Below are 123,147 nucleotides of genomic sequence, written 5' to 3' on the forward strand. Positions count from 1 at the left end.
TATATTTCACGTAAATATATATATATATATATATACGTAGTCATTCTTTCAGGAATGCCTACTAATACCAACTATAGTTTGCAGTTAAATGAAACTTCGTACGTAAATGAACATTGTGAGATTACTCACCTCGAAACTCCCGTTGCGTCTTCAATAAAGCACAAAGCAGCCAATCCACAAAATAATCGTCCAAAATACTTCGTCAAGCACCTAATCACATACGGTTCCAACTTAGTAACGATTCACATTTGATTTAAGTTCGAAACCCCTGTTTTGAACTAAAATCTCCAAAGTGGCGCCAATCAAGGAAAAACCACATCCGAGACTTCCCAAAGTCTCTGGAATACTTCCACGATCGATATGTCCAAACCACAAGTCGATCGAAAGCTCGAATCACGGATAGAGGTGGCAAACGGGCCGGCCCGACCCATTTTAAGCGGGCCTAGTCGTGTTTCGTGCCGTGCTTGGGCCGCCCCATTTATTATCGTGTCGGGCTCATGCCGGCCCATTTACTTAAACATTAAGCCCGACCCATGGCCCGAGCACATATTGTGCCGGGCCGGGCTCGTGTCCGGTCAATAACTGGCCGTGCTCGTGTCTACCCACTATAAAGCACGATTTTAAAATCTTAATTTGAACAAATAAAAATTAATTTTATTTAACTATTTAGAAAATTAAAATAAATTAAGTTCTACAACGTTTTTCTTAATCTTAGCTTTTTAAGATTAGATTTCTAATAATTTTTTATATTCCACTATAAGAAAGAAAGAAAAAAAAAACTCAAAATATATTGTTTTTAGTATATTATTGTGAGATTAATCTTTATCAATATAATGAAGATTTAGTATCTATTATTCTTTTCTTCATTCTATAGTTGTATTATTATGAGATTAGTCTTTATTAATAAACATATATTTAATATTTAGAAAAAATATTTATGTCAAAACAAGGATATAATGTTTTGTTTCATTATTTTGACAATATAAAAGAAAGCATTGGTGGAATTGTCATGAGATTTTAAATAAAAATGTCTCATATTCAAATCTCATCTTTGTAGTTTTTTAATATTTTTAAAAACAAAATGAAATTTTGTGTTTGTAACGGGTCAGCCCACAATATGTCGTGCTCGGGCTGTGCCAGGCCAATGAGCCAATATTCCAGCCCGACCCGTTATTCTAACGTGCTCGGGTCGTGCCGGGCCACTAACAGGCTTGGGCCGTGCTCGTGTTTAGTGGCCCGTGTGCCACCTCCACTCACGGATCAAATAAATCGACAGGTATGAAACCGTAAAAATCATAACAAATCCATACGAACTCCAAAATTTGCATATTATATATCGAAACGCTCGTATCAACGAGTAGAACATATATAATACCAAAAATAGTTCCCTACATGGCCGGAAAGCCACCAGAACGCCGCCACAGGCGGTGGCGCACCGCCGCCGGCCAAAACTCAATATTTCACAAAACTCACAATATCAAAGCTGTTCATCTAAGCATGCTTGTGAATTTTCATAACCAGCTTGAAGTCAGTAAACAAGCATAAAGGGTCGAAAACTACCTCACAAGTTTTGGATTTTTGCTCAATCTGAGTTGAACCGATTTCCATGTAAATCAATCCAAACAAACACTACAGATCGATCCAGAAGGCTCCCACAAAGCCAAAGAAGGAACCTTGAAGTCGTGTCGTCGCCGGAGCTACGTTTTCCGGTCGGGTCCGAAAACACCAAGCTGCGCCGCCTTGCTGCGCCGTAGACGGTGGATATCGCCGCTAGAGGATGCCACAAAGACGACCAGACGGAGGAGACAAATCATCTGCCCAAGTTTCACGGCCATAGATCGCTGGAAAAGTCGGGTCGGGTCAGACAAAAGATTTCATTTCTGAAGGAGTCGACCGAGAGAGAAAAGATGGTTTCCGGAAATGGAAATGGAAATTATGAAGGAAGTTTCTGATTTTCTCTATTTATACTAAAACGGAAACTTCTTCCGATAGCCATAACTTTCTCATACGAACTCCGATTGACGAGAACCATATGTCCACGAACTCTTATCGACGCGCTCTACAACTTTCGTGAAGGAAGTTTTCAGAGAATCCCAACGTATAAAAAGTCAAACTTCACACGACTCCCCCTAAACTGTGAAATTCGAATAATTACACGTACGAAAACCATTACACTTCACATACAACTTACAATAAAGCACAATAACAATTATTCGTACAACTAGTCCATTATTAATTATCAAAATTAAATAACAGAAATTCAGGTCATCACATTATTGCTTAGTTAATGGTGCTTTTGATAGTTTGTTGGAGTGTTTCATTATGTGTACTTTCATTTATCAATAAATGAGTTGTTCTTATTCAATAGAAGATCATAGGATATGTGTTTGTGAGTGTGAGTGTGTGTGTGAAAAGAGCTTGACACAGTAGAATTTTTTTACAACAATATCTCTCATATATTAGAATAGTTTGAGAACCAAATAATCAACAAGGGTAAAAAGTGTCAAATGACAAATAATAGAAATAAAATATAGGGGCCGTGACCACTTACCCAATTTTAGACAAAAAATTGCCCACTTACTCCACCAAGAGTTATTTAACCCCATTTACCCAATCTAGCATCTATGGACAATATTGCCCTCATACTCTCTCTCTCTCTCTCGACTCCCATCAACCTCTCTCCTCCCCTTGCTTCTGGAAAGCCCTCGTCGGAATTCGAATCGGACCCACCGGCCACTGTCGTCGGCGATCTCTGAGTCTGCGACCTCCGCTTCTTCTTCCTCGCCTTCCTCCTACTCCAACTCACTGCTTCTTCCTCTTCACCAACTCGTTCTCCCCAGCCAGATTCCGATTCACCATCTCCATCCTCCGATTCACCTTCACCCTCCAAGATCCGCGACCTCGCCCGCCACGTCAGCGCCAAGGTCTTAGAAGCTAGATCAAAGTCTGGGAGGCTCCGGTGAGGAGGCTGGATCGGAAGCCGGAATGCAGGCGGTTGGGATCGGTGCTGCAGATGACTCCGGTGAAGGGGAGGCGGTGCTGCAGTTACTTATCGGCTGGCGGAGACGAAGGACGATCTGGTGGGTAGGACGTCGGGAATTTTTTTTTTTTTTTTTTTAATTTTGATGGTCTACTGGGGGGCAGTAGACACATTATTGGCCCCCAGTAGACTTTGATACGCGGGACAGGGATCACTATAGTGTGGTGTTTTGATAAGTTACATGTTGTTTTCTGTGTATTAAAGTCAAATTATCTGTGAATCCTACAAAAATGTGCATTTTTTGTGGTCTATTGGGAGGCAGTAGAGACATTGGACTTTGTATTGGGAGGCAGTAATATGATTACTGGAGGGCAGTAATATGATTACAAATTGATCAATTGTTCCTGTAGTGTATTCATTTTGGTTTTTGGAGTTCATACAATTCACTGGACGACAATAATATGATTTTTGGGAGGCAATAATATAATTACTGGGGGGCAGTAATATGATTACTGGGGGGAAATAATAGCCGGATTCCGGTCACCGGTCGCCGGAACCCGGTCACCGTTCGCCAGAGTCCGGTCGCCGGTCGCCGGAGACCGCGCCGGCCACTTGTCACCGGAGCACATCAAGGTGGAGGATGACTTCTCTCTCTAAGTGAGAAAGAAGGAGAGGGCAAAAAAGTCTCAAAAAAAAAGGAAAAAGAATTAATTGGGTAAATGGGAAATAATCCCTTAGAGTGTTTTGGGTAAATGGGGTTAAAAAACAGTTGGTGGAGCAAGTGGGCAATTTTTAGCCTAAAATTGGGTAAATGATCATTTTCCCTAAAATATAATATAAAATGCTAGCAGAATCAGCCACATGTTTTAGGTAACCACCTCAATTCCCACACTGATTGAGTGTGCGCTACTAGTGTGTGTGTGTGTATATATATATATATATAGGATTTTTCTCAGGTACGGATTTCTTGTTTTCACCCACTTTCCGATCACATTTTTCTATCTTAACCATTCATTTTTTAGGTCATAATGTATAGATCATCTCTACACAATTTCAGCCAATTTGGTGATCGTTAAAGCATCCAAAAATGCAATTTACACGAATGAACCGAATCTGTCGAACTAGAACCGTTCATGTAAATTGTTGTAATTTGCAGTTTTGGATGCCTTAACTATCACCAAATTGGCTGAAATTTTGGAGAGGTGATCTATACATTAGGACCTAAAAAATGAACGGTTAAGATGTGAAAATGTGATTGGAAAGTGGGGAAAAACGGGAAATCCGTACCATCCGTCACGGTACGGACATCCGCACCATAGCCGGACTGTATATATATATATATATATATATATATATTAATAATAATGAATTTGATCAATTGTCATTACATTATCACTTAAATCAATTCAATATATTTAATAATAATTGATTAAATTTAAATATTAAGTATATTTCTAAAAATCTAATTAATTATCTCTAAGAGAATATTGCAACATAAAGACCTGCTCACCTACGGGACTGTGAGGGAAAAGTGAATTTGACGGCTGAAAATATGCATTCGTATTAAGTTGTTATAGTTTCTCCTTCTATATTTAATACATGTGGTTGAGATGCGCAAATGTCTCACAGTCCCATAAAACAGTCCCTTAAATGAGCAAATCTGTTGCAACATAAACCTCTTTCTAATGGTGATCAACTACTACAAAACCTAAACAAACTAAAACTAAATACATACAAAACTAAAACTAGGTCCACTACAATTCTTGAATCCCCACTAAAGAAGTCATCGAAGAACGCTGATGTGATGATGAAGAGGAAAAAAACTCTGATGGGGTATGCGATGCATGATTATGACTTATGAGGTTTAAAGGTTGTCGGTCGAGATAAGGTTGAAGTAACAAAAGATATATGTAAAGAAAGAGGAAAAGAACAAACTTCTTCACCGGATGAGGAGCCGTTACAGTTGATAGGTTTTTTTCAATTAACATTGTTGATGCTTAAAATTAGTACCCAACAATTAAGAAGACCTCGTCTAGATTGAGGTTGTCAATCCTTCATGTAGTGCTCTAAATCCTAATTTAGGTTTAGTGCTTACGATCAGCATAAAACAAAAAAAATACAAAAGATCTATAGTGGTTCACTTTGGTGTTTAGGGTTTCATTAAACTAATGTGATGGACTCATTGAAGTTGGCCTTGTCCCAGGCTAACATTAAGCTTCAGATTTTATAACAAACATCCCGAGTTCTGGCATGGGCTTCAGTTCATTATCATTTTAACCATTTATGTACTTAACACCGTCTACATTGGCCACTGAGCTTGATGTGATACAGTTCTCACAATCGTACAGTTCAGTCTAATCACAACGGCATTAAGATCTAATAATCAAGACCCATGCCACTTTCTTTTCTTGTTTCTATTAACCAACTTTTTATGGACCGAATGTGTATTGCTAACTAATTATACAATATACAACAATGCAAAGAATCATTGGCTATAGCTGCAAACTATTGTAGCCCGTTACAGTTCAGAAATTGATTCTGTTGTATCTCAACCTTCTTCTGAAGGTGCACTCAAGCAGAAAATGGATTCAATACCCAACCTGAAATGGAATACAGAGAGGCAAATTCAGGATTATGGAACTTTATAACTAAATGTGGGAAGAAAGCAGATACTCAGTTAACCTAAACGTCAAAAAAGTGAGAAAACTAGTTGACAAAATTTCCATAGCAACTAATGTAGAAAGCACTATAAGAATGACAATGATTTGAACACAAATGACTCAAAATAAGCAATTATTTGGAAAAAAGCTTGTTTTGGTTGTTGAATTATTTTGGCAACTAGCTACAAAATCCTCAAATAACAAGGGAATATCAAAGAGTGGTATGCCGGATCAACACCGGTCAAACCCTAAAATTTCAAAATATTTCTATTGGAGTGCTTGGATGCCAAGAAGTTAATGTACCAAAATTAGTGTGTTGGGTGATGTCAGTTGATCCTATACGTGATATAGACAGTTCAGGCAGGGGGCAGTGGACGCCGACAAGTTGGACACTCCATCTTTATATCCATCCACCTTTGTAAACAACCGGAATGAAAGAAATGATCGCATGGTGTCACCTGCAATGAAAGGAGAAAACTACATCAAGCACTAATCAAGCTACTAATTATAAAATAACACATCCCATCAGTGTACCATGCAATCATCTGAACGCTGTGTGAGATCAATTGCAGTCATGCAAATGACACAGTCTGTGGCATGATTTGTGTCCTGATCAGACCTTCTGTGGTAGCTATATTTCTCAGGTAGAATCTGCAATACATTAAAGAGAAACAATATGTCACACTGCAATGGCATGCGCAAGTGACGTTATCAAGGTAACTTGCTGTAACAGTTTTTCCCCAAATCTAAAAGTAAGAATAGAATTATAAAGGTTATTATCATATTCATATAGCCATTGTAAACTTCACTTATCCAAAAGAGCAGAAAAGCAAATTAAGTGTACACTCTCAACACGTACTGTCATAAAAAGAATGTCAAGGCGCTCAAAGCTGACAGAGTATAACAATTTCATAATACCATTAACAGAAAAATTTCATTAGCACCATAAACTTGGGTGTTGGTAATGATATTTACAATTGAGTACCAGACCTTAGACATTTCTTTAATCTTCTTTTAAAAACAATCAATAATTTATTAATATTAAAGCTTAATAAAACTTATTTAGTGAAATAACTTATATAATCATTAAGGTATTCACAAACGAAAATTAATTGGCTACTATTCCACTGCAAGAACAAATATGAATCATAGTCCAATTGAATAAACCTGCTCCTTGCTTAGGGAAGTTTGATAAGATATTAACGTGATAAGAATATCATCATCGTTCAAACCAAGACAACAAACAGATAGCTGTCTTGATATGGGATTACTTGTGTGTGTCGTTGTGAAAGCTAAAGGGAGTTGAAAAAGAATAAGAATTGTAAGGAAGATATAAATTATCAAAGTTGCACCACACCTGACGAGGAATGAACCAACGAGAGCCAAGATAATGCTGGAGAAGAAGAATTGAGGCTTGCAGTCCAATAAATAAACTCAAACAAATACACCAACTCTTGTCAGGCTCAATGCGCATGAAGTTGTTAGGGCAACCAAATATGTATAACGGGATTGCTAGCCGAGTAACAGTCATGCCTAAGATGTAATGAGGGTGCAAGGGTTTTCTCGAATCACGGATAACATTGGTGATTATTTGAGGTATCCAAAAGGAGTACATAAGGAGAAGAATAGGTCTCAGGAAGTTGTGGAACTCGTACATGACCAGGATGCCTCCTAAAAGAATTCCATCTGCAAATGGTTATAGATAACATAAAGCCTGAGATTTGTAACAAAGAATCATACAATATAATCATTTCAAATAACAGAGAAATAAAATGGAAATCTGGGAGCACAGATCTAGACTAAAGTATTCTGGATATCTAAAGGATAATCTCCGTGATGAAATACCCAAAACATATGATATTAGATATCTGAAGGATTACTGTCAACATTGTATGGTAACCAAGATTAAGGATGATAACCAATTATTAGGTAACCCTATAACATGCCGAGACAGAATTGATAGTGAGGAGGTCAGGTTGCAAACCATGCAGGATATATCGCAACAGGGTGTGCTGGTTTTCTACAGTGGTGTAAATTGGCGCTGGGGGAATGAGAATTAGCTGGAGTTTTGGGCAGACCATTGGATTAGAGAGAAATTAGTAATATAACTTGTTGAATCATCACAGTTCAACAGTAGCTGATATGGCAGAGGGTTGGACTCCACATGAGGAAATTATCCTCCAGTCTGTTTTGGATGAAAATTTTCTTACTTTAATCTACTGGGTTATCTAGCAGCTTAAAATATATGAAAACATCCATCTTCAGCATTAATTAGCTAAAAACCAAAAGTTCAAAATAATTATGTGTTTTAAAGTCAAAAGTTAAAAACAAGCACTTTATTCTTGTCCAGTAATTATACTTGAGAATAAAGAGAGATATTAACTTTCATGAGTTGGATAATATTGGATATATAAAATTCCAAGTGTATTTGTGCATGATTCCTAATGAACTCAAAATTCCAGCCATGAGTTGGTGAAGTGGCATAAAACTGAAAAAGTACTTAAAAATATAAGTTAATGATAAAGTGGCATAAACTCAAGTCCAAAACAGTACTTACAGAAACGGCTATATAAAACTGAAAGCTCACGCCTCATCGTCTCCCAACCTTCTCCACTATTTGTAGGCCTACTTGCTTTCCATATAGCAAGAAGGTATCTCATCTCGAATATTGAGAACACAACAAACTTGAAAAAAGCAGCGGTTGCAAACGCATTAAATAAGGATTCTGTATGCACACGGAATAGGACAAAAATCTACAGTCAATAAGAAATGACAACTGAAGTATTATCAAATAAGTGACAATTTACATGTGAAGAAGTGAAGAACAAAAGATAGAGACTCTGTTATCTTAAACACAATACTTCTTATCAATGATCTGAATGGCAACCACATAATTTAGATGGTTACAATAACAGTAACTTCCACTTTTCAAGCATCTATTATTAAATACCTTGATCAACAGTGTATTACTAATTACTAGTATACCACAACTTCTAAGATTGAAAACATACAAGCAATTTAGAAACCAAACATACCAACAAGTATTCCTGCTGTCAAGTGTAGAAGGCAAAGATAAGCATCCATGATAGCCTGTTGGCCAATCATTAGAATCGAAACTTTGGCAGCCCCCTGAAAAGGCAACCACAATTACTTCTGTTGAATAAAAAGAAAAGGAAACTGAACGATGATTGAAATATTGCTAAAATTCCTTGGTTTCCTAAAAGTAGGTTGGGACAAATTTCTTACCGACTGAGTATTGCTATGTTCCATTTGCCGAATTAAGAGAAGAACTTGTAGGAAGGAGATCTGAGTAAATAAGTTAAGGAATTCCTCTCCAACAGTGGCAAATAACATTGACATTTGAAACTGACATGCAAGACTGATGGAAAAAAAAATAAAGGATACAAAGGTGACCATCAAGGTATAGTTCACTGCTTTGTTATAGTACACCTCCACATTGACAGAAGTAGCATTTAATATCAAGGGTGAGAAGCAATCTCCTTCATCATCCACTGCAGGACTCTCCATCAACCCTTCTATTTGGTAACGATCGCGATCTCCATCTAATAGGTGATGACCAATTTGTAATAAGAGAAGGCATTTCAAAATAAACAAACAAAGAGATATTTCCAATCAAAATCAAAGGATAGAACTTTTGACCTCAGACCCCATTAAGGCGTGAAGCTTGTTTTATTTATTCATTGATAAAATTAATAAAAATAGAATAAATAAAACAGTTGATACGATGCCATCTATTTTCTATGGATAACTTCTTTTCTTTTTTATTTTATTATAAAAGACAGAAGATATGTTATAATAGTTAATAGCATACACATTAATGCAAAGATACTAGATGGTAAACAAAATTTGATATAAGCCAAAGACCTAAACATGTAAGCATACAAGCATGGCATTTGCACACAAAGTCTTATTACAAGTGTGGAAATTTCATTCTTATGCCGAAATATATGGTTACTATCCTGAATGTCACTTCTTCATTTTTCTGCATAACCATTCAACTGAGAATACAGCTTTTTATAATTTTGCAACTACTATTTCAAAAAATTTCATTTCACCGGTAATGACCTTTAATAAATAGAAACAGAAAGATGACAAAAGAGAGATATAAAAAGAGGAAGAGCTTTCCGTAAACCTGGAGGTGAAATTAGAATTCATGGCGTCCTGTTATCTTTTGGTAAAAATATAGTAAACTGGACTTAATGACACATACAAATTTACAAGGGGCATAAATCCGACAGAGATTAAAAATTAGTGTCATTCTCCTATCTCGTTGACATTCATCATCTCTCTTCTCATCTTCCTCTTCTTTTCGTTCTTTAATTCGAAAGAGAAATATCAAAGAATCTAAAACTTTATAAGAATGTTAAGGAAGCAATTAAAACAAAAGAAAGAATCCATATGCTGAGAGAACTCAAATACCATTATGGGCGGATGATACACGTGAAATTTGGCCTGCAATTTCTATATTACAATGTTTCTCCATTTCATAAATTGGCGCTGCAGTAAGAGAACATAAATAAATTATAACATTACAAAAGCAATATGGAAACTAATAGTGAATTAGGAGAAATTACAATGCTTTTTCCTCCATAGCTTATCTCGTGGAGATTCTTGGAAAACCTGGGAAGAGAAAGCTCCAAGCTGTTCAAAGAAGAATACATGTAGCATGTAAGTACTGAAAACCCTCATCAGTAGACATATTCCATACATCACACACATCAGTAGACACATTACAATCTAGTATGATAAATACAGCCATTTGAGAGAAAAGGATAAGAGTACTTGTTCAAGGAACTATAGCAGCCTTGGGAACATGCGATGAAAACCCAGTGACACATACATAATCTTTTTTGCACGCTTCACTTTTGAAAATGAACATATGAATTAACATTGAAAAAAAGTTTCTAATAAGAAACATAAATTTTATTTAACATGAAAGACTTCTATTATATAAACACACATGTGAACAGAAGAGATGAAAGTAAGATGAATGAGTAGTCCATCAAAATTTGGAAAACAACAAGAAGCAAAACCCCAAAAGATTCTGTATACTATGTGAACTACAATTTGGACCCACTACCATAATGGGTACTTTATCTCATGAACAACAATAATTGAGTTTACAATAGCTAAAGCATACTGGCATGTGCAGAATCCACAAAATCAGACTTAACAACAATAAGGACACCACCCTAAAGGATAAGACTAGAAGCTGTATCTAGAAGCTAAGAACCACTTTATGTGTAGTTTATTAAAACTAAATTAATTGTTTGCTTATACTGGATTAAACCTTGTACCATATTTACAGATGATATCTAAACCCAACTCACTTTCTCTTTTTTCCTCCTCCTTGACTTGGATTATTTTTCTTCAAATTTTAGTATAAAATGAAAATACGAGGTAGGGGACAAGTTGTCCACTGACAGCACAGATCACTATATTACACTACAGCTCAAGACACAAAAACAAGAAGACAGCAAAATAAGGTACTAGACAGCAACCTTACAATCACATTATAGTATGAAGAGACCAATCCCTAAAATATTACGAAAATCAATGCCCATAAAAGATGAAAACCAAACTCTATAGCATATAGAACCTCCTCTTCCCTCCATGCTAACGAAACCAAGCGTTGCCAGCATGCATACCTCCCTGTCACCAAACCCCTTTCCCACCCTCTAAAACTGTTTAATATTTCGAAAGAACAACATCACAAGTAGCTGGAATGACACAACTCAAACCATTCTGTCTAATCACTTCCTTACAGATAATGTGCAACTCAACAGTAAAGCGAAAGATGGATTGGAAAATTATAGTTACGAATAACTGATATTAGTCATTAGTAGCACCTTTTTGGATAACTAATTTTTTCAACCTTTTTGGGCTCAGTTGTTCGAAAGATTTTAGTACTTCAACTTTAAGTGAGCAAAAAGTTTAGCAATTTCTGTGAACTATTGCATGTTTTCTATCGTGCACCCTGGCCTAAAAATTTATATTCAAATACAAAGTTAAACTGAAGCAAAATGTACTGTCCATTGCCACCCTCTGGCACTCCACATGAAAATCAAGATATGAAAAACAATTAAGATGTGCAAGATAAATGCACAACAAAGACAACAGATAATCAAATAGTTATTAGGCTGCATAACACATGAGATGAGCAACAAATGATACCATATGATACGGGTTAGACAAAATATAATCTTCTTCTTGGCTTGAGTCTCCCTCTTTTCCACTGCACAATGATAGGGCACATAAGTATTAGTCTGCATAGCACATAACTTAAATGGAAACAGGTGATAATGATGAGATCAACAAAAAGGAGAAAAACTTCAACAACAAAATGTATGGAAAATTACCTGTTAGCTACCATTCGAAGCTGTTTAAACGGCCATATAAATACACCTTCCACTCTAATTTGGACACCCCCAACATTGTGTTCATTCTCAAACACATCATGGAAGATAATTACACCCTGTTATCAGTAAAATGAAGAAATATAAATCATCCATCGAAGTATGATAATAACTCGGGAACCCAATGGTTAACTAAATATTTCATAGATGACAAATGGTAAAGCAAATATTTAAAAACAAAACAATTTAAGAAAGAGCAGTAGAATTAAACCAAAGAAAAAACAGGAAGAGTGCTAGCATAATATATGAACTAAATGATGTATATTAAGCCTTTCGTCTGTTCATCTTCACCATGTGGCATTTAAAGGTGATAAAAGCTCATCACAAGCATATCATAAAATTGCAAATGTATCTGAAAGTAGTGTATATAAAATTATTGTCCAACAATCGCAATTGGTTCTGCCCCAGGGCATGTATCTAAATTAAACCTCAAAAAAATCATTTACTTATGATCAGGCATTGAAGTCTACAAAAAGCTCGCTAATCAATAGCCATGCATTGCTAAATCAAGCTGCTACTAATACAGGGACGATATTTGACAGCTGAACTCATGGAGCAAATGTTCCATCAGGTGAAAATTTACCATGGTATAAAAGTCCACAGGAGAAGGCCTCTAGGTTTGTGCCATTAGTATACATGTTCTAAACAGATCCCATTACTATGATTGCCTATGTGCAAGACTAAAATGCCAGGTACATTATTAATTTGCTGACGCTGGTGAGTTTTGGTCTGATGTGTGACTATTTTTAGTTGTGTATAAATGGTGTGCATTCAAGGAATCAAAAGTCAGATATTTTTAACAGATGCAGACTTTAGTCAGGATCATCATAAGGGCTCGAACTGATCACCTGCACATAATGTACGCCCATTATTTTTGTTTGTGTGCTAACTAATTCGATGATAGAATTGCCACTGGATTTCCTAAATTCTGGAAATCTGGAAGAGCTATTTGCAGAATCAGGAAACTTCCAAGTCCCTGCAACTCACAAAACAGTATATTTATATATCTAATCAGATCAAGTATACACACCTACCCAATGAATCAATTTTAAATTGAAAATTTACTTTAAGATTACTAAATGTAGACGTCTTAGTGAGTGTTTATATTTGTGCATGGATATATTGTCAACAATGAATAAAGTGTGTACTTGTGTAGGAAGAAAAGGAACAATTGTTTGTTTAAACGAATAGTATTTAGTCTTTTTATGATTTTTCAACCAAAGTGAACTTATTATTAAAACTGCAATCCATTCTTTTATATTCTTCTATCCAAATGGAGCCTTAGTGTATTTAACCATGCAAGTCAGTTGAAGCCATTGTGCTACTATAACCAAATATACAGACACTGTTCTCCTTGTAACATAACAAATAATCCAGAATATAATCATAACTTCATTTCTCCACAAAAACCTTATACTGCGCTAGCAGATCAATTAAAAAATCATAACTCATCCTAATGCGTAAGACAAGTGTCCTACTTCAGGAATCATGAAAAGCCAACACCCATCCCCCACATCCCCAACTGTTTCTCTTCTTTAGAAGCCGCATTGGCAGCATCCTCTTATAGATTCGGTGCAGCACCCCCTCCCCCTTCTAATTGCAGAGCCTTTGACTAGCACTGGTAGAGCTTACACAATCCGCTTAATTTTACAACTTTATATTCTTGAGCAACTACTCCAGGTATATCAAAATACACATTTCTATGAAAAGTAATAAGAATATCATATGAACCAGGTACTAATCCACAATTTATGAACAAAAAAAATGGCCACAAGTTACAAACCTCTATAAGTTCCTGTTATGTTCCACGAAGAGAAGGGTCCCAACTCACTTTCATCTTTTCTTACAAATAGCCACTGCAAAGAAGTAAAATCAGGAGTTCAGTAGGTTTAATCAGATTTCATGCAATTCCAACAAACTTAATTTGGTAGTTAACAAACAAGATTGCCCACTTCCTGGCAAACAGTCAACTGAAATACAAAGCTAATTGTCAATATCTGCATGCAGCCATGCACTATAATTGAAATGATTAATGATGTACACTCAACAGAAAATGAATAGATAAGTAAATAAGTGGCATAATCTTTTTCATTAGTCTTCCTATGGTTTAATGAAAATTATAATTAGTCTTTACAAAAGAGAAAGGTTTTGATTATAACAGCAGAGCTATAGGTGTGGAAAAGTACAGAACGTAGTTCTAAGAAAATATCTACTTTGAGGTTAGCTCACATATTACACAAGAAACAAGCCTCACTTCGCAATAACAACAGATTCATTATAATGTAAGGGAATAATCCATAAAATCATTGGTAACCAATGCCAATAAAGCAGACCAAAATCGCATTCGATCCCAAGCTCTCCACTCCTGCAGTCTTATAACCCCCAAGTTTCTTCTGTTAAGCTCCATTCCTAAACCCAAAAGCTTTGACAAAGACTGAAGTCTTAAACCATACAGATCAAAGTACAAATGCCACAAATTGAGAGAGCCAAAAGTAAGCAGAACCATAATATGTTTCCTCTGGAAACAAAAACTCATGTACTAGACCTTTTGGCAAGACATAGACCCACGTGTATAATCTATATATGACAGTTTTCTTCTTCAAAGGAGGGGAAAGGTGAATATCAAACTATTGCCATCTGCGTGGAGAAAAGTTCTCTGCCATTGGATCTATATGCCCCCACTAACTAGGAAAGAGCTTTAAAAATTCACTAACTAGGCTCAGTATTAACAAGTGAACTAATTTTTAGTAACCTGTACCTTGCTTGGAAAACATTAGAACCAACTTCACAACAAGTGTTCATAACATGACCGCAATTACACCGCTCCCTTAACCTCACTCTGATCTTTTAAACTTGTCATTATCGTCCTATCTCCATTAAACATCATCCCATCAACACTAGGCACTAAATGCAAATTCCTAACACATAAAATTCACATTTCCACGGTGAAATTCACAATCTTTACCCTAAAGTCATAAAATTGAAACCAAAACAAAGCAGAAAAAGTGAAGAGGAACCTCATCGCCCCAGGAGCGAGCCCTTTCCCTTAAGGGTCTGAGACCCGCCACCGGCGGAGAAAGCAGCAAAGCGGCGCAGAACCAGCAGAGAAACCTCAACTTGGTCGTCGGAGACCACAAGAACCCTAATTTTCTGAGAGTGCCCATATCAGAAACCCGAAATTCAACTGCGAATGTCCACCACCAACAAACCACTTGGTCGGAATTGACAGCGGGAATTCGATGAGAACAATGCAAACCCCATTAGAGTAGAGAGAGAGCTTAAGAGAGAGAGAGAGAGGAGGGTTGCTTCAATTAGAGTCTAGCATAGGAACTACCAGCCGATCAAATGAAGAAAGTGAAAGCTCAGCGACTAATTGACCTCCTAAGCAACACCAGAAGAGGATAGAAATATAGCAACTAATTGATCAAAATCAAAATGGGTCTGGAGGCTAAGAGTTGTGAAGCTATGGTGGTTGACATGTCTACTGGTCTTCTGCTCTGGTTTCTGGTAAATGCAGGTCAGACTGGGAAGCCTTTGTTTGAGGAAGGTAGGCATACGCGCTTTCTCAGGTGCCTGCAACTCACTCTCCAATACAATTCTTTTTTCTTTTTGCTTTTGGGCTCCTTACCATTTACCCAATTTGGGTCCAATAAATGCTCACCAAAAGATTTGTGTGCCCATTTACCCAATTTAAATGTAAAAAAGATAAGTTTACCCTTTAAATAATTAAAAAATCATTGAAGACCTCGCCGGGATCCGGCCACCTGTCGCTAGAATCCAGTCGCCGGACTCTAGTCACCAGTCACCGGAATTCGATAACCGATCACCGGCCGCCAAAATCCTATCACCAGTTGCCAGAGGTTTCCAAAGAGGTCGCCGGAGACTTTTATTACCCCCCAATAAATTTTTATAAAGTTTATTAAGGGGAAATAAAATGTTTATTGTGTATTATTGGAGGCAATAAAATAGAACGCCGGACTCCGGTCAGGAGGTTGCCTGAAGTTCGCAAAGAGGTCGCCATAGACTTTTATTAACCCCCAATAAGTAGTGTTAGTTCAGTGGTTAGAGCACCCACTACCTATGTACGAAGTCATGGGTTCGAGTTACCATGGGGGCAGGAGTGAAACCCTTTGATCCGCTTTAAACAATAAAAATGATTATTGGGAGCAATAAAAAGTTTATTAGGGGGCAATAAAGTTTATTGGGTATTATTGGGGGTAATAAACAGTTTATTGGGGGGCAATAAAACAGGACATCGGTCGCTTGATTCCAGGGGCCGGCGACCCAAGTCAGGTGAAGTCTCTCTCTCTAAGTGGCAAAGGGAAAGAGAGCAAAATTGTCCCAAAAATAAATTAAAAAAAATAAAAAATTAACTTAATTGAGTATTAGGGCAAAAAATATGTAATTTATTGGGTAAGTGAGCGATCTTATAAGATGTTTGGGTAAATGGGGTTAGTGTAGCTCAAATTTGGGTAAATTGACATTTTCCCATGGTTTTAAATATTAAGTTAGGGTGGGTAAATTCTAAGTTAATGATGTGTGTATTCTTTAAACATAGTTTTTTTTTTTTTTTTTTTTTGGAGAAGCTGTCAACTTAAATAAATTAGGAGGTAAACTCCTTGGAAAGTACATCAACAATACAAGCTGGAGGCTCTAGGCCCCAAAATAAAGAACTAGAAGAAGAACAAGCAAAACGAGCTAAAGTATGAGCCACAACATTGGCTTGACTATAAGCATGAGTAAAGTAAGAACCAGGCATCTGCTGAAGATGAAAGGTAATGTCATCATACGCACGACCAATGAAAGAAGTATGGGGAATGACTCTATGCTTAGTAGCATGAAAAAGAGTAAGAGAATCGGTCTCAAAGGTAACTGGAGAGAGACCTCGCTGAATAGCAAGTGAGACTGCCTCCCTCCCTGCTAAAGCCTCAACTTGTTCTGAAGAAAATACATGGGATACTGGAGCATAATAACCACCTAAACATCTCTTCCTATCATCACGAATAATGACTCCAATACCCCCAGTATAGGTATCTTTGTAGAAAGCACCATCAACATTAATCTTCACCCACCCTGCACTGGGAGGTTTCCAAGGAACTACTCGCCTGCTCCCTCCACCTTGGTGATAGGAGCATTTTAATGCGACGTTTTAACTGCATTTCCCTACATTTCTTACGTTATTTCCTTATTAAAATCCTGTTTAGGAAAGTTTCCATTCTTTGATTGGGAAAGTTCCTATTTGTAGAAAGTTTATATTTTTGTAGTTTCTATTTATCATTTTTAGTAAGTTGCCATTTTTCATTTTAGGAAAGTTTCTATTTTTCTTATTAGTTTCTATTTTTAGGACCTCCAAGCAAGTGGAAAATCTTGAGGAGGAAAATCAAAGTTGCAAGGAAGTGGAAAAACTTGAGGAGGAAAATCAATTCAAGTTGAACAAGTGATAAACATGTGGGAAGATATTTTTTACAAATTTGTCTAACATATCTAGCCCTTCATTTATGTTCATCTCCACCCTCCATTCATCATTTTTTGGGCTATAAATACACTTCTCCTCTCACTCTCAAAAGACATTCCTTCATCCATTCCATCTCCTTGTCTCTCCATTTCCTCTCCATATTTCTTTTCCATTCTCTAGTTTTCTTGTTCTTCATTTTCAAGCCAAGAGAAAGAGAAGCCATGCAATACATCAATTTCCCAACCGCCATCCACCCTTGTGTCGTCCCTAGAAGATTGCTTGCTTTCAAGGATCTTCAAGTTCTTCGTCTCAAGGCTTTATCATTCATCTTTCAAGGTGTATTATATCCTTTCTCTTGTTTTCTTTGTTTGATTTTGTAAAACTATGAATTCTAGTTAACAATAATGTTTAGGGCAAAGTTTAAGCCCAATTTCTATGTTTAAATAAAGTTTTCGAATTCTATAATTGTGATTCTAAGTCGCTTATGTGAGTTTGTTCGATTAAATTTGCTTTACAGAAAACTTTTATATGTTTATCTTATTTGGGTCGACACTTATAGGATTTGCATGTAATTGGTGCTAGGTTTAAGAACATGAAATCGACTTTTCGTTTTGTGTAACTTGAATCAAAAGTAGTAAAGGTTCTGGACAAGAATCGAATTTAATTGAAGAGGATTGCAATTAGGTGGACTTTTCCATAACTAAGTTGTACACTTGAGTTGATAGCCTTTCTCTATGTCTAATGCGTTGAACATGTCATGATTGACTAGCTTTCTAGGGCTTGATTGCATGTTTGATAGGATTAATCTAGGTGCTTTCGCTTAGGTTAATTAGCATTGAAAAGTAAAATATGGGAAATCATTTGCTTTCGAATGTTTCACATGATCAACTCCTCTCTCATGACTTGGAAGAACAATTATAGGGTTTGAATCGAATTTGATTACATGGAATTGATTTTGATCTTTGTTCCTTGCGTTCCACCCTTGTATATATGTTTTTACGTTTTCTTTATTTTATTTATTTTAATTTTAATTTTAAGAATCCTAATCCCCCCTTATTTGTGTTTACTTGTATATATTTATTCTTTATTTTATTTTTGTAAATAATACTTTATTATTTTAATTCTTTATTTGTTTATACAATTGTATATATTTATATTCTTTATTTTATTTTTGTAAATAATACTTTTCTTTATTTGTTTCACAATTACAAGTGTACCCTCAATCCCCGGATAGAACGATCCCTATTTGCTTATACTACTAACGATATTTCAGGGTTAAATTGCGCGCTCGCTTTGAGCGCATCAATTTTTGGCGCCGTTGCCGGGGATTGAAAAATCACTTGTTAAATTGTGTCATTTATTGTATATATTTGTTGTTTAAAAATAGTTTGAAACTTAGTTTAAATTAACTAGGATGTTATTTATATTATTGAACACGAATTTTAATTGTAGGTTGTAAATTGAGAGGAATAGGTGAAGTCTCTTTTGTTAATATTGGCCTAAACCCCTTATTGGTACCTAGCTCAGGTCCCTTAAGGTTGAGGGCGGCCTTTATTAACACTTGTTGAACTGTCTTCACACTTATGAACTTTTTCATCTTAGTAAGTATAGCCTATGTGGAATGGTGTCTAGGAAGGGGACAACGTTCATGACGGGTTTTTGAATCCAGAAGTGCTTGCAAATGGGCCTAAACCACTATGTGGGAGTAGCTCATGCCAAAATGGATTTTTCCTCTCGTGTTCGTCCTCCCCCACCTGGCCATTTCAGTAAGGTTGCCCAAACGATTTGAAAGGGAGTTTGTGTCTAGGCGACTATACTTGGGCCGCACGTCCACTTGATTTACCGCTTGGAATTTGATTCGATATCAATAATGTTTATAATAAAAGAAATACTTGTGAATACTCTATACGTGTAAATTATTTTGTTGTTTCACACTTTAAACTTGTAAAAATACTTTTCACGTTTTAGACTCACTTGAGTACTTAACTTGTGTCTTGTGTACAATATACTTGTTTATACTTGTAGTTTGTAATTAATATTTATACTTGTTTTTATTTTGTATTTCTTTGTTAATTATAGTTACTAACTTTATTTAATGTAGGTACTGTCTGGCTGCAAGACGTAAAATACAAGCGCTACTTGGGAGGCAACCCAATTCAGAATATAATCAGATTTGCTTTCTCTTTCCCTATTTCTTTTTATTTTTTTAATTTTTCTCTTTAGTTTTTATTTTAAGATTTGTTTTCGTAAATGTCTTCTATCTATGCTTACTTATTTCATTGCATGCTTTTAATTGATTACATTGAGGATAATGCAATATTTAAGTGTGGGGGAAGAGATTTATATTTTTTTCTTTCATTTTGAGTCCTATATATATATTTGTCTTTTATTTTTGAGTCCTTTATATAAAAAAAATTATAAAAAAAATATTAAAAAAAAATTTGCATTCATTCAGTCTTATTAAATTCAGCTATTTACAAAAAAAAAATTAAAAAAAAATATATAATAATAATAATAATAATACTAAGCCATGTCTGCATCTCTGTAGGAGTTGAGACTGAGCTCAAGGGAAATGTGAGAGCTACCGCCATAACCGCCACCTCCCTCGGAAGTAGTCTTCATGTTGCCCGAGATGTCCTCACCATGCATGGGGAATAGTGGAAGGGTTTCAATCTCCTGGTGATCTCCTCCTTGTTGTTCCATGAAAGATTGTCCTCCTGTTGTGCCAAAGGAGGTAGTACTGGTATTAGTGTTGAAGGGTGAGGAGGAATATGGGTCAACACCATAGCTGACACGTGACCCAAAGTTTAGATCAATGGATCTACCATCATCAGTAGAACTAGTGGATCCAAAATTGAGATCGAGAGATCCACCAACCGGAACGTTCCGAAATTCCTTCAACTTCTGCCTCTCACGAGCCTTGAGGTTCTGGAACCAAAAGAAAACGTTTTTGTCCTCGATCTGCCCATACTGTTTCAGATGAAGGCAGATCTCTTGAATCTGCTCTGGAGTTGGGTACTTAAAACCCTTATCATAGTAAAGGCCCTTGAGGATTCTTAGTTGAGGCGGTGTGGGAGCCCACCGGTTACTACTCCCGGCTGCTTGGATGCTTCCTCCCTCCTCCTCGGTTGGTTGCTGGGCTTGTAATTCCATTTGTTGCTGGGTTTGTAACTCCATTAGTTGCAGAGTTCGTGGTTCCATGTTGATGAAGAAAGGATTTGAGTTTCGAAAGAAAGGCTGAAGGGTTGAGAGAGAAAGACTGGAACTCGGAAGAATTTTCTTTTGGAGTGAACAGTCGCTCAGAATGCACCTATTTATAGAACGAGTGAGCAGATCTCCACCGTTGGATCGACGATCTCTGAGATTAAATCTACGCGTTGGATTAAAGTCACCCGAAAACACGGAAAAGCTGTTGGCTCGTGAAGGACACGTGGGGGAACCAAACTGATCTCGAGGAGCTGTGACAGATAAGCTACAGCCGAAAGCAGGTTTAATTGCCGTGAATCAAGGAAAAGAAAGGACGCGTGGGGGAATCAAACGAATCTCGAGGATCCGTGACAGACAAGCTATAGCCGAAAGCATGCCATAAATCCAGGAAAAGAAAGGAATATTTACACGTGGGGGAGTTTCTTGGGCCGTGAACTGTCATAACTCTTCTCCTTCCCGGAGAAGCTTTGTTAAAACCGTGTGCCTGTTGAGATTTCTACCCTATTTTGTGCTTTACATATACATCCTTTTTTGTCTCCTCCAGATTTTACTAAGGTTTGTCTAAGTGTGCAGTTTCAAATTCCTTCTACTTCCTCATGGCTCGAACCAAGGTTACCCCTCGCAGGGGCGTCAATCAATGCCGTGTTCTCTCTTTGGAAGAAGAAGGTCGTCAAGCGGCCACTAGAGCTGGACTTACTCGTCCATGGGACCATCGTCCTATCCGTGAGCGTACCCGCAGTCCCCCTCCTCTGCCTCGTCGCTCTCCCAGACTGCATCCCGGAGAGTCTTCTTCCTCACCAGCTGCTCGTGCTCCTCGGCCTGTGGCCACCCTGGAAAGCTTGTCGGATTCAATTGATGATTTGCGCTCCTCTCTCCGCGATGGTATTATGGTGACAGATTGGAGAGTCAATTGCATGATCGATTACATCTCTGAGATGAACTGCTCTTTGATCCGCTGTCACACTGCAATAAACAAGCTTGCTCAGGAAGTCAATAACTTGCAGAGTTATCCTCCTGGGTTTCCTCGCAAGGACGCTACTGCATCACAACATGAGGACCCGCCTCCGAAGGCTGAAACCAGCAAGAGGGCTGCCACTCGCCCGCATACCGCTCCTCCAAAGGAGTAAATGGAGGTACAAGTCTAGGCTGAAAGACTTTAAACATTAAGCGCTGCATGGGAGGCAACCCATTTCAACTGTAGCTGTGGAGGAGACATCAAACGCAGATTTGCTTTCTTGAACTCTTCCTTCTATTTTATTTTCTTAAATTTTAAGTTGTTTTAGGTTTCGTTGTGTTCATTTTCTCTTCTATGCTTGATTTATGCTTTGCATGATTTATATTTGTTTATACATTGAGGACAATGCATGAATTAAGTATGGGGGAAGGGTTATTGCTTTATTGTGTTTTTAGTAGTTAGTATAAAAAAAAAATAGTTGAAGTTGGATTGTGTTTTTTGTGTTTTTAATTGATGTTGTGATACACTAAGGTATATTGGATTAAACATAGTCTTGAAAAAGGGTAGCTGTTTCAGTCCCATTGCACATCGAGACTCCCTGTTCCCGTACCTAAGTGTGGAAATTAAATTATTTAAAAAAAAAAAAAATTTGGTTACTTTTGTTTTTGTTTTTGAGTCTTAGAATGCCCTTTCAACTGTCTAAGATGATTCTATATCTCTGAAATCATGATTAAAAGATGATCACAAAATTGAGATGATTTTTAAAATGGTATTCTTTGGTTAATTGAGATATATGAAAAATGCATGCATGTGTAGTGGATATGGATTTCGTAACCTTGGTACAGAATATGAGCATGTTAGGATGAGTTTTGATTCATAAAAGCCCATGTGAGATATTTGAGCCATGTCCCTTTTTCTTGGAGTGATAATTGAAAAATATATTCTTAATTTTTTGGCGATGTTTTGATGATCTCATTACTCTTTCATTTGATTGATTGCTTGCCATAGATTAAGTTTGATGGACTAGAGAATGCTAGAATTCGCTCTTGTGCTTGTTGAGACGTTTGTCAATACATGGCCCTGATTCTGGAAGGGATAGAGGCAACCTAGGAATTATCACCATTGCCAAATAAGCATGTGTCCCTATTTGTGCCCGTCATGGGACTCCCTTAGATAAACCCCTTTGAGCTTACATTAAGCCTTTTCTTTCATCACCCTTAAATCCTTAACCCTGAACCTTAGTATAGCTACACTCCTACCCTTTGTTCTAAAAACTTAGTGGAGCTATATTTTGGGACTTTACTTGAGGATTTGGCATTGAGAACGAAGATTGAGAAGAGGTGAAAGTTCAAGTGTGGGGGTAGACTTGTCCATGAAAAAAAAAAAATTTGTGAAAGCCGTGAAAAATGAAAAGAAAAGAAAAAAATTGTGTACGGCTAGAAAAGAAAAGAAAGAAAAATGTTTATGGATTTTAGTCTCCCATACTTAGTGATTTTGGAGTTTACTTTGAACTGAAGGCCCACTACAGAAAAATTTGGCCTTTGTCCATTCCACTATAGTTCTAGGGAAGTTTACAATGAAGATTTGGCCCAACATGAAGACATTAGGCCTTTTTATGTTACCTCTAGGGAAAGTGACGTTTTTGCAATGCCTTGGTGGATTTCTTGAGGTCTCTACATCTACATGTGCTCTGCTAGGTTTTTAGGACACTTTGATAAATCTTTACCCTTCATTTCTTAAAACCTTGAGCCTTGGCCCCATTACAACCCTAAATAAGACCTTCTTGATCCTTAAGATGGGACAGCCTTTGATTTGTGGAGATGAGTTACAAGAGTTGAACCTATGGCTTGGGTCCATCCGTGCAAGTAGTTGATATCCTTCATGAGATCTTTTCAAAAAAAAAATTATATTCACAAAGTGCTTTTCGTTTCTTATATATGTGAGCTATTTGATTGCCTCAAAATATTTTCTCTCACATATAATTGAGTGATTATAAGCTTTTAAGCATTGTCTTGAATTCTGAGAGAAGAAAGAGTGGATATACCTTGTGAGGATATGAATCATACTTGTTCGAAGCATGCTTAACAGAAACCATCACCATTATTACAACCAAGTCCTACTTGTGTATGTGTGGATTATATGTTTTAATTAACTCTTGAATATCTACATATTGATTCTTGGTTGAGTGCTAATCTTGATGTAGTGAAAGTAGGAGATTTCTGAGACAAAAAGTTGAAGGGCAATAGAGTCATTGTTTTTGTAGAGTCTTTAATTTTCGTTGAGTGTTAGTGTGTGTCTTAGTGTGATTTTGCTAAGGGACTAGCAAAAGCTAAGTGTGGGGGAATTTGATAGGAGCATTTTAATGCGACGTTTTAACTGCATTTCCCTACATTTCTTACGTTATTTCCTTATTAAAATCCTGTTTAGGAAAGTTTCCATTCTTTGATTGGGAAAGTTCCTATTTGTAGAAAGTTTATATTTTTGTAGTTTCTATTTATCATTTTTAGTAAGTTGCCATTTTTCATTTTAGGAAAGTTTCTATTTTTCTTATTAGTTTCTATTTTTAGGACCTCCAAGCAAGTGGAAAATCTTGAGGAGGAAAATCAAAGTTGCAAGGAAGTGGAAAAACTTGAGGAGGAAAATCAATTCAAGTTGAACAAGTGATAAACATGTGGGAAGATATTTTTTACAAATTTGTCTAACATATCTAGCCCTTCATTTATGTTCATCTCCACCCTCCATTCATCATTTTTTGGGCTATAAATACACTTCTCCTCTCACTCTCAAAAGACATTCCTTCATCCATTCCATCTCCTTGTCTCTCCATTTCCTCTCCATATTTCTTTTCCATTCTCTAGTTTTCTTGTTCTTCATTTTCAAGCCAAGAGAAAGAGAAGCCATGCAATACATCAATTTCCCAACCGCCATCCACCCTTGTGTCGTCCCTAGAAGATTGCTTGCTTTCAAGGATCTTCAAGTTCTTCGTCTCAAGGCTTTATCATTCATCTTTCAAGGTGTATTATATCCTTTCTCTTGTTTTCTTTGTTTGATTTTGTAAAACTATGAATTCTAGTTAACAATAATGTTTAGGGCAAAGTTTAAGCCCAATTTCTATGTTTAAATAAAGTTTTCGAATTCTATAATTGTGATTCTAAGTCGCTTATGTGAGTTTGTTCGATTAAATTTGCTTTACAGAAAACTTTTATATGTTTATCTTATTTGGGTCGACACTTATAGGATTTGCATGTAATTGGTGCTAGGTTTAAGAACATGAAATCGACTTTTCGTTTTGTGTAACTTGAATCAAAAGTAGTAAAGGTTCTGGACAAGAATCGAATTTAATTGAAGAGGATTGCAATTAGGTGGACTTTTCCATAACTAAGTTGTACACTTGAGTTGATAGCCTTTCTCTATGTCTAATGCGTTGAACATGTCATGATTGACTAGCTTTCTAGGGCTTGATTGCATGTTTGATAGGATTAATCTAGGTGCTTTCGCTTAGGTTAATTAGCATTGAAAAGTAAAATATGGGAAATCATTTGCTTTCGAATGTTTCACATGATCAACTCCTCTCTCATGACTTGGAAGAACAATTATAGGGTTTGAATCGAATTTGATTACATGGAATTGATTTTGATCTTTGTTCCTTGCGTTCCACCCTTGTATATATGTTTTTACGTTTTCTTTATTTTATTTATTTTAATTTTAATTTTAAGAATCCTAATCCCCCTTATTTGTGTTTACTTGTATATATTTATTCTTTATTTTATTTTTGTAAATAATACTTTATTATTTTAATTCTTTATTTGTTTATACAATTGTATATATTTATATTCTTTATTTTATTTTTGTAAATAATACTTTTCTTTATTTGTTTCACAATTACAAGTGTACCCTCAATCCCCGGATAGAACGATCCCTATTTGCTTATACTACTAACGATATTTCAGGGTTAAATTGCGCGCTCGCTTTGAGCGCATCACTTGGTCCTTACCCTGGTGTCTTTGGTATTCCTGGAGACGAGTCAACAGAAGCAATACAACCTGGTTCACCTCCATATTCTTATTATCCCACACCCTATTATTTCTCTCCTTCCAAAAACCCCACAAATTATAAACAAAGGCTACCCATAAATTAGGAGGCAAGTTAGATGCACAACACCCAAACCATTCCATAAACTGCAAATGCCGAGCCCTAGAAAAGTAGGCCATCTGTACAACCCTAGGGATGGCATCCAACACTGCCATCACAAACGGACAAAGCCTACAAAGATGTTGAATTGTCTCTTCTCCTATTCCACAAAGAACACATGGCCTAATCTCCAAAGGAACCTGTTTCTCGATCAATCTAGCTATTGTAGGTAAACAATTGTTCAACACCTTCCATAAAAAAATTTTAGTCGTACCTGGGACCTTGGTAAACCATACTTTCTTCCATAGATCTTGTGTGTGCAAAGGAGTCTCTTGCACCATCTCCTCCTCCATCAATAGTCTATAAGCACTCTTAACTGAAAAAATCCCTTTGGAGTCAAAATGCCACACCCAACAATCTTTAACCCTTCGATTACTCAAAGGAATAGACAAAATGAAGGGGATATCATCAACATGACAAACTTGCCAGACTAAAGTTTCATTCTAGCTGCCCTCATTATTCATCAGATTACTGACCTTCCAACCTGCATCTCTGCCTCCCTGAACAGGTAATAACCGAAATGGAGCAGCTCTAGGTAGCCATGGGTCATCAATCAGGATATCATTCCCATCTCTCACTTGCCAACGTGCCCCTTTGACTAGAACACTTCTAGCCTCAGAAATACTCCGCCAAGAAAAAGAAGGTGTTGGATGAGATTCCGCATCCCAAAAAGAAGATTCTGGAAAGTACTTGGCCTAGCCTTGTACATTTTGGCAATCAATGAGTTTGGAAATTGAACAATTCTCCAGCCCTGTTTAGCTAACATAGCCTTATTAAAAGCATGTAGATCTCGGAATCCTAAACCTCCTTCTTTCCTTGGCCTGCAAAGGAACTGCCAGGATTTGCAATGAATTTTTCTTTGTTCATTAGAACTCCCCCACCAAAATCTTGCACATTTCTGTTGAAGATCATCACAAAAAAATTTTGTTAATTGAAAACAACTCATAGCATATGTAGGTAAAGATTGAGCCACCACCCTAATCAAAATATCTTTACCAGCACCACTAAGAAGTCGACCTTGCCAAGTTTGAAGTTTCTGATCCAGACGCTGCTGAATATATTGAAAAGTGCTAGTTTTATTCCTTCCAACATAAGTAGGCAAGCCAAGATACTTCTCATGAGACTCCACTACTGTAACTCCCAGAAAAGTAGCTAACAAATGCTGATTATCACGGTCCACATTTTTACTAAACGTAACAGAACTCTTTTGAAAATTTACTTGCTGCCCAGATGCTTTCCCGTACACCTTCAATACATTACTAATTTCCTGACAAGCCTGTAAATTAGCATTCGCATACATCATACTGTCATCTGCAAAGAGAAGATGATTAACCATGGGAGCTCCATCACAAATAGAAATACCAGGTAACACACCTAACTCAGCCTTTTTTTCAACAAAGCAGATAGCCCCTCTGCTCCAAGGAGAAACAAATAAGGTGATAAAGGATCCCCTTGTTGCAATCCTCTAGAAGGCACCACATAACCCCTGGGCTTTCCCCGCACCAGAAAGGAATAACGAACAGAAGAGACACACTGCATAATCATCTTTACCCAATTGTGAGCAAATCCCATCCGCTCCATTACTTTCTGCAAAAACCCCCACTCCAATCTATCATAGGCTTTACTCAAATCCAATTTCAATGCCATATATTCCTCACCTGCTCTTTTGTTATGAATGAAATGAGCTAACTCATTAGCTGCCAAGGTATTATCAGTTATCAATCGACCTGGAATAAAAGCACTCTGGAAGGGTGATATAATCTGAGGCAAAATTAATTTCAACTTGTTGGCAATAACTTTCAAACACAACTTGTAGATTACATTACACAACGCAATTGGTCTCAAATCTGCCATAGTCTCCGGATTAGCAATTTTAGGAATTAGACAAATATGAGTGTAATTGATCTGTTTAAGCAACTGACCAGTCTGTAGAAAATTATGTACTGCAGTAGTAATATCATTACCTATACTCTCCCAATAATGATGGAAAAATAACGGCGGCATTCCATCGATCTGGTCTAGGCGACTTTGTAGGGTACATTTGAAACAAAGCCTCCTTCACCTCCTCACAACTATACTAGGAACAAAGAGAAGTATTCATCTCCTCTGTAACTGAAGGAGAAATAGCCTGAAGAGTTTCCTCCAATGCCCCACCATCAATAGTTCCTGCCTTATACATCTTCTCAAAGTACCTCACAACCACTGTTTCTACATCATCGTCATCTTCTTTCCAAGCCCCTGCTTCATCGTAAAGACCCCTAATAATTTTTTTTTCTTTTCCTATTAGAGGCTTTCCGATGAAAGAACCCCGTGTTGCGATCTCCCTCCTTGAGCCATGAGACTTTAGCTCGTTGACTCTAATACAATTCCTCCTCCGAAAGTAATCTCTCCAAGCGGTCCATTAGACTTCTCCTCTCCGCCAACAGAGCCGGGTTCAATGACAAGCTAAGTAGTTCCTCTAGCCGTGATCGAATCTCCATGATCGCTTTCTGCCTATCACCAAACACACTTCGTTGCTAGGCATCCAGTGCAATACAAGTCCTTTCAATCTTCTTCGAGGCCAGAAACATAGGGTGCCCCAGAACCTGACGTTGCCACTGCTGCTGAACAATCTCATGACAACCCTCATGCTGTAACCACATTGATTCAAGCCTAAACCTATGATATCTCCTCTTCTGGATAATAGGAACTGCACTAATACATAACAAAATCAGAATATGGTCTGACTTGCTAGGTGGTAAATGCATGACCCGAGAATGGATGAAGCTGTCTAACCATTCCGCCGTAGCAACCACCCTGTCCAACCGAACCTTCGTCTCCGAATCACTCCAAGTATATGGACACCCATAAAACCCCAGGTCCACCAATTCTGCATATCCCAGAGCCTCCCGGAACCCACGCATTTGGCTCTCCGGTCGCGGTCTTCCATCCAATTTCTCCGATGCCAATAGAATTTCGTTAAAGTCGCCAAGTACCACCCACGGAAGACTGTCATCATCACTCAAAGCCTTGAGGATATCCTAAGATTCGTGCCTATCAGCGGCCCCTGGATTACAGTAAAACCCCGTGAAGCGCCACCGCATAAGACCATCTCCTTCCTCTACCATTGCATCAATAAAACGAGCCGTTGAAGGCTGCCGGAACTGGATCTTCACCTCTTCATTCCAGAATAAACCTACCACCTGCCAGCCCAACGCTCATCACACCCTCTGCATGATCAAACCCTAGGTTGCATCGCAATCGCTCGAACTCATCTGTGTCTCTGATTTTAGTTTCAATCAGGAACACCAATTTCGGTTTGTGCTGTGAGATCAAGATCTTCAAAGCACGCCGTGTGGAAGGGTTACAAATCCTCCGACAATTCCAGAACAATACGTTCAGGGCCATAAGAAACAATTCAGATCAAGGAAACCCTAGGTTTCTGATCCCAACCCTAGCTCCGAGAAACTAGGTCAATAGAAAAACTTTTGTCAGTCTCTTTTTCTTTAAACATAGTTAAACGTAAGGAGAGTGAAATTCAATCCCTGTATTACAATTTGTATTTCATGGTTTTTTTAGTATCTCATTATTTTATTTTATTTTGTAAAAAGTCTTAACTATAAAATAAAAAAGAAATGTGAATTGTAAATAAATAGGCTCTCTATTTTTTATACTTCTAAATATATACAGTATAGTAGTATACAATATAAACAAATAATTTAATAATACAAGATAAAAAAGAGTCCGGACATAGACCCCTCCCATCTTTATTTGCAGAGCATTTGGAGAAATTAACGGTCAAATACGATACTCATCTGTTACGATAAGCATCGGAAGCATAATCAACAGAATCATTGTGTTTGAGGAACTTAGATGAGGAACTAAATAATAACAGATTTCATAGAAAAAAACTGGGTTATCACATGTACGGTCCCTTTATTATTATTCACTTGATTATTCATAATTTATATATAAGCTTGTCCTCCTAGATTTATCAAATTATAATGAGTAATTCTATTAGAACCTCCATGTTTTTTCACCTGACTTCACCTCCTACCAAGCATCTTCACATATTGCGCTATTGCAGCATATCGACACTATAATGCTCGTCACCCAGGTGATTGCTGTTTTATTTGGCTCTAATAATACAAATATCACTTGGCAAGTTTGGATGAAATAAACCTTCTCCTTGGAAGGCATCCGGATGTTAAGCCTCTTGGTAAGTTTTGATTTTGATTTATTATTTTAATTATGAGAAGAAATTTTCGAATATATAGTTTTCATATAACAATGAATTCTAACTACATTATGCCTCTTTGTAAGTTTAGATGAAATAAACCTTCTCCTTGGAAGGCAGATGCTCTTTAACGGTTTTCTTTGTCTGCGTTGACTTGGTGGGACGAGCCTACTCAATTCATTCATGACCAATGTCGACGAGATAAATTTGGTCTCTCTAACTTTTGTTTTCATTGATTTGTTCTTTCTCTTTGTGCTGGTTGTATTGTTTAAATTTAAAGCCACTCGTTTTGTTCTTCATGAGTTGGGCTGACAAGACCCGCCCCGAATTCCACCCTGGAATCCGAAGTGGCCCTGCGGGACCCACCTTTAAAGAAGATTTACCAAAAATTTCGGCATAACCTCCCTTAAAAAAATGGGTAACCCAAAATCCTGTTGAAAGCTAAATTCACTTCTAATAATCCAACCACAACTCCTGGAGCCACCCTGCTCCCACATTTAAACAACCCAACTCACAGCTACCCACATCAAACATAAACTCCGAAAGATACAATTTACTACAATCACCCAATTTAGGTCATAGACCTCAAATATAATACATCAAAGTTGGGTCACACATCCCTTAGTAATCAGAGCATTCTAGGAATATAAAAAGACAAGGAATACAGTAGGTTAACCAGGTAACCTACAGAATGTGATGGCGGAAGCAGGTGCAGTAACTATGGCTCACTCTCGTACACCGAGCAACAGTACTGCAATCTGGGCATTTGAAACCGAAGGGCCCAGGGAAAAGTATATAAAAACGTTAGCGTGAGTGGACAAAAATAAATAATTGAAAGAAAAAGGGTTTTATACTTTTCCAAATTTATTTCCATAAAACTCCCGATGCATGCAATATTTAAGAAAAACCGACTAGCCCCGCTAGTCAAGAACAACAACCAAAGAACATAGGGGAAATGGGTTCACCATACGGGAATGGAGCCCCTCAGGCTCTACCTACCCTCGACTGCCATTCGCACATAGATTGTGCGAGGAGGAGAACTAATAACCTCAACTACCATTCGCACATAGATTGTGCGAGGAGGAGAATATAACCTCGACTACCACCCACGTGAGGAGGAGAAAGCTACCTCACTGCCACCCACAAACACAAAGTAAGTGAGGAGGAGACCTAAGCACATGACCCGCGATGGTGAAAAGAAGATAGTCGAAAGCCAAGAAAAACTGTATAATTTCCCCTACTTATTTCACAAAAACGGAATCCAATATATAAAGACGTGACCCCGCACGCCAAGCTCATCTCAAGTTCAAATATAGAATAGGGTATAAATAAGTATAAAATCTTACTTCCTCGAAATCTCATTATAATGTCAAATCGTCGAGTAAAAATAAATAAATAGTATAAATTGATCCGCATGAGTCAAAGTCCTCAAATCGAGCATAACGAAATTTAATTCAAATGTTCAAACCAATAAATCAATCATAAACCAAACCAAAATAAAATGCTCGATAATTAAGTTGATAATTCAATATCTTAAAACATGCGGAATTTAATTTGCATGCATCAATTAAAATCAAAGGTCCACTCACAAAATGCGGTCAATCCTGACGTCGCTCGTGATTCTCCTCGTATGGAGACTCCTCTCGTCCTGTACGAATAACAATCATAAATATAATTTACAGGACGGATTCTAACTTTACGATACTTATAATTGAAAAGGTAAAATCATCCCCCTTCCTACAAATTCGACTTCTCAACAATCTACCACATTCTTAACTCCATCAATATTCAATCATCGATAATTAATTTCTTGAGTGAATTCGAAATAATTCCGACGTTCGAATTCACGTAATCCGATAATTATACCATTTAATCTCAATCCGAAAATCCTCCGATGTCAACCAAACTTCATACATTAAATCCTACAACCATTAACTGGTATAGGGGATTAAAATGACATCTAAAACCCTACAACACGCGCCTCCACGCGCTTCCTACAGTACCACGCGCCGGCGACGACCAGCTCCGATGACCACCAAATTCCGGCAACAACATCATCTCAACAGACCCAATCAACTTCTCAACTACAACATTGATCAATTTTACCTCTAAGTGGCCGAATCGAACCGGTGAAATTTTTCCAGAAAAGCTCAAGAACCCTAGAATCGGGTTCGATCGATTCCACCTCCACACTGCAAATTGAGAAGCAAGACCTTAGGCAAAATGATCTCCTGCAAAAACCGAACCTTCGATGTGAATATGGTGGCCGGAGGTGGCCGGAGGTGGCCGGAATGGCCGGAAATCGGCAAAATCCCCAAAACTGCAACCTTACCTTCCCAGCGTGAAATCGAGCTTTTCCATCCAAAACTCCCCAAACCCAGGTCACTGGTATCACAAGCGGGTTGAGGCGCCCCTGTGGTGACCGGTTGCACGCCGGATGGTGGCCGGAATCGCCGGAATTGATGGAAGAGGGAGAAGGGCTGAACCGGAGGAAGAGAGATCGGGGGAGAGGAGAGAGAAAGAGTTGGGGTGGTTTCCGGAAATGGAAACCCACCCGGGTAACTTTCCACTTTTATCAAAAGTTACCATGAACAGTAACTTCACAATTTCGGCCATAACTCTCGCATACGAAGTCCGATTTTTACAAACCACATATGCTCGCGCTCGGTTTAACGTCCCCTACAACTTTCGTGAAGAACATTTTCTCAAATTTTGACCCGAACAAAAAGTCAACTTTTAGGGTCACTAAATCATTCATAACGGTTAAAAAGAAAGTATCCAACAATTATATCCCAAATAAAGAGTAAATCGTAATTTCTGGGTTCGGGATGTAACAATCTCCCCCCCTTAAAAAAATTTCGTCCTCGAAATTAACATACCTGCTAGAAAAGGTGGGGATACTGCTGTCTCATTAAGTCTTCCGGTTCCCAAGTAGCTTCTTCCACCAAATGATTACTCCACAATACCTTAACTAAAGATATCGTCTTGTTTCTAAGGACCTGCTCTCTTCTGTCAAGTATCTGGATCGGTTTCTCCTCATAAGTAAGGTCCTCCTTCAAACGAATAGGTTGTTCTTCTAACACATGGGAGGGATCAGCAATATACTTGCGGAGTAGAGACACGTGGAAGACATCATGAATCTTTGATAACCTTGGAGGTAGAATCAATCTGTATGCAACTGGGCCAACTCGATCTTTAATCATAAATGGTCCAATGAATCGGGGACTAAGCTTCCCTCGCTTTCCAAATCTTACCACACCCTTCCAAGGGGACAATTTCAAGAACACCCAATCACCTTCTTGAAATTCCAAGTCTTTCCTGCGGTTATCCGCATAACTCTTTTGTCGACTCTGAGCAGTCTTGAGTTTCTCTTGAATCAACTTAACCTTTTCGGTGGTAATCCGTACAATCTCTGGACCTATGAGCTTCCTTTCTCCCACTTCATTCCAACATAAGGGAGTACGGCACTGTCTTCCATAGAGAGCTTCATAAGGAGTCATGTCAATACTGGAATGATAACTATTATTGTAAGCAAACTCAATCAATGCCAGATGACTATCCCAACTTCCTTTGAATTGCATAACACAGGATCTCAACATGTCTTCCAAAGTTTGAATGGTCCTCTCAGATTGTCCATCAGTTTGTGGATGAAATGCAGTGCTAAAACTCAATCCAGTACCCAATGCCGCTTGTAAACTCCTCCAAAATTTTGAAGTAAAACGAGGATCTCGATCAGAGACAATAGAAACAGGTGACCCATGCAGCCTTATTATTTCATTCACAAAAAGCTCCGCTAACTTGTCCATCCCGTAAGTCTTGTTAACAGGTAAGAAATGAGCAGACTTGGTGAGTCGATCCACAATCACCCATATACTATCATGACCATCCCGAGTTCGTGGAAGACCTGAAACAAAATCCATAGTGATGTGCTCCCACTTCCACTCCGGAATAGGCAACGGCTGTAGCAATCCTGAAGGTTTCTGTCTTTCTGCTTTTACCTGTTGGCATATCAAGCACCTACTCACATACTTTGCAATCTCCCTTTTCATATTCCGCCACCAATAATATGGTTTTAAAGTTCGATACATTTTTGTCCCACCAGGATGCATAGCGTAAGCAGAACTATGAGCCTCATCCAAAATCTCTCGTTTAATATCAGGAAGATTAGGTACACATATTCTATTCTCAAACATTAAGGCTCCATCTCCTCTAAGAATAAAGTCTGTTCTAGTGCCATCAGCCACTGCTTCTTTTAATTGACTTAAATATTCATCTTCATCTTGTGCCTCCCGCACCTTATCAATGAGATTCGGCCTCACATGGAAGCTAGCTAACAATGCTCCAGACCCTTCTTCAATTGCCAAATTAACTCCTGTAGATCGCAATTCATAAAGTAAAGGGACTCGAATTGTCTTCAGATGGGCTAAAGAGCTAGAGGGCTTTCGGCTAAGTGCATCAGCTACCACATTAGCCCTTCCTGGATGGTATTCGATAGTGCAATCATAGTCCTTAATCAACTCTAACCACCTCCTTTGCCTCAAATTTAAGTCCCTTTGGTCAAGCAGATACTGGAGACTTTTGTGATCCGTAAAAATCTGGCATCGTGCTCCATAAAGGTAGTGTCTCCATAGCTTAAGTGCCAAAACCACAGCAGCAAGCTCAAGGTCATGAGTCGGGTAGTTCCTTTCGTGAGGTTTCAGCTGTCTAGATGCGTAAGCAATCACATTCCCATGCTGCATCAACACACAACCTAAACCTTGCCTTGAGGCATCACTGTAAATCACATACTCCCCGCTATCATCAGGCAATACTAAAACTGGGGCACAAGTTAAACGTCTTTTGAGTTCTTGGAAACTTTGCTCACACTCATCCGACCAAACAAATTTAGCACCTTTCCTGGTCAATTTAGTGAGGGGGGCTGCAAGCTTAGAGAAATCCTGCACGAACCGCCGATAATAACCGGCTAAACCCAAGAAACTACGAATCTCCGTCACTGTGGTGGGTCTTCCCCAATTCAAAACCGCTTCCACCTTTTGAGGATCCACACTAATACCTTCAGCTGATACCACATGACCCAAGAATCCTATGCTGTTAAGCCAGAACTCACACTTACTTAACTTAGCATATAGTCTAGCCTGCCTCAAGGTCCGAAGTACTAGTCTCAAATGCTTAATATGAAGCTCATCACTCTTGGAGTAAACCAGAATGTCATCAATGAATACGATAACAAAACGGTCCAAGTATGGACGGAATACTCGATTCATGAGATCCATAAAGGCTGCAGGAGCATTGGTTAATCCAAAAGGCATCACCACAAATTCGTAGTGACCATAACGTGATCGAAATGCTGTCTTGGGTACATCGGACTCTCTTATCCGGAGCTGGTGATAACCTGTCCTCAAATCAATCTTAGAGAAGACTTTGGCACCCCGCAATTGATCGAATAAGTCATCAATCCGTGGTAATGGATACTTGTTTTTCACTGTGACCTTATTCAATTTTCTATAATCAATACACAATCTCAAAGTACCATCCTTCTTCTTAACAAAAAGCACTGGAGCACCCCAAGGGGACATACTTGGCCGGACGAAACCTTTATCCAACAGCTCCTGTAACTGAGTCTTCAACTCTTTTAACTCAGCTGGGGCCATTCTATAAGGTGCCTGAAATATAGGTGCAGTACCAGGGAGCAACTCAATGGTAAAATCTATTTCCCTTTCTGGAGGTAAACCAGGTAGTTCGTCGGGAAACACATCCGGAAACTTCCTGACTACAGGAATATCCTCAATGCTCAACACCGCCCTCTTTGTATCCACAATGTGTGCTAAATAAGCCTGACAACCTTTATTCATAAGCTTTTCAGCCGTAATGGCCGAAATCAGGCAAGAGGAGAGAATGTTTCTCTCACCACGGAAGGTGATTTCCGGTTTTCCTGGACTTCGAAACACTACTTCTTTACGGAAACAATCAACCAATGCACCATGCGTCTCCAAAAATTCCATCCCCAGAATTACATCAAACTCCATAAGGTCTAGAGGAATTAGATTGGCCTCTAGGCAAAACCCATCAACCATCACACCACAACCATTAAAAATCCACTCTATCTTAAGTGCTCTTCCCGCAGGTAAAGAAACATACCACTCACCAATGAGGAGTGATGATGGCACATTCGCAAAACATGCGAATCTACTGGACATAAAAGAGTGCGTCGCACCAGGATCAATTAAGGTTAAAGCAGGTTGATGAAAGATAAATAACGTACCAACGATAACTTTCGGTGAATCCCGGCCCTCCTGCTGGGTCATGGCGTGCAGCCTAGCATGTGTCGCAGGACGACCTCGCTGAGTCCTGCCCTGCTGAGAACTAGCTCGGCCTACCGAGCTGGTGCGGGCGCTGCTAGTAGAACCACCAGCAGAGGACTGACCAACAGTCTGAGTGGGGGTGGATCTAGCTCCCTGAGTCGCAAGGGGACAATCCCTCCTGAAGTGATCCAGCTGACCACAAATAAAACATCCTGCTGTCTGATACTGTCCAAACTGGGCTGGCTGGCTAGCAGAAGCCCCACTCGAACCACCATGATAACTCCTGGACCTATCAAACTGTCCAAACTGTCGTCCACTAGACTGACCCCGAGAGAATCTCCTGTCACGTCCCCTGAACCTAGTACGGGTCCTCGAACTGGAACCACTGCTCTTTCCACTACCAACTGAAGAACCAGAACCAGATGTGGAAGTAGCCCTCTTAGATGGACCCTGGCTAGGGCCACCAGGATCCCTAGGGTGAAATCCAGCAGGTGAGTCTGACTCAATGTCCATGGCATAAGATACTGCCTCAGCAAAGCTCCGATACGGTGTGCCTAACATCTTGTCCTTGAACTTGCCTCCAAGTCCCAAAACAAATCTACGAATCTTGCTTTGCTCGGTGCGAACCAAATCCGGCACATGGTGGGCTAGAGAGAGAAACTCCTGCTCAAACTCCAACACTGACTGATCATCTCTCTTCACTAAGCTCAAGAACTGGTCTTGCATCCGATTAAGGTGTGCATCACTAAAGTACCGTCCATAGAAATGGGTCTTGAACATATCCCATGTCATGGGGCCAACATTTGCAGGGTCATTTGATACATCAACCCACCAATGCCATGCGGTATCCTCTAGAAACTGTACCGCCAAAGTCACTTTCCTATCCTCTGGAAGGTCCATCTGGGAGAAAACTCTCTCCATCCTGTCAATCCACCGCTGAGCCTCTACAGGTGAGGCGGCTGAAGTAAAAGTCTGAGCCCCATGCCTCCTAGCACGCTCTACAGTATAATCAGTACGTGACCCAGGGAGTGCTGCGGCAATCTGCCTAAAGAACTGTCCAAAGGAATCCGCGAATCCCCTAGGTAACGGCTCATCTTCCCCAATCGGAGTTCTCTCACGTGCTCGGCGATTTCGAGCCATAGTACCTGAAGAAAGTATTTAAGAAGTTCAAGGATCAGTACAACAAGGTATCTACTTTACATGCATAATAACACGCTAATACCGAAGAGCATACGATGGGGATCCGCCGCGGTCGGGCCATCACTCGGGAGGTACCAGGCGTCATTAAGCATATAAAGTAGCAAGGAAGTAAGGAAGTCTACAGAATCTAGAAACCTAGTGCTCTGATACCAACTGACAAGACCCGCCCCGAATTCCACCCTGGAATCCGAAGTGGCCCTGCGGGACCCACCTTTAAAGAAGATTTACCAAAAATTTCGGCATAACCTCCCTTAAAAAAATGGGTAACCCAAAATCCTGTTGAAAGCTAAATTCACTTCTAATAATCCAACCACAACTCCTGGAGCCACCCTGCTCCCACATTTAAACAACCCAACTCACAGCTACCCACATCAAACATAAACTCCGAAAGATACAATTTACTACAATCACCCAATTTAGGTCATAGACCTCAAATATAATACATCAAAGTTGGGTCACACATCCCTTAGTAATCAGAGCATTCTAGGAATATAAAAAGACAAGGAATACAGTAGGTTAACCAGGTAACCTACAAAATGTGATGGCGGAAGCAGGTGCGGTAACTATGGCTCACTCTCGTACACCGAGCAACAGTACTGCAATCTGGGCATTTGAAACCGAAGGGCCCAGGGAAAAGTATATAAAAACGTTAGCGTGAGTGGACAAAAATAAATAATTGAAAGAAAAAGGGTTTTATACTTTTCCAAATTTATTTCCATAAAACTCCCGATGCATGCAATATTTAAGAAAAACCGACTAGCCCCGCTAGTCAAGAACAACAACCAAAGAACATAGGGGAAATGGGTTCACCATACGGGAATGGAGCCCCTCAGGCTCTACCTACCCTCGACTGCCATTCGCACATAGATTGTGCGAGGAGGAGAACTAATAACCTCAACTACCATTCGCACATAGATTGTGCGAGGAGGAGAATATAACCTCGACTACCACCCACGTGAGGAGGAGAAAGCTACCTCACTGCCACCCACAAACACAAAGTAAGTGAGGAGGAGACCTAAGCACATGACCCGCGTATGGTGAAAAGAAGATAGTCGAAAGCCAAGAAAAACTGTATAATTTCCCCTACTTATTTCACAAAAACGGAATCCAATATATAAAGACGTGACCCCGCACGCCAAGCTCATCTCAAGTTCAAATATAGAATAGGGTATAAATAAGTATAAAATCTTACTTCCTCGAAATCTCATTATAATGTCAAATCGTCGAGTAAAAATAAATAAATAGTATAAATTGATCCGCATGAGTCAAAGTCCTCAAATCGAGCATAACGAAATTTAATTCAAATGTTCAAACCAATAAATCAATCATAAACCAAACCAAAATAAAATGCTCGATAATTAAGTTGATAATTCAATATCTTAAAACATGCGGAATTTAATTTGCATGCATCAATTAAAATCAAAGGTCCACTCACAAAATGCGGTCAATCCTGACGTCGCTCGTGATTCTCCTCGTATGGAGACTCCTCTCGTCCTGTACGAATAACAATCATAAATATAATTTACAGGACGGATTCTAACTTTACGATACTTATAATTGAAAAGGTAAAATCATCCCCCTTCCTACAAATTCGACTTCTCAACAATCTACCACATTCTTAACTCCATCAATATTCAATCATCGATAATTAATTTCTTGAGTGAATTCGAAATAATTCCGACGTTCGAATTCACGTAATCCGATAATTATACCATTTAATCTCAATCCGAAAATCCTCCGATGTCAACCAAACTTCATACATTAAATCCTACAACCATTAACTGGTATAGGGGATTAAAATGACATCTAAAACCCTACAACACGCGCCTCCACGCGCTTCCTACAGTACTGATAGGAGCATTTTAATGCGACGTTTTAACTGCATTTCCCTACATTTCTTACGTTATTTCCTTATTAAAATCCTGTTTAGGAAAGTTTCCATTCTTTGATTGGGAAAGTTCCTATTTGTAGAAAGTTTATATTTTTGTAGTTTCTATTTATCATTTTTAGTAAGTTGCCATTTTTCATTTTAGGAAAGTTTCTATTTTTCTTATTAGTTTCTATTTTTAGGACCTCCAAGCAAGTGGAAAATCTTGAGGAGGAAAATCAAAGTTGCAACCAAGTGGAAAATCTTGAGGAGGTAAATCAAAGTTGCAACCAAGTGGAAAATCTTGAGGAGGAAAATCAAAGTTGCAACCAAGTGGAAAATCTTGAGGAGGAAAATCAAAGTTGCAAGCAAGTGGAAAATCTTGAGGAGGAAAATCAAAGTTGCAAGCAAGTGGAAAATCTTGAGGAAGAAAATCAATTCAAGTTGAACAAGTGATAAACAAGTGGGAAGATATTTTTTACAAATTTGTCTAACATATCTAGCCCTTCATTTATGTTCATCTCCACCCTCCATTCATCATTTTTTGGGCTATAAATACACTTCTCCTCTCACTCTCAAAACCAATTCCTTCATCCATCTCATCTTCTTTGTCTCTCCATTTCCTTTCCATTTTCCCTCTACATTCCTTCATCCATTTCATCTTCTTGTCTCACCATTTCCTCTCCATTTTCCTTAGTCACCAATTCCTTCATCCATCTCATCTTCTTTATCTCTCCATTTCCTCTCCATTTTTCCAAACCAATTCCTTCATCCATTTCATCTTCTTTGTCTCTCCATTTCCTTTCCATTTTCCTTCTCCATTCTCTAGTTGCAAAGTTCTGCATTTTCAAGCAAGGAGAGGAAGAAGAAGAAGGAGCCGTGAAGATCATATCCTCCATCATCCCCTTAGGCTTGCCTCCAAGATTCAAGATCCAACCATCTAGCTCTCCATCTCCATCTCCACTCACGGTGTAATTCGTTCCTTTTCCTTGTAACCTTTTTGGTTTCCTTGTTTGATTTCGTATGAACTTGTTTCTAGTTAACAATAATGTTTAGGGCAAAGTTTAAGCCCAATTTCTATGTTTAAATAAAGTTTTCGAATTCTATAATTGTGATTCTAAGTTGCTTATGTGAGTTTGTTCGATTAAATTTGCTTTATAGAAAACTTTTATATGTTTATCTTATTTGGGTCGACACTTATAGGATTTGCATGTAATTGGTGCTAGGTTTAAGAACATGAAATCGACTTTTCGTTTTGTGTAACTTGAATCAAAAGTAGTAAAGGTTCTGGACAAGAATCGAATTTAATTGAAGAGGATTGCAATTAGGTGGACTTTTCCATAACTAAGTTGTACACTTGAGTTGATAGCCTTTCTCTATGTCTAATGCGTTGAACATGTCATGATTGACTAGCTTTCTAGGGCTTGATTGCATGTTTGATAGGATTAATCTAGGTGCTTTCGCTTAGGTTAATTAGCATTGAAAAGTAAAATATGGGAAATCATTTGCTTTCGAATGTTTCACATGATCAACTCCTCTCTCATGACTTGGAAGAACAATTATAGGGTTTGAATCGAATTTGATTACATGGAATTGATTTTGATCTTTGTTCCTTGCGTTCCACCCTTGTATATGTGTTTTTATATTTTCTTTATCTTAATTTTCAATTCTATAATTCCTAAACCCCCCCCTTATTTTTGTTCACTTGTATATATTTATTCTTTATTTTATTTTTGTAAATAATACTTTTCTTTATTTGTTTCACAATGACAGGTGTACCCTCAATCCCCGGAATAGAACGATCCCTATTTGCTTATACTACTAACGATATTTTCAGGGTTAAATTATGCGCTTGCTTTGAGCGCATCAATTTTTGGCGCCGTTGCCGGGGATTGAAAAATCACTTGCTAAATTGTATCATTTATTGTATATAAATTGTTTGAAACTTAGTTTAAATTAAGTAGGATATTATTTATATTATTGAACACGAATTTTAATTGTAGGTTGTAAATTGAGAGGAATAGGTGAAGTCTCTTTTGTTAATATTGGCCTAAACCCCTTATTGGTACCTAGCTCAGGTCCCTTAAGGTTGAGGGCGGCCTTTATTAACACTTGTTGAACTGTCTTCACACTTATGAACTTTTTCATCTTAGTAAGCATAGCCTATGTGGAATGGTGTCTAGGAAGGGGACAACGTTCATGACGGGTTTTTGAATCCAGAAGTGCTTGCAAATGGGCATAAACCACAATGTGGGAGTAGCTCATGCCAAAATGGATTTTTCCTCTCGTGTTCGCCCTCCCCCACCTGGCCATTTCAGTAAGGTTGCCCAAAAGATTTGAAAGGGAGTTTGTGTCTAGGCGACTATACTTGGGCCGCACGTCCACTTGATTTACCGCTTGGAATTTGATTCGATATCAATAATGTTTATAACAAAAGAAATACTTGTGAATACTCTATACGTGTAAATTATTTTGTTGTTTCACACTTTAAACTTGTAAAAATACTTTTCACGTTTTATACTCACTTGAGTACTTAACTTGTGTCTTATGTACAATATACTTGTTAATACTTGTAGTTTGTAATTAATAGTTATACTTGTTTTTATTTTGTATTTCTTTGTTAATTATAGTTACTAACTTTATTTAATGTAGGTACCGTCTGGCTGCAAGACGTAAAATACAAGCGCTACTTGGGAGGCAACCCAATTCAGAATATAATCAGATTTGCTTTCTCTTTCCCTATTTCTTTTTATTTTTCATTTTTTCTCTATTGTTTTTATTTTAGGATTTGTTTTCGTAAATGTCTTCTATCTATGCTTACTTATTTCATTGCATGCTTTTAATTGATTACATTGAGGATAATGCAATATTTAAGTGTGGGGGAAGGGATTTATATTTTTGTCTTTCATTTTGAGTCCTATATATATATTTTTGTCTTTTATTTTTGAGTCCTATATATTTAAAAAAAAAAAAAAAAAAAACTGCATTTATTCAGTCTTATTAAATTCAGCTATTTACAAAAAAATAAAAATAAATAAAAAATATATATATATATAAATTAAAAAAAAAAAATTTAAACTATACTAAGCCATGTCTGCATCTCTGTAGGAATTGAGAAAGTCACTCGCCCGCATACCGCTCCTCCAAAGGAGTAAATGGAGGTACAAGTCTAGGCTGAAAGACTATAAACATTAAGCGCTGCTTGGGAGGCAACCCAATTCCAACGTAGCTGTGGAGGAGTCGTCAACGCAGATTTGTTTTCTCTTTCCCTTTTACTTCTCCAATTTTCCTTTGTTTTAGTAGTCATTTTCGTAAATTTCATCCCTATATGCTTAAGTGTCTCATTGCATGCTAATAATTGATTACATTGAGGACAATGCAATATTTAAGTGTGGGGGAAGGGATTTACACTTTTATCTTGAGTCATATATATTGAAAAAATACAAAAAAAAATTCGAAAAATGTCAAAAATTTAAAAAATTTTGGTTACTTTTGTTTTTGTTTTTGAGTCTTAGGATGCCCTTTCAACTGTCTAGGATGATTCTATATCTCTGAAATCATGATTAAAAGAGGATCACAAAATTGAGATGATTTTTAAAATGGTATTATTTGGTTAATTGAGATATATGAAAAATGCATGCATGTGTAGTGGATATGGATTTCGTAACCTTGGTACAGAATATGAGCATGTTAGGATGAGTTTTGATTCATAAAAGCCCATGTGAGATATTTGAACCATGTCCCTTTTTCTTGGAGTGATAATTGAAAAATATATTCTTAATTTCTTGGCGATGTTTTGATGATCTCATTATTCTTTCATTTGATTGATTGCTTGCCATAGATTAAGTTTGATGGACTAGAAAATGCTAGAATTCGCTCTTGTGCTTGTTGAGACGTTTGTCAATACATGGCCCTGATTCTGGAAGGGATAGAGGCAACCTAGGAATTACCACCATTGCTAAATAAGCATGTGTCCATATTTGTGCCCGTCGTGGGACTCCCTTAGATAAACCCCTTTGAGCTTACATTAAGCCTTTTCTTTCATCACCCTTAAATCCTTAACCCTGAACCTTAGTATAGCTACACTCATACCCTTTGTTCTAAAAACTTAGCGGAGCTATATTTTGGGACTTTACTTGAGGATTTGAAATTGAGAAGAGGTGAAAGTTCAAGTGTGGGGGTAGACTTGTCCATGAAAAAAAAAAAAAAAAATTTATGTGAAAGCCATGAAAAAGAAATGGAAAAGAAAAAAAAAATGTATATGGATTTTAGTCCTCCATACTTGGTGAGTTTGGAGTTTGTTTTGAATTGAAGACTCACTATTGGAAAATTTGGTCTTTGTCCAATTCACTAGTTCGAGGGAAGTTTAGAGTGAAGATTTGGCCCAACATGAAGACATTAGGCCCTTTCATAAAACCTCTATGGGATGTGACGTTTTGATATATCTTGGTGGATTTCTAGAAGTCTCTACATCTACATGAGCTCTGCTAGGTTTTTAGGACGCTTTGTGAAATTCCTTACCTTTCGTTTCTTAAAACCTTGAGCCTTGGCCCCATTACAACCCTTAATAAGACCTTCTTTATCCTTAAGATGGGACAGCCTTTGATTTGTGGAGATGAGTTACAAGAGTTGAACCTATGGCTTGGGTCCATCCGTGCAAGTAGTTGATATCCTTCATGAGATCTTTTCAAAAAAATTATATTCACAAAGTGCTTTTCGTTTCTTATATATGTGAGCTATTTGATTGCCTCAAAATATTTTCTCTCACATATAATTGAGTGATTATAAGCTTTTAAGCATGGTCTTGAATTCTGAGAGAAGAAAGAGTGGATATACCTTGTGAGGATATGAATCATACTTGTTCGAAGCATGCTTAACAGAAACCATCACCATTATTACAACCAAGTCCTACTTGTGTATGTGTGGATTATATGTTTTAATTAACTCTTGAATATCTACATATTGATTCTTGGTTGAGTGCTAATCTTGATGTTGTGAAAGTAGGAGATTTCTGAGACAAAAAGTTGAAGGGCAATAGAGTCATTGTTTTTGTAGAGTCTTTAATTTTCGTTGAGTCTTAGTGTGTGTCTTAGTGTGATTTTGCTAAGGGACTAGCAAAAGCTAAGTGTGGGGGAATTTGATAGGAGCATTTTAATGCGACGTTTTAACTGCATTTCCCTACATTTCTTACGTTATTTCCTTATTAAAATCCTGTTTAGGAAAGTTTCCATTCTTTGATTGGGAAAGTTCCTATTTGTAGAAAGTTTATATTTTTGTAGTTTCTATTTATCATTTTTAGTAAGTTGCCATTTTTCATTTTAGGAAAGTTTCTATTTTTCTTATTAGTTTCTATTTTTAGGACCTCCAAGCAAGTGGAAAATCTTGAGGAGGAAAATCAAAGTTGCAACCAAGTGGAAAATCTTGAGGAGGTAAATCAAAGTTGCAACCAAGTGGAAAATCTTGAGGAGGAAAATCAAAGTTGCAACTAAGTGGAAAATCTTGAGGAGGAAAATCAAAGTTGCAAGCAAGTGGAAAATCTTGAGGAGGAAAATCAAAGTTGCAAGCAAGTGGAAAATCTTGAGGAGGAAAATCAATTCAAGTTGAACAAGTGATAAACAAGTGGGAAGATATTTTTTACAAATTTGTCTAACATATCTAGCCCTTCATTTATGTTCATCTCCACCCTCCATTCATCATTTTTTGGGCTATAAATACACTTCTCCTCTCACTCTCAAAACCAATTCCTTCATCCATCTCATCTTCTTTGTCTCTCCATTTCCTTTCCATTTTCCCTCTACATTCCTTCATCCATTTCATCTTCTTGTCTCACCATTTCCTCTCCATTTTCCTTAGTCACCAATTCCTTCATCCATCTCATCTTCTTTATCTCTCCATTTCCTCTCCATTTTTCCAAACCAATTCCTTCATCCATTTCATCTTCTTTGTCTCTCCATTTCCTTTCCATTTTCCTTCTCCATTCTCTAGTTGCAAAGTTCTGCATTTTCAAGCAAGGGGAGGAAGAAGAAGAAGGAGCCGTGAAGATCATATCCTCCATCATCCCCTTAGGCTTGCCTCCAAGATTCAAGATCCAACCATCTAGCTCTCCATCTCCATCTCCACTCACGGTGTAATTCGTTCCTTTTCCTTGTAACCTTTTTGGTTTCCTTGTTTGATTTCGTATGAACTTGTTTCTAGTTAACAATAATGTTTAGGGCAAAGTTTAAGCCCAATTTCTATGTTTAAATAAAGTTTTCGAATTCTATAATTGTGATTCTAAGTTGCTTATGTGAGTTTGTTCGATTAAATTTGCTTTATAGAAAACTTTTATATGTTTATCTTATTTGGGTCGACACTTATAGGATTTGCATGTAATTGGTGCTAGGTTTAAGAACATGAAATCGACTTTTCGTTTTGTGTAACTTGAATCAAAAGTAGTAAAGGTTCTGGACAAGAATCGAATTTAATTGAAGAGGATTGCAATTAGGTGGACTTTTCCATAACTAAGTTGTACACTTGAGTTGATAGCCTTTCTCTATGTCTAATGCGTTGAACATGTCATGATTGACTAGCTTTCTAGGGCTTGATTGCATGTTTGATAGGATTAATCTAGGTGCTTTCGCTTAGGTTAATTAGCATTGAAAAGTAAAATATGGGAAATCATTTGCTTTCGAATGTTTCACATGATCAACTCCTCTCTCATGACTTGGAAGAACAATTATAGGGTTTGAATCGAATTTGATTACATGGAATTGATTTTGATCTTTGTTCCTTGCGTTCCACCCTTGTATATGTGTTTTTATATTTTCTTTATCTTAATTTTCAATTCTATAATTCCTAAACCCCCCCCTTATTTTTGTTCACTTGTATATATTTATTCTTTATTTTATTTTTGTAAATAATACTTTTCTTTATTTGTTTCACAATGACAGGTGTACCCTCAATCCCCGGAATAGAACGATCCCTATTTGCTTCTACTACTAACGATATTTTCAGGGTTAAATTATGCGCTTGCTTTGAGCGCATCAAGTACCACGCGCCGGCGACGACCAGCTCCGATGACCACCAAATTCCGGCAACAACATCATCTCAACAGACCCAATCAACTTCTCAACTACAACATTGATCAATTTTACCTCTAAGTGGCCGAATCGAACCGGTGAAATTTTTCCAGAAAAGCTCAAGAACCCTAGAATCGGGTTCGATCGATTCCACCTCCACACTGCAAATTGAGAAGCAAGACCTTAGGCAAAATGATCTCCTGCAAAAACCGAACCTTCGATGTGAATATGGTGGCCGGAGGTGGCCGGAGGTGGCCGGAATGGCCGGAAATCGGCAAAATCCCCAAAACTGCAACCTTACCTTCCCAGCGTGAAATCGAGCTTTTCCGTCCAAAACTCCCCAAACCCAGGTCACTGGTATCACAAGCGGGTTGAGGCGCCCCTGTGGTGACCGGTTGCACGCCGGATGGTGGCCGGAATCGCCGGAATTGATGGAAGAGGGAGAAGGGCTGAACCGGAGGAAGAGAGATCGGGGGAGAGGAGAGAGAAAGAGTTGGGGTGGTTTCCGGAAATGGAAACCCACCCGGGTAACTTTCCACTTTTATCAAAAAGTTACCATGAACAGTAACTTTACAATTTCGGCCATAACTCTCGCATACGAAGTCCGATTTTTACAAACCACATATGCTCGCGCTCGGTTTAACGTCCCCTACAACTTTCGTGAAGAACATTTTCTCAAATTTTGACCCGAACAAAAAGTCAACTTTTAGGGTCACTAAATCATTCATAACGGTTAAAAAGAAAGTATCCAACAATTATATCCCAAATAAAGAGTAAATCGTAATTTCTGGGTTCGGGATGTAACATGGGCTATTGTAGCACTCTATTAGTTTGTACATTATCTTTATTTTAATAATTTCATAGTGAGAGAGCACACTCTGCTCTTCCTAACTCCTCTTTCAACCAAAAAAAAAAAATGGCTTTGTTAGAATTATATTTTGAAATGTAATTTTTTCACAGTCACGCGATACTTACGACATATAACGGGGTGAGAAAAAACAAATGAAATTTTGTCACATGTATGATATTTATCTATAATAAAAATGAATCCAACTCAGACCACTACACCAAGTGACTTACACAACCTCATGACACAAACGACCCTGTATTCTAACTAGACCGAGACTCGATGAAACGATGCGCAAGTCAATCAACAAAACCGACCCCTACGTGCCGATACACAATGCACAAGTCAAACTTGTATGCTTTACTTTTCACTTATTGTAAAGTCATTTTCTTTGTATGAATAGAATAACAAACTTAATTTTAGGATTTATGCTTAATTACTCTTGCCCGTAAATTTTGATCCAATTCTGTGAAGTACTTAATTTGAAAACAATGGTCTAAATAAAGCTCAGCAAATACCCCATCGTCACTCATTCTCCATTCCTTATCATTATCATTCATCATCTGATCGAGAAAGAAATCAGGAGAGACTGGGCTTGAAAATGAAGGTCAGAAAGAAATGAGCTTTACATAGGTGCCTTTGCGTTAGTGTGTTTAGGTTAGGCTAGGGTCAAGGTGCCTATGTTTGGATTGGGCAGCTTGTGTCTACATTGGGCTCGGGTTAAGGTGTGTCTGGGTTCCGAGCAGCTTGGCCACGTCAATTATTTTTTCAATCGCCTATGCAAACCAAAAAATAAGAATAAAAAGACAAATTTGAAGAAAGAATAATATGAAACTTATCTATGTAGATTAGATTAGAGATACTTCCATTGGTATCATTTTCTCTTTTTCTTCATTTTTGTTGAGATCACAAAGCCCTTTATGCACGCAAGGATGTGAAAACCACAACGGAAGAAGGGGCTTTGGACAAAATTATACAAATTGAAAATGAAAGGAATTAGACCAACAAAGGGTATGTGGATTAACAACATGGGTTATTTGATTGAATAAACCCTTACTTAGACGACACAGAGTGTATGAGTATAAGAAAATTCTTTGTAGCTTCAATCCCTCTACAAAAAGAACTAGTCCACCGCAAAAGTAATATGATGAAAGCCGAAGTTGTATTGGTTTGCTTCATTTTTCCAGAAGCATAGAATAAGAAGGTTGGCATTACTAAAATTAGGGAAATACCGCTTGGATTGTCCAATGTTATGACCGTTATAGTTTTCTCAACATGGTTAAAATAAGGATTAATTTCAGTTTACCCCCCTGAGGTTTGGAAGTGTCATCATTTCACCCCCTTTACTTTCAATTTTGAATCTTTACCCCCTAAACTTTCGAAGTTCAATCAACCGTGTCTAATTTCTACTATTCCTTCCAAATTGGACTTTAATTCTGACCCTTGAGGACTAAAATGGTCATTTCAACATTAAAAACAAAATTTCTTTCTGTTTTTAGTTTTTTTTTCTTCTGTTTTTTTATTTATTTATTTTGTCTTCAACCTATACACCACAAGTTATAATAGGTTTATAAAAACAAAAAAACACTCTAGGTGGTTGAAAGCTGCTCACTGGTCTACGATATTTGTGACATATCTCCGATAAAGTGAAGAATTTATGATATATCCCCAATAAAAGTGAAGAAATATCTGTAAAAAATAATTTTACACTTTATCTGTAAATAAATATCTGTAAAAAATGATTTTACACAGATATTTCTTCATTTTATTGGGGATATATCCTAAAATTATTCAATTTATTGGAGATATATCACAAATATCGTAGACCAAAAATGATTTTACATAGATATTTCTTTACTTTATTGGGGATATAAAGATATTTATTTACAGATAAAGTGTAAAATTATTTTTTACAAATATTTTTTCACTTTATTGGGGATATATCCTAAAATTCTTCACTTTATCGGAGATATATCACAAATATCGTAGACCAGCGAGCGACTTTCAACCACGTAGAGTATTTTTTTTGTTTTTATAAACCTATTATAACTTGTGGTATATAGGTTGAAGACAAAATAAAAAATAAAAAATAAAAATAAAAAAACTAAGAAATAGAGAATTTTTATTTTATTTTTTAATGTTGAAATGACCATTTTAGCTAGGGCTGCCACTTGGTTTGGTAATTACCAAACCGACTGAATACCAACCGATGTTTTAAGTTTGGTAAACCGACTTTTTGGTAACCGAGACTGATAAAATCGAAATCGAAAATTACTGAAAAAGTTGGTTTGGTTTTGGTAAATACCGAATCTACCGATTATCTAAATATTAGCTTTATATACTATGGTTTTCAATACACATACATGTATATTAAGAAATAAACATAAAATTTTTCATAATAGTATGAACATTACTACATATACTACATTAATAGTACATGTATTTTAAGTAACCTAGTCAAAGATGGTTAAATAACGTAGTTTTATTGAAAATGACTCAAACTTGATGTCATATATACAAAAGAAAGCTATAATTAGGAGATGAGTACTAAGTTTACGACTATAAAATTGAAGAACTTAGTTTTGTTCATTCTAATTTTAATTACAAAGAATTAGTTGTTCTAAAGTTGGTAATACCGAAAACCGAAATACCGAATTTGGTAGTTATGATTAAAAACCGAAAATTTTGGTTGGTAATTGGTAGCTCAATTTTGAAACCAAAAGCTTTGGTTTTGAAGTTGGTAATACCTATAACCGATTCGAACCGACCGAGTGACAGCCCTAATTTTAGCCCTCAAGGGTCAAACTTAACTTCCAATTTGGACGGAATAGTAGAAATTAGAAAGTTTAGGGGGTAAAAATTCAAAATTGAAAGTAGAGGGGGTGAAATGATGACACCCCCAACGTTAGAGGGGTAAACTGAAATTAATCCTTAAAATAAAGGCCCTGCATTTGTAGGTATGACAGATTTTACTGTTTGCTATTGACAGCTTCTGTTACTCCCTGCCTAGGGGTTCCTTCAGTGGAATGTTTAGAGAAACCACACTAGGACTTTGGAATTAAAAGTAATCACCAAAACCAGGCTTCCGATTCTGTGAATAGGCAACTCTTTCAGGATGACGACTCTCAAGCACAACTTTTATCTTCATAATTCAGTACCACCCTGAGACACTGCTTAGCACTTACCAGCAGAAGCATAGAAACCTTTCCATTGCATAAAGTTTGTCTACACAGCATTCTCATTTGACAACAGTTTTACAAAGAAAACAGATGCCAAGACAACACTCACAAGACTGAAGGAATCATATATCATATCTATAGCAAATGCTAAAGAATAATACGGTAAAAAAAACAGATGCAACCTAGTCATGAAGTTAGCTTTTGAGATAATATTTATATGCTAACGATGTGCACCCAGCAAGCCCTTAATGCAGAACTCGTGCAGTTTTTATTTTTATAAAATAAGGGCATTATGATGAAATGAGCATTTTAATGTGATGTTTTAACTGTTATTTTCCTGCGTTATTTCCTTAATAAAACTCTGTTTAGGAAAGTTTCCATTCTTTGATTGGGAAAGTTCCTAATTGTAGAAAGTTTCCGTTTTGCAGTTTCTATTTTTCATTTTTAGAAAGTTTCCCATTTTAATTTAGGAAAGTTTCCATTTCTCTTTTTAGAAAGCTTCTATTTTCAGGTCTTTGGAATAAATAAGCTGAATTGAGTTCATAAATGGGAAGAGAAGCTTCATGAAGATGACATGGCAAGAAGGTGACGCAAGAAACCCAAGAATTATCAAGGGACTTGAATTTTCGGCAAAAATGGAGGAAGGCCCATATGATCTAGGGTTTTTGTGACATCAAGAGAAATATGTGGAGACTTAAGAGTTTTGCCGTCCAAAGCAAGAGGAAATCAAGGAAGAGTTTTTAAAAAGGAAAATATATTTTCCTTGGGGATTAAATTTGCCGTGTAATACTTAAGGAAAAACAAGGTGACAACGTGGGAATTAAAGATGATTGATTGAGGATTTCAAGGAGAGATTTTCTTGTGAGACTTTTATGGAAAGAAATATTGTTGGAGGAATAATTTGGTGTGATTGCCAACGTGAAAACCAGAAATAATCAAGGAGATGACGCCAAGAGAGATTCAAGGGAGATTTTTATGGAAGGAAATATTGTTGGAAGAATAATTTTGTGTGTTTGCCGTGATATGCCAAGAGAGAAACAAGGAAATGACGTGGAAAATCAGAAAATATAATGGGTGGAGGAAATCAAAGGGAGAGTTTTGAGGGAAAAGAGATTTTGTTGGAGAGTAATTATGTTGTCAACGTGAAAAGAGAAGAGATAATCTTGGAATTAAATCATGGGAGCGTTTTAAGGAAAGATAAAGTTTCAAAACAAGGCTAGGTTCATTCCCTACTTTCTCTAAATTCATTTTGGCCAAAATTGGTGAAGTAAATCAGCATTTATTCTTGATATTTCAGTAACTTCTCTCTCCTAAGATATTCTTGGCCGAAATTCATGAAGAAAATCAGAATAAAAACAAGGAAATTCGGCAATTAAATATTAGGGAGGTATTTTAGAGAATTTTGATTGGTTGGACTACATCACAAAGCTTATTTGGCGAATTCTCATTGGTGGAAACTATGTGGAAATTTTTGATTGCTTTGTGAACCCTAGCCGTGCTCCTATAAATACTCCCCTCTTTGACGTTGAGAGGGGTTCCACACCTTAGAAACATTCAGAAAAAAAATCACCTTGTTGCCGTGAGCCTCTCCCATCTTCTCTCCATCCTCTAAAGCAAGCCACGGAATTCAAGCAAGGCCGAAGGGAGAAGAAGGAGCCGTGACCTATTCCTCCACCATCCACCATTGAAGATTTGCTTTCAAGCTTCAAGAATCCCAACGAAAATCATCCATTCTCATCTTCCATCCACGGTGTAATTCGACCTCTACTTTGTAACCTTTGTTTGAATTTCGTTGGTTTTGTTTTAGTTGACGTTTATGTTTGAACCAAATTTTCAATTCTGAAATTTTATATGATTGAATGAAATTTTCAGATTCTATTATTGTAATTCGAGAGTTGCTTATGTGAGTTTGTTTAATTAAATTTGCTTTATAGATATCTTTTGTATTTTAATCTTATGTGGTTCGAAACACTTAGGGTTTTGATATGAATGGTGCTAGATTTAAGAACATGAAATCAACTTTTTGTTTTGTGTAACTTGAATCGAAGTAGTAAAGGTTTTGGGCAAAAACCGAATTTAATTAAAGAGGATTGCAATTAGGTGGACTTTTTCATACTAAGTTGCACACTTGAGTTGATAGCCTTTCTATGTGTTTCATGCGTTAAACATGTCATGATTGACTAGCTTTCTAGGGCTTGATTACATGTTTGATAGGATTAATCTTTGTGCTTTCACTTAGGTTAATTAGCATTGAAAAGTAAAAAAATGGGAAATTATTTGCTTTCGAATATTTCACATGATCAACTCCTTTCTCATGACTTAGATGAACAATATTAGGGTTTAATCGAATTTGATCATAGTTTCGGTTTTGATCTTTGTTCTCTCATTCCATTCGTGTAATTATGTTTTTAGTTTTCTTTGTTTTCTTTACTTAGTTTATTTCCGAAAACCAAAACCTAAATCCCCCCTTAATTTCGTAATTATGTATATACTTTATTTTATTTTTGTAAATAATATACTGTGTCTTTATTAATCGTTTAATTGTCCTACATTGACAGGTGTACTCTCAATCCCCAGATTAGATCGATCCCTACTTACTTATGCTACTAATGACATTTTCAGGGTTAAATTATGCGCTTGCTTCAAGCGACATCAATTTTGTTAAATTATGCGCTTGCTTCAAGCGATATCATATGAATATAGGCCACTCTATTATCGAAGAAGAAACCGGTGACAATTTTCTTGTAACTAAAAGAAGAAGAGAATGAGCATCCGCCTTTAACAGGTTAACAACGCTATAAGAAGTTCAAACCAGTAGTCAGGAAGATAAAAAGCAAAGCAACAATGAAATTAAGCTATCAACATAAATCAACACAAGTTCTCTGTAATGACATGTATAGACATACTACCTACATTGATGGTTTATTGAAGCCAACTCGCTGAATAAGATTGGATGATGCTCGCTCCACCAGTCCTGCCACTTTCATCATAGTAGTTATATACCCTATTTCACTCAGTCTCCATACATAACAATCTTTCACTCCTCATCATTATCATTTATAACCTGAGATTCCTTCCCAGTCACATCAATAGCACTCACGTAAAATCAAGGCCTTATAACCACGACAGAGTGATAAATATTTCCCACCCTCTTCCTTCTTCAACACATACACAATTGCCTCAAATTGGTGTGAGGTTTTATTTTACCAGAAAAAGGAAAATTTAGGGTCAAATTGCTATATTTATAAGAAAACCCTTCACATGTGCTTCAAGGTTTGAATTGGCAAATGTCTCCCAGGTTACAACGATCATTCTTCTTGCTAAAGTATCACTCTAAACACTAAATCAAAAAATGTTTGAACTTTTCTCTAAGGGTCTTCTTAATCTCCAAGTATGAAACACAATATCAAACTAGCTAGGGAAAACTAAGTATGATACTGACGGAATCAATTAATGAATGCAGTAGATGTATCTGTATCTATAAGAGTGTATATACCTATTAGGAAAAGTTGCAACTCTTTAGAAAAGCCAAGCAATGCAACCTTTCATATGTTAATAACCTTTTCCGACATATATAACCCTTTACTTTTCCATTTACTACATAAAATTTAATTTTCAGACTATAGGCTATGTTTGGTATTGTTAATGCTCAAAGTCCGGCGGTAGCCGATCTTTCGTTTAAAGCGGGTCCAATGGGCGGACCGCTACTCTGAGGATTTGATGGCCTTCGCTAGCTGTCACACGAGAGACAGGGCGTCAGAGGGAGACCGCGTTGGGCGGTCTTCACTTCTCTGATGCCTAAGTCTGTCAACACGTATAGGCAGCATAACAATAAATGAGTAGTGAATGCGTAATTAATGAGGAGAGAGGAGAGAACCTTTTATAGGTGAGGAGAAGGTTGATCTTCTTTTTGTTTTCGATGTGGGATTGATGTGCTTTGATTCCCAGCGTCTGGAGCTTCTGATGCTATCTTGGCGCGGCGCGTGATGGCGCGTCAGCGGTGATTTGGGGGCGATCCAGGGCTTTGGTGGTAGCCCGCCTGGCTGTGCCTTCGCAGGTCACTCCTTTGGTGAGAGTCAGTACCTCTGGCGGTACAATGAGCGTGGCTCATTACAGCTAATTATACTTGTTCTGGCACATGTAGGTACAGGTATGTCTGTTCTTTGAGAAAAAGTTAGCTTCTGCTTATTTATGAGAATAAGTGGCTGAAAAGCAAAGAGTATTTGGTAAACTGGCTTTTTGAAAGTGCTATCAGTGAAAAAAGTAGTGGTAAAGTGTTTGGTAAAATCAAAACTGGCTTGTGCTTTTTATTTGTGGAATGACCAATTTGGGCATGAAAGATTATTTTGCCTTACTTGTTTGGTTGATCATCACATTCAGGATCTAGTAAAAATAGACTCATACGGATTTGTTGCTACCAATTGGGGCTACTCAGTAGGAACAATTTTAAGCGCCATTTAACAAATAATACACGATAATATATCATCCCGTCACATACTATACAACAATAATGTCTTAATGTTATCATAACATTGCACATAATGATACAAAATGTTACAGTGGACAAATATCACCGTTACAAATAAGACATTGATATCATGAAAAAACCTAAATTTTGATGTCTATCGATGGTACTGGGAAAGTGAAGAACCGGATGACATTCAATGAGCCTGGAGTGGTGGTTGCTCTTGGCTATGACAATGGGATGAATCCTCCAGCACGGTGCTCCAAAGCTTATGGAAATTGCACAGCTGGGATTTCACAAACTGAGCCTTACATTGCTGCTCATCATTTGATTTTGTCACATGCAGCTGCTGTTCAGAGATACCGTGAAAAGTATCAGAAAACACAAAAAGAGTGGTCTTGCTCATCCATAAATATTGGCTTAATTTCCTAGTTTTTTTTTCCCTCATCTACAACGATTACAGTAACATTTCTGGGACCATCACAACACTAATGAAACGAATAAAGATGGCCCTCTGGTCTAAGAAACAAACCGGTAGCTTTATAACAAATTCCTTGCTGCTGCAACTCGGAAAATAGTTTACGACTCCTATTTGTATCTGAATTAAAATGCATCACACATGTTGTAAAGCATCAAGTTATATAGAATATGAACATAAACTGATGTTTAACAACTTGCTAGATTAACATTGACCAACTCTGGATATCAACCCCAAGCATTGAAGAATCAAAATGCAAGACACACCTAATGGCCTCAGAACCAGAAAGTCCCAGCAGAGAGAAGCAAACAGCGTAAAACCAGAAAACCGCACTCGATGCAAATAGATAACTGCAGAAAAAGCACCCTAATGGCCAAAAACTTGGAATAAAGCTGCCTTCCAGTGAAGCAAACACAAACACAAGGTCATATATTCAAGACTGCACATTCATTGGGGGGACAAGGTGGCATGTGTATGCCATAAATATTAATTGACAAGGGCAAGGACTCAAGGAGTGATGCAAATCACAAATAAATCAGGCCAACAGAAACCAGGTAACTTATGTTTAAGTTAACCAGCTTTAAATAAACTATTAAACTTGTACGTACCGACTGATTGGTTGCCCATCTTTCGTAATAATGGGTGTACCTCTCTAGAGAGTTCTTGGCCATCTCTCTTCGTTTCTCTGCCTCATCATACTGCAAATAACCATATCACAACAATCAATCAATAATGCCACTAACTGAAATAATACAAGAGAAAAATCCTCAACTATCAAAATAGAGTTGTAAACTACGTTAACGTACCACTCCCTCCTGCTTCGCTGTCTCATAGTGGTTACAGGCATAAAAGCCACCTGTCCTTTCACCATGTTCTGACCATGCACCAAGACAGAGCCTGAAGGCATGTACAAATGCATTAGAGTTCACAGAAGATGCATGATAACATGCAATGCAGCTTTGAGATACCAAGATAGTGTATCTAGAAGACAATAAGAGGAGCCTAAGGTGATAAACACCGTTTTATAAAATTAAAGCACACCAGAAATCAAAAGGCAAGCAACCGCATTGCAAAACTGCTTACCAGCAAAAATCAAATTTACAAGGTGGTGTGCAAGTGATATGCATACAGCCTTGGTTTTGCTCAATGGGTCATTTGCACTTGGGGCAGGGCTTGGAATTAGCCAATATCCTGAAATCCAGCAGCCATACAACTTAGCAATAAGGCCTATACATAAATACAGACAACTACAGGATTTTTGCAGCCACTGTTTATAATGTGTTGGGGAGTTTAGATTTTTATTGAACCAACCAGCCCTCTGATTTCCATGTGCCAATTGATACAATAGAGAGAGAGAGAGAGAGAGAGAGAGAGAGAGAGAGAGAGAGAGAGAGAGAGAGAGAGAGAGAGAGAGAGAAAGATTTAAGTTCTTGAGGATGATTTCGGATAGACTCTTCAATAAATATAATAAATCATTTAAAACACAAGGAATCTTGAAACATATATTATCTTTCAATTCATGACTGCTGTAATTAACCCAGACAAATACCTATCTTTCTTTGCTATTGTTCCCAGCAAAATACTTATACTAGAAATGAAATATCATGATTTTGTTAAGATATTTCCCTCCCTTCAATAATTTATAGAATCATTAATAACTCAGTGTTTAATATTGACATTTCTGCAATATCTAACAAACAACATTCTTATGCTATAATACAATCAAAGTATATATATCCAGGTGGACAAGGGTAGACAGGCCAGCACAATTATCATGGTACATCTTGGGCCATGCAACCGCTTTATATCTGCACATAGGTTATCATCTCAGCAATCCTATGGCCCAAGGAAGTCCAGTGTTCACATCTAAATAACTTTCTTTGAACTTTATAATTTTACTTTCCTATCAATAACTAAGATATTCCATACCAATTCATATTTTCACATTCGGCACTGTTCTTCAATATCCATTTGGCCACTGTGCCACAATCAACGGGGCGATGAGCTTCTTCAGTACACTGCAAAGTCAAATTCACAATATGTAAATGCCATAAAGCCCAGATACTACAAATCCATAGGCAGCTAACTTTTTGGCAAGTATTTTTCGAGGAATTGATATCCAAGAATGCATTTTATCTGATATATCCTTATCTTATTTGACATTCTAATTTTTGGAGATTGATACAGAGAAAAAACTCAAAAAGTGATACAAATCCAGTGAACAAGTTTATCTGATATATCCTTATCTTATTTGACATCCTAATTTTTGGAGATTTCTGGCATCCCCTATCCATGGGTAATTGATGAGCACAGACATGCAATTCACTATCTATAATCAGTGAAGAAGTTTATCTTAGAGAAATTCAGAGACACTCACGTTCCAACAAAAGCTATATGAACAGCGGCAAGTAACATCATAGCTTCCACTACCAACAATAAAATCTATAGCATAATCACAGCCTGGAGCAGGACACCATGGTGGCCACCAGGGAGAGCAAAGGTGGAGGCGCTGATGGTGCACGAGATGTCGTCCTAGCACCGAGAGAGAGAGAGAGAGAGAGAGAGAGAGAGAGAGAGAGTTGAGGGAGAAGAACTGGTCGAGGAAGAGGCAGAGGAAGAGAAGAGGCTGGTCGTGTGTAATTCCTTGAAGTTCATGAGGGTACCCAATGGTATTTTGAAAATTTCATTAAACCTTCGCTACAGTAACCACAGCTTCTAAAAGCAGGCCTAGAGTGGCTTCTGCTTTTACGTCCAAAAAGCCGGTGCTTCGTAGAGAAGTTGGCTGTTAGGAACTTTACCAAACACCAAAGTAGGTTGTGCTTATAAGCAGGGGCACTTAAAAGCTCCCCCAAACATAGCCTTAATTTTCAAACTATACATAGGCAATACCATGAAACTGCAGCACCCGGCTGGCTGCTTAGGACTGTAAGGCATCACATTTCGAATCTGAATGTGTAAAGTGATCTCCAAAGATGAACAGTACAGTGAACATAAGAACGGAATAGACTTATTTGTAACAACAGATAGGATCAAGGAATTAGGAGAGGTGTGTCTTATTAACACATTTAAACTCATATTTCCATACCCTATTCAAAGTGATGATCACAACCGCAAAATATAAGTAAGAAGCAAAATATGGATTCTGTGGTAAATTCACCCTCACCACTTGGGCTAACCCCAAGTGATTTATTTTATTATAAAGAAACAGCAGAAACATATAATTGTACGTAGAGTGATTGATGTTCTCTTCTTTAGAGAACAATACATGTAATATACAGGGGTATACACAAAATTTGCATTGATCATATTGTCCTGACCTATCATGCCAAAGACTACTAGATGGTATAATAATGTTTGCAGATGTGATCAAACAGTTGCTTTACCTTCATCCGTTGTGAGCCATGTTTAATAGTTGGAAGCATCCACTGGAGGGAGAAAGCCGAATTCGGCCACATTTATAGGGAACACACAACATGGTTGCTTTAGGTGATGCCATATTGGATGATATATGTGGCTGTAGTGAGTAATCCAGATTGTCTCCTTCTTTTTCTTGCGCATTGCAAAGAAGCCATGCAACCTGGTTGAAATTCAACAAGCAAAAGATCATAACTAAATTCATCCAGTTTGTGCGAGGAAACCAAACAACAAGCAATCAAGTCAGGAGAACCAACGCACAATTGTATATCAATGGACATCCTAAAGTAGATAGCAACAAAGCAGGACTCCACACGATAACAACAGAAGGGAAGAAAACCATGTCAAAACCATAACTCCCAACAAAACCAATACAAACAAATAACTAATGTATCTAGTTGAAATTTAAAAAGCAAGGGATCATAACTAAAACCAACCGATATGGGTTAGAAGGAGGACCAAACAATAAGGAAGCAGGAGTAGCCTGAAGATTAAACCAAATTTTATAGCATAATAAAGTACTAATTCAAATTTAAACAAGCAAAGCAAATACAGTGGAGAAACCCAACATTGTTCATATATGGGTGATGGCTCCCTTCACATACATAGCTCCCAACAAAGCCAATACAAAGTAAACAAGATAAATATATTTATTTCAGTAGCAGATAGCTAATTCGTAATTTGAAAGACAAGTAAGAAGTAGTAAAATCAAGAAAATGAGCAACTAGCTGACTCCACCTCCTCTAACGGCATGGGGTATCGGCACATGGGACATAGATGATTGATGCGCAGCCAGGGACGAATGCAATCCCCATGGAAATAGTGGGAGCAGGGCATCCGAGTAAGCATCGGTTGATCAACATCTTGTTGTACAAAATCCACCCAACAAATTGCGCACGACGGCGTGTGTTCCATAACAGCTCTATCAAGTCTCACACTTTCCAAGCCCTCGATTGCTGATCGAGCCGTACGAGTATCTATCCGCAAATCGACTTCGAGTATGACCATCACAATGGGAGGGTCACGGGACACGGCCCCCTCTAACTCTTCGAACAGAATTTCGAAAACACCTGGATGGTAAAATTCCGGGACACCCATGGTCGAAAGATACACCGCGATCTGCTGTTTATAATAAGACTCGTATCGTTTCTGCTTGATGGTACAGAAATCTACGCAAACCGACTCATCAGCTACTAAGTCGCCCCCGTCTTCATAAATTACTGGATCAGCCGGAGAAGAGCGTCTTCCGCGTAACTTGACAAACCTCATGGTGATCGAAACATCGTCTTCCTCCATGCCGGCGGGGGATTTGCCTCTGCGGAACAAATGGGTTTCGTACTCTTTTTCCACCGCAGGCATGATTTGCAGAATCGAATATGGAGAGGGTCGAGGAGGCTAGGCTTTTATGTGTGTGTGTTTTCCATATTTTTTTTCCTAATCCAATTGGGGTTCAAGCTTTCATTCACCCACAAGGATTCGGAAACAGCCAGCCCCTGCCAAATTAAATTAGGATAAGGAAATGTTACTTTAGTCACCGAGAAAGAAAAAAAAAACCATTATGCAATCAGGAATTTTTGGTTTCTAATAAGAGAAAGAACCAAAAACACCATATAATTCCACAAAATCTCTTAGAACAATGATGAACAAGGCTTGAGTATATGAAACTAGAGTTGTGATTGATCAAAAGTGTATAGATTCTTCGGTTTTGGTAAGGAAAAACTAAGAACCCAAGAAGCTATACACTTATCTCTGCACAAAGCTAAGAAACTATGAACTAAAGCTAAGAAACTAAGAGAAATGTGTGAAGATATGTGTGAGAGAGTGAGAGGAGAAGATGAAAAAGGTCCACCATGAGGGGAGGGTGTTTTTATAGTCCACCATGTTTGTAAATTTTTCCTTATAACCCTTACCTATATTTCCTACCCTTTTTTATCTTCCCTAAACCAGCTAAACCCGCGGCAGTGCGCGGTAGGGTGTTTACACCTTACTTTGTATTCTGTTATTTATTACTCTCGAATCTCATCCCATCTCTTCCTCCATATCACTCTTCTAGTCTTGTTTCAGTCAATACATCAGATTATCAAGACGATGGGAGCAGCAAAGCAAACAGATTTAGCATGCATTTCAGAAGGTGAAGGATCTTCATGTGTAGAACAACATGCCATCATTGAAGCCGCACCGATTGTGTCATCCTACAATGAAAAAATCCGTCCTCTGCTTGACGCCGTTGACAAGCTCAGGAGCCTCATGGTTATGGAGGAAGGCATTCAGCTCCCCACCATTGTTGTTGTAGGTGACCAATCATCTGGCAAGTCCAGCGTCCTTGAATCCCTGGCCGGCATCAGCCTGCCACGTGGACAAGGTATCTGCACCAGGGTACCCCTTAGAATGAGGCTTCAACACCACTCTAGTCCTGAACCAGAGTTCCAGTTGGAGTACAATGGCAAAGTTGAGCACACTGATGAGGTCAACATTGCTGATGATATTGTCAATGCCACCAATGTTATTGCTGGTGGAGGTAAGGGAATTTCTAACACCCCATTGACTCTGTTGGTGAAAAAGAATGGTGTTCCTGATTTGACTATGGTTGATCTCCCTGGAATCACTGGAGTTCCTGTTCATGGTCAGCCTGAGGATATCTATGATCAAATCAAAGACATGATCATGCATTATATAAAGCCTGAAGAGAGCATCATTCTCAATGTGTTGTCTGCTACTGTCGATTTTACAACTTGTGAATCCATCATGATGTCACAGAGTGTGGATAAAGCTGGTGATAGGACTCTGGCTGTGGTCACAAAGGTTGATAAGGCGCCCGAAGGACTATTAGAGAAGGTTACAGCAGATGATGTTAGTATTGGTCTTGGTTATGTTTGTGTGAGGAACCGGATTGGAGATAAAACTAATGAGGAGGCAAGGGCTATATCTCAACAACTTTTTCAAACTCATCCTTTGCTGTCCAAGATTGATAAATCTATGGTTGGAATTCCAGTTCTGGCTCAAAAGTTGCTGTAAATTCAAGCTCCTAGCATAGCTAGAAACTTGCCAGACATCGTCAAGAAGATAAATGACAAGCTGAGTTCTTGTCTTTTGGAGTTGAACAAGATGCCAAAGAAACTGTCATCTGTTAGTGAAGCCATGACCACGTTTATGCAGATCATCGGATCATCAAAAGAATCGCTTAGGAAAATTCTGGTGAGAGGAGAATTTGGTGAATTCCCTGATGACAAGCGCATGCATTGCACCGCTCGGCTTTTTGAGATGCTCAATCAGTACTCAGATCAACTTCAAAAGTGTGAAGAAAGTGACCCGAAAAAGAACTTCTTAGTAGAGGAGATCAAGATTAGGTATTAGTCTTCCGAATTTTGTTCCCCGCAATGCTTTTCTTGTTATCTTGCAGGGAAAAGTGAAGGGAATTTCGAGCATACCTATTGGGTTTGTTGAGAAGGTTTGGAGTTATATTGAAGAAGTGGTTATGTCTGTGTTAATGCATAATACAGAAAACTATTATCAGCTTCAAGTATGCACCAGAAGAGCTGGCCGTAATCTTATAACAAGGATGAAAGAAAGGTCAGTTCAGTGGATGATGGAGCTAGTGGAAATGGAGAACCTGACTGATTATACATGTAATCCAGAATATGTATCCGAATGTAGTAGGCTTATGAAAACCACTCTACGATCTATGTAGAGGGTATTGGGGAAGTTCAAGTTGGAGTCCTTCGGCAGTATCCTCAAGTTCTCTCTCAGGCTTTCGACTTGAAAATGAGGATGACTGCCTATTGGAAAGTTGTTCTGGGAAGGCTTGTTGATTGTATGGCTTTGCATTTGCAGTTCAGTGTTTCGAAACTTGTGAACCAAGAGATGGAGAGTGAGATTGTGAATGAGTTGATGGGACCAAATTGTGGTGGTGGGATTGAGAAAATGCTGGAGGAATCTCCAGCAGTTGCCATCAAGCGCGAGAAGCTGATTAAGAGCATAAAAAAGCTCAGGGATTCCAAAGAGGTTGTTGGTAAGATCTTGGATGGTGTTGCTACCTAATGGTCTCTTTCTAGCTAGTACTAAAAATAGTGCGGTTTGTTTATCATGTTATGTTTGTATGAACTATCTATTTCTGTCAATCAGTACAGTGAATTTGCTTTAATTTTGATCCAGCTTAAGTTTCTAGCTAGTACTAAAAGTAATGCGGTTTGTTTATCATGTTTGTATGTAACTATGTACCATCTATTTCTGGCAATTAGTAGAGTGGATTAAAGCTTGATGCAGCTTATGTTTCTTCAAGGAATCTTTCTTCATTTAAGGTTTGATAGTGTTCATGAAATAAGATAATATGTAATGCTCGGTACTCAATTCAGTACTTGTTGATGATTGTTTAGTAGAACCCACCTAGCCGGCCAAAGCCTAACTGAGTGCTAAATTTGCTAATCCAGGTCCAGAAGAGTGTGTTTTTTTTTTATAGGTTTAATCTAAAATGCCCTCATGTGCGATTGCTATCACTATATTTCAATGAATTATTGCCTTAAAATAAAAAAATTGTCTGACATCCATGAAATTCTAAGCATGAAGCACACAAATAATACCCTAATTTCATAGTATATGAAATTATGAAGTCATTCCTCATGGTTCGCTCCTACAGGATAACATATGGATCATCAGGTGGAAACAAAAAGTTGTGTTCAATTGATCCTTCCTTGTCCAATATCTGAAAATAAATGAAAGATAATGATGAAATAGGGTCTGCACAAAAAATAATAATGATTTTCACGGATCCGTAGCAAATAGGAGCAAATATCACGATACAGCATCTTTGCATTAGCAGGTCACATCATTTTTCCAACAAAATTAGAAAGCCCTGCGACAGCCGGAAGTTACAACTGTATAATTTCTCTTTTGGCATACGAGCTCAATGTTTCTGTTCCATCCTATTAAAATTGCCTACAACCTCTCTCGACTATGGATTTGTGGACACCATATCATTAAGCCAGTCATATCATCTGCTGGTGAATATCAGCTTCCTGCTGAGCCAGTTCCACCATCATGGCCTCATCGAAAAATTTGCTGATGCTCACATCCTCGCTCATTCCCTGCAAATTCAATATAAAACCCATTATGCCTAGATATGGCATTTCTTCCAGAGTTTGCAAATTATTTATAGTAGCAATGCACGCGGAAGAAACTTAATACGTAAGTTTTGTGGAGGTACAGAAAAAGTCTTATTTGATGCATCTTTTTGACCAGATGTAAAAGAAAACAGTATTGACCAAAAGAAGAGGAAAAAAAAAGGACAGTAGAGACATGAGTCGCCGTGAAGAAACTTAAGACTTAAGTTCTTAAGTTTTGTGGAGGTACAGAGAAAGATACAAGTCCATTTGATGCATCTTTTTGACCAGCTGTAAGAGAAAACAGTATTGACCGAAAGAAGAAGGAAAAAAAAAAAACAGTAGAGACATCAGTCGCTGTGAAGAAACTTAAGACTTGAGTTCTTATGTTTTGTGGAGGTACAGAAAAAGAAACAAGTCCATTTGGTGCATCTTTTCGACCAGATGTAAAAGAAAACAGTATTGACCAGAAGAAGAAGGAAAAAAAACAGTAGAGACTTGAGTCACTGTGAAAGAGAAAGGACGGGGATGCTTATACCTTTCTACGCCTTGTCTTGACCATAAATTCACGAGCCAGGTGCTGAATCGGTGCGGGTTCAAGTGGTCGCAGAACAATACTCTTGTCAAGAGGATCCCCAGGAACTATAGCCCAATGATCAAAGACTGAGAGGCAAAAAGCCTGTCCTTGAGTATGGTACCTCAAGTCCGTCTCAAAACCAAACGATTCTATGACGGGTAAAAATGCCTGAATTACAAGGAAAAGGAAAAAGGGAATGAAAATAAACACACATACATACTAGGAACACAAAGAAAAAATTACAACAAGACAATGACAATTAAGTTTCATGAATTTTCCATGAGAGTCAGATTAGGTAGGTACTCTATTACTGACCAAAAAAGATTGGGTGTTGCTTGAAATTATAACTGACAATATATTACAGTCTGATTTTTGAAATCACAATATCTATGACGCAGTATGGAAGCATGGCTATATGTCCGTTTATTGACCAAACTAAAAAAAAATGTTTTGAGGTTCAATCCCTCATTCAGTAAAAACCCAAATCATCCAAATGGACATACTTATCAGCAATAATCACATCACAATAAAACCCAGGACCAGTAAATGTAACTCGAATATTGCACAACAAAGTTCAACCACTGTACCTTAACAATGTAAGCTGGGGTCCCGGGTTGAGGAACATCGGCTGTAACATGTCCACGCCTGCGAGATAAAACAGTGTAGATTGCAGATATACAGTCGATTGGCGTTTGTATCTGAAACAACAGCACCAAATTTATTAGACAACAAAAGTACACTGCTTATCTAAGTGTCTGGATATGCATATGTTAAACAATTTTGGTTCCTCAGGATCTCTATTTAAAAGGAAAATATTCAATGACTGTAGCTTGACACAGAACATATCAAGAAAATATTAATCTAACGTAGAAAGAAATAAAGAGGAAAGCAACAAGATGTACCCTGGTTTAGTTTGACACTATGCTTTGACTTCAAATAGCATAAATGGCTATTGTCTAATAGAATTATTGCTACTAAACTGAGCAGCTTGTTACCACCATTTTGTTCCACATTTACACCAAAAAAGAAACAAGCTATGTTAATAATCGATTTCTGCGAACCAAATCTTATCGTCGTATGGACTTGAGGATTATTTACCTCCACATAATATACTGGCTCCATGAGCCGTGGGGTTGCCATTAGGAAAGATGAATAGGCCACACGTCGAGATGTGGGAATGATTTGACCAGATCCACGATGCAACGGCTCAGTTGCAATCCTTGCATCAACTATCTTGAACTTAACATTTCTGATGGGTTCATCACACAGAGGTCCTTCTCGAGCACCCCACTGAAACCTGTCAACAGTAACAACATGGTGAGTAATAATTAAACCACAATATTGGGGCAAAAACAACCAATGATTTATTCATTACCCTTGCACAATGGAGTCTTTCACAGCATTCAGCAAGCTCTTGTCAACTTCGCTTGAAAGTGTGTCATCAAGTAGTATGTTGGGTCCCTAAAACATACAACCCCTTGTCAATAAAAGCATATAAAGACATGAAATGTATGACTACTAGGTAAGGAAAGGGGATGAATAAAACAAAAATTTTCATAAAGACATACTTATAATTATAAAATAACTATTACGATTTAGAACCATAAATTTGTTCTATTTATATTATTACCTGCTTATCAGGACCGAATGCCCATATGGACCGTGCAGCAAGAACATCCCACTCATACCTAGTCTGGAAGAAATTACCTATATCTCTCCTAGACCAATCAATGCTTACAACACCTTTCTCAATGTCCTCCGCAAGTCCTCTCTCTAATGGCTCTGCAATCTACAAATCAAAGGTTTTTAGCTGGTCATAATGTGAAATTGATTCACATAATTTCTGAAAATTAGATTGATTCTTACCATAGTAATTTTATTCTTCTTGTTTGGTGTTTCAGCAAAACACTTCATTGATGAAGATTCCACAACTGTTTCGCAGAATGAAACAACAGGATCTGCAACCTACATTGTAAGTGAAGCTTAAAAACTACACTATAAAATATCAACCAAAAAAACTCAGCACTGAAAATAAGTCAACACTCAACAGGTGAATTTGATATTTTTGCCATGACACATGAGAAAAGTGAAGAAGTGATGCAAGCGTGAGCAGAAAATACCTTGACTTCTACTTCGGAGTAGAGCTCTCTGAGGTCCTTCATGATGGAATCCAAGTACAGTTCTCCTGTACCTAAGATTGTGTGCTCCCCAGACTCCTCAACTTTGGTGATGGCAAGAGGATAACTCTTGCTGATCTTTCTAAGACCCTCCACCATTTTTGGCAACTCACTGGGATTTAGAGGCTCAGTTGCCGTTTTCACCACTGGCAGTGTATTGAACTGAAGAGGGCGGAATATGTATACATCCTCGTCATAACTCTCATTACACAGAGTGGCAGTTTTCATTATGGAAGCATCCACACCTTCGATGAGAACCCAAGTACCAGGTGGAGCTTCAGCTATAGGTATCCTATCTCGCGCTTGGTAAAGCCATAGCTTCGTTACTTCTTTGACTGTCATGTCCTCCTCATCGTCAGGTGAATACCCTTCTCCCAATACTCGTACTGACTGTCCTGTCTGAATCTTACCACTGTATACCCTACCAAATGCATCGAACACGCTACAATCGGACTTGGGATACAGCTTGGTAACATTTACCATCAACGGGCCATTGGGATCACAAGTTTTCATGGCTTTGTAAATCAAAGAGTCTTTCGGTCCAGTATATGTGTGGTCGACTTTCCTTGTTGCAGCATCTTTAGGAGAAGGAATATGTTGCACAAGCATATCAGTGAAGCCCGAGGCAGATCCAAAAACCGAGCTACAAGCCAACCTCAGTAGAGGCCTAACATTCAATTTGTAAGCTGCATTGCTAAGGGTGACACCAAGTTCAGCAAGAGTTGCCTCAACACTCTTTTTATGTTCTCCAATCACCTGGCTATAAATTTTATACAGGGGTTCAAGCACAAACTGGACAAACGACCTTTCTCCTCCACTTGCAGGGGGTTTTCTCCTGAAAGCCCTGTCCTCAGGATGATAGTACATATCTCCCCATAGACGAGAAGCAAACTGATCCGCGTCAAAAGCGATCCCATGAAGCTTAACATATAGCTTCGCAAATGATTGCAACGTGAACGACCATCCTGCAGTAGCGCTTGCAAAGCATACGTTTCCAGCAACAGGATCAATAACTTGTACATGACCAGCAGTTGAAGAGGCAGCCGTTATGTGGTTATTAATCACTTCCAGAGTATGCCTAAGCTTGAAGTAAGCATCCCTTGGGGGCAATTTAAGTTCTGTTATCAACCTGTCAACCTTTGAAATGAAAATGCAGCCCATAAGAATAATAGTATAGTCAATGGAAGTACACCGCTTTATAGAATGATCAAAGGGCAATAGGTTGCCTGTGAATAAAAGAAAATCTACCTTGTTGATTACAACCACAATTGGTAGGCTCTCTTGGATTGCATGGCGTATAGCCCTCTCAGTATTTACCTGTTGATCAAAATCATAAAATTTTATAACCATGCTGAGTATGAATGCCACAAAACCAAGCCACACAACTAATACATAAATAATAATTTCAGAAGTTAAAACTGTAAATGCATTAAAAAGAATAGAAAACTATGTTTCAAATAGGCTACAATGGTGAGAACAAAAGTAAAAAGCTACAATATCTTGGGTATAAGATATTAATGTATGTAGTGAGGAAGCCTCTCGCACTCACGAGCTTGTGTAGAGAGACTGTATTGGAAATCATTGTAAATTTAAGAAATTACAGCAATTGAATTGAATGTTTAAAGTGAATTACAATATCTACAATAAGGCACTCACATGAATATGAGAATTAAACAATTAACTTCTTTTAAATCTCAGGAATATATAGGGAAAGAGTTTTGCAACAGCAAGCATGCAGGAAGGCTAGTTCTTCTAAAGCTGAGGCAGTGATATATGGTAGCCATGTTATGTTGAAACATGTTATAAGCTTTTTAAGCAAGTATATCCTGCAACTGGCATTGGATATACCAAACCACTTTCTAAGTTTTACTTACATGAAGGTAGGTTTCTCATTGGATTAGGGTTTCAAACTTCCGCTGACAAGTTGAAATAATCCAGTTCTAATTTAGAAAATGATAGCATGACCGAGGACTCTCGTCCACATAGACAATGAACCATTACGTTTTCACTATCTATGGAATAAATAATAATGGAAAGATAAAGTTAATTACCATCATCCCTTCTGCCGCATCAACAATGAGGACAGCACCATCAGCGAGCCTAAGTGAAGCAGTCATTTCATCAGAGAAATTGACATGACCAGGAGTATCCATGACATTGCACAGGTACGACTTTGAATTGCTATCCTCAAGTACAAGGGACATGGGAACAGCCTTAATAGATATCCTCCTCTCTTGTTCATCAATCCTCGTATCAGTGTACCTCATGTGCTTATCACTATTTGCATCAAAAGTAGACATATGATGAGTCTGTTCCACCAACATATCCATAAACACCGTCTTCCCATGCTGCAAGTGCCCCACCAGTGCCACATTCCGAACCAGAGCAGGGTTCGACATAAGACCAACAAGAAACTGCGTGGACACATACGTCGAGGAGTCTTTGACACCAACCTCAAACTTAATATTCCGAACGGGCTTGATAATCGGCTGTTCAAGGGGCTGTGCATCTTCATCCATGACCAAGGTCTCAACATCTTCGCCGTAAACCTCCTCCGCTGTAGGATAATACTTCTTATCCTCAGCAAGAACAACCTGGTTGTCCATATCTACATCATTAGAGGCAGTCATCCACCCATTCTGAGCATCCTCACCGTCGGATGCCGCACCTCTATCTTCTAACCTATCCGGAAGCTCTTCATCTTCTTCCTCCCTATCACTCTCCTGGTCCGACTCGATTTCGGGTCCTATATAGTTCCCGAACTCGTCGTATAGACTATCATCCATCTTAGCAACTCAAATCTGCTATTCCACACAGCTAATTAGTTCGATTATCGCCACAAGTATCAGATAGGTTTTCGATTTAGGAACTAGAATTTCAATGTGAGCATACAAAAGAATAGATAAACGAAAGTGCGAAGCAAGCAAAGAGATTACGTACCTGGAAATCGGAGGTTCTAGGGCAAAGAGCGCAGAGTCTTCACCGCCAGTGTTGAGAGAGAGGAAGGGTTTAAAGAGGGGATACACTGGAGCGCTAATTTGAGAGCTACCATGAACGGCGTCGTTTTGTATTTGAGGTAATGTTTTTTTTTTTTTTTTTTTTTTTTACACTTAAAAGTCTAAAATCGTAAACCATTTAGACCACACCTTAATAATATGGCAATTGCCAAATTTTTAGGGTATATGTAACTAAAAACGTTAAATGTGTTCAAGGAAAACCTAATCTGTGTTTAGCCCAAACTCTAGGTTACTTGACCTAGTGGTAATAGGATTTAATTAGAAGTATCTAGAATCCTAATCAATGTAGAATTACTTTCCTTGTATGATTGAGATTCTATGCATTGTAATCCTCTATATAAAGAGGCCCCTATTATCAATGAGAATACACAGCAAATTCCTCTCAAATTCAGTTTCTCTACAACACGTTATCAGCACAAGCCCTAACCCTGAAACCCTAAATTTGTAGCCTTCAAATCCCATAAACCTCAGCCGCCCAACTTGAAGATCTCAACTCCAGGAGTCCAGAACCGGCGGCCCCATCCCCAGAACCGGCCGGAAAACCATCGAACCGGCCACCGGAAGTGACGGAAGTTTTCTTTGCCCGGTTCAAGGTTTTTCTCCCATCCTCCTGCAGCCATACACTACCAGAAGCTGCAATCTGACCCCTAGTTACCGGAACCGGTCAAAAAGCCCTCAAACCGGTAACCAGAACTTGTTCCGTCTTGAACCGCCGGCTGCCCTTCTAGATCATCAAAGTCCTTCAGTCAACCTGCGCAACCCAGCCCAGAAGAAGACCAGTCCCGGTCCAAAAGCAAAGAAGCTGTACGGCCCAGTAGCAGAAGGAGCAAGCCCGACCCAGTGACGCAGCCCAATGACGTCAGCCCGGAACCAATCCACGTCAGCGCCATGCAGGCACCCAGTCAGCATACACGTCAGTGCGCCACGTCAGCACTAGTGCCACGTCATCAGGCCGGTCAACCATAGTCAACCCCGGTCAACCCTCCGGTCAACGACCGCTGGCGACTTTTCTGGCCATTTTTCCGGCCAACTTCCGTCCACTTTTCCTGAGATTTTTTCCGGCCACTTTCCGGCGACAACTTTTCCGGCCATCTTTTAAGGTAATTTTTCTAAAAGTTCCCGTTTTTGAAGTTTTTTTTTCATTTTCTTCTTCTTTTCTCGGGGACTTCCAAAATCCCTTCTCCTACCCCCCTTTCTCTACATAGGGGAGACCAAAAGCCGAATTGTGGGGGTTCGTGCTCACTCCAAGCTTGGAGCTTGTAGAGTCCTCCAAACTTAGAGTTTGTTGAGAAGAAAACGATCGACCACATACATCGTTGTTTCGATCTAATCCAAAACCCCTCTTGGAATCTGATTTTCTTGGAAGTGACTACGCTCAGAAAATTCATAATTTCTTGGAAGCGACTACGCTCAGAAATTTAATAGTTTTTCGTGGTAGCCTTTTCCGCTCCGAAACTAACCATAATCTTGTGTTGTTTTTCAGGATGAGTTACCTGAACAAGTTGAACTTTGTTCCACTCGAAACAACTGGCGCAGGATACCATAGGTGGGTTTGAGATGTGCGCTAACATCTTAAGGCTGATGGAATTCTGGAAACCATCCAAGAGCCTAGTCAGAACGTGCTCTCCATTGAGCAAGCTACTGCTTTTGAAGCAAAACAAGCTAAAGCCATAATTCTCATGACAAGGCACATGAATGACGTGCTCCAAAATGAATACCTTAATGAGGAAGACCCAAGAAAGCTATGGGTAGAACTTGAGCAGCGATTTGGCAACGTTCGTGACTCCCTGTTTCCTGATTTAGAAGTGCGATGGCATAGCCTCCGCTTTTGTGATTTCAAGTCTGTGCTTGATTATAACTCGGAAGCTCTTCGTATCAAGTCTCTGATGGAGTATTGTGGCCAAGCCATAACTGATACGATGTTGATCGAGAAGACTCTCTCTACCTTCCCCGTCTCTGCACTGATGATTTCAAAGAATTATCGGATTGATGTAAATGCAGGACGTATCACAAGGTTTCATGAGCCATTGGCGCCATGAACGTAGCTGAAAAGCACGATAATATCCTTGTGAAGAACTATAATGCTAGACCCGTGGGAACTAGGCCTATTCCGGAGTATAACTATAGTCGCGCCCCCAATGGAGGATGCAAGGAGCGAAACCCTAAGGATAGGGACAATTCTGGACATTCTGGTCCATATGTTCGCCCTAAAGAGGAAGGAAATCGCCAAGAGAGGCGTGCACGGAACTGTAGAGGTCAACGTGTGAAGAGAGAGAGAGGCGGAGCCTCCGACCATGGTGGTAACGCCACCAAGAGGATAGATCGTCCAAATCGAGCCCCAATGGCGCCTCGATCAAGGGAGCCTGACCATAATGATGTTTGTTTTCGATGTGGATCAACTTAACATTGGGCCAAAACATGTACCGCACCCCAGAATGTTGCAAACGCATACAAGACGTATCGTGAAGCAAGGGAAGCAAATTACATGGCACAAGATGATCAAGATAGTGATCTAGATCTAAGGGTAGAAGACTACAAGGATCAAGACCCAGATATTGGCAATTTTGATTAAGTCTTTTTATTTTCCAAGAGATGTAGGCGATAGCCATATTACTTTTATTGGATTAGATTTTCTTTAATCATATAACCAATGATGTATTCTGTTGGCTTATGAATAAAATTTCGAGTTCTTTTCATTATGACTCAACTTTGATTCTGAGCATATGACTTTGTGACTACGATGGCTGGGTCATCAATATTAATTCAAGGACATGGAATATCCCGAGTTCCACTTGCCAAATGGCACCCTGATTACAGTTGTCACAGAAATTCTCTACGCTCTTAGGGCACAAAATACCCTATGAACAGCCAACGGATTCCATGCGAAAATGCATGTAAAGAACGGAAATGAGTTCCTTTGCATTACCTCTAATGATTGGGAACAAAGACGCATCTTAGAGAAGTTTATGTGTCTCTCTAGTGGACTTTATGTCACTATTCGAGCTATTAAATCCAATAAAGTTATGAGAGACGATCTCTTGGATTTAGACACATATTGGGTTTGTCACGACAGGACAGATCATTCTAGTCCTGATATGATGATTCGTCTACAAAAAGACTTCACAGACATCTTTTCTCTCGAGCGAAATGAAGCATGAATCAAAAGTTGATTCTTAGACTAAGTGTGACCGACGTTGCTGCCTAGGGCACCGCCTCCGTCCACCACCAGCCTAGGGCTGGCGTAGTCTCTATCTATGACTCCATGGATGGCGTCCATCATGGTGATGGCTCCCTAGGTGATACTTCAATCACCAACTTGCTTCAAAATAGCATTTCAGACGCTCAGGCCTAACCAAAATTCTCATTGGTTGCTTCTAAAGCCTCTCGCTCGTTTTACTAAGCCCGTTCCTTAGGGAAATTAGGACTGAGACCGTCCTATGCAAAGGATATGACAATACTCATTCTGTTCTTACAAAGGATCCATAGGGATTTTGTGGATTGATTCAACCAACTTGCGGACGCTTAAATATTTCATGATGTTGGTTGACACGCAAACACGCTGGTCACGTGTTGTGCCATTGTCCACCTATAAATGCTACTTATGCTAGACTCCTATCACATATCATATGACAATGGGCTCACTCCCCAAATCATCATATTCAGTCAATTGGATTTGACTATGCTAGTGAGTTTACATCGAAGAATTTCGATGGATATTGCAATGGGTTTGATGTTGGACATCACATTCCCATGTACACATCCGATTGGTCTCGCGGCAACGACTACGATGGTAGTCCGAACATTGGTAATGCGCACCAATCTTCTTCCATCCGCTTGGGGTGATGCGATATCGCATGCAGCCATGCTAATTCGTCTACGACCTACCGCCACTCAATGTACCTATGTGTTACAGCTAGTGACTGGGTACACGTCTTTTGTACTTCCACACATTTGAATGAGCCATTTAGGTGCCAATTGCGCCGCCACAACGCTCTATGATGGGTCCTTACAGACGAATGGGCAACTACGTTGGATTTGAGCTTCCAACAAACGTCTGCCACTTAAATGCCCTTGCTAGGCGATCTTCTTACCGCTAGATTTGCGGATGTCACTTTGATGAGACAGTCTTCTTGTCGTTAGGGGGAGATAAGAACACGAATGTTCAACAGGAACGACATGAATTGTCATAGTCTGTCCCCACTATGTCTCATCTTGATCCCTATTAAAGTGACGAGATCACAAAAATATGCTGCAAACATGCCTGCAACGAAGGACGTCCCTACGAGAGGATGTAGCGCCACCCTACACGGAGGTAGGCATGGTGCCAACGCCAATGAGAGTGGCACTCTGGAGTTACAGGCCATGCCCCAGCTAGGATGTGTGGGAGGCCCGTGGGTTCGAAGGATACATTGGCACAAACCAATCCTCGATCATCGACACTCAAAAATCCGTCTCATGAGTATCTTCCGGGTTATGGTTATCGTTGGGGGACGCCTCAACGCCAGAACCTATTCCTGAGAATATAGAGCTCTATGAAAATTACACTAGTGTACATGAGACGTGGAATAGAAACTCCATCAGAATTGATGATGTAGTTGCGTATTTTTTGTTGCGCATGAGTTTTTGAATTAGATGATTTCGAACCACGCTCCGTTGATGAATGAATACCAACGTGGAGAGTTCTTGGCCTAAATGGAAAGATGCGATCCAGGTTAAGATGGATTCTCTAACGAAGAGGAAGGTTTTCGAGTTAGAGATGCCAACACCTCCTAACATAAAACCTGTTGACTAATGGGTCTTCGTTAGAAAGCGTAGTGAGAAAAAGAGATAGTAATCTCGCCTTATGGCGCAAGGCTTCTCACAAAACGCCCTGGAATCGACTACGATGAGACATATTCTCTCGTAATGGATGTCATTGCACTCCACTACCCTGTCAGTTTGGTAGTTTTCCGAATAACTGAACATGCAGCTTACAAATATGGTCACTACGTATCTCTACAGGGATCTAGATACGGAATATACATGAAGGTTCATGGCGAACTTCATTTTCCCAAGTCAAGTGGCTCTAGACCATGGAGCGCGTTTACAAAGAGGTTGAAACGCTCACTAAAGTGACTACTTGATTGGGAAGGGATATGCCCACGCGTTTCTAGGACAAGTTTCGGATTCTATCGCGGTTCATGTTGGACATGATCTTCATTAGAAGCCCTTAAAGAGTTAAGGGAAACCGCTGAACACTTGAAATCTTAGTATGAGATGAAGGATTTTGGGAGAACACGATTATGTCTCGGTTTGGAACTTGAGCATCGTGTCGATAGATGCTTAGGCATTTTGACAAGGTCAAGCCTTCAAGCACCCCCATGATCGTCCGTAGTCTTGATCCTGAAAAGGATCCTCTTCGTTCGAAGGATGATGACGAAGATGCGCTAGGGTCAGAAAAGCCCTAGTTAAGTACAATGGGTGCATTATTGTACTTAGCTCAATGCACAAGACCGGACATCTCATTTACCATGAACTTGTTAGCTAGATATAGCTCTGCGCCAACGCAACGCCATTGGATTGGTGTAAAAGATATCTTTCGATACTTGAGATGCATGAATGATATGAGCCCATATCATTCATGCCATTGGATTCAGACCCATCACACACCAGGTACGCCGCCAACGCTGGCCTGCGTTCTCTATCCCCATCCCAAAACGACATGTGTTTGGGAAGGTTTTGCTGATGTTGGGTATCTCTCTGACCCACACAATGGTCGCTCCCAAACTGGTTAAGTGTTCACCATGGGAAAGGACCGTGACACCTTGGAGGTCTATAGAACAGACCGTAGTCGCTATATCTTCGAACAATGCAGAGATCATTGCTATTCACGAAGTGGTTCGTGAATGTATATGGATTGGATCCATAATTACGCATGTTCGAACAATTGTGGTTTGAAGTCTACCACAGATGAGCCTACGAGCATTTAGGATAATGCTACTTGTTTTGAGCAAATGAGGCAAGGCTACATCAAAAGCGATAACACCAAGCATAATCAGCAACAACAGACACTCCTCGAGATCAAAGTGAACTAGGTTCAATATGAGGATAGTGAGGCAGACTTGTTTACTAAGTCATTGCCCAATTCCACGTTCGAGAAACATGTGGCAAGAATTGGCTTGCGGAAATTATCTGAACTCCCATGATCGTAGTCATCAGGGGGAGGCGCAGACATCAGGGGGAGATGTCTACATGTTCACCTGAAGGGTGTGTTGTGCTCTTTTTCCCCTTCGACCGAGGTTATTTTTGTCCCACTGGGTTTTTGTTACTCGGCAAAGGTTTTTAACGAGGCAACTAGAGAAGCACCGCGTTTGGGCAACACAAGGGGGAGTGTTCAAGGAAAACCTAATTTGTGTTTAGCCCAAACTCTAGGTTACTTGACCTAGTGGTAATATGATTTAATTAGAAGGATCTAGAATCCTAATCAATGTAGAATTACTTTCCTTGTATGATTGAGATTCTATGCATTGTAATCCTCTATATAAAGAGGCCCCTATTATCAATGAGAATACACAGCAAATTCCTCTCAAATTCAGTTTCTCTACAACAAAATGTTAATTTATTAAGATTTTTTTTATTCAAACTCATAATTTCATGTAACTTACAACATAGTCAGTTACAGCTCATGTCAATGTCAACGTCAATTACATAATCAGTTACGTAGTCAGTTAGTTGGCCAGTTACATATGTTGTGTGGCAGGAAACTCAGTCTTCATCACTGCCATGTTTTGGGATGTCATGTAGAAGCTGGGATTTATAATTCAAGCTTGAATAAACTTGACCCCAAAACTGAATAAATCTAAATGCAATAAATTATATTCTGCTCATCATTCACCTAGAATTTTTGAAACATATCAAGGAAAGTTTCTAAGTGAAAAAGTTCACAATACAAACCTTGAGGATTTAACCTCAGATTTTGAGGAAATTGTGTCAGATGAGAATATAAGTGTAACATTGCCTTTAGAACAAGATGTAGGGATGGCAATGGGGCGGGTTGGGGATGAGGATCACAATACCATCCCCATCCCCGTGGTCATTCTCTACCCCCATCCCCGCCCCAATCCCCAATAAAATTATATTGGGGATTCCCCATCCCCATCCCCACTGGGGACTAAACCTCCAAACCCGCCCCAAATTCCCAATAAGAATTTAATAAATAAAATATTTTTTTCTCATATTGCCTTTTTTAAAATCAAAATCTCTACAACAAATAAATTTAAAACATGATTAAATTCATAAATCATAATTCATTGAGTGCAAAAGTCAAAATACCATTAAAGTAAAAGTGTAGCCATTAAAGTAAAGTAGTAAATGTATATATTTATGATTTATATTATAAAAAATAAATTAAAATATATATAGTTAAATATATGTATATATTATTGGGGCGGGTTTGGGGATGGAGATCACAATACCATCTCCGCCCCATCCCCAATCTTAGATAGCGGGGATTGGGGATCCCCATCCCCATTCCCCATTTGTCCCCGAATTCTCCCCCCATCAGGGGCGGGTATCCAATGGAGTTCCGCCCCGCTGGGGATTTTTGCCATCCCTAACAAGATGTAACTGATCAAGTAGTTGTATCTAGTCCAGTAACTGGTCAAGTAACTGACCAAGTAACTGGTTAAGTACCTGACCAAGTAACTGACCACGTTACTAATCAAGTACCTGTAGCTCAACCTAATCCTGAACTGCTACTATGATTTTATTGAACCATGCATGGAGGTACACATCCCAATTAGGATTTGGAACATAATCCGATTAGGAATAGAAAACCTAATCAAACTGTTATACGCATCAAACCCTGTAATTGCAGAGTTGTCTTTCAAGATTGTCATGTACTGTATGTCTGACGTTTGGCAGTAACTTATTCCAAGGTCAAACTCAAAACCTGTATTGACTTAGAAATGGATAAATCACAAAGCCATCAAGATCATTTACTTTTGGGGGCACCAGGCTGAAACAATAAGCACCATATATAAATTGTGCAATCTATTAACATAATTTTTTTTTTCTTTTTCATAATATCTATTAACACCACATCTTGGAGATACAGAACTGTACAAGGAGTTCAGCTGTTAATTTTTGCACAATTGCACACTTTTGAAGATAATGCTTCAAAAATTAGATTACAACTTTTGAACGTCCTAGGCACCTCAAAGACAATCTAATATCATTCTAGTCTCACCATAAATGATCCCGATCAGAGCCACAACCTTATAACAAATCAACGCTGTTGAGTTTCTTCTTGTTTCTCTCCTTGTAGTCCTGGATAACCTTTTCCCTCTCTAGAGGAGGAGCAGATACTACCCACTTGCTAAATTCAATCTCTCCCATACCCATGAACTTAGCAAGGAGACTAAATTGAATCCTTTTGCGATCCATGGATACAGATACATTCTCCTTTCCACCAGTACCCTCTCGTCGCTTTCTCCTAGCAACACCAGTGGGGGGCTGTTTTAGGCTATCATTACAAGGAATGACTCTTTCCATCGTCCCTTGCAATCCAGGTCTATTATTCACAATGTCTTCATTACGATGTGCATAGACAATACCTATAGAAAACAAAACATTTCAGTTGCATTCAGAACAATAATAAATATAAATCAGATGGTAGAAAGATAAAATAAAGAACAAAAAGATAGTAAGTGCAACAAGTTCTCATCTCAAGAACCTAGCAATATGAAATGGTCTGAAGCACAAAATCCAGCATGTCTAAAGTTGGCAACCCCACATCCCAAATTGTGGACAGACAGATCCACACTTTGTTTGCAACTCCATATAGCCTTTATCACTAACTATTTCTCCCCTCTTTGTTTAAGGAACCCAGCGAAGAGAGAAAGCAATAATAAGCTGTTTCTTTTCTTTCCTTCTTTATTTGTTTGACTGACTTTCCTTTTTCTTTGTTCCAATGACTTTCCAAGTGTATTATTAGGAGTTCAATTTTATTTAATTTTTCTTTCTTTCCTTCCTCTTTTCCTGTTCCCCTTTCTCTGGCACAGCTTCGTTGCGTTCTTCACTTCCTCCCCCTCCCCCTGATCTGGCCCCTGCCTAGTAGAACCTTTCCAGCAAAGCTCATAATACACTAGTTTGTTCCTTCCAACTTAATCCAGATCTACAAATTACTAGACTTGGCTACATTCTCATTCTATATTTTGAAAATGCACTCAAGCAGAAAGAGCAGTCAGCTTATTTTACTTATTTATTTTTTTTAATTTTTTTTTCCAAATAATCTACTTCAAAGCACAAATCTATTTAAACTTAAATGCCTTTATTTTCATAATTTTGGATCAGGTGACGGCCAAAAGCTGTCATAGTCCATACTGACCACAAATTCCCTCTTTTTGGCAAAATAACAGTAATTTGTGGTCCACAATGATTACAAAGGACACAGATAAATTGGACATGCAAATGTCAAAATCCTCAAAACAGGAATAAAAGAATCACAGGATGTATGGCAAACTGACAAATGCATATAAAGAGTAGTAGAAGACATGATCATACTTACCCACATCTTTAAGCACAGGTTGACTAGATAAAGCCTTCTCAGAATCCGTGGTCAGAGACATGGATGAAGATGTCACACCCACTTCTTTTACGCAAGTAATTTTGGTTGATTCTTGTTCCCTACCATGACAATCCCCTTCTCTTTGTCCCTGCTTTTCATGCAACTCAAATATCTCGCTGGTAAAGAGCTTATCTGAAAGATCACGAAATAAATTGCAAATTCCAAAAAGTTCCCCTTGAAAGTCTTTGCAATCCTGAAAAATACGAGAGTTAAGTGAAATGCAAGTATTTAATAGTTGAATACAAATAAAAAAGTTCCAGCAGAAATGTAACACAGGTTGATTTCTGTACCTGGACACCTTCAAAATATCGTCTCTCCATTTTTCCAGAAACAGCAATGTTTGATAGCTGCTGTTTGTACACCTGACGTGAATAAACAAGTTCATCAAGGGAACCAGCAGAAAGAAGGCGGAAAACCACAACATGCCGTTTCTGCCCAAACCGAAATGACCTGTCTTGGGCCTGTAAGTCTTGGGCAGGATTCCAGCTTGGATCAAATATTACGACACGATTTGCACTGACAAGATTCAGTCCAAGCCCACCGGCTCGTGTTGATATAAGGAACACCTAAAACAATAGATAACTGTCAAACAGAAACTTAAATAAAGATTTTTCTGACATTTGATTAAAATTATACCTGTTTGCTTGGACTTGAATTAAAGTTGTCAACAAGAGACTGGCGCAAGTTGGTTGGTGTGGAACCATCAAGTCTTGAGAAGCAATAACCTTTGCGTATAAGAAATTTTTCCAATATGTCCAGCATCCTGGAAGAAGAGATTCTAGTTAATTCAGTTCAGCAACTAAAATGATCCAAAAGGCAGACCTAAAGAAGAAAAGCATGCACTGGACAATTGATGGACATAGAATACACTAAGTAAAAGTTTTTTTTTTTTCTTTCTTTCTCTATTTTCAAACTGATATACCATAAAAAATGCAGCTCAGATTGCCTTCCCCTCTCTTTCTCTCAAAAACAAAACTCAACAAAGTTCTAACTCACCCGGATTGCGGAGTCAACAGATTATCAAGCAGTCCCAAAGACTATAATTCACAAAATGCATTCATGTATCATTTGTAATCAGTTGAAAGCTGCCTAACTTAACAGTCAAAGAAGAAATAAGAGACTGTTTAAGTTATAGCAAATACACAACTATTTTGTGCTTTGTAGACCTCCACAAATGAAAAGCTGTTGAAGCAAGAGTTTTTAAGAATTGCTTCATGTGGTAATCCTTACAGAACACTATTATTATTGAGGAAATTTAAGAAAATTCACCTGACAGAGTAACTGAACAGAAGGACTTTATCACCCTGTGCAATCCATGAGAACATAAACTTTTCAAGTGCTCGCATTTTCCCACACTGTTTAACATCACTTAAGCCCATAAAACTCTCATTTTGAGTGTTGCCTCCCACCAAATCAATATCTGGGCCAAACACAGCAGAGGCAAACTCTGCATCTTTCTTTTGCTTTTCTGGGTCATCCTTCGGATTAGGCTTAATAAGCTCCAAGTGGTTACTTATCTAAACATGCACAAATACAATACATAAATTTATAAAACATTGTGACAGAGAATGTATATGAATAATTAGGGATCGATCAATCAACAAATGTAATGCATGCTCTATAAAATGTAAAAATTCATTGCCTCACTCAAACAGTCATCCTAACATATTCCACGTAAGCACTTACTGTAGAGGTTCTTATGATTATATTACATGGTTCGATGCTGAGCTCAGCAAACATATGCAAAAAATCACCACTGAGCTCATGTATGTATGAAGGAGAGAGGAATTTAACATGAGTATGCCTCATGTCATAAATTCATAACTAGGAAAGCAAAGTACAAGGGTTTTTATTGTTCTTACATCATTTTGAACAGTTATATAAAAATATAAAAAAACAAAAGGAAAAAAAAATGCTAATAGTGCAGACAAAGTTTACAAAATCAAGAGTTTAGGAAAACACGACAAGACCCAAAAAAAAACATATACCCAGGCTACAAACACCAGATTTTTTCAGGTGATTCATTTATTCCCAGATATTTTATTTTCTACCACTTCCTTTTTTTCTTTCACATTTAAAAAATTTGATCAGCACAGACCAAAAGTACCTAGAGTCTTGCCTCTACAACTTCACTCAAGCCCTAACTGATGGGAATACAAAAGCTTTGTTCTCCACCTCTTCCTTCAGGAAACCATAGCTTTAATGGTGCAAATTACAAGGACTAAAACACCTCTACATAACAATGAACTACGTGTTCTTGACAAAAGAGTGAAAAATAGAAGGTTAAACAATGGAGATCTCATTTACCTGTTGGAGCTTGACAAGGCAAGGAAGGACAATACAAAAGGGGCATGAATCACAACCATCAGGGTTATCCCTGTGAAGGTATGGCCAGATTTTTCCATCTGGTACAATCCTTTTGCAGCACTCAACTTGGGTAAGAGGAGATCCACAACTACAGGGAAGGTCCTTATTTATCAGGCATTGGATGTCTGGTAGCTGTAACATTCGCCTATACACCCGCTTTTGCAATTCGCTCATTGAACAAAATATGACATTGTCTTCCTTCCCCATCATAAGATGACCAATGGTTTCCTCTTTTGTCCTTCTCAACATGTATTTATTAAGAACAGCTACTAGATGCTGTTTTCGCTCATCAGCAATGCGGACAAATCTTTCTGGAGCAGTTGATCTTTGGCCATGTTTGAGAGGTTCATCATAAAACTCCCGAAAATGCTCCCGTGTTCCCAAGGATCCTGGTGCAACCCAGTCAAACAGGTTAAACAATTCCATGATTTTGTTCTGCATCATAGTTCCAGTGAGACCAATTCGTTTTAAGGTTTTAAATTCTAGACATGCTATGTAGAGCTTTGATTTTTCATTCTTAAGCCGGTGTGCCTCATCGACAACAACAATCTCCCAATTAACATCTGATAACTGGCTGCCACAAATTCTGTATGTGTCAAAGCTCGTGATAAGTATCTCAACTCCATGAGCTTCCAATTTATCATAAATCAAATCCCGATTTGCACCATGGTAAACAGCAACACTAAAGTTAGACCACTTAGAGAATTCACTCTCCCAGTTGTGGATAACTGAACTGGGGCAAACTATGAGAACAGGGTTTCGTTCTGCTATTTCACTTCTCTTTGGAATTGTGGAATCAATGCAATCACCATCTTTCCCAAACACAGCAGCCAAGAATGCAATTGTTTGAATGGTTTTGCCTAGTCCCCTATTGAATGTGTAAGATAAAATATGAAACTTGCTCACTACAAACTTTCAGGTAAGAATTGTAAATATCTAGAAATTCTACTTTTACGGCCCAAGAACTTTCAGTCCCAGTTTATCTACAAATATATATTGTCAAGGTACACCATATATATTCAGTTCTGAAAGAACAGGTTCTTCATTGATGGTTTTGGATATTGCATAGTAAAATCTGACTAAGCCATGTCTTCAAAACAATTGATTGTTCTTGACTAAAATCTATTCCAGCATTCAAAGGAAGGAAAATGCTCAAATTAAATGCAAAGTGTTTGATATAAAATGCAAAATTAAAAGAATATGAAAAATTTCTGGAGGACACAAGTACAAGTAAGTAATATGAAGATAATCAATCTTGTAAAGCAATATGAAATACAAATTGAGCATGATATGCTTACATGTCATCTCCAAGAACCCCTCCATGGTTGTTCTTGTATATATTGTATAGAAACTTTACTCCCTCCCTCTGATGTGGAAGCAATCTGCAGTTAATGGATGCAGGAACCTGCAAAACGAAAAGAAGTGACACCTATAAAAGTTTCTAAAGACATTCATAACTCACTTACGCAAAGAAATTCACAGACTAACTATGACAAAATCTTGTAAAGACCCAAAACCATAATAAATCATTAATGGCACTTCGATTGTGTCTTGAAAATGAATTTGTTCCTATTTGCTTGTGTTCAGATCCATCCACAGTTACAAACTAAGAAATTAGGTATATTAATTGGTCAGCCATCAAGTAATAATTTCGTTCACAATTATATTTCGTTTCCATTTCACCTACTTGAAAACTTGCAAACAATGAGGAAGTCCATTTCACAAAGAAATGTTGTTTCTTCCAAATTCACACACCAGACAAATATCCGAAAATCATCGTAGATTGAACATGGACAAGAGTAGGTGTGAGAAGAGGAAAACCAAGTGTAATTAATACCTGAATGAGAGGAAAATGGGATAAGACCAAGGGTTCATAGGGTCCTGTGTGATCAAACTGAAAGCTACTAACTTTACTAGTCCCAGAGCATCCCTGTGGTTCTGGGTCGTCTTCGTCCTCCTCCACCTGGGTCTTCTCTAGGGGCGGTGGCGGAGGTGGAGGTGGAGGTGGTTGAAGAGACAGAGGGTCTTGGAGCCTCAGGAGCTGCTGAGCCAGAGACGATTTGGGGGGCTTTCTAGGGATTGTGGGTTCTGGGATTTGGGACAGAATTGACGACGACGACTGTGTTTGGGTCGACGAGGAGTTTTGGGTTTGGCAGGGTTTAAGGCTCTCTTTGAAGGCGCGGAGAGACATTGCCACAACAAATCGACTCTCATTTTGAAATCCTCTGTTTCTTTATAAAAAGAAGGAGAAAAAACAAATGAAAAAGAAAGAAAGCAGAAGAATTGGGGGGCGAAATGACTAAAGTGACCTCTAGGGTTTCGACCAGTTGGCTATATAAAGGTTTGTATCTGCCTCTCTTTGCACTCTCTCACAGTTGGTTCCTAGTCTGTGTTGCTATGAGTTTGTTTATTTGTTTGTTATGAAGATGATGAAAGTATTGTAAAGAGTGATGGATGATTCATGTGATCATAATTCAAATACTCTTCGCTACGTTCTTTCTGATTCATGCAACCATCTTCTTTCTTTTTCAAATCAATCTTTCTTTTGTGTTTTCTTTCAAGCAATTCAATCTGTTTCTACTGGTTAGTTAATCAAGGATTTGAAACTTACTAATAATTGGATTATCTGTTAGGCTGATGAAGAACCCAGAAATACATAGCTGACTCTTAATGGCACAGTTTGTTGGTTTTTGTATTAATTCCTGAAGCTAAACATTTTAAATGTTGCTCCAGATCTGTTTTACTTGATATGAAGAAATAACTTGATAGAGACAAAAGTTTTGAAATGCATCCCAATTTTGGAATCGGTTCCTGTTGAACGATGAATTGTTAATGCATCCATTTGAGAACATTGGTAGGTTTATGCTTCCTTTTGGTGCTTTTGGTTTCTGCAACCAACAAAATGTGACTCTTTGTGGTTGCCTTGGATTTGATTTCAACCAAAAACCCTGAAAGATTTGGAGATTAGGGGATCATTCGGACGGCTGCCTGAGGAAAAATTCTTTCCCTTGCAGTGCTGAGGGGAATTACATGTTTGTGGTGATGCCTGCCTGGTGTTACTTATCGGATTAAACCCGAGTCTTTGGGTGTTGATAACATTGACCGATGTGACTCTTTGCTTACCTGATTTAACTCATGCACTGCTTTTGCTTATGACAATCAGTGTCTGATTTGGAAAGGGGGTCTATGCAATCGTAAGAACTACCACTGCAAGGAAAGTCAACAAAAAGATTGACATCTCCGAGTTCAATATCTTAGAAGGACCAAATGATAGGGTCTATGCCCAACAATGTAGAGAAAAAGACTCATCAGATTGTTGTTGGGAGTACTTGCAGGGTTTTCTCTATCATAAGCATTGTCATGGTACTTAGTCAGCAGGAGACAGTCAGCAGAAGCATCGAAGACAGTTGAGGATTCTTTGGTGTTGTTCAAGTACAAAGATTTAAAAAGAACAACAAACTTCTCAGAAAAACTTGGGGAAGGAGGTCTTGGTTCTGTTTTCAAGGGGATATTCATAGCTGTGAGAGAACTTAAAAACTCTGAACCAGGTAGAGAAGCAATTCAGTGCTGAAGCGGCAACTATTGGTGCAATCCAATATGTCAATCTTGTTGGCTCCGTGGATTTCGGCCGAGACTTCAAAAAGACTTTTTAGTCTATGATTACATGCCCAATGGTTCTCTGCAATCTCTGTTGCTCCAAAAGAATCCACTAATTTTAGATTGGATAGCTAGATAAAATATTGCAATAGGAACTGCCAGGGGATTAGCTTACTTCCATGAGGAGTGTAGAGACCGTATCATTCACTGTGACATTAAGCCTGATAACATTTTGTTGGATGCAGAATACAGCCCCCTAGTTTTGGTCTTGCTAAACTCATTCACGGAAACGATAGCCAAGTTGTTACTACCATGAGAGCCTCATTGAGAGGAACAATAGGCTATCTTGCACCAGAATGGTTTTCTAGAGAAGCCATCATACCAAAATCTGATGTCTATAGCTATGATATGTTGTTTATTGAAGTTATATCTGGAAGGAGAAACACAGAAGGCTAAGACAAGGATTTAGAAAATTACTTTCTGATTCGACTTGCAAATGCAGTAACTAAAGGAGAAGATGTTGTTGCCTTATTAGTTACAGATTGGAAGGCCTTGCTGCATAGATGGACTCATAACTCATTTGAGCATGCAAAGTAGTGTGTTGGTGTATTCAGGTGATGAGAAGGATAGGCCAACAATGAGGCAGGTTGTTCAAATTCTTGAGGGAGTTTTAGATGTTAGTGTATCCCCAATCCCACAGCTCCTCCAGCGCCTTACAGAAAGTATAGTGGAAGTGACTTCCAGGAGACCTACTTCCTGTTCAGATTTGTGGTCTCATGATGTCTCCAATGTGCATGCACAACAATCAGGTAACTACTAATAGGCTAATAGCAATCAATGTCTCATCCTCATTTTTCTCACGCAATATGATGGGAGTAATGTCTGCGTAAATTGCACCAATAGGTTCTACTTCCTCATATATGGGGTTATTCAATATAATTTGGTTACTTCTTTTTTCTTTCTTCTTAATACTACATATGACAGAAACTGTGGGCCCTGCTGTTTAGCGTTTTTTTTTTTTGGTTAAGAAGTTCTAGCCCACCCGAACTTTCATCCTTGGATCCGCCACTCCATGAGTGTAACATAAAATACATGAAGACTTGAAATATAAATTGAACCATCTGCATGCTCTTGTTATTAGTTTTAATCTTTAATTATGTCCTTATTAATTTTTGTTAACTTTCAATTTTTATAAATCATGGTAACCGTATGATTAATATTGGACAATTTTAAAAATAACTTATACAAATATATTAGTCATTAATAACAATTGGTTTCTAGTTCGCATTAAGTAATTAACCACAAAAAATATCATAACATATTCAATGTCCATGTTATTACGCACACTCATCAAACTTTGAGTAATGTTATTTCTTATTGTTTCCATTTCTTGTGCACCATGACCATGATATTCTTCTTATACATCATCATCCATCTCTATCCCACCACTTAACCCATCATCTTCTCTTTCTCTAGATGATGCACAGGTTCGATGCTCATGCTCTATTAGTACCTGGCCGGACTGAGCTCCTGAAATAATTAATCAATAATCCATTATTCTTTTTGAAAGGCTTATAGAAGCCATGTAACAAACCCACCAAACTCAACTATGGAAACTAGTTTCAGCATCCAACAAATATTGACAAGATGACCAACTCCAAGTATAATCAACAAAGACAGCACCCACTGGACACAAAGGGCTTGCTAATTCACAATGCATTCCAATGTCAAACTGGCGACCATTGTTAACGTGACAAAGGCATTTGCATAAAGTCGTACCAAGATCACAATCTTGGTGGGGCTAAGAGAATATTAAATCTGTTCATTACTCAATCTAATGAAATGCCAAAAATAGTGGATTATAGATAAGAGAATACCCTGTGATAATTCTGTGTCAATTCTTCACAGTCTTCCATTCAGCGTACCGACCTCATCTAACGTACATCAACTGTACTACCAACTAATAATACAGTATAGCTTTTAAATAGGGCATGATGGTATTCAACTATTTCTCTTGTGATTAATCTGATTTTTCTTGCTGAACATCTCACATATTTGTATGCACTGTGATAATTTGGAAAATGAAAACTTAATTATTGCATTACTGTGAAACAAAATAAGAGAAGCTCAAGAAAGTTTGTTGATTCAGTTTCTGCGAGGTCGAAAAAATGCTTACCTTGATACACAATTCTTTCTTCTAATTTGGAGTCTTGGACTTTCACAAGTGATATCTTGTCATGTTTCTAGCTCTGTATTTGGTCCATACTTTCCTCAAAGCTCAGTTATTTTTTCATTATTATCTGTGCATGGCCTCAATGTAGTTTCCTGATTTCTAATTTTTTGTGCTTTTGGGAAATCTATGCATATACCATATTTTCCCTTCTCATTCGAAGTAATGAAAATCTTATAAATGAATGTGAAGGACTCCATAATTTATGTTCCTTGATCTATGACTGTTGCCTTGTATCTGGGAAGAAATTCCAAACTGGGCATTTCTTCCACAAGAGTTGATCAATTCGGGGCTTGCTTTCATTTTATTCCTCAGATCGTTGTTAAATAAGTTAATTAAATGTTTTGTATAATCATAAACTTATGATCAGTACTGCAAGGAGAAGATGATGGTTAAAGTTAAATGCATCCCCGTTCTTCATCTGCCCTGTGAAGTTATTGATGCTTGAGTTGGATATTCAGGTCTTGTATTTACTTTTAGGCTTCTTTTTCTTAGTTTTATTTTGCTAACAAATTTCCAATACTTTTGCAATGCTTATAAGCCAATTTCTTTAGATTTCTTCTAAATATGTACATATAAATTTATGCACAGTACTAGAGGCAGAGGCTTGCATGTTTTTTGACTAGATTATGATGATTCTTTTTCTCTTCTAGTTTCTGGTTGTTAAATGATGTAGTCAACACATTATTAGAATAAAAATTTTAGAGAATAAAGAAACAAGACATAGGGGAAGCAACTTGGCATACTTTGACGAGTAACAAGACATATATTGGAACTTACAGTTTGGTAACTTGAAGAGCACGGCAGAAGTAGTTCTCCGACAAAAAGAAGGAACATACGAAGTTACCTTGCACGGTTACGCACCTGAGTGGTTTAACTTTCAGGTGAAGCTAGCAATCATGCATGCCAAAATCTGATGTCTTATGCTATGGCTGCGGCTGGCTAGAGGTTATATCTGGAAGGAAGGGGAGACACATAGAGAAGGCTTAGACAATGGCATTTCAAAGTCGCACCCCTCATCTGTATTGATACTCTCTATTCTTGGTTGATTTTCCTCTCAGGAAACTAATTTGTACATTTAGGATTAAATATTTTTGTGTTGTATATATTTTTCTGTATGCCCATCGCCAGGTTCTCTAGCCAGTGTCAATCGAGGTCTCCATCACGCATTTCACTTCCAGCCGTTTGGTAGTGTTGTTGGTTCTGGTGGGTAGATTCATGCTCTTAATTTCGTACATCTGTCCCTTCAACTGATATGGCGATATCATGAGAACATACTGACCATTTGGTTTTCTAGAAATCACTTTGGTCTCCTAGAAAATAAGGATGATTATCTTTTTCAATCCTCACACCATTTTTTTTCCATTAAAAATCAAACATAAATAAACTAACAGGACCTGGCAAGCTAGTGATGACTTTCAAGTTCTGAGAAATTTTGACTTGGCGTGTTGTTATATTTTATTCTATAAATGGGAAAACAGATACACACAGCAAGCACATGGAAGTTTCCCATACTAATTAAACAATTAGATACATACTTATATAGTAATGACATATATATGGATCCATAACACAACAAGTTAGACTCTTGATAAACACATCAAAGTCCTTGCAATTACATGAACACATGAAAACTAGTATCAGAAACCACTTGATCTCCCAGTCTCTGCTACTCTTGTTATCTTACACTACTTGTACTCCCAAAGCTATTGAGATTCTGTTACCAGGCCAATCTCTCAATGGGGACCAGAGGATCACCTCTCCTGGTGGCATTTTTGAACTTGGTTTTTTCACACCAGGTAACTCTCAAAACCATTACATAGGCATCTGGTACAAAAATCTACCCAATCAAACAGTTGTTTGGGTGGCAAACAGAGACCAACCTGTTTCTGATCCTATTTCTTCAACATTTCTACTCCATAAAAATGGAAACTTGACCTTAAACAGCCCCTCAACAGTGGCGATATGGTCAACAAATTCAACGTCACAGGTTAGAAATTCTACTATAGCCATGCTTCTTGACGATGGCAACTTTGTCATAAGAGATGCATCTGCAGTACTATGGCAGAGTTTCGATCATCCAACCAATACTTGGCTGCCAGGTGCAAGGCTTGGATATAACAAGCTTACCAAGCAAATCCTAAGTATTACCCCCTGGAGAAATCCGCAATATCCAGCACCTGGTCCCTTTTCTTTTGAGCTAGAACAAACAAGTCTTCGGCTATTATGGAATAGTTCGGAAACTTACTGGACCAGCGGTAATTGGACAGGTAAAACTTTCAGCCATCTTCAAGACATAGAAGAGAAGCATGTTCCCTCAATTTTCTCATTTGTTGTAAATGAGACTGGAAGCTACCTTAGTTATGCAGTTCGTGCTTCTGCCTACCCTGATCCCTTTATTAGGAATCATACCTTTATTAGGTACATGATAGAAACCACTGGTCAAATGAAGTTCTTTGTCATGGAGAACGGCTCCCTGCAATGGAATTTGCTATGGATGGATCCAATGGAACGATGTGATGTTTATGCTTCCTGTGGTGCATTTAGTATATGCAACCCACGTAATCTTCCTCGGTGTGGCTGTCTAAAAGGATTCGAACCCAAATTCCATAAAGACTGGGAATTAGAAGATCACTCAAATGGCTGTGGGAGGAAAACTTCTTTTCATTGCAGTGGTGAGGGGAATTCTGCATTCCTGGTGATGAAGAATGTTACTTACCCGAAGAGTCCTGACTCCTTGGTAGTTGATAACATTGACAAATGTAGATTAACTTGCTTGAGAAATTGCTCATGCACTGCTTTTGCTTATGATAATCAGTGTCTGATTTGGGGGGGTAATCTGTTTAATGTAAAGCAACTATCATCTGATGGAATGATTGGAAAAGTTTGGTATCTACGAGTAGCAGCGTCTGAGAAGGAAATAATAGATTCTACAGCTGGGAATACAAAGAGAAAGACTACTTGGATTGTGATTGGAGTACTAGCAGGAATCTTTACTCTCTTTAGCATTGTGTTGGTAGTTGTCAGACGGAGACAGTCTGTTCGAGCATTGAAGTCTTTTGAACATTCTCTAGTGCTATTCAACTACAGAGATTTAAAAAAAGCAACAGAAAACTTCTCAGAGAAACTTGGAGAAGGAGCTTTTGGTTCTGTTTTCAAGGGGATATTGCCTAATTCAACTCCCATAGCAGTGAAACAACTAAAGAGTCTGTTGCAGGGTGAAAAGCAATTCCAGGCTGAAGTGAGAACTCTTGGTGCAATCCAACACATTAATCTTCTTCGCCTCCGTGGGTTTTGTGCAGATTCTACAAGAAGACTCTTAGTTTATGACTACATGCCAAATGGCTCTCTACAATCTGTTCTAGTTCAAAACCATCCACTAATCTTAGATTGGAATGCAAGATATCATATTGCCATAGGCATTGCAAGAGGATTGGCTTACCTCCATGAGGACTGTAGAGATTGTATAATACACTGTGACATTAAGCCAGAGAACATTTTGTTGGATGAAGAATATAATCCAAAAGTTGGAGATTTTGGTCTTGCAAAACTCATTGGCAGACACCATAGTCGAGTTCTGACAAGCATGAGAGGAACTGTTGGATATCTAGCACCAGAATGGTTTACAGGTGAAGCCATCACACCAAAAGCGGATGTCTTCAGCTATGGAAAGTTGCTGTTTGAGGTTATATCTGGAAGGAGAAACAGTGAAGGGTTAGATGATGGATTAGAAAACTACACTCCTAACCAGGTTGCGAATGCAGTAACTAAAGGACAAGATGTTCTTACCTTGGTTGATTACAGGTTGGGAGGTAATGCTGACAAGGATGAGCTCATTAGAGCATGCAAAGTTGCGTGTTGGTGTATTCAAGATGTGGAGAAGGATAGGCCAACAATGAGGCAGGTTGTTCAAATTCTCGAAGGAGCTTTAGATGTTGGTATACCCCCGATCCCACAGTTTCTCCAGTACCTTTCCGGAAGTTTAACGGAAGCAATCAATTACCGAGAACCTACTTCAAGTTCAGAAATCATTTTCCTAAGCTGATGTGTGGCTTTGAAGCTTAGCAACTGGTCAATGGAAAACTAAAAAGCATACACAATTCCTGAACAAAAATCAGTAACCTTTTCTTGTTGTTTGCATTAGGAGTGCATTCCCTTTGCATTGTCAGTAGTTGGACAAGATTTGTATTCAGTTACAAATATTCATACCTGTTGTAAAACAGAAAAATTTCTGAGAGAGAGAGAGAGTTTGGACACAGAGAATCAGATTGTGTGTGTTATTCATCTCACCATGAGGAGCCTTATATAGGACTACATGGTGTACACAAAAGAGTAATGCTTAATTACAATCCAATCACTCCTACAATTACATCCTATCAATCACCAATCTATAGGGATAGACACCTATTACTCAACATCTATTTACATGATTATCCACAAATATTTACAACACTCCCCCTTGGATATTCCAGGTCAATAGTGTTGCATAGGATGAGCGCTTCTAAGTTGCCTCGTCAAAAACCTTGTCAAGTAATAAAAACCCTGTGGGAAAAAAACAATCTTGGTCGAAGGAGAAAAAGGGCACAACGCGCTTGAGTGTGGAGTGGCAGTATCACAGCTTTAGAGATAGGTGAAGTCTTCTTATCAGCACCATAAGTAGGTAGTATGTCTACGAGAGGGATGCATTAGAGTTGCTACACCAAAACCTTGCCCGGTAAACCTAGTGGGAGAAACCCGTGGTTGAAGGGAAAAGATGAGCAAATGCATATATGTCAAATCAAAGCATCTTCAGGATGTACTATAATTGGGGTGACCATGCTAAAAATGTGCCTCGTTAAAACCTTGCCAGGTAACAAAACCCAGTGGGACAAAATAACCCTGGACGAAGGACAAAAAGAGTACACGATGGTCAAGTGGGTATGCTTCAGGATACTCCCCCTGATTTCGACTCCCCCTGAAAATTACATGTTAGGTAATTCAGATAGTTTACGTAGACCAATACCTTGAACATGCTTCTGGAATGTAGACTTTGGTAGTGACTTGGTAAAGAGGTCTGCATGACTGTCTTCAGATCAAATCTGCTTAACATCAATCTTCTGATGCTCTTGTTGTTGCTGATTGAAGGAGAACTTCGGTACAATATGTTTGGTGTTGTCTCCTTTGATGAAACTCATCTTTATCTGCTCTATGTAAGCAGCATTATCCTCGTAGATAATGGTTGGTTCATCAGTGGTGGAATACAATCCACATGTGCTTCGAACATGCTTTGTAACGGCTTTCAGCCATGTACATTCACATACTGCTTCGTGAAGAGCTAGTATCTCAGCATGATTCGAAGAGGTAGCAACAAGTGTCTATTTCGTAGACCTCCAAGAAATTGCAGTATTCCCAATGGTAAAGACATAACCAATTTGGGGACATGCCTTGTGCGGGTCTGATAGATAGTCTATATCAGCTTATCCAACAAGGCGAGCATCATTCTGAGGATCAAGGGGGTTTGATCCATTCCTTGATGCATAGGGATAGAATAAGCCCATATCCGCTGTACCTCTAAGGTAGTGAAAAATGTCTTTTATGCCATTCCGGTGGCTGCGTGTTGGCGCAGAGCTATATCTAGCTAACAAGTTCACATCGAATGAGATGTCTTGTCTAGGGAATTAAGCCAAGTACAATAATGCGCCTATTGCACTTAGATATGGGACTTCTGGCACCAATATCTCTTCGTTATCATTTGCAGAATGATACGGTTCTCTCTAGACTTTAGACGACCATGGGTGTGCTTGCTTTTATCCTCATTAAAGCATCTTAACATCTTCTGGATGTAATTTGGTTGATGGACCAAAATTTCATCTGCACTGTGCTCGGGCTCCAGGTCGAGACAATAATTTGTTCTCCCAAGGCCTTTCATCTCAAATTCCAACTTCAGGTGCTTTGCGGTTTCCTTGATCTCTTCAGGAGTATCGGTCAAATTCATGTCATTGACATAGACCGCCACAATTCCAAACTAGAAACTTGTTTTCTTAATAAACACGCATGGGCATAGTTTATTATTCACATATCCCATCCCGATTAAATATTTACTTAGACGGTTATATGATGCGCTCAAAGCAAGCGCATAATTTAACCCTGAAAATATCGTTAGTAGTATAAGTAAGTAGGGATCGTTCTATCCGGGGATTGAGGGTACACCTGTCATTGTGAAACAAATAAAGAAAAGTATTATTTACAAAAATAAAATAAAGAATATAAATATATACAAGTAAACACAAATAAGGGGGGATTAGGATTCTTAAAATTAAAATTAAAATAAATAAAATAAAGAAAACGTAAAAACATATATACAAGGGTGGAACGCAAGGAACAAAGATCAAAATCAATTCCATGTAATCAAATTCGATTCAAACCCTATAATTGTTCTTCCAAGTCATGAGAGAGGAGTTGATCATGTGAAACATTCGAAAGCAAATGATTTCCCATATTTTACTTTTCAATGCTAATTAACCTAAGCGAAAGCACCTAGATTAATCCTATCAAACATGCAATCAAGCCCTAGAAAGCTAGTCAATCATGACATGTTCAACGCATTAGACATAGAGAAAGGCTATCAACTCAAGTGTACAACTTAGTTATGGAAAAGTCCACCTAATTGCAATCCTCTTCAATTAAATTCGATTCTTGTCCAGAACCTTTACTACTTCTGATTCAAGTTACACAAAACGAAAAGTCGATTTCATGTTCTTAAACCTAGCACCAATTACATGCAAATCCTATAAGTGTCGACCCAAATAAGATAAACATATAAAAGTTTTCTGTAAAGCAAATTTAATCGAACAAACACACATAAGCAACTTAGAATCACAATAATATGAATCTGAAAATTCTCAATTAATCATAAAATTCCAGAAATTAATATTCATTCAAACACATATGTCAACTAGAACAAAACCAACGAAATCAAAGCAAAGGTTACAAAGGAGAATAGGATTACACCGTGAGATGGATATGAGATGAACGAATTGAGGATGCGGTCTCTTGAATCTCGAAAGCAAGCTTCAAGGATGGTGATGGAGGATGATGCTCACGGCAATTCTTCTTCTCCCTTGGCCTTGCTTGAAATGTTGAATGCACTAGAGGATGGAGAGAAAATGGAAAGGAAATGGAGAGACAAAGAAGATGGAATGGATGAAGGAATTGGTGTTATGAAATGGTGAATTGGTCTCTATTTATAGGCTTCCAAGCAACACTATTTGGCCTTTAAACAAATCATAATGGGTTAGGTTTGAGCACTTAAACACTTGGTGGATTTGTTAGGTGAGAGCACTTAAACACTTAGTGGATTTGTTAGGTGAGATCACTTTCTCTTCCTTTATTCCTTTAATTTTTATCTCCACTAAGAACTCAGTTTTAGCCTTTGACTTCTTCATATGAAATGTTCCACTATGAGTTTAGATCATTGTGGTAAAATTTCAGAATGTATTGCCATGTGGTTGGGCCGGAAATGCTGCTGGACCTCTTACAGGTCCAGTTTTCCGGTTTTGCTTCTGTAGAAAATTGGGCTGATTGTTTTAAGGCCTTCCACTCATAGTTTGCTCTGGCACTCTTCATAAGAAATGTTCCTTTGGGTGTCTAGAATGGATCTGAAAGGTTTCAGCTCATTTGAAGTTCATTTGGTCAGGCGGCCGCTCCTTCTTCTTTGCTTGGCTTGGTTTCTCCTAGCCGGAGTAGGAATATGTGTAAAATTGATCTTTTAGTACATTTCCATTTTTCTCCATCATTTCCAGGTAATTATGGACCTAACGCTCATTTCACCTTCATTTACTCCAATGTACCTAAAAATAGAAATTGAATTAAAAATCGATTCGTTAAGGAATTAACTAAGCAAAATGTGAGGAATTAACTATTAAAATACCGCATTAAAATGCTCCTATCATTATACCACCTCCGTCTGGATTGTTTCAATCCATAAAGTGAACGCCTCAAAACTAATGAAGAGCGTGTTCCGTGGTCTAGAACTATTTGCATCGGGTATATTAAGTCCTTCTGGAACTTTTATGTATATCTCTGTGTCGTGATCCCCATAGAGATAAGCTGTGACCACATTCATAAGCTGCATATTCAGTTTTTCGGAAACTACCAAACTGAAAAGGTAGTGGAACGTTATGACGTCCATTACGGGAGAATACGTCTCCTCATAATCAACCACAGGGCGTTGAGAAAATTATTGCGCCACTAGAAGAGTCTTGTGTATCACAATCTCGTTTTTCTCATTACGCTTCCTTACAAATACCCATTTAAATTCTACGGGTTTAATATGGGGAGGTGTAGGAACAACAGGTCCAAACACCTTTCTCTTTGTCAAGGAATCTATTTTGACCTGTATTGCTTATTTCCTTGTTAGCCAGTCGTCTTTTCATTGATATTGATCAACAAAGCAAGGTTCGAGGTCATCGCTTATTATATTTTCGGTGGCCACCGCAAATACTAATATATCATCGATGATGATCTCATTCCAATTCCAAATCTCACTAAATTTACCGAGATTTCTCTATTCTCGGGAGTGGGTTCAAATGTTGGAGCGTCCCCCAACATAGTCTCTTCTAGGACATACCCATAATCCGGATTTATCTCGTGAGATGAATCGGTTTGAGATTGCGATGTCAAGAGGATTCGTTTGTGCCAAGTTTACCCTCTTCTGGGGATAAGAATCCTTCGAACCTAATGGTCTACCTCACTTCTGGGCAGGAACATATGACTGGTTAGCCGCCATGGTCGTACCTCGTCCATCTGGGACGACACATCCTACATGGACATCTATCCTTGCAGGCACATTTGCAGCAGGTATATATGATCTCGTCACTTTAGCTAGATCAGAGAAAACGTCTGGCATATTTTGGGCTACACTCTGTAGATCTAGAATTCTCCACACTTCATTATCACATTGTGCGGTTCGGGGATCAAGATGAGACATAGTGGGGACATTCCACGTCAATTCACGTCGTTCATCAGGAACGGTAACGTTCTTATCTCCCCCTAACGGCGGGAAGACTGTCTCATCAAAGTGACAATCCGCAAATCTAGCGGTAAAGAGATCGCCTGTCAAGGGCTCGAAAGAGCACATAATGGATGAGATTCATAATCGACATGTATGCCCATCCTTTGTTGAGGACCCAATTTTGTACGTTGTGACGGCACAATTAGCACGAGGACTGCATACCAAAATGCGCGTAAGTGCGAAACATCAGGTTCGTACCCAGTCACCAACTGTAACACGGAGTAAGGTTGGGTAGCAGTGGGCCTCAACGGGACCAATGTAGCTGCATGCAAGATTGCATAGCTCCATGCAGAAATTAGAAGCTTGGTGCGCATTACCAAGATTCTATCTGCGAGACTATCTTGGGTGTGAACATAGGGAAATAAATGTTCAGCATCAATCCCAAAGGATATGCAATAATCATCGAAAGACTTCGATGTAAACTCTCCGGTATTATCAAGTCTTATAGACTTTATGGGATAATCCGAGTGGTGAACCCTCAATTTCATGATCTGGGTGAGAGTTTAGCAAAAGCAGCGTTTTCTTGTGGACAATAGTGTAACATGTGATCACTTTGTCGATACATCAACTAAAACCATTAATATTTAACTGGTCCACATGGTGGTTGGATATGTCCACAAATTTCCCTTGCATTTTGTGCAGAAAAATGGTGGTGTACGTATGTACTAGTCTTTGCATATGATGGTCTAGTATGGCATAGCGTGTCATTATATACAAGACCCTTATTCAGAAGGGGGTGCACCTGCGATGAATTGAGGATACAGTGCATCATACTTTGACCTAGGTGTCCCAAAAGGTCATGCCATAGCAAGTAGTTGCTTGAATTAGTTAGCTTCTAGCTAACAGATTTCAATTTCTCCAATGTACGCTTCTGGCTGCACACTCGGAGGTTATACAAAGATATTCCACGCATTTTTCTCAGTGGTTTCAGCGTGATAACCGTTGGTTCGAATATCCTTAATACTCAATAACGTTCTTCTGGAACGTGGAGAATATAAGGCCTCATTAATGGTAAGTTCAGTACCATTGGACAACATAAAGTAGGCTTTGCCATAGCCCTCTATCAGGTTGGATTGCCCTGATACGGCTGTCACAGAGGTATGAATAGACAATAAGTTTGAAAAATATCTCCGATCTGGGAGTATGGTGTGCGTAATAACACTTTTAACCAGACAACAAACTTCCCCATAGAATATGCCTATTCATTTATTTAATTCAATGGATCACATGTATGAATAAGTTTATTGAATTAAATATATTCGAACATAACCACATTTCTATAATCCAAAATAATTGAAAACATAAATCACCAAAATCCGAAGATGTTTCATTCATTAAGATGAAATAGATATGACACAAGGGGCCAATTTTACCCATGTCTTCGAGTTCTAATCCTCGGTATGTTCAGTAACTGGCTGAAAATCCATGATCTCTAGTGTGGAATAGATAGAAAAATGACCCTTTAATAAAGTTGGTATTTCGAGTTCCGCGACCGGCGTAATACTCATCTATTGCTTCGGCTATCGCACAACAGGTGCGGGACCAGCAGTCAATTCCTCCACATCGATAACAAAGATCATGCTGATTCTGGTGGCGACAGGCCTGACCAGTGTTCCTTTCAACTCAGGCTTGTTGAGTTATGGCATCATGGTTCCTGCCACGTGGGCCTTGGCCTCGTGGAGCCTAATTACATGGCCTCTTGGGCTTTGGTCAAGTGGCAGACGGTTATATGAGTTAATTTCGTTCTGCCAATCATGTCTTGCTTCAAGCAAGAAATGGTCATCTGATGGTGACAGTGCTCTTCTAGAGCGACCCAAAGAGTCTGTGTATCCTCTTCATCGAATACTCAACTTGGAGTGTTTTCTCCATATGTTTCATTTGAACATTATGGCACTCGCCTTAAAAACCTTAGTGACGACATTGTCATGAGTATCGATTGTTAATGTCATCTTCTTTGTAGTCAGATGAATTTTCACATCTTGAGTCCACTTTAGATAGTTTCTTCCGGAAACCTCCAAAGCAACAAAGTCAAACATGTTGAGATTTGGCATTTCTTATAGGAAAGGAACAAATAATATTAGTGCTTTGGGTAATATCGTCCATAAGCAAGTAATGAGAACTTCAGGTTCTATAACATGGTATGAAAAATCGGATTAGACATGTAAAATCTACTGGTTTTATCATGTGTGGTGAACTTATGAAGAAAACTTCAAGTTTCTTAAATGGCATTATAGTTCGATTTATGTATGAACTACTGGTTCATCAGATACCTGCATTTTCTACACATATATTCTAATGCGAAAATTTGGCAAGTAACAAAATGATACTGAATAGAGCAAATTGTAATAATATCTCACAAATTGGCTAAATGAAAATCACAAATCAAATGAGATATTAATTGCATGCTAGTAATATAACAGATTAATTATCACACAATTATGTGAATAAATGCTTCTCCCAATTAATTACACATATTAAATATGGTGAATCTATTTACAATATGAAATCATTTTTATTTTGATTCTGCTGGACCAAAGAAGGAGTGGGCTTGATAGTGAAGCCTATCGGGCTTAGTCTGCAGGCTTGTGACCCGGGCTTTCATGCGTAAGTCAAATGGTGTGTGAGGCATGCTAGGCTGCTTGGTCCCACGGAGGGAGAGTGGGCCTGCTGGGCTCAGGCTGGTCTGCCAAGGAATGAAAAATTATTACTCAACCATTTCGGTAACTCCGATTGAATACGACCAGGTAAGGAAGGATGAGGTTTAGGTGGAGCGAGGCTCACTTAAGTACACAACCTCATTTGAACCTTGCCTAGACATTGCATCCAACTGGATGAGCCTACTTTGAGAAGATTCATAACTTTTGTCATGGTAACATGTAGTGAGCTGCTATTCTAGCCTTGCAACTTGGGCCTGAGCTTCTGGCTCGAATTTGTTGTTATGACTTTGGGCTTGATTTGAGCTTCTGACTCAGCCTCTATTAATATTCACAATTATAACATAACCAAATTCAATATATGTTATTAAATCGTAACATAAATAAATTAATGCAGCGGTTATATACCTAAGGAAATGGGTTCAAATCCCATTAATGCTTCTGGCATTACGTACAGGTAATAAATTTTGCAAATGCTTCTGGCATAATGTTTATGTAATAATCACATAATAATTTAGCCAATAATGCTTCTAGCATAAGGAATTATAATGGCATAATTCAAATTAGTGTAACAAAAAATTAAGCCCATAATTCTTCTATCATAATTCACGCAATAATTCAGAATTGTCTCAATGTGATAATGAAGTGATTGTGGTAATGAGCATAAATTACTATGGTAATTGCTTTGGATAAAATCAATCAAAATCAAATCACAGGTTGAATCAATTGATCTATCACCAATTATATGGAGTTGAATCTGCTTATGGCAGTATTAATATTAAATGGTGTTGATAAATTCCAGCTAGCCATAGTGGCATAGTGGACAATGTGCTAGGCTAATGCATGATGTGGCTGGGTTCGAATCCCAGGAGCAGCAAAATCCCTTTTCTTTTTGCTTGTTTTTTAATTGGTATGCACTATATGATACTACTGGACCAAATGCTTCAAATCCAAGAATCCTAACCTTTTTTTTTCTTTTCTAACCAAACAATCCAAAGCCAAATAAACCAAGACACATAAACGAATATATATAAATATGTATATACCAAATATTAGGGTTCATGCATCATGGTGATTGTTCATATTCAATCATTAGGCTCAATAAACATGAATATGAAATTAGATTTTGGAAAACATTACTTGATGAAGAACGGATGAATCTTCAGCTTATGTGTGCAAAACTGAGAAGGTTGTCTTCTCAGCCAATCCAAGAACTATTCACCTCTTCTGGTAGGAAATCCCGAATCTCAAAGCTATTCGATCCAAATCTTAGAGCTAGTCGTGAACACGGAGCAGATTCTCTTCTGAACAGCTGCCACTTCAAATGGTGTACAGGTCCCAAAACGACTCCAATATAGCTGAAATTTGGAGGTCAAAGAGAAGAGGCAGAGACGAACAACTTTGATGAAGGAAAGTTTTTGATCTGAAGTCCCGATCAAGAGGTTTCGGGGCGTGCAAACAGGCTGCAGCAGGGGGGTTTTTTTTTTTCTTGGCTAGAGCTTTGGTTAGAGCTTCGTGCTGATAACGTGTTGTAAAACAGAAAAATTTCTGAGAGAGAGAGAGAGTTTGGACACAGAGAATCAAATTGTGTGTGTTATTCATCTCACCATGAGGAGCCTTATATAGGACTACATGGTGTACACAAAAGAGTAATGCTTAATTACAATCCAATCACTCCTACAATTACATCCTATCAATCACCAATCTAGAGGGATAGGCACCTATTACTCAACATCTATTTACATGATTATCCACAAATATTTACAACAATACCCTGCATTTTGTTAAATTCTTGAACCATATTACATTTTTTTTAGAAGAATAGATGATTTTATTACTTATCCATTGCCAGAAGGTACGTTCATTAGATGATGTCTTATACCAAAATCATAAATGGCACAAGTTGTCAAGCAGAAGACAGGTGACCCTCACTATTAACACTTACGCTCCATTATTGAGCCTAAAACAAATAAAAATAAAGGATTAATTTCAGTTTAGTACCCTGTGGTTTCGGGGTAACATTATGTCAGTCTCTGCTTTTTCAATTTGATCAGCAACACCCCAGTGCTTTCAATTTCAATCAGCCGTGCCCAAATTTTACTGTTCTGTCCAAATTTTACTTTGTCAATCTAGTCAAAGTTAACGTTCAAATTGGACGGAACAGTAAAATTAGGGCACGGCTAATTGAAATTGAAAGGACAGAGGTGTTGCTGATCAAATTAAAAGAGCAGGGACTGACATGATGTTACCCCCAAACCACAGGGTACTAAAATGAAATTTATCCAAAAATAAATCCTCACTACTAATCTCCCTCTAAACAGTAACCTAGCGCCTAGAGACCTTAATTGGTGTACAACTAGAGGAACTAAGATGAAAGTAGTAAAAGACCATACTTCTAGTGTTAAGCAAGAAAAATTCTTGTTCTTAAACTCACTTTACATTATCTTATTGCATTTTGTTTCTATTTCACCATAGCATCAGAGCTTGATTCCATTCAGTCATTAATTGAGTGGGAAGGAAGTTTGCTGATTCAGTTTCTGTGAAAAAAATGCTTACCTTTTGTACACAGTCATATGTCCCTGCCCAGAAGCGAGGTAGACCATCAGGTTCGAAGGATTCTTATCCCCAGAAGAGGGTAAACTTGGCACAAACGAATCCTCTTAACATCGCAATCTCAAACCGATCCATCTCATGAGATAAATCAGGATTATGGGTCTGTCCTAGAAGAGACGATGTTGGAGGACGCTCCAACATTTGAACCCATTCCCAAGAATAGAGAAATCTCAGTAAATTTAGTGAGATTTGGAATCAGATTGAGATTATCATCAATGATATATTAGTATTTGCGATGGCCACCGAAATTATAATAAGCGATGACCTCAAACCTTGCTTTGTTGATCAATATCAACCAAGAGACGACTGGCTAAAAAGGAAACAAGCAATCCAGGTCGAATTAGATTTCTTGACAAAGAGAAAGGTGTTTGGACCTGTTGTTCCTACACCTCCTCATGTTAAACCTGTAGAATTTAAATGGGTATTTGTAAGGAAGCGTAATGAGAAAAATGAGATTGTGATACACAAGACTCGTCTAGTGACGCAAGAATTTTCTCAATGCCCTGTGATTGATTACGAGGAGGCATATTCTCCCATAATGGACATCATAACGTTCCGTTACCTTATCAGTTTGGTAGTTTCCCATAAATTGAATATGCAGCTTATGAATGTGGTCACAGCTTATCTCTATGGGGATCACAATACAAATATATGTATGAAAGTTGCTGAAGGACTTATCATACCCGATGCAAATAGTTCTAGACCACGGAACACGCTCTCCATTAGTTTTGAGGCGTTTACTTTACAGATTGAAAACATCTAGACGGAGGTGGTATAACTGTCTAAGTGAATATTTAATCGAGATGGGATATGTGAATAATAAACTATGCCCTTGCGTGTTTATTAAGGAAACAAGTTCCGGGTTTGCAATTGTGCGGTCTATGTCAAAGACATGAATTTGATTGATATTCTTGAAGAAATCAAGGAAACTGTAAAGCACCTGAAGTCGGAATTTGAGATGAAAGGCCTTGGGAAAACAAATTATTGTCTCGATCTGAAGCCCGAGGACAAGTGCATATGAAATTTTGGTCCAGCAACCAAATTATATCTAGAAGATGTTAAGACACTTTAATGAGGATAAAAGCAAGCACACCCATGGTCGTCCGAAGTCTAGAAAGAACCGTATTGTCCTGCAGATGATAACGAAGAGATATTGGCACCAGAAGTCCCATATTTAAGTGCAATAAGCGCATTATTGTACTTGGCCCAATGCCCTAGATAGGACATCCCATTTGATGTGAACTTGTTAGCTAGATATAGCTCTGCGCCAACACACCGCCACCGGAATGGCATAAAAGACATTTTTCGCTACCTTAGAGGTACAGCGGATATGGGCTTATTCTATCCCTATGCATCAAGGAATGGATCAAACCCCTTAATCCTCGGAATGATGCTCGCCTTATTGGATAAGCTGATATAGACTATCTATCAGACCCGCACAAGGCACGTTCCCAAACTGGTTATGTCTTTAGCATTGGGAATACTGCAATTTCTTGGAGTTCTACGAAATAGACACTTGTTGCTACATCTTCGAATCATGCTGAGATACTAGCTCTTTATGAAGTAGTATGTGAATGTACATGTCTAAGAGCCGTTACAACGCATGTTCGAAGCACATGTGGACTGCATTCCACCACTGATGAACCAACCATTATCTACGAGGATAATGCTGTTTACATAGAGCAGATAAAGACGAGTTTCATCAAAGGAGACAACACCAAACATATTGCACCGAAGTTCTCCTTCAATTAGCAACAACAGGAGCATCAGAAGATTGAAGTTAAGCAGATTTGATCTGAAGACAATCATGTAGACCTCTTCATCAAGTCACTACCAAAGTATACATTCCAGAAATATGTTCAAGATATTGGTCTACATAAACTATCTGAATTACCTAACATGTAATTTTCAGGGGGAGTTGAAATCAGGGGGAGTATCCTGAAGCATATATACCCACTTGACCATCGTGTACTCTTTTTGTCCTTCGTCTAGGGTTATTTTGTCCCACTGGGTTTTGTTACCTAACAAGGTTTTAACGAGGCACATCGTTAGCATGGTCACCCCACTTACTGCATCCAGAAGATGCTTTGATTTGACATATATGCATTTGCTCATCTTTTCCCTTCAACCACGGGTTTCTCCCACTGGGTTCACCGGGCTAGGTTTGGGTGTAGCAACTCTAATGCATCCATCTCGTAGACATACTATCTACTTATGATGCTGATAAGAAGACTTCACCTATCTCTATTGTGATACGACTACTCCACATTCACGAGCGTTGTGCTCTTTTTCTCCTTCGACCAAGGTTGTTTTTCTCCCACATGGTTTTTATTACTTGGCAAGGTTTTTGACGAGGCAACTTAGAAGCGCTCAGCCTAGGCAACACTATTGACATGAAATATCCAAGGGGGAGTGTTGTAAATAGTTATGGCTAATATCATGTAAATAGATGGAGAGTCATATATGCCTTTCACTATAGATTAGTGATTGATAGGATTGTGAATAGGAGTAATTGACGTTGCTATTAAACGTTGCCTATTTGTATACATCATGTAGTCCTATATAAACCCCCTCATGGTGAGATGAATAGACACACTCTATCTCCATGAGCCCAAACTCTCTCTTTTTCTGAAACACTTTTGATTTCATTTTACAACAGATGCTACAATTTACTCATTTGTTTCAAATGAGAATGGAAGCTATCTTAGTTATGCAGCAAATCCTTTTGCCTATCCTGATACCTTTATTAGGTTCATGATAGAAACCACTGGTCAAATGAAGTTCTTTGTCTTGGAAAAGGGCTCCCTGCAATGGAATTTGCAATGGATGGATCCAATAGAACGATGTGATATCTATGCTTCCTGTGGTGCTTTTAGTATATGCAACCTACCTAATCTTTCTCGGTGTGGCTGTCTAAAAGGATTTGAACCCAAATTCCATAAAGACTGGGAATTAGAAGATCACTCAAATGGCTGAGGAAGGAAAACTTCTTTTCATTGCAGTGGTGAGGAGAATTCTGAATTCTTGTTGATGGATAATGTTACTTACCCGAAGAGTCCCAACTCCTTGGTAGTTGATAACATTGACAAATGTAGATTAGCTTGCTTGAGAAATTGCTCATGCACTGCTTTTGCTTATGATAATCAGTGTCTGATTTTGGGAGGTGATCTAGTTAATGTAAAGCAACTATCATCTGATGGAATGATAGGAAAAGTTTGGTATCTACGAGTAGCAGCATCTAAGAAGGATCAAATAATAGATTCTGGGAGTAGAAAGAGGAAGACTACTTGGATTGTGGTTGGAGTACTTGCAGGCATCGTTACTCTCTTTAGCATTGTGCTGGTAGTTGTCAAATAAAGACAGTTTATTGGAGCATTGGTGTCTTTTGAGGATTCTCTAGTGCTGTTCAACTACAAAAATTTAAGAAAAGCAACAGAAAACTTCTCAGAGAAACCTGGAGAAGGAGCTTTCGGTTAAGTTTTCAAGGGCATATTGCTTGATTCAACTCCCATAGCAGTGAAACAACTAAAGAGTCTGTGCAGGATGAAAAGCAATTTCAGGCTGAAGTGAGAACTCTTGGGGCGATCCAACACATTAATCTTGTTCACCTACGTGGGTTTTGTGCAGATTCTACAAGGCTCTTAGTTTATGACTATGTGCCAAATGGCTCTCTACAATCTGTTCTAGTTCAAAACCATCCACTAATCTTGGATTGGAAAGCAAGATATCATATTGCTATAGGCATTGCGAGAGGATTGGCTTACTTCCATGAGGACTGTAGAGATTGTGTAATACACTATGACATTAAGCCAAAGAACATTTTATTGGATGAAGAATATAGTCCAAAAGTTGCAGATTTTGGTCTTGCAAAACTCATTGGCAGACACCATAGTCTAGTTCTGACAACTGGGAGAGGGACTGGTGGATATCTAGCACCAGAATGGCTTACAGGTGAAGCCATCACTCCAAAACCTGATGTCTTCAGCTACCATTAATTTCAGGCATATATATTAATATATATGTTTGTTGAAGGAAGTCGACATGTCATGTGTGCCTTTTCAAATTAAGGTTTAGTCCTAGAGTTGTAATAGGAGAAGGTTCTAGATTTTTTATTTATGTTCGAATTCTATTACCTTTTGTGTACTCTGTAAATCTCTATATATAGGGCTTCTATTATCAATAATACTACTACAATTCTCTCTGCAATTCCCATTTACTTCAACACGTTATCAACACGAGCCCCAACCCTAAGACAAATAACCAAAACCCTAAAACAAGTCGAAACCCTCAAACCCTAATTGCCTCCACCTCCCAACTAGTAGCCCCAGACCCAAGGAGTTCGAAACCGGCATAAACACAACCAAAACAGGCCTGAAACTTACCGAACTGGCCGTCGGAAGCCCCAAACCATCCGCTGCGATCTCTCCACCGGTTCACCTCCTTTCGGACACCCAATTACCACTAAATTTTGTCAGTAGCACCGTCTCTGTCTTAAGATTCAGGAACCATAAGAGATACTCCAAGAACCGGTCCAGAAGCCCCTGAACCGGCCGTCAGAACAACTGGTCCTCCTGCAGAAAAACCAGCAGAAACGACTTTTTGCCCAATTTTTCCTGTTTTGGCCAACACCATCTGCCGCAAGCTCCTAGCCCTAGCTAGCCATACCGTGTGCTATCCTTGGAGTCCTTAAGCACTCGTGTGTCACCTACTGCCCCTGCAGCATCGTCGCACGCCTGCTGCCCCTGCAGCACACTCGTTCCTGTGAAGATCAGCCTGTTTTCACACCTCGAAACGTCTTGATCAAGACCTTAGATCAAAATCCTTCCTTCATCAAAGTTGTTGGTCTCTATCTCTTCTATCTGACCTCCAAATTTCAGCCCTATTGGAGTCATTTTGAGACGTGTACACCATTCGAACTGGGAGCTGTTCAGAAGCGAATCTGCTCCGAATTTCAACAAGTAAGTCTTTATAGTTCCTGCTTTCTTGTCTTTTAAATTTCATTATTTTCTACAGGATTTACAATATACAAACGTGAGTTCGATTATTTAATAAGAGAAATTTTGGGGATTCACGCTAAACGAACTAAGAGCGTTCGCAATCAATGAACTAAGAGTGTTCATAATATTCGAACTAAGAGCGTTCGTAATCAATGAAATAAGAGTGTTCATAATATTCGGACTAAGAGCGTCCGCAAGCACCAAATTGTGACCATATTAAAACATCATTGTTTCTGTCTAATCAAATATTCTTGGAAATTGATTTCTTGGTAGCATCGCTCGGAAATCTTATTATTTTAGTTTTCGTGGTAGTTTAGCTCCGAAATTAATTCATTCTTGTTTCACCCTTTTTCAGAATATCAAACACAAACAAACTCGATTTCGTTACATTGGATTATGCAGGCAAAGGGTATTTAGATTGGGCCATTGACATTGAGATCCATCTTACTACCTGAGATTGCATACAATCCAAGAGCTTTGTCCTATAGAAACAGCTCCAGATCCTCAAACTGGGAAAGATAATTCCAGGGCACTTGCCTTCATGAAATGTCACATGGATAGTGACCTCCAGTTTGAGTTCATAAATGAGGATATCGCCATAAAGCTTTGGCAAGCGCTTTATGAACGTTATGGCAATGTTCGTGACTCCATCCTTCCGAATATAGAAGCAGAATGGAATGATCTTCGCTTCTCTGAATTTGACACGGTCATGCAATTTTATTCGGAAGCTCTTCGCATCAGATCAATGATGTGTCTCTGTGGAAAGACAATCACAGAAGACCAATTGATTGACAAAACCCTGATACGCTCAAAGTAAGCGTATAATTTAACCCTGAAAATGTCATCGTTAGTATATGGTAAATAGGGATCGTTCTAACCGGGGATTGAGGGTACATCTGTAATTGCAAAAACAACTAAAGAATTAAAATAAGTATAAAGTATTATTTACAAAAATAAAACAAACAAAAGGGGGTTTTAGGATTATTAAATCAAAAATTAAATAAATAAAATAAAGAAAATGTAAAAACATATATACACGGGTGGAACGCATGGAACAAAGATCAAAATCACAATCATATGCAAGAAATCCAATCACAATTCCTATAGTTGATTTTCTATGTCATAAGAAAGAAGTTGACCATGTGAAACATTAGAAAGCAAACGATTTCCCATTTTTTACTTTCCTTGAATAATTAATCTAAGTGAAAGCACCTAAATCAATCCTATTGAACATGCAATCATAGTCTAGAAAGCTAGCTAATCAAGAACATATTCAACGCATTAAGAACAAAGAAAGGATGCCAACCAAAGTGCACAATCTAGTTATGAATAAGTTCACCTATTTGCAATTCTCCTTAATTGATTTCGACTTTTGTCCAAAGCCTTTACTACTTAAATCTAGCTCCAATTACATGCATATATCCTAAGTTGGCCACCAAAGAACACAAACATGCAAAAGTTTTCTGTAATCCAAAATCAATCAAGCAATCTCACATAAGCAACATATAAATCAACATATAAAAATCACAATTTTATTTCAAAACATATAAACGGGCTTTAAACTTTTCCCTTAACATCATGTTAACTAGAATTCATAACTCTGTGAATCAAACAAAGGAAAACAAAAGAAAGTATGAAATACACCGTGAAAGATGGATGACATGGCCTTGAGACGAAGAACTCAAAGATCCTTGAAAGCAAGCAATCTTCTAGGGACGACACAAGGGTGGATGGCGGATATGATCTTGATGTATTGCATGACTTCTTCTTCTCCTTGGTTGAGACGCAGAGCTTCTGAAGACTAGAGAATGTAGAGAATTTTTCTGATGTTTATTTACTGAGGGAGGGAGGTGTTGTGTTGTGGTGGCGTGATGGTGTATGTAGCAAAGAGGGGTATATATAGAGGAAGGCAAGGCTTCATGAATTTAATTTCTAAGGAATTTTCTGGTTGCACCACACAGCTCCAACCAATGAATTAATGTCACGTCAGCTCTGCCATATCACTCAACCAATCAAAAAGCTCCAAAATAATTCCATAATCTTTCCAAATATATTATTGCTGATTTCCCAAGATTTTATCTTATTTTTCTCTTAATTTTCGGCCAAAATAATCTTGAGTGAAAATAGGAATGAATCTGGACTTGTTTTGGACCTTTTCTCCCTTAAATCTCTCCATGGCATTATCCTTGATCCTCTCTTGATTTTTGACATTAACTCCATAATTTCCCATGGCAAAATCAGATTTAATTCCCCAATAATATCTCCAACGTCATCTTCAAGCCATGTGTTTTCCTAGGGCCATCAGGACTCCTCTCTTTTCGCCATGTGTTTTCATTTCAGCTTATTTCTTCTCCATTTATTCCAATGTACCTAGAAAATAAAAAATAAATTAAAATTTATTTATTTAAGGAAATAACTAAGTAAAATATGAGGAAATAACTATTAAAATATCGCATTAAAATGCTCCTATCAAACCCTCAATACCTTCCCTGTCTATGCTATGAGGTCCTCAGAATTCCAGACTCATGTAAATGCAAGACGGATCACAAGTTTTCAACAGCTTATTGAAGCTATGAACAGAGAAATTGATAGGCCTCAAGATGGTTATCAAGAGCATCTTCCCATGGCTAGAGAAAGTCATCATCGACATCATGATCCATATGATCGAAATGCTCGAGAAGGTAATCGCCCAAGGCGATAATCACGCGACCGTAGGAGCCGTGATTTTGAGGGAAGAAGGGTTGGAAACCATGAAGCCAACGTTGGAAAGTGATGACCATGGGACCATGCAAATTGGGCCAATGCGCCTTAATCAAGGGAGAATCCTCTTTATGGTGTCTACTTCTGATATGGAATGTCTGATCAATGGACCCGAATTTGCAATGTACCTAAGAAGGTAGCCGCATCATGGTGATCAAGACATTGAGTTCAAAAAGATTTTAAATCTGGCGATGAAGACAAAATGCCTCAAATTTTTATTTCGAATAGTCTTTTATTTTTCCAAGAATTATGTAATGGTAATTATGCCTTAATCAATAAATGAAAATTTTGTATTAACTCTTTCTCAAGTGGCGCATCCAATGAAGTATGATGTCTAGGAAAGTGATTGAGATTAGTGGTACTTAAGAGAGTCTCGCTCCGCCGACATCTCTCTCTACTTCCCTGGTCATATTTGATTAGAGTTACCAAACGGATTGAGTGACTACGATTTGTCTAAGTTTGATTTTTATTTTGGATTAGACTTTGGTTAAGAAACTTTGATGTAATCATTGGCTATTAATAAAGTGTCGATTCTTTTACTTAATGTCTTGGACATACCTTAATTCGAACTTTATTTGAAAGATATACAAGCCAATGGTTTTCATGTGGAAACACATTGTGATAATGGACAAGAGTTCCTTTGCATCACCTCTAATGACTAAGGACATAAAAGAGTATTAGAGAAACTTATGTGTAGCTCTAGTGGGTTGTATGCACCCACTATTCGAGTCATTGAATCCAACCATGTCATAAGAGATGACTTATGGGATTCTGACACATATAGGCTTTGGCACGACCGTTTGGGACACCCAGGTCATGATATGATAATCCGTGATACTAGAGACTTCACACAGACATCTCTTCTTCAAAACGAAGAGAAGTGAGAATCAAAAGTCAATTCAAAGAGAGCATTGCACCGCCGCCGTGCCTTGGGGGGCCGCCACCATGCACCACCGGTAGGCCAACTCCGGCGCTGTGATCCCCCTGCGGTAAAATCATGGCTTTGACGCCATGTATGGAGACTTGGCTCCTCTCTCTACTTCTCAAAGTAAATTGTGACATTGTGGCTCAACCAAAACCTTCATTGGTTGATTATAAGGCCAATATTTCGTTCTGTAAAGCCTGTTTTTTTTTTTAGGATCAAGACCATCCTATGCAAAGGACACTAAAGAAATAATTCAATTCTTACATAGAATCCAAGGGGATTTTGTGGATCGATTCAACTAACTTGTGGACTGCTTAGATGTTTTATGGTGTTGGTTAATGTGCGGACACGCTGGTCACGTGTCGAGCTATCATCCACTCGTAATGATGCTTATGATGAACTCCTAGTCCAGAACATATGGCTACAGGCTCACTACCCAGATAATCTCATTCAGTCAATTTGACTTGATAATGCTAGAGAGTTTATATCGAAATTTTTCGATGACTATTGCATATCATTGGGTATTGATATCAAGTATCATATTCCCATGTACACACCCAATTGGTCTCGCGAAAAAGCTACCATTAAAAGACTATGATGGTAGCCCGAACTTTGGTAATGCGCACCAATATTTCCATTTGGGTTATGCAATAGCAGCCACTTAGCTTTTATTTGCATTACAGCTAGTGACTGGGTTTGAGTAGATATCTCGTACTTATGCATATTTGAGTGTGCGGTTTATGTGCCAATTGCGCCGCCACAGCGCGTCAACATGAGTCATTGCAATGAATGCATATATATATATATATATATATATATATATATATATTTGTGTTGAACATAAGTCTCCAACTATAAGTCCGCTATGTAGAACCCTTGACAGGCGATCTCTTTTTCGCTGGATTTGCGAATTGTCACTTTGATGAGACAGTCTTTCCGTCATTAGGTGGAGATTAGAACGTCAATGTTCAACAGGAACGACATGAATTGTCGTGGTCTGTCCCCACTATGTCTCATCTTGATCCCCTAAAAGTGATGAGATCATATATACCTGCTGCAAACATGTCTGCAAGGATTGATGTCCCCACAAGAGGACATGGTGCTACCCAGAGGAGATGGGTACGGCACCACTACCATGGATGGTGGTATGGTGATGCCACAAAGGTGGTATAATGGCACCATAGGCCATGGGTTCCGCTAAAGAGCGTAGGAGATCCATAGGTTCGATGGATACTGGCCCTAGGAAGAGAGCGAGTTTGGCACAACTTGATTCATTGATCATTGATACTCAAAATGCATCTCATGAGAATATTCTGGATTGTGGTTATGTCCAAGAGACATCGTTGGGGGACGCCTCATCGTTAGAACCAATTCCTAAGAATATACAGATCTCTATGAATTACACTAGTGTACATGAAGACGTGGAATTATTGAGACCAATGACATCGAACCTTACTCCTTTGAAGAATGCCAACGTAGAGAAAATTGGCCTAAATGGAAGGGAAAAATTCACCAACGGTGTCTAGACATTTTGGTGACTTTCAGAATGATACCTGAACTCTGAATGTTATCAATGTGATACCTAGACTTTACTTTTCGTATTATCGTCGTACCTCTGGCGAATTTCCGTCACGTCTCCGTCAGCTGTGAGCACGTGTGACTCACGTGAGCCTAAAAATGAGGGCAAAAAAGACATTCTGCCCTCAGTTTGTTTTAGGAAAAAATTCACCAACGGTGTCTGGACACTGAGGGGACTTTCAGAATGATACCGGAACTTACAAAGCTGTCAATGTGATACCTTGACTCATTTTTTCGTATCAACATCGTACTTACAACCAATTTCCGTCACGGAGCCGTTAAATTTTGCATGTGAGTAACTTAATGAAGACAAAAAGACCGATTTACCCTCAAATTTTTTTTTTCCTTTTATTTATTTATTTCTTTCTTCTTCTTCTTCTTCTTTTTTGGTTTCTTCTTCCCCTGATTTGAATCATCAAGATTCAAATCATCTTGCTCGTCTGATTCCCACCGCCGATTGCCGATCAAACACCGCCGCTATGTTTCAATCCACCTTCATGCACCTCAGATGTTTATGGTTCCCCCCACTTCAAATCCTACAGCAAATTGAAATTGCACTGAGGCTTCGCCGCTCACTCCGAGTTCATCCCCGCCGCTGACGACTTAGCCACCACCACTCTCGTTCTCTCCTCTGACGCCCTTTTATACACCATTGATCAGAAACTCAGACCCTGCCAGCCTTCCACTCTCAAATCACAACTCCAATCCCACCCTGCCATCCTCTCCGTCGTTCCCGACATGCAACACCACCTCCACACAATCCTCACCTGCAACTTCATCGGTCTAGCAGACAACTTCGACCTTTAGCCAAACTTCGATCAGAAGCAATTGTAGGCAGCCAAAGATTAACAACTTCGGCCTCCACACCATCCTCACCTGCAGAAAATTCGAGCTGTTCTGATTCACCAGCTCCGCCACTCCGCTGCTACCCACCATTGCGCCTCGCCGATTAGCAGACAAAGAACTTGGAGCCTCCACCATCGAGAAATGGAGGCTCGTGTTCTGCGTGTCCTACGCGGCGGATATCGGCACCGTCGGAGAAGATGTTGTCTGAACAGAAATTGAGTTTGGGTTCTAAGGCGGCAGCTCGTCGATTGCGGCCTTGGCTTTCTTGATGACCCAATCGATGGCCTTGCTGGGCCGGTCGTATCTGAGCCGGTCTTGCACGTCGTAGAATTGAATGGTGGTGTGGGTGGCGAGCCGGACGCTGTGGTCCCTAGCGCCTTTGGCTGTGTAGACCTTGCTGTGGCAGTCCTTCCGGTCGGTGGGCCTTAGAATGTGGCCTGGAGCCTCCACGATTTCGCTGGCGTTGGAGGAAGAAGCAGTCCTTATACCCAAACCCAATCGAGAAGCAGTAGAGGACGACGTCATTGCGCGGTGGTGGAGGCTGTTGTGGCTCTCCCCCAATTTTCTTCCTGCATATTCCATGGTGGGTTCTTCGAAAGAGGTGGTGTTGGCAAGGAGAGAAGGAGAGAATAAAGAAACTGAAAAAGAAGAAGAAGAAAGAAAGAAAAGAAAAGGAAAAAAAAAAACTTTTGAGCGTAAATCAGTCATTTTGTCTTTATTAAGTGACTCACTTGCATCGTACGTGCAAAATTTAACAACTCCGTGACGGAAATTGGTCGTAGGTACAACGTTGATATGAAAAAATGAGTCCAGGTATCACATTGATAACTTTGTAAGTTCATGTATCATTCTGAATGTCCCCTAAGTGTCAAGACACCATTGGTGAATTTTTCTCGAGGGTAAATCAGTCCTTTTGTCTTCATTAAGTGACTCACGTGCATTGCACGTGCAAAATTGAACGGCTCCGTGACAGAAATTGGTCGTAGGTACGACGTTGATATGAAAAAATGAGTCCGGGTATCATATTGATAACTTTGTAAGTTCAAGTATCATTGTGAAAGTCCCCTAAGTGTCCAGACACTGTTGGTGAATTTTTCTTTAAATGGAAAGATGCGATCTAGGTTGAATTAGATTCACTAACGAATAGAAAGGATTTCGGGTCTGAGATGCCAACACCTCCTAACATAAAACCTGTTGACATTAATAGGTCTTCATTAGATAGCGTGATGAGAAAAAGAGATGATAATCTTGCCTTATGGCGCAAGGCTTCTCACAAAACGCTCTGGAATCGACTACGAGAAGACATATTCTCTTGTAATGGATGTCATTGCACTCCACTACCTTGTCAGTTTGGTAGTTTTCGAGTAACTGAACATTCAGCTTACGAATGTGGTCACTAAGTATCTCTTTGGGGATCTAGATACGGAATATAATGAAGGGTCTTGTGTACTTCATTTACCCAAATCAAGTGGCTCTTGACCACGAAGCGTGTTTGCAATGAGGGTGAAATGCTCACTAAATTGACTACTTGATTGGGAAGGGATATGATGAACTATGCCCCTGCGTTTTCATGAAAAGTTCTAGATTTTCAATTGTCACGGTTTATGTTGATAAACATACTTGGAACCCTTGAGAGTTAAGGGAAATCGCTGAACACCTGAAATCCGAGTTTGAGATGAGGACCTTGGGAGAACACGGTTTTGTCTAGATTTAGAACTTGTATACCTTGTCAATAAATGTTTTGCATTTTGATAAAGTCAAAGATGTACTCCCATGGTTGCCAGTAATTTTGACCCTAAGAGGGATACGTTTCTTCCCAGGGATGATGGCGAAGATGTGTTAATTGGCAGAAGTGTCTTACCTAAGTGCAATAGGCGCATTATTATACTTAACACAATACAAGACCGGACACCTCATTTGTTATGAACTTGTTGGCTAGATGTAGCCCTGCACCAACACCACGCCATTGGATTGGTATAAAGACAATCTTTCGATACTTAAGGGGTACGATTGATATGGGCTTTTTTTATCCCTACAGAGAGAAAAGAAATGACGGAAGTATGGGATCGGACCCCACAAGGCAAAATGCCACCTTCTGTGATGTAGACGCCGGCGCCGCCGTCCATGGTGGCCGACGTTCTCCTCCTCCCCTCCATCAAAATGACAACGATGTCTTGATGGCTTTTGCTAATGTAGGGTATCTCTCTTACCCTCACAAATGTCGTTTTCAGACCGGTTATGTCTTTACCATGGGAAGCATTGCGATATCTTGGATGTCTACAAAGCAGACCCTTGTTGCTACTTCCTCAAATCATGCAGAGATTATCGCTCTACATGAAGCCATGTGTGAATGCATATGGCTAAGGTCTGTAATTAGACACATTCGAGGAACTTGTGGTTTAAAGTCTACCACAGATGAACATACATTCATTTCTGAAGATAATGCAGCTTGTTGATACGCTAAAAGTAAGCGCGCAATTTAACCCTGAAAATGTCATCGTTAGTATATGGTAAATAGGGATCGTTCTAACCGGGGATTGACGGTACACCTGTAATTGCAAAAACAAGTAAATAATTAAAATAAATACAAAGTATAATATTTACAAAAATAATATATACAAATAACTAAATAAAAGGGGATTTAAGAATTAGGGTGGTTTCGAAAATTAAAATAAATAAAAGAAAGAAAATATAAAAACACATATACAAGGGTGGAACACAAGGAATAAAGATCAAAACCACAATCATATATATGCAATAAATCCAATCACAATTCTTATAGTTGATTTTCTATGTCATGAGAAAGAAGTTGACCATGTGAAACGTTATAAAGCAAACGATTTCCCATTTTTTACTTTCCTTGAATAAATAATCTAAGTGAAAGCACCTAAATCAATCCTATTGAACATGCAATTATAGTCTAGAAAGCTAGCTAATCAAGAACACATTCAACGCATTAAGAACAAAGAAATGATGTCAACCTAAGTGCACAACCTAGTTATGAATAAGTTCACCTATTTGCAATCCTCCTTAATTGATTTCGACTTTTGTCCAAAGCCTTCACTACTTAAATCTAGCTCCAATTACATGCATATATCCTAAGTTGGCCACCAAAGAACATAAACATGCAAAAGTTTTCTATAATCCAAAATCAATCAAGCAATCTCACATGAGCAACATATCAATCAATATAAAGAAATCGTAACTTTATTTCAAAACAAATAAACGGGCTTTAAATTTTTCCCTTAACGTCATGTTAACTAGAATTCATAACTCTACGAAATCAAACAAATGAAAACAAAAGAAAGTATGAAATACACCGTGAAAGATGGATGACATGGCCTTGAGACGAAGAACTCGAAGATCCTTGAAAGCAACCAATCTTCTAGGGACGACACAAGGGTGGAAGGCGGATAGGATCTTCATGTATTACATAACTTCTTCTCCTCCTTGGTTGAGATGCAGAACTTCTGAAGACTAGAGAATGGAGAGAATTTTTCTGATGTTTATTTACTGTGGGAGAGAGGTGTTGTGTTGTGGTGTGGTGATGTTGGTGTTGGCTAAAACGTCTAGAGAGGATGCTATATATAGGGGAAGGTAAGGCTTCATGAATTTAATTTCCAAAGAATTTTCTGGTTGCACTACACAGCTCCAACCAATGAATTAATGCCACGTCAGCTCTGTTGTGTCATCCAACCAATCAAAAAGCTCCAAAATCAATCCCTAATATATTGTTGCCAAATTTCCCATGATTTAATATGATTTTATTCACAATTTTCGGCCAAATATCTAGGCATGAACCTAGACAATGTATCCGGACTCATTTTCGACCTTTTATCCCTTAAATCTTTCCATGGCTTTATCCTTAACATCCTCCCCTTGATTTTCACATTAAAATTGCAGATTTTATTCTCTAATTTCAGCCAACATATTTTGAGGGAATTGAGGAATGAATATGGACTTGTTTTGAGCTTTTTCTTGTTGCACAATCCCTCAAAACTCTCCCTTGATATTCTCCTTGTAATCTCCTTGATAATTCACATTATCTCCATCATTTCCCATGGCAAAAATCAGATTTAATCTCCCATAATATCTCCAACGTCATCTTCAAGCCATGTGGTCTCCTAATGCCTTCAGGTTTCCTAGCCTCATCAGGATTCCTGCGTTGATTGGGATTCCTAGTCGGACCAGGAAAACTCCATTTCTTCATTTCAGCTCATTTCCTTGTCATTTATTTCAATGTACCTAAAAAATAAAAATTAAATTAAATTTTATTTATTTAAGAAAATAACTAAGTAAAATATGAGGAAATAACTATTAAAACATCGCATTAAAATGCTCCTATCACTTGTATTGAGCAAATGAAGTTAGGTTTCATCAAGGGCAACAACACCAAGCATATATCACCTAAGTTCTTTTACAATCAACAACAACAAGAACTTTTAAATATTGAAGTGAATCAAATCCAATTAATTCCAACCCGAATCATGTTTCTTAGGGATTAGCATCATTATTGGTTCATCCTTCCTTCTTTTTTTAGTAGAAAGCTCTAAGCCACGTTTGGTTCGTGGAAAGGAAGTATCAGGAAAGGAAATTTGTTCATTTCCTGCGTTTGGAATGCAAAAGGAAAAGGAAATCATTTCCTGAAGAAAGGGAAAATAAAGGGGAAAGTGGTTTCTTCCGAATCTCAAAGTAATCACTTTCCCCTCTTCTTGAGTTCTTTCCTTGCATTTATTACTCACAACATATTATTTTATTACATTATTGACAAACTTGTAACAACTTTCCTGATAACTTTTCTTACGTTACCAAACATCGAAATGAAAAGTTGTTGGAAAATTTCATTTCTCTTCCCATAGGAAAGACAAATAGAGAGTGTCAAGTGTTGGAGTACGTAAGCCTCAGTTTTAATTAACTTAAATCACAAATAGTGCTCAATTTTAGAGGCTTGAAGTCATTAGTGAGTCGCTAGCATCTTTAACGCATTGTTTGTTTTATGGATTAGAGATCTGAAAATGAAAAAATGATTTCATTCCAGTATGCGGTAAACTGCCACATTGGACAATGATTCCTCATCATAGTTGTAGAAGTCAGGCGCAGGAGAACAATATATTTTTTTATTTTTTATTTGAGAAGAATAAACTTTATTAATGTAAAAGATTACGACTGTGAGGATAATTCTATAGAGTATTAATTACTCTATAGTAGATGACCGATTCATACCCATAATGTAGTACCAATCAATGGCGGAACTTCAAGGGGGCCAGAGTGGGTTGCATGGTAATGTAGTAAAGTCATTTGTGTGTTCTAGTCCATAATAAATAAATAAAATAAAAATAAAAATAGTCATTTGAGTGGATTGCATGGTCAAAATGATCAAAAATAAAAGAAGGGAAATATTATCTGGAATGGAAAATAAATGGTTTGAAATGGACATTGCATTTCAATTACATAGAAAAATGAAGGGAACTGGAATTCCTCATCATACATTCAAAGGCTCAAAGTCTTTGACTATGATAGGTATAGTGACTTGTTAGTTTATTTCTAACAGAGCAGTCACACTGCTGCAATGGAGAATTTCTGTATATTTTGTTAATCAATTGTAAATCTGAGATTTACTACATTGAAAAGTAGAGCACATATTGAGACAGTGTATAATGCCAAATCTGGACTTTGCTGAAAACAAATCACCACTTTACTGAAATTAAATGAAGAGATGGATATCAATAAAAGGAATAGATTCATTTCTAGTTATTTTCTGCTTCAGCTATGTATTGCCCTGAGAGCTTATATCACAATGGGGTCTGGCAGTCTGTCACCAGGCCAATTTCTTCTTGTACACCAGAAAATTACTTCTCCAAGAGGCATATTTGAGCTAGGTTTCTTCACACCAGGTAACTCTCAAAACTATTACATAGGCATCTGGTACAAAAATGTACCCAATCAAATAGTTGTTTGGGTGGCAAACAGAAACCAACCGATTATTGATCCAACTTCCTCATCATTTGTACTCCTTGAAAATGGAAACTTGACCTTAAATAGCCCCTCAATGGTGGCAATATGGTCAACTAATTCAACATCAAAGGGTAAAAATTCTACCATAGCCATGCTTCTTGACAATGGAAACTTTGTCATAAGAGATGCATTTGATTCGTCTGATGTTATATGGCAGAGTTTCGACCACCCAACAGATACTTGGCTGCCAGGTGCAAAGCTTGGTTATAATATGCTTACCAAGGAAAGCCTAATTCTTACTCCCTGGAGAAACCCAGAAAATCCAGTGCCTAGTCTGTTTTCATTTGAACTGGAAAAAAATGGGACAAGTTTTTGGTTGTTTTGGAATAAAAGTAAAACCCGCCAATAGGGTCAAAACTTTTCTTCACCGGACAAAATGATACCCAACTTTCAAAAGTGATCAAAATGATACCTAAATTTTTAAAAACAAATCAACTTGATACCCAACTTTCAAAAGTGATCAAAATGATACCTTAAGTTTTAAAAACAAATCAATTTGATACCTCGGTATAATTTTTTGTAACTTTTTGTTAAATTGATCACGTGTGGTGCAGTATTTTATGGGGTTATAATAATATTTTACACAAAAAAACTATGTTTCAATTATTTTTTATTTTACTTTGTTAATTCTCTTCTTCTTCTTCTATCTCTGCCTCTCTCTCTCTCTTCCCATTTTTCTTTGTTTCTTTAGAAGTTGGGAAACATCCGAACTTTATTTGTTTCTACGATTGATGGTAGAATTGAAATTGAATGGAAGATTTTTTTTTTTTTTTTTTAATTCTATAGAAGAAGAAGATTGGGTTATAGATGATTGATGGCCCTCTGACCACGAATCACTTCAATTTTTGTGCTTGATTTTGCATTTGATTTAACAAAGAAGTTAAAAAAAAGGGGGCTACATATTGACTACTACGTAGTTTGGGTCCAAAATCAATTCAATCTCTAAATTTCTAATTTCATCAAGAACACCCCTGCACTTTCAATTTTAATCTAGGGTTTTTTGCACCAACAGTATCTGGAGACTTGGGTGACTGACAATATGATACCTGAACTTACAAAGTTATCAATATGATACCTAGACTCACTTTTTATCATCAACATCGTATCTCCGTCACTTTTCCGTAACGCAGCCGTTGGTTTGAGCATGTGAGTCTCACGTGAGTCATTAAATGAGGACAAAATGACTTATTTACCCTCAAAAGCTTTTTTTTTTTTCCTTTTCTTTCCTCTTCTTTTTCGGCTTCTTCTTCCTCCTAATCTAAATCATCAAGAACTCACCCTAGTTCTGGTGATAATCTGGTCATCAAACCCAAGAAGCCCAAGTTTGATCTCCAGCTGATCTAAGGGAACCCAACTGATTTAATTGGAGATCAAAACCTCTAGTAGAACAATTGAATGTACCTGCAATTCCAATGTGATATAAGTCTCCGTCTTCTACCATATATCTACTTCATCCTTTTCATACCCATTTTGTTAAATTCAATACCCATTTTATTTCCAACAAAAAACAATTGAGTTTCCTAAGAAAATTTCATAAGGAGTGGTGGATTGTTTGATCTTGAAAACCATGTATGGATTGGATTGATAATTTCAAGAGTGGTGAGTTTTGAGGAGTTGGAGATGGCGAATCAGGTGTGAAAGTGAAGAGGGAGACGATTACAGCATCCATGACATGGAATTGGAGTCTTTTGCTGTGATTTTCTTTGGTTTTTGATGTTTTCAGAAATCTGCTGGGTTCTTGTATTTTGATTCTTTCTCATCTGGGTTTGGCTTGGTTTGTCCAGTCTTGCTGGTTTCGGGATATGGGTGCTTTTCAATATTCATGCTTTGAACTCAGAACACTTGTGTTTGGTGGGTTAGCCAGGCGAATGTCAACAAGCTTCATTTCTTGTTACATTGATATACATGGTGTTAATTTCAGTTGTTCCTGCTCTGAAGAGCACTCACCGCTTTCCTCTTGCTGCTCTAGATCTCAACCTACACCACTCTGGCCAGCAATAAATTCAAAGAAACGACGCCGTCGAGCGAGCTGTGCTCAGACAACTCAAACGAGATGGAGTCTCCAACGGTGTCCGTCCGTCAGAGAATTGGGTTCAATTTTGCTTTTAGTTTTGCATTGATTGAAAAAAGTTATCGTATGGTTGATTGTCTTGCTAGAAAATGTCATCATCTCATCTGTTTGCAATTTGCAGATGAAAAAGGAAATAGAAATAGTTTGGCCTAGAAATCTGGGTTGGCCATTTGGTGTTCATATCCACCTGGTTTTGGTGTTGATGATGAGATTGTGAAGCATATTCTCCGGTCGATATGCCAAGCATATCATCTCCTTCTCACCTCGGTCTTGAATCGAAGGCACCCCATTATTTTTGAGGCATTTTCTGAATCAAGTTTGGGAATGAGTTTGGTCATTTTTTTGTCCGAGTGTTGTTATTTTGGAAGAATTTGGGACTGATATTAGTTGAAAAAGTCTTTTTTGCCCTCCGTCAATGAGTCACGTGCGTTGCACGTGATCAAATTTGACGGCTCTGTGACTGAAAATGACTGTGGGTATGACGGAGATACGAAAAATTGAGTTTGGGTATCATATTGATAACTTTGTAAGTTCGGGTATCATATTGTCAGTCACCTAAGTCTCCAGACACTGTTAGTGCAAAAAACCCTTTGATCTAATAGGTCCAATTTGTTAGTCTTCCGACAATTGAGTCATTTTACTTATTGACGTGGCTCATATATGGCCTATGTTTTATGATGTGGTGTTGAGGTGGCCTGCATAGTCAATTTTGGAGTGAGTCCCACTATTAGAAATCTATCAAATAAATAGTTTTTCAACAAATAATCCAACTATATATAACTTGAACCCATAACAGAATATTAATGAATTGGACCTATGAGATCAAAATTGAAATTATATGGGTGTTTTTAATGAAATTAGAAGTTCAGGGACTGAATTGATTTTGGACCTAAACCACAAAGTAGTAACTAGTATTTAGTCTTAAAAAAAATAAACTGAGGTATCAAATTGATTTGTTTTTAAAACTTTAGGTATCATTTTGATCACTTTTGAAAGTTGAGCATCAAGTTGATTTGTTTTTAAAATTGTAGGTATCATTTTGATCACTTTTAAAAATTTAGGTATCATTTTAATCACTTTTAAAAATTAAGTATCATTTGTCCGGTGGAGAAAAGTTTTAACCCTAGTGGTGGGTTTTACTCTTGGAATAATTCTGAAACTTACTGGGCTGGTGGATATGGGATAGGGAAAGTTTTCAGTTTCGTTCCTGAAGCAGCAAATAAAGATTATATTTCAAGTTTCACTTTTGATTCAAATGAGAATCGAAGCTATTTCACATATGCTGCTGCCTATCCTGACACCTTCATTAGGTTCATACTAGATTCCAGTGGCCAATTCAAGTTGTATATATGCTAGAAAGGGATTCACCCAGTGGTCTTTGATATGGATGCAACCAAATGAACAATGTGATGTTTATGCTTCATGTGGTGCTTTTAGTACCTGAAGCAACACACAGAATTTGTATCTTTGCGGTTGCTTGAAAGGATTTGAACCGAAAGTAGCTGAAGATTGGAAACTAGAAGACCACTCAGAAGGCTGTGTGAGAAATGCTCCTTTTAACTGCAGTGATGAAAGCAATAACACATTTATCATCATGCCTCATGTTCTTTATCCAGTAAATTTCGAGTCTTTCGCAGTTGCAAACCTAGACGAATGTAAATCAGCATGCTTAAGAAATTGCTCATGCACTGCTTTTGCTTATGATAGCCAGTGTCTGGTTTGGAAAGGAGATCTGTTCAATCTAAGGCAACTAACATCTGATGGAAAATTGAGCAAAGCTTTACATCTTCGAGTTGCAGCATTTGAGAAAAATCAAATGATAGACTCTACAGATAAGAAAAGGAGAGAAACTACGTGGATTGTTATTGTAGTACTTTCTAGCTTCTTTGGTTTGTTAAGCTTTATGATGGTATTCATCAGAAAGAAACAGTCATCAGAAGAGATGGAAACAGACGAGGATTCTTTGCTGCTATTCAAGTACAAAGATTTGAGAAGAGCAACACACAACTTCTCACAAAAAATTGGGGAAGGAGCTTTTGGTTCCGTTTTCAAGGTGA

The 123,147-nt window shown here is 38.4% G+C and overlaps 5 protein-coding genes, 1 non-coding gene and 3 pseudogenes across 8 annotated transcripts; 5 read left to right on the top strand and 4 right to left on the bottom strand.

Annotated features, from left to right (window-relative positions):
• Positions 1 to 5,221: 5,221 nt before the first annotated feature.
• On the bottom strand, positions 5,222 to 15,637 carry LOC112188470 (transmembrane E3 ubiquitin-protein ligase FLY2). Its single transcript, XM_024327586.2, has 15 exons — positions 15,095 to 15,637; positions 13,861 to 13,933; positions 12,926 to 13,053; positions 12,021 to 12,136; positions 11,836 to 11,896; positions 10,236 to 10,302; positions 10,081 to 10,158; positions 9,046 to 9,203; positions 8,887 to 8,946; positions 8,676 to 8,769; positions 8,198 to 8,365; positions 6,998 to 7,326; positions 6,175 to 6,291; positions 5,944 to 6,098; positions 5,222 to 5,580 (listed from the first exon to the last, which is right to left on the bottom strand). Exons 1-14 carry the CDS (start codon positions 15,239 to 15,241, stop codon positions 5,997 to 5,999), a joined length of 1,698 nt encoding a protein of 565 aa, XP_024183354.1. The 5' UTR covers positions 15,242 to 15,637; the 3' UTR covers positions 5,222 to 5,580; positions 5,944 to 5,996.
• Positions 15,638 to 55,002: 39,365 nt separating this feature from the next.
• Positions 55,003 to 60,723, bottom strand: LOC112183402 (probable E3 ubiquitin-protein ligase ARI8). Of its 3 annotated transcripts, none has more exons than XM_040513145.1 (6): positions 57,875 to 58,158; positions 57,427 to 57,515; positions 56,581 to 56,688; positions 56,304 to 56,394; positions 56,106 to 56,195; positions 55,003 to 55,365 (listed from the first exon to the last, which is right to left on the bottom strand). In XM_040513145.1, exons 3-6 carry the CDS (start codon positions 56,622 to 56,624, stop codon positions 55,216 to 55,218), a joined length of 375 nt encoding a protein of 124 aa, XP_040369079.1. In that variant the 5' UTR covers positions 56,625 to 56,688; positions 57,427 to 57,515; positions 57,875 to 58,158; the 3' UTR covers positions 55,003 to 55,215. The 3 variants fall into 3 exon arrangements, with proteins under 3 accessions (XP_040369079.1, XP_040369078.1, XP_024177536.1); XM_040513144.1 differs by having other exon boundaries at positions 55,006 to 55,368; positions 57,875 to 58,152; XM_024321768.2 differs by lacking the exons at positions 55,003 to 55,365; positions 56,106 to 56,195; positions 56,304 to 56,394; positions 56,581 to 56,688; positions 57,875 to 58,158 and adding exons at positions 58,881 to 59,074; positions 59,650 to 60,723 and having other exon boundaries at positions 56,908 to 57,515.
• Positions 60,724 to 60,977: 254 nt separating this feature from the next.
• LOC112184302 lies at positions 60,978 to 63,122 on the top strand (annotated as a pseudogene).
• A 456-nt stretch (positions 63,123 to 63,578) lies between these two features.
• Positions 63,579 to 69,830, bottom strand: LOC112186891 (110 kDa U5 small nuclear ribonucleoprotein component CLO). Its single transcript, XM_024325448.2, has 11 exons — positions 69,702 to 69,830; positions 68,813 to 69,562; positions 68,010 to 68,078; positions 66,705 to 67,898; positions 66,451 to 66,549; positions 66,215 to 66,373; positions 65,960 to 66,045; positions 65,683 to 65,881; positions 65,172 to 65,282; positions 64,546 to 64,752; positions 63,579 to 63,992 (listed from the first exon to the last, which is right to left on the bottom strand). The coding sequence occupies exons 2-11, from the start codon at positions 69,545 to 69,547 to the stop codon at positions 63,894 to 63,896; spliced, it is 2,958 nt and encodes a 985-aa protein (XP_024181216.1). The 5' UTR covers positions 69,548 to 69,562; positions 69,702 to 69,830; the 3' UTR covers positions 63,579 to 63,893.
• Positions 69,831 to 77,792: 7,962 nt separating this feature from the next.
• LOC112189960 (switch 2) lies at positions 77,793 to 84,025 on the bottom strand. The gene is made up of 8 exons (XM_024329365.2): positions 83,590 to 84,025; positions 83,051 to 83,157; positions 81,693 to 82,620; positions 80,655 to 80,902; positions 80,022 to 80,148; positions 79,676 to 79,951; positions 79,326 to 79,578; positions 77,793 to 78,372 (listed from the first exon to the last, which is right to left on the bottom strand). The coding sequence occupies exons 1-8, from the start codon at positions 83,941 to 83,943 to the stop codon at positions 78,035 to 78,037; spliced, it is 2,631 nt and encodes an 876-aa protein (XP_024185133.1). The 5' UTR covers positions 83,944 to 84,025; the 3' UTR covers positions 77,793 to 78,034.
• A 145-nt stretch (positions 84,026 to 84,170) lies between these two features.
• On the top strand, positions 84,171 to 84,262 carry LOC112191074. Its single transcript, XR_002932789.1, has one exon. It is a non-coding gene; the product is annotated as a small nucleolar RNA R32/R81/Z41 (small nucleolar RNA).
• Positions 84,263 to 85,031: 769 nt separating this feature from the next.
• Positions 85,032 to 85,927, top strand: LOC112184304 (annotated as a pseudogene).
• Positions 85,928 to 89,154: 3,227 nt separating this feature from the next.
• Positions 89,155 to 91,759, top strand: LOC112186151 (G-type lectin S-receptor-like serine/threonine-protein kinase At2g19130). Its single transcript, XM_024324503.2, has one exon. The coding sequence runs from the start codon at positions 89,207 to 89,209 to the stop codon at positions 91,622 to 91,624; it is 2,418 nt and encodes an 805-aa protein (XP_024180271.1). The 5' UTR covers positions 89,155 to 89,206; the 3' UTR covers positions 91,625 to 91,759.
• A 13,169-nt stretch (positions 91,760 to 104,928) lies between these two features.
• On the top strand, positions 104,929 to 105,893 carry LOC112184305 (annotated as a pseudogene).
• The last annotated feature ends 17,254 nt before the right edge of the window (positions 105,894 to 123,147 follow it).

Source organism: Rosa chinensis, chromosome 2 (genome assembly GCF_002994745.2).
Source record: "Rosa chinensis cultivar Old Blush chromosome 2, RchiOBHm-V2, whole genome shotgun sequence".
Lineage (NCBI taxonomy): Eukaryota > Viridiplantae > Streptophyta > Magnoliopsida > Rosales > Rosaceae > Rosa > Rosa chinensis.

Coding starts and splice junctions, on each gene's coding strand:
- LOC112188470 (XM_024327586.2), bottom strand. CDS start 15,241: ATGGGCACTCTCAGAAAATTAGGGTTCTTGTGGTCTCCGACGACCAAG. Junction 10,159..10,235: donor GCTATGGAGGAAAAAGCATT/GTAATTTCTCCT, acceptor CTCTTACTGCAG/CGCCAATTTATGAAATGGAG. Junction 6,099..6,174: donor AGCGTTCAGATGATTGCATG/GTACACTGATGG, acceptor CTTTCATTGCAG/GTGACACCATGCGATCATTT.
- LOC112183402 (XM_024321768.2), bottom strand. CDS start 60,270: ATGCCTGCGGTGGAAAAAGAGTACGAAACCCATTTGTTCCGCAGAGGC. Junction 59,075..59,649: donor ACCCCATGCCGTTAGAGGAG/GTGGAGTCAGCT, acceptor AATTTCAACCAG/GTTGCATGGCTTCTTTGCAA.
- LOC112186891 (XM_024325448.2), bottom strand. CDS start 69,547: ATGGATGATAGTCTATACGACGAGTTCGGGAACTATATAGGACCCGAA. Junction 68,079..68,812: donor ATGCGGCAGAAGGGATGATG/GTAATTAACTTT, acceptor TTTGATCAACAG/GTAAATACTGAGAGGGCTAT. Junction 66,374..66,450: donor AGAAGAATAAAATTACTATG/GTAAGAATCAAT, acceptor TTTGATTTGTAG/ATTGCAGAGCCATTAGAGAG.
- LOC112186151 (XM_024324503.2), top strand. CDS start 89,207: ATGAAAACTAGTATCAGAAACCACTTGATCTCCCAGTCTCTGCTACTC.
- LOC112189960 (XM_024329365.2), bottom strand. CDS start 83,943: ATGTCTCTCCGCGCCTTCAAAGAGAGCCTTAAACCCTGCCAAACCCAA. Junction 79,952..80,021: donor ATTCAAGTCCAAGCAAACAG/GTATAATTTTAA, acceptor CTATTGTTTTAG/GTGTTCCTTATATCAACACG. Junction 79,579..79,675: donor GATATTTTGAAGGTGTCCAG/GTACAGAAATCA, acceptor CGTATTTTTCAG/GATTGCAAAGACTTTCAAGG.